The 121,896-nt window shown below is 41.2% G+C and overlaps 2 protein-coding genes and 1 long non-coding RNA gene across 3 annotated transcripts; 1 reads left to right on the forward strand and 2 right to left on the reverse strand.

The window, feature by feature from the left end:
- Positions 1–11,061: 11,061 nt before the first annotated feature.
- On the reverse strand, positions 11,062–41,022 carry LOC142151370 (macrophage mannose receptor 1-like). The gene is made up of 4 exons (XM_075206939.1): positions 40,942–41,022; positions 38,251–38,343; positions 16,910–16,972; positions 11,062–11,909 (listed from the first exon to the last, which is right to left on the reverse strand). The coding sequence occupies exons 1-4, from the start codon at positions 40,973–40,975 to the stop codon at positions 11,482–11,484; spliced, it is 618 nt and encodes a 205-aa protein (XP_075063040.1). The 5' UTR covers positions 40,976–41,022; the 3' UTR covers positions 11,062–11,481.
- A 16,632-nt stretch (positions 41,023–57,654) lies between these two features.
- On the reverse strand, positions 57,655–110,981 carry LOC142149798 (perlucin-like protein). The gene is made up of 8 exons (XM_075205105.1): positions 110,946–110,981; positions 108,350–108,451; positions 82,419–82,535; positions 81,386–81,427; positions 64,131–64,172; positions 62,250–62,413; positions 58,909–59,009; positions 57,655–57,887 (listed from the first exon to the last, which is right to left on the reverse strand). The coding sequence occupies exons 1-8, from the start codon at positions 110,953–110,955 to the stop codon at positions 57,749–57,751; spliced, it is 717 nt and encodes a 238-aa protein (XP_075061206.1). The 5' UTR covers positions 110,956–110,981; the 3' UTR covers positions 57,655–57,748.
- Positions 95,231–101,984, forward strand: LOC142151371 (uncharacterized). The gene is made up of 3 exons (XR_012691184.1): positions 95,231–95,810; positions 98,409–98,487; positions 101,614–101,984. It is a non-coding gene; the product is annotated as an uncharacterized LOC142151371 (long non-coding RNA).
- Positions 110,982–121,896: the final 10,915 nt, after the last annotated feature.

Raw genomic sequence — 121,896 nt, forward strand, 5'->3', positions numbered from 1 at the left:
GCTGGAGTTTGGACCCCTCCCTATCCATTTCCCGCTACCACTCAGTCAGCCGGCGCCAGCGCTGAGAACTGGAACTCCAAAAAGGTTATTATTACCCTACCTCAATGTTGATCTAACAAAACCGGAAATAAATACATTTTATAAAATGACAAAAGGAGTAGTAGAAGTTGCAGACGAGCTTTGTTCAACATATGATGTGAGTCCCAATTCGAGAAGATGGCCCCTGACTATTTTTATGCCATGCTAAATATGGCTGGAATCAATGCAATTACAATATATATATGTAATAATAATAATAATAATAATAAGGTGTTGCAAAAACTATGTAAATTCATCAAAACATTAGGTCTTGCTTTCCTAAATAAACACTTGAGCATCTGCAAAGATGTATAGTGCTTACCAAGAGAAATGCACAAAAGAATTTGAGATTTCACTGGAGAAGCTTCAGAGGAGCCACCAGCAATAGTACCAGAAGTTTGAAAAAAATGTCAAGTGTGTCCCGCGAAAAAGATCGTAGACCACTCATGCATACCAAGCATGCTGCAAATTTATATGCCCGGAACACCGGATTTCATATTGCAGAGAATGTAGTAATAAGCTGGGTGAAACTGATTAGTTGTAAGACTGATTTTGTATTGTTTTAATAGTCAAAGATCTCATACTTAAGTCAACGAAAAAGTTTAATTTTAGATGAAAAGTTTATTTTTTGTAAGATGTTAGCAATAACACACAAGTTGTCAATTTTTGTTGATATTTTTTGAAGACTATAAAAAACAAAAAAAAGTTCCTTCTCTATTCTATATAGAGATGGGCGGGCTCGGTTCCCCGAGAACCGAACCCGCCCGAACTTTGCCTATTGCCTGCTCGGCTCGGTACTCTCCCGCACGCTCGGATGCGAAATCGAGGCAAAACGTCATTGTGACGTATTCGTTTTTCTGAGCTCGGTTCTCGCGAGATTTGAAAAGCATAAATACACACCTCCACAGCAATCCATCGCCATTTGACAGAGGGACAGAGCAGGGTGTAGTCACAGGCTGATTAAAGCAGGGACAGAGAATATACCTTATTCTTCATCCAATTCTGATTACAATTCTGATTACAATTCTGATAACAAATCTGATTACAATTCTGATTACAATTCTGATTGATTACAATTCTGATAACAATTCTGACAACAAATCTGATTACAATTCTGATAACAATTGATAGAGAAGAGAAGAGAGGAGGATAGAGGAGTCTTTTTTTTCAATATTTGGCACTACAAGTGCTTTGGGGTGTCCCATATCTCCCAGTGTAAAACAACAATTTTTCTGGTGCTGAAAGTCTTATCTAACAGCACTATCTGGTTAATTTTGCACTCCAAGTGCTTTTGGGGTGTCCCCCATTCCATTGCATTAATATTTCTGGCTGTCAAAAGTCATATTTGTCAGCAGTATCACATTTTGTAGCACTACAAGTGCTTTGGGCGCAGAATGGATTCAAAGCAGTCCACATATGAGCAGAATGGGCAAGCAGGTTCTGTCACCAGTCCTGATGGTAGTGTTCCCAGTACGTCATCTAGGCAAGGTGATGTCAAACTACACAGTCTTTTAAAATCAGTCAAAAAAAAACACCCCCAAAAAAAAAATACTGTGTTGTAGTGAAAAAGAACTGTAACTGAGGAAAAGTAAAGTGTCGATAAAAAAAAATTGCCAACATGCCATTCTATACACGCAGTGGCAAAGAGAGAATGAGGCCTTCACCTTTCTCTATTAGTACCAGATCCAAAAATGTTACCGAGCCTACAAGTGGTGCACAACTACTGTTACGCGTCAAAGCCGAGCCCCAAGATAACACTTAGGCATTAGAGGATAATGTTTGCTCTGAATCACAAATGACACCAATCCCTGTGGAGAGTCCATCCAACAGTGGGATGTCTAATCGTGAGCATTCTGTAAGTGTACCCATAAAGAGGGACCCTTTCAGCAGTTCTGCTGATGTGTGCCTGAACAGCCCGAGTGTAGCTGGTGATGCACAAATTGAGGATGCCACTATGGAAATAGAAGAGGATGAGGGGGAGATTTGTGTAGGCGACGAGGGCGCTAATGAGGATGTTGATGAGGATGAGTTTGTTTGTGTAAGTCCTGCTCCAGTGGCAGCAGTTCTGGCACGTGACAAGATAAAGGCCATTGTCATGCCAGGCCATAAAACTAAAAAACCCACTTCTTATGTGTGGAATTATTTCTACCCCAATCCAGACAACAACTGTATAGCCATTTGTAGTGTATGTCAAGCCACAGTCAGTTGAGGGAGGGACCTTAACCATCTTGGAACCTCGTCTATGTTACGCCATTTGATGAGAGTTCATGGCAAAGTGTTTGGAAAAGCTGAAAGTTCTTCCAAAAAAATTACAAGCACTCCAACATCAGCTAGGACACTCCGCTCACCGACATCACGGCGGCTACAAAATACACCCACCAAACCATCCTCATCAATATCCTCAGTAGCGCTCGGAGTTAGCCCAGCATCCCAATTATTAAGGCTTGATGACTCCTGCACTATTATTGATTCCTCTGAAGAAAGCGTTAGTCCCACTGCTGCTGCTGTTGCTGCTGCTGGGGGTGAATCTTCAGCCCAGAGGAAGGCCCAGAAAAAGAGCAGTCCTACATTTCAACAATTAACTGTGAAACAATCATTTGCTAGGGGAAGCAAATATGACAGCAGTCACCCAGTCGCCAAGCAATACACAGACGCCATGGCTGCAATGTTAGTGTTAGATCTGCGTCCAATATCAACAATAAACGCAGCTAGTTTTTCACAGTTAATTGAGGTTTTGTGTCCACGTTACAGAATTCCATCGCGACACCATTTTTCCCGTAAAGCTATTCCACAACTATACCAAAAAATGTGTACAAATGTAGAGATTGCGCTTAAAAATGCCATTCTGCCCACTGTCCACTTAACCACAGTTATGTGGACAAGTGGAAGTGGTGAAAACAAAGACTATATGACTGTGACAGCCCACTGGGTTGGTCATTCACCTTCACCAGCAGGAACAGCAGCAGCTTGTACACTACGTAACATTTGTCACAAGCAGGCAACGCTTTGTATCACCGGCTTCACTAACAGGCATACAGCTGACAATTTGTTACGCAAACTAAGAGATGTGATTGATATATGGCTTATACCACTTGGACTCTCCCCAGGATATGTCATTTCTGATAACGCCAACAATATAGTATTACAGCTGGGTGATTTCCAGCACATTCCCTGTTTTGTTCACACCATCAACCTTGTGGTGCAGAGCTTCCTACGAAATAACCGTGAGGTGCAGGAGATGCTTTCGGTGGCCCGTAAGATTTCAGGCCATTTCAGGCATTCGGCCACAGCATGTAGGAGATTGCAGCAGCTCCCAGAGCAGTTTAACTTGCCCTGCCACCAACTTAAGCAGGAGGTGTTAACTAGGTGGAATTCCACCCTGTACATGCTGCAGAGGATGGAGGAACAGCGCAAAGCCATCCAAGCATATTGCACAAGCCATGACATTGGGAAAGAAGGGGGCATGTATTTTACTCTTGCACAGTGGGGAATCCTTTCAGTCCTGTGCAAGGTGCTGAAACCATTTGAAGTTGTGACGTGTGAAGTGAGTGCAGATTCTGCTAGTTTGAGCCAAGTCATTCCTTTAATTAGACTATTGGAAAAGCAGCTTAAGAAACTGAAGGAGGAGATGAAAGAAAGCAATTCAGCAAAGTATGTTGGCCTTGTAGATCAAGTACTTAATTCCCTTCCTCGACTTAATTCAATGATCCTCGAGTTATTAAGATCTTGAACTCGGATCAGTACGTTTTGGCCACTGTGCTTGATCCAAGGTTTAAGACCTACATTGAGTCTTTGCTTCAAAATGAACAAGATGTGAACTTTTGCAAGGAGCTATTGCTCAGCAAGTTGGCTGCTGAACTGGCCTCGGCTTGACGACGTGTCCTCCTTCACTTTCTCAAGCTGCTGCTGCTCGTAAAAAATTAAATTTCCCAAAAAGAAGCAGGGAAGACGCAGGTGGCAGACCAGAACAATTTAACATCTGGGCTGGTTTGAAGGATTTTTCAAAAAAATGTGTTACCTTGCCCATGACTCCATCCAATACGAGTATAAACATGCAAAGGATGGTGGAGGATTATTTTCAAGAGGTAATTGATATGGAAATGTCAGACAGTCCCTTTCCTTACTGGGAGGAAAAGCAGGCCATTTGGAAACCCATGTACAAACTTGCTTTGCAATACCTAAGTTGCCCACCCTCCAGTGTGTACTCTGAACGAGTGTTCAGCACAGCCGGGAACTTAGTCAGTGATCACCTTAGAAGGTTACTTCCCAAAAATGTGGAGAAAATGATGTTTATAAAAATGAACTACATCTTCCATGAGGAAGGCCTTCACCATCAAAGACATCCAAGCACTGACTGTTCTCTAATGGCGGATTCAAGCGGCGATGAATTGATAGTCTGTGATAATGACGTACACACTGATGAGGGTGAGGATGAAGCTCCAGATGATGAAGATAACATATTTTTAAAACTTTCTATTTAAGTCTAGGGTGCAATCTACCCTCAAAGAGGAAAGGGACTTGGGGCATTTCCATATCACGTACCGTCTTGAAAGGCTGCTGTTTTGGCAATTTCTCATTATGGGTAGGGTGTCATACACAGACTGACCCCAAACTGCCTTTGTCCATTTCAATTAATATTGTACAGTCTATAACGGCTGAATTTTTTTGTATTTTCTACAAGTGGAGGGGGGCCTAGAGAGACAGAAACCAAACTGCCTTTGTCCATTTCAATTTATATTGTACAGTCTATAACGGCTGAATTTTTTTGTATTTTCTACAAGTGGAGGGGGGTCTAGAGAGACAGAAACCAAACTGCCTTTGTCCATTTCTTTACATTTTTAACTATAAGTGTAGGGTGTAATATACACACAAAGACGATGGCTGCATTGCCAATATGCATAGATGGAGAGGAAGACAATCTGGTTTGTGTGTAGAATTAATGAAGGCCTACCTACCAGGAATTAAACTGTTTTTTTGCTAATTTATTAGCTTTACAATTACATTACTTATCCAAGAAACAGGTGGAGCACTAAATTTGGTTATTTTAATGCACAAAAACATTGATTTTCCAACAAGATAGCAAAACAAAACCAAACAAAACCAAAACCAAAACACGCAATGGCGGTTTTGCAAAATCAAAACCAAAACACGATGGTAATCCAGATCCAAAACCAAAAACAAAACCAAAACACGGGGGTCAGTGAGCATCTCTAATTCTATATGACTTTTTTTTATCAAAATACATAATAAAATACTTAATTATTCCAAATATACTAATAATCATCTAAAATCATCCTTAAAATTTCAAAATCAGGCATAAAAATATACTCGGGTCATAATGACCCACCTCAACGTTCCACCACAATGACACATTTCCACCAAATGAACTTGTAAAGATAACACTCTTGGGTAGGTATTGTACTCCTTTAACTCCCTTAACAGTTCAATCAGGTGTTAAGAGCCTGGACCATGGTAATATAAAAATTGGTCAGGGCTGCAATTTATTTGCTAAACCACCTACCTCCCTTGAGGACTTAAGGATCTGGTAACAAGTATAATACACTTATTTTGCTTTCTCATTTTCAGCTATCTTGCCACACACTGCAGTAGTGAGAGCGTATTTTCATCAGCTGGACGGAATAGGTGCGAACATTAGGTCACTTTAATCACATAAACTGGCTGAAAAGGATAAAAACCATTTATTAGTGAAAATTGAATATTTTCTTCAGCAAAGGATAGAATTAATATCAGTTTATGTGACATTCTGACTGTGATATTGTAGGTGTCGGATTCATCATATTGATCACAGGAGCACTAAAAGTACTAAACACATTTGTAAATATTCTATGCATCTGGCATGTGAATATTTTTTTCACCTAATTTAGGGATGCTGAATTCAGTGGAAAAGTCAGATTATCAAGTTTTCTAAACGTCAAATTAATTAGATAACACAAATAGCAACAGCGGTAATAGCTATATGTGAAAAAAAAGTAAGATAAGTAAAAAATATCAATTAATCTCTATAGAATTGAAATATTCTCATCATATTAATTAATAAAATACTAATAATACAAATATAAGTGCACTCGCCACTGTCAGGTCTGTGTGCTTCAAGGGCCAAGAGCAACCCCCTAATCTAAGATGCAATTTCTATATTTATATGCCCAGCGCACAGCAACCCTTAAATGCAGTATGCTCAATGAAATACATTAAACACTAATACATCAATAAATTATGACTGATTTTATTATACTGAAAGTACATATGTACAATATTCACAACTCTGACTTTCTCCACATAAACAATCTAGGGGTAAATGTATCAAAGTGCGATTTTGCAAATCCAGCGATTTTCTCGGGAGAGTTGAAACTCGCCGATGTATGAAGCTGAGATTTCATACAAAATCGCCAGAGTTCTGCTTCTGTCAAAATCGCTACTTGCAAAATTGCCAGAGATCAAACTTCTGACTGTTTGCCACTGCAGCTATACAGCTCTCAAATGTATGAAGCTGAGAGAGTTTGCTTCAAAACACGCCATATACAACACGCTGCTTGATAGCAGCGTGTTGTACAAACACATCACTGTTACACTGCCCTGCTGGTGTACATTATCATAATTGAAAAAATCCAATGCTGTCAGCTCTGCTCCGAAGAGCAGAGCTGGACAGCGCATGTGTGGAGGGATCACAGGATCCCTCCCTGTCACTCACAGCTCTCTCTCTGCAACGATAGTTGCAGAGACAGAGCAGGGATCTTTGTGCGCATGTGCAGTTTTTTGAACTGCACATGCGCAATTGAAGGATGAAGAGGAGCCAAGAACACCTGGAGGAGATCCTGAAACAGCGCGTCCCAAAGAGGTGGGGTATGTTTTTTTTAACACAAAAACAACAGTTTTTCGGAACTGCTGTTCCTGTGAACCGTTTTTTCATAAATTTGAGAAATAGTTCAATCCTTATCCATGCGATAAGGATTGATAACTATTTCTCATTTTTGCCGATGAATGATAAATGTGCCCCCAAGTCACTGATACTCCAGACACTACAAATGGTGTTTTCTATCTTTTTCCTAATGACTGTTTCACATCGTCTATGTTTAGCCGCATATGGTGTACCGTTTTCATTTTATAAATCCATAATGTTTCTCCCCTATTGATTTTACTTAGGAAGTCTCCCTCTCTCCAATTCCTATTGATTGAACTGATTGCCTCAATCTTTAGTCCTTTAGGATTACAATCACATGTTGCTCTGCAAAATGTTTGGACACACTATGTAGGGCGAATCCATTTTTTATATTTCGGATATGTTCCCCAATCCGCACTTTAAGTTTTCTTGTTGTTCATCCGATATACTGTAACTTACATGGACATTCAAGTTAGTACGTAATATTCTGACTATCACATGGCAGTAATGTTTTGAGAGCATACTGTTCTCCTGTTTGTTGGGACTTAAACTTATCAGTCGGTTTGGTTGATTTATACCCTAGCATTATACAGTTAGTGCATTGTTACAATGGTAGAATCCCTTTCTTCTGCTGTCTTCTAACTATGTCCACCTGTCATTAGATATGGGAATGTGATTCCTAGTCAGATGAATCTGCAAATTCGGTGCTTTCCTGTATTCTATTTTAGGTTTAAGTGGTAATATATCCTTCAGTATATTGTCCTTTATCAATATGTGTCAATGCTTATTAACAATTTTCTTGATTCTTCCTGCTGATGAGGAGAACCCTGTAATGAAATAGGGATATTACGACTGTTTCGGTTTATTGTCAATTTTATGTGTGATTAACTCTTCCCTATCTCGCTCTTTGAACTCTGTCGAATGCTGCCTGTACCATTGACAGATCGTACATTTTCTCAATAAATTAATCTTTCATGGCTTCACCCTGTTCTATGAAATCTTCCATATTATTACAATTTTGTCTAATTCTGGTAAACTGTCCAGTTGGTATTCCTGATAGCCAGTTTGTTTACACATTTAAGCTATAGATGAAAAATGTAGCTTCAATGACCACCAATCCTAAAACACAAGTTGTCTCATGTAAATTAGCTATTTAAGCCAATTTCAAATATATGTGTAAAAGTTGGAAGAGATTTTCAGAAAAGTAGATCTTTAAGAGAAGTTATGTTTGTGGTGGGAGAGATTTTCCTACACAGAGCAGGTTTCCTGTCATTTATTCCATAAAAGGATATGGTATCCAGTCACTTCTAGCAACAAATGTTGAAAACGGTACCACAATCTTGCGGCAATTGATTTTTACCAATCGATCTCACAAACCAGTCATAACTCAATCAAGATGATGCAAGAAAAGTTCCATTGATTCTCACTTGATTGTTACGCTCAATCCTATAAGGAAACTGTAGTGTTTTAGTTTTGCCATGTGGCCAGTAGGAAACAACCTTACCAGTTGTGCTAACATCCAAAAATCTAGAGAAATAGAGCTAGAATCATGAGGTTGCACGGATTCCTCGGGGATTTCAGGTTTGCACTGTACCTTTTTTACAGTCTGCACTTCTGAGATCCAGAAAAAATACATCAAGGATCATGCAAACAATTGATGATTTCACTACAATCAACTGCTGTGTCCTGTAACGTAGAGTTCAGCATGTGTTGACTACATTTTGACAGGCAATTTATTTCTAGAACATATTCAATATTAGCAAAACTACCTTGAAAATTTGTTTTTTTTACAGTGGAAAGTTTGTTGGTGACCTGCAGCCATTATTTTCTACTTTTCAATGAGAAAAATGAAGGATGTGTCAGGATGAACTGGATCCTTACTGCTTACTATGGATGAGAGTTAACCACAATTCTATGCGTTCAGGCGACTGCCCATGTGACAGAAGCATTTATGTTAGATGTAATCACCCTTCAAAAGGCCATAAAAATTAATGGAAGTTAAGAGCATTTGTTGCGTATCACTAGGAACATTTGACAGTTTTACCATCAAAACTGTCAACTGTTCCTAGTGAACACGCAACCTTCTGACCTGGAGTCTAATGCGCTACCGTTTCACCTTGAGGTCTCTTGGAAAGGTACTTGCTTAATAAACGTGCGCCAGTTGATTCTTACCAATCGATCTCACAAACCAGTCATAACTCAATCAATATGATGCGAGTAAAGTTCCAATACCGTGATTTTTACGCTCAATCCTATAAGGAAACAGTAGCGTTTTAGTTGTGCCATGTGGCCAGTAGGAAACAACCCTACCAGTTGTGCTAACATCCATAAAATCTAGAGATATAGAGCTAGAATCATGAAGTTGCACGGATTTGTCGGCCATTTCAGGTTTCGACTGTATCTTCTTTACAGTCTGCACTTCTGAAATCCAGAAAAAATACATCAAGGATCATGCAAACAATTGATGATTTCACTGCAATCAACTGCTGTGTCCTGTAACGTAGAGTTCAGCATGTGTTGACTACATTTTGAAAGGCAATTCATTTCTAGGACATATTCAATATTACCTTGAAAAAAAAATTTTTTCACAGTGGAGGGTTGGTTGGTGACCTGCAGCCATTATTTTCTAGTCTTCAATGATGAGTCAGGATCCTTATTGCATACTATGGATCAGAGTTAACAACAATCCTATGTGTTCAGGAGACTGCCCATGTGACACAGGCATTTATGTTAGATGTAATCACCCTTCAAAAGGCCATAGAAGTTAGGAGCATTTGTTGCGTATCACTAGGCATAATTGACAGTTTTACCATCAAAACTGCAACTGACCCCCAACATAATTTGAACACACAACCTTCTGATCTGTAGTCAGACACACTACCGCTGCACCACAATATCTCTTGGAAAGATATTTGCTTAAAAAACTTTCACCAGTTGATTCTTACCAATCGATCTCACAAACCAGTCATAACTCAATCAAGATGATGTGAGAAAAGTTCCATTGATTCTTACATGAATTTTACGCTCAATTCTATAGGGAAAAAGTAGCGTTTTAGTTGTTCCATGTGGCCAGTAGGAAAAAACTTTACCAGTTGTGCTAACATCCAGAAAATCTAGAGAAATAGAGCTAGAATCATGAAGTTGCACGTATTCGTCGGGCATTTCTATATATTAAACATCTGGAAGGATAAGAATAAACACATGAGAATGCATCTTTTTATTCCAAATCATAATTAATACCAGATAACGTCATTGGAATATTGATATAAATACATTGATAAATTAGAATTGTTCAATAGGAGATTGGAACTCCTTCTCCCCTGCTGACAATCATTGATAGGGTGTTTTATAAATAAATGGAATTTCATGTAAATCTATAGAATAAGAGTCATGCGCAGTAAGTTTTAAATCCCTTTTATTTCACATTTTTTCACTTACATATTTTGTTGCTTTTTAAATATATTTTTTTATATTGATGAATAAAACTTATGTTTTATACTGTTCAAGCTTTTGATATATGCGTAGCAAAGTATAATTAAAGGGACCACATAGTGCACCATAATTAGATCCAGTTCTTTTCTTTTCCTTCATATTTGATAAACAATCTACTGGCTGGTAGCACCTCAACGATGAAATAGTACTAATAAATATCTTAGAATTCTAAGAAAAAGAAATAAGCAACTCGTTAATAGAGAATTGTAATCCCATTATTTAACTAGTGCGACAAATCCTTTGAAATAACTTGACAAGCAATACAGAAGACAAATGATTGATACCTCTATATATAATTCAAGTGTGAAAGTACTGTATATTATAGTATAGTTATATAGCAGATACTGACCTAATGTAAATGTGGGACGTACACCAGTTTACGTAGCGTATCTTGTGTGAAATCGATCTGTGCAGGCCTAGAAAGTGGGTGCACACATATGTGCCTATGCAGACTTGGACGATTCTGGCCTTTATGCCAGACTGCGCCTGGGGGGAAGATAAGGGGGATGTAAAGGGTGTTCGAACATTGGCCGCATACAGGTTACATAAATGTGGCTCAAACAGTTCTGCAGAAACACACATCATCACACCTACTATAGGGTGAAAATCCTCGCTGATGATGGTAACTTGTCATAAAACAGGCGCATATCCTGCTGATGTAAAAGTGGATGCATCACACAATGTATACAGCTCTGCATATGGGTGGAATGTCCTCTTTTTCTATTCTTTTTTTTTTTTTTAAATAATTTGCTACCATTTTTCAATCAACTCTGCATAAGCCCCTAAGTGTGAAGAGATGATAATTAACAAACAGCATAAGAAGGATCCTACAGCAATGGAAATTGACTGCACCTTGCAGCTCTATTTTTGGTGTTTGCAAATAGTATATAATAAAAATGACCTTTGCACGAAACAACACATATTTAAAAAATAACTAAAATAAGAATCTTTATTTTTATATTTTGTGCATTAAAATTCTGTAAGGATATGTCATTTTGGTTTGGGTTTTTAGATTAAACACAGAACTGAGCACAGGCTCCCCCAGCTTGCAGCTTCCCCTCAAGGCTTTTAGCTCTCCAACGACTCCAGGCCAATTTACCCACAAAAAGTGTAGCTATATTTTTTTTACTATTCCCATAGTTGAAGTAGAGACTCTTTCCTTTAACGCCAAGTAAAGTCTTATCAGTGCATTCCCAGCTCAGGGCCCTTTCTGTATCACACTGAAAAAGCAACAATTCTTTAACAGATGCAAGTTCTCCTTCCACTCCCACGCATAGTCCCTCCTTTGTGCTCATGAGTCTGTCTCCTGGGAGCCAATGGAAGAACTGAGCATAGGAATCTGGAGAGCAGTCAGAGACAGTAAGTTCCAAGAAGGAGGAGGAGGAGGACGAACGCACCTCTACACACTTGTTGTATCCCTCATTAAACATGAGGAAAGAACCTGTAGAAAAAAAAAGGTGTTTGGTAAGATGCAACATAGAGCTATAGCTATAGAGGTTATATAGCAGTTCTGGTAGAAATAATTAATTATATACCCATAGTTGTTATATATAAAGAGGCCTATCTGCCACATCTCTCCTGCAAAGGGACAGGTAAAGCCCCGGGAAATCTGCAGGTACAGGCTGCAAAAAGGGTTAAGCGCTTGCAGACCAAGAACACTAGATTGAATACAGACATGTGGAGAATAGGGTATAATGGGGTAATTAGATCAAAAGGAGGAGCTTTGTGTATTTAAGCCTGTCATTGTATGGGGTGACTGATGCGGAGCAAGTTGGCCAGTGGCTGCACTGTTTTAGTTGGCATTAAGGTCACAAGGAGGTGTAATCAAATTGATGTTGTGTACTGATGTCATCCTGATGAAAGTTGGCTGTTTATTGTGATGTGAACAGTAAAGCACCATTGATTTCAGGCAAGAAGCTGTTTATGACTGATATCTGCTAGGTGTCAGAATCGCCCACCCACTAGCCCAGAGCCTGGCTCCTCCCTACTCACTGACTGTCGGGTGTGACGTCATCATCACGTCCCGCCACTTTCAGTGAGGAGCTGAGGTGGGAAGAACTGCATACAGAAGAGGAGACCAGACCATAGGAAGGTAAGTAAAGTATACTGTAAAGAGAGTGACAGTGATATGATGAGGGGAGCAGAGGTGTGATGATGAAGGACAGAAGTGTGTGATGATGGGGGACAGAGGTGTGATGAGGGAAACATTGTGTATGTATGTATGTATATATATATATATATATATATATATATTCCAGGTGAGGCGGCACTCAAGAATTTAAGACAAATTGTAGTTTGTATCAAAAGGGTGTATTTATTCCATTCCAACGTTTCAGTATAGTACTTTCCTCAGGGAAATCATGTGAGTCTGACAAACGTAATCAGAATCAGAGTATGGGGATACTCTGATTCTGGAGGGATCTCTGGAGTAGAGACAGACTGGAAAGCATCTTGTAGAGAGGTCTGAAACCAGCAGAGCCCTGGAACCACAAGGACAACTTGGAAAGGCAGCGAAGAGCACTCAAGAGTTGTGAAGAACTTTAATCCTTGTCCAGAGGGCAGTCATCAGGATCAGTGACAGATACTTGGAGATCCTTGAAGACATCCTGAAGACAGATGCGAGGATTCAAATTTTGATATGACTACTGACAAATAATTTTCCGGTGCGCATATTATTATCACCTGGTTTATAGGTCCCTGGTTCCTATAATACTACACTATGAGGCGCACTGCCTTCTTTCTCTTCTAGACTCGATCCCGGACTTACCATCTGGCATTATGCAACAAGGCAGTCGCTTGTAAAATTGGTGTTTTGGAAGATAATCATTGGACTTGATTTTGGAATTAGCAGCCTTGTATATCATTTTATATATATATATATATATATATATATATATATATTGTGGAAAGAGCCCGCTACTGGTGAAGCACACGCGAACAACTTCTTCCTTTTTATGGTTCTTTATTGTCAGGATGGTAATAATATTTTGATACCGTATACTTGCACAGCAATTATGGAGACCCTATACGCTTACTATACATAGTCCAGCTCTCTGTCCAGATCAGCCAGCTAGCCCAGCATTGATCTTCCTGAACAATGAAAGAAGCAGGGTTTTATACCTGACACTCCTCCCACAGGCCTAGCTTGATGGGCAGGTGACACACCCACCTTCCCTTTAAAAGGAAACACCCATCCCTGGCTCTGTTTGCTGAGAGGAAGCAGCTTTTAAATCATGTAAGTTAACACACTCCAAACTACACATATGTTTTTACCTGGTTTAATCTCCACCTAGGTGCATAACTGTGCCAATGTTTTATTCTGTTTGTATACTTTATCTGCCACTTGTCAGAAAAATGCCTCCCTTTGTTACAATATATATATATATATATATATATATATATAAGCAGTCAGCTGGTTCTGACAGCCAAATCGGTTTCTTCTCCTCTTTATTTAAGTAACACCCTGGCACCGTTAGGGTGACAGAGTATTGATTCACACCAGCTCCAGCATTTCCTGTTTGTATGCTCTTTTGTGTTTTGCTGACTTCTGGCTTTTTCCTTGCCTCATTCTACTGGATCCTGATTTGGTACTGCACAGTCCATTTGGTATTGACCTTCTGCTCGTCCCTGACACTTTTTGTGGTTCTCCCTGTGTACTGCGCTACTGTTTGTCTTGACCCGAATCATCTGACTATTCCCGGCTACAACTCCACCACGCTGGTAACTGACTTGCAGAACCGCGACCTGCGCATCCAACGCAGCAAAGACCATACCTCCTTGTAGGGGTCCCTGGTGAACACTGGGGGTGCATTATACTCCGCGCCTCCCTGTTCAGTTGCTTAAATACCAGCCGGTGCTTCCTACGTTGTCTATAACCGTGACAGGGTGCAACAAGATTTCAACTTCCTGCATCTTACAAACTGGCTGCTAGGTGTCTGAACATGGCTGTCTCCACATGGCTTTTCATTTGCCCTACTAGTATTATGCACCACTTCCCCTTCAATGTTCTCATCCCCCAGCTTGTATTACATTCATCTTCATGAACAGAACTTGCCATTCCTGGGGTAGACTGTTCCTGCCAAAGTTGACTGGAACGCACACTATTGTAAATAGCCACAAGTAAAAGGAATTGAAAGATAGTTCGGCAGCACTATCCGAAGCAGCAGTTACCTGGAAGCTAATGGCATCAAAATCCACCAAGCGATTAAATCAGAATTGGCACCTTGCCAAGGTGTGTCTATGAGTACTTATAGAATTTTGTTAAATATGATCTGGAGCCATAGTCAGGACCCCTTATCTTCAGAAAGCACAGAGATGCAGCTAGCAGGGGGTCCTGGGGAGTATGGGGGCAGAAACTGAGTGGCCTTGTAGCCCCATATAATCAGCAGCACTGGAAAAGACTGGCTTCCCTACTACTACCCACTATCTCACAGTGTGGGAACCAGAGGCTGGGTGCCGGGACTTTGCTCAGGTACCATGCCAAGGTGTGTCCAGCAGAAATTATGTTCTTTGTTAAAGATGCTTGTGAATTATTGTCAGGACCCCATATCTTCATCTAGCACTGAGCTGCGATCAGCAGGGAGTCATGGATCCTCCAGACTTGAAAGATGAAGGGCACCAGTCAGGCTCTGGTATAGACTCTCTCCCCTCCTACTACCCTTTATCCCATAGCGCAGCAACCGATGGAGGAATAAAAGGCAATACCCAGAGCCCTGAGGTAGACCTTGTGCAACAGACCTAGCTGAGCATTACAGTTCACACTGAAATGTTGTATCTGATTATTATGGGGTGGATAACTGATTTTAAAAAAAAGCCTATAGCAATTGTTGTTATCAGATATTTACTTAGGAGTAGAAATCTTTTCCCACATACACAGAATTGAGAAAATCTGACACTGGAAGGTAGCCTACTAAAGCACTGTCCTGGTACTGTTAACTATGGGAACAGTAAGGCAGTATGGAAAAATTGTTGGTGGGTGCCCCAGTATTATGACATGCCCTTCCCTCTGCTTGTATGATGGTCCACTGCTTGTAAAATACTCACCTTCCCTCCACTACGTATTGTGATCTCCATCCCTTCCCCACCTGTATTAAGCTTCTCTCCCCTGGCCTATATAATGCACTCTTTCTCCCATGCTTTTATTATGCTCCTCTTTACCTCACCCACTTGAATGATGTTCTCCCTCCTTTCCTCCACTTGTATTATATTCCCCACCTCTCAGTTTACACTCACCACTACCTGCCTCCTCATTGGGATTGAGCAGTGTACCTCCCTACCTACAACAAAATTTGGGGTAAATGCATTCATCAGAAAACTTTATAAGTGATACAATAGATTATACACCCACAAACTCATCGGTTTTAGGATAATAATATATTAATGTGGTCAGGATCCCTTCCAAAGATATGAGTTGTTTTAATAACTTTTAAAATACGTAGGTTGGATTGTTAATGCAAACATGCACAGGTGTCCAGATGACCAGTCAACTATGGTTTATTGTACATCTCCACATGTTAAAATATCAGGAATTAATTTGTAGTTTCAAAGGATAATAGCTGTGGTCCATTCTATCAAAGGGCAGATCGGTCCTTTATAGAGAAAATACATCAAAACAATGCTCTTCATAATCCAAGTTTTGGGAACCTTCTGTACACATTTGTAACCAGTGGAGCTAGTTAAATATTGTGTCATCATGGGATACCAGTTCCATAAGAAAGCAGGAAAAAAATGTATTCTCCCAATTTTACTTTCACCAGATTAGAGACTCTTTGATGCCCGTCATCATCTCTCTACTCTCATACTTAATCTAAACAGCATCCCCCTCTCCTCTTTCCTGGCCCCCCTACCATCCCCATTGTACGCTCTCCCCCGAAAAACATGGCAAATGAATATCCCTTGGTATACTTTGGTTCATTTCCTCTGTTTAGAGTCTACCTTTGCCTTCTGACATTGTGTTGTTGACCTGTTTCTCTTTAAGACTGTTCAATGTACATGTATCTATATATCCAATGACTTCTGTTATTTACCTTTGTGCCTTGTAAATACCAATAAAAATTGAGTTAAAAAAAATAATTGTTAAGAATGTTTGTAAATGTTATTTTCACGTTGATGTTGAGGATTATAATGTGTAAAAACAGCTGAAAAAGGATTGTTTAAATTTATTTAATTTTCCATGATGTCATGTGAAAAAAGGTAATGATTTTGAGAGGGTATGATGAATTTCTATAGGCACTGTATCTACAAAATTGCTAACATAGGTAATTATATACATGTTATACATTTTTGTGCATTGCAATTCTAGAAGGATATGACATGTTGTTTCTTAGACTAAATATGAGGAATAAACACATAGCAAAAAAATTAAGGTGTTTGGTAAAAAAAATCCCATAACAATAAATATACAGTTTATATAACAGTGCTTGTAGAAATAAATTCTCAAACCCATAATTGTCAAATTCTTCTGCTTTTCTCTTAATGATGATAATTCCGTTCTTGTGGCAAAATCTGCAAAACATACACAGCGTTATTACATAACTGCTTCCAGGGCCACAAGCACAAAAAATATTAGAGATGCAAAAGATATCAACCAAAAACCTAGCTCAAGAACCTGATAGTTGTTATACTGCGGAAAGTTCCATTAGCTTTTGTATTCATTCAGAGATGGCTAAACAGCATATCCATGGTGGATTATCATTAGTTGGTAACGAGTCTCGTATATCAGAAGCAATCATCAGTATATCTTGTGTTGACTGTCCCTAATGTGCAGTGACAGTGGTGGATCTTAGGAACTAGATGAACATGTACAATGGGCTCCCGCACCACAAATGAGTCTACATGTCACATTATGCCTCACACCTCCCCTTGTTATGTATTGTGGCTCATTTAGAGGTTGATATCTCAAGGTGCACCCAGCTCAATACCCTCTGTTCCAGGCGTACTTTTGGAGTAACAAGTGAGTTTACTCATGGAGAAAATTGTCTTGGCAGTGTTATTAACAAATGTGAAAGACACATGCTCCAATTACAAATTAAAATAACACTAGCATAACTGTTGCCCCTTTAAAAATAAAATGTGAGTCTTCTTTCCTGCAATAGTCCCAACTAGCGCTCTTGATAGTCATCATCATTAATGAGTATCGTTGCACTAGCCCTCCAGCATCCAGCAGATATATTCCTCCTAAAAGGTGTATCTGTGGATTGATTTGCAATAATGAGAACATGCCCTTACTGTACTTGAACTATGCACGTCCGCAGGTCCGCCATCAGAAATCATGGGGCCCAGTACGGGCCCCCCGGGCTCCCCGGGCCCCCCCCATGAGCGCCCCCCCCCCCATGAGCAACAGCGCAACACATACTTACCTGGGGGCCCGCTGTCTTGCAGTCCGCTGGTCTCCACTACTCTGTCTTCAGCCTGTCTGTCACCGTTACAGCCAGGCACCAGAATGCGATCGCAGGGGTGGAGGAATCATTCCCCCTGCGATCATGTGATCTGTTACAGGCTGATCTCGACTGTCTAACATTTAGCTGATTAAATATTGATTTTTACAATTTATTAAATAATTTACTAATCGCGGCTTCTTTATCCAGTTTATTTGAAGTACCGCGGGTGTTTATTAAGGAATCACCACAAAATTTGGACCCCCTAAGGTAACTCTTCCTCCCGAATCCAAAAATCCAAACCAAATTACTTTATCTGCCTCATGTTTTGCGTTATGGTTTTTTGAATAGAAGTAAAAACGCTAGGTTCAATTGACATTAGGGATCCCATTTTTTTGGGGGGTGTTTAAAAAAGGTATACATTACTACCACAAAAAATCAACTGGGTACTCTGTTTCATAGTGGAGAAAAAAAATAATGAAGTTGATGCTCGATTACTGTTGTACCGTATACATAATTAAGACAAGAAACCATGAAATTTAAAACCTTTAACATAACTTTAGTCCATAACTGAAGTTGAGTCAACAATCTCATTATTTTTCCCTTGTTTGGAGCTTGTTTTAACGGTCTGTAATTTTCCTTAAAGTGTCAACAGAATGTGTTTACTGCCTTACAGTACTTCCTTGGATAGTAGGTACTTCCGTTACACAGAGGACGTGAATAAAAGGAACAAAACACTTATATCTTGAAGGCCAGGACAGCACATTTGTTGATTGGTTTCATTTCATATATATATATTATATGTCCTCCACATTCTCGATTTATAACATATGTCTCCCAATGAGTGAGGAATGCGCCAAACCTTCCTTCTCTCTGCCCCACATAGGTGACTACCTGCTGTGATGTCCTATGGAAAAGGGTTCTGTTTTGACTAATGATGTCACCAGCACTCTGCACAAACTTCCCCGCGCGATGTATCAGCAGCATGCTATTTAGTGCAGTGCAGCACCCTGGTCCCTGCTCCACAAGGCACTATAGCAGTGAAGGCTGGTGGAGGAGAGAAGACGCACGACCCACCTCCCAGCATGCACAATACCCTAGCCATGAGGCCCAAGTGGAAAAAACAATGAAATTAGGCAGTAATCCCCCAATTTCATTGAGCCCTAGCAGTCATCTCATCTATTGATAATCTGCCACTGGGTATGTAGTGGAGTCTCAGAAGGGACTACCAGCAGTTTTTGGGCATGCTTTCCTAGGTTGTGTATTACAATGTCCAAAAGTATATCCAAGAGGTGTATCACTTATTGGTATTTTGTCAGATCACAGGAGTGACCATAAATATATATTGGGTGGACAACCGCTAGTGGGTAATAAGTATATGAAATAGTATACAGTTATACTATTGTAACATATGTTCTACTGCTATAATTTAATATACAACAGTTGCACTTTGTTTAACTATTATATCTGCATTAATTTATTATTGTTGTATTATTAAATAGGAAACATGCTTTGTTGGTGTAATGCCCTGTCCTGCGTCCTGGAATTGTCTATTTGTGGCTTCTCACCCAATCATTGAGTCCTTAATGAACTTTGCTATTTTACAGCTTTGTCCTCTGTTTTGATCAATTATGACTGTTTCTGTACAGATAGAGATTTATACTCACATTTGGACATAAAATAACCGAAGACGCTGAGAATTAGGATCAGCACTAGAATAAACACAGCAAACACCGCAATAAAAACTTGCCGCCTCTGACGAAAGCCTGTAAGAGAAGACAGTATTGCTATTGATAGTTGACAATCTTTATGAACAAAAATAACAAATAATGTCTAGGTCACAGACGCACCCAATGCAGCAAACCGAAAGGCAGCTTGTAACAAATAAATTAGGTAACACCAAAGCCCTATAGATATATAGACAAAAACAATTAGATTTGCAAACAAGCACCAATCAAGAGATAACATAATATCAATAACATACACTCTATACTCGTAACACAGTGATAAAACAATGATGGAAAAGTTCAAAGTCCTGTGTTCCTTTAATAAAGCATGAACCTGCTGATGAAACTCCAAAGAAATTCAATGTCCCTCGTAGGTCAGGCATAAAATATAAAAAGAAAAAAGGACAAATAATAGTGCAGACTGTAGATATAGCCAGATGGTAGAAAGAAGACCCCAGCTAATCCGTGAACTCGTAAAACGATAGGAGCACCACGTGTGAACAAGGGTTAACAATTAACCCCTAAGGGGTGCGCACTCACCAAACGATATATGTAATCAAGCCTATAATACAGCCAATTAATCGTCCCATGTAAGAATAATCCTCCAAACTGACGTTCCACTCAATCGTTAATGGATCCAAAAGAAAAAACAGAGCTTCATAGTGTAAAAACATATATACCAGCTTTATTCACAAATAAAAACTACTCAGCATCAGAAAAATCCTGAAGATAAGGAATAGATGTGCCCTTACCGTCCTTCCGATGGAAAAAGCGTGTCTAAGGTAGAGAGGAATAGCGATACAGTCCCGGGTGATTCTCACTCTTAATCTCGACCTGAAACACACACTCTAAGAAACGGCACCGGAGCACATCCACACTTCAGGCGTTTAGCGTCTGACGTCACTTCTCCCAGCAGCCAACGCGTTTCGGCTCATCTAGAGCCTTTGTCTAGGCATGTACATGGGAGTAACAATCCATATCACTTAAGTAGCGCAGAACACCGGATATTATCATATCAGTCCCAAGAACAATAAAAACATGAGGAACAATAAAAACATAATAATCAATAAAATAATACATATACCATATATCCCATTCAAATAGGTACATACATAGAGTAATAATAACAAAACTAGATATAAAATATAAATATCTCCAGCAGGGGTTTCCCATCCACAATACGGCCTGAGAGAATCCTGCTTAGCTTCCCAAATGACATAGACCAGTAGCAGATACTGCCAAATCAGTACATATAAATACAAATGCAGAAATATATTCCTACTAAAAAGGTTATATCATAAATGACCAAACATAATCAAACATATACATAAATCATTCATCTGTAAGAAACCACTTGAGTTCAAAGTCCTGATTTAGACCTTCTGGGACAAGAGTCCCCAAATTATAGATTCATCTCATTTCGCATTTCGCGAGAGCATTAGAAGTATTTTTCTGTCTCCAATTGCTTTCTATTTTCTCTATAGCCAAAAAGTTTTTTAACCCATTAACCATACATTTATGGTGGCTCTTAAAGTGAGAAGACACAGAGTGATTATCGTAGCCCCTTTTTATGTTGCGAAGGTGTTCTGACAATTGTACTTTGTACTTTCGGGTCTGAAAAAAGAAACTGTTCAGACCCGAAAGTACTAGAGGAACAGGTTATGGGGTTGAAGAAAAAATTCCTCAGTAAGGGATATAGAGAGGAACTACTGGATAGGGCAGAGCTGGATTTAGACCTCATAGGGCCCTAGGCAGGATACTGTTTTTGGGCCCCCTCCCTGAAACAATCCATAGCACTATATTTTTGCAGCCTACCATATACCCCTATAGTTACGCAGAAGTGAAAGCATGTGCCGCCGCATGCCTACCATATACCCTTATAGTTAAGTAGATATGAAAGCATGTGCCGCCGCGCAGCGGCGGCACGCCGCCAAAGAAGGTGAGGGCGTGGCTTGCATCTTTGGGGGCGTACCTAACATGTGAAAAGAGCAAGGCCACCCTGCTGCAGAAAAAGGCACCCCTAAATAATTACCAAGCAGTCCTGTTTTTTTAAGTAGTTGGGTCAAAACAACATAATAAATATTGAAGTCAGGGCAGAAATACTTACTTAAGGTGTTTGCAAAAATAATACGCATAAATCCAAGTATGTGCTCTTGTCACTTTTGTCCCTCTATCATCACACTGTGCCCCTTCATTGTCACTTTTGCCCCTTCACAATATCACATGTGCCCTTTCACCATCACCTCTGTGCCCATCACCATCACCACCTCTGTGCCAATCACCATCACCACCACTGTGCCAATCACCATCTCCACCTCTGTGCCCATTACCACCTCTGTGCCCTTCACCATCACCACTTCTGTGCCAATCACAATCACCACCTCTGTGCCTCTTCACCATCACCACCTCTGTGCCCATCACCACCTCTGTGCCTCTTCACCATCACCACCTCTGTGCCCTTCACCATCACCACCTCTGTGCCCTTCACCATCACCACCTCTGTGCCAATCACCATCACCACCTCTGTGCCAATCACCATCACCACCTCTGTGCCAATCACCATCACCACCTCTGTGCCCATTACCACCTCTGTGCCCTTCACCATCACCACTTCTGTGCCAATCACCATCACCACCTCTGTGCCCTTTACCATCACCACCTCTGTGCCCTTCACCATCACCACCTCTGTGCCAATCACCATCACCACCTCTGTGCCCATTACCACCTCTGTGCCCTTCACCATCACCACTTCTGTGCCAATCACCATCACCACCTCTGTGCCTCTTCACCATCACCACCTCTGTGCCCATCACCACCTCTGTGCCTCTTCACCATCACCACCTCTGTGCCCTTCACCATCACCATCTCTGTGCCCTTCACCATCACCACCTCTGTGCCAATCACCATCACCACTTCTGTGCCCATCACCACTTCTGTGCCAATCACCATCACCACTTCTGTGCCAATCACCATCTCTGTGCCCTTAACCATCACCACCTCTGTGCCCATCACCATCACCACCTCTGTGCCCTTCACCATCACCACTTCTGTGCCAATCACCATCACCACTTCTGTGCCAATCACCATCTCTGTGCCCTTCACCACCTCTGTGCCCCTTCACCATCACCACTTCTGTGCCCCTTCACCATCACCACTTCTGTCCCTTGTTTTACTTACCTTTCTATTGCGCGCTGCTCCTCCTCGGTCAGTCCAGATGTAAAAAAGAAAGAGTCACGTGATCGCTCGTCGGGTCCCGGCAGCCTCTCCTCCTCTCTCTCTATCACTGAGACACTGAGAGGAGAAGAGGCTGCTGGGACCCGACTCGCGGCACCCGACCCCCCCTCTCCCGATTCGCGGCACCCGACCCCCCTCTCCCCCGACTCGCGGCACCCAACCCCCCCTCCCCCGACTCGCGGCACCCCCCCCCCCCCCCGCACGAGTCGCGGGGGGTGGGGGGGGGGGTGTGCCGCGAGTCGGGGGAGGGGCCGATTTTTTTTTTTTTTCATTTTTTTTTAAATTGATCCTGTCCCCCCCAGCTGGGCCCTCCGAGAGCCGCTAGGCCCTAGGCAGGTGCCTAGGTTGCCTAGCGGTAAATCCGGCCCTAGGATAGGGCCATAGGATCTATTAATGAGAGGGATAGGAATCAATTATTGGAGGTACGCCCTGAAGTTTGTAAGCAAAAGGAAAACAAACTAGTATTTGTTACACAATACAACTCCCAATATAGACAAATAGAGAAGGTGATTAGCAAGTACTGGAATATTTTAAAGAAGGATCCGGGACTGACCAATGTGATCCCAGATTGTCCAAGGTTTGTTTATAGACGTGCCCCGAACCTTAAAGATAATTTGGTCCGAAGCGCTCTGTTGGATGCAAAAAGGACGGATATTGTCTCAAAAGGGTTTTTTAGATGTGGACTTTGTGCGGCCTGTAGATCCACCTTTTCAGATCAGAAAAGTAAAATCTCTGGCTTTGAGGTAAAGGGTCGTAAATTTTTGATTAAATCCTTTTTGAGCTGTAATACTCCCAATGTTGTTTATCTTTTAGAGTGTAAGTGCGGCCTTTTTTATGTCGGACGCACCTCTCGACCACTTAAGGTCAGATTGTCAGAACACCTTCGCAACATAAAAAGGGGCTACGATAATCACTCTGTGTCTTCTCACTTTAAGAGCCACCATAAATGTATGGTTAATGGGTTAAAAAACTTTTTTGCTATAGAGAAAATAGAAAGTAATTGGAGACAGAAAAATACTTCTAATGCTCTCGCGAAATGCGAAATGAGATGAATCTATAATTTGGGGACTCTTGTCCCAGAAGGTCTAAATCAGGACTTTGAACTCAAGTGGTTTCTTACAGATGAATGATTTATGTATATGTTTGATTATGTTTGGTCATTTATGATATAACCTTTTTAGTAGGAATATATTTCTGCATTTGTATTTATATGTACTGATTTGGCAGTATCTGCTACTGGTCTATGTGATGTTATTGCATTAGATATGCTTAATGTTTGTAGACACTCCCTTATATGTTTAAGCTTGAATCTTTAGTGATGGTCCCTAAGACCATGGGGAATGCTGGGAAGTGGGTGTGGGCAGTGTGCAATGTACCCGGAGTCTGCAAATGGCTGAATAAAGAGCTCAGCAGTGCCCACCCATGCTTCAGTGTCCTGATGAACTGATTTACAAGTATATTAACAAAACATGGTGTCAGAAGAAGTTTTAACTGGACTGCTAAAACTCAGAGTGTGAAAGGATCCTGCAGAAGTCTGTAAAGCTGTGACACGCAGTGTCTGAATATCTGCCTTGTGCTCTGGTCACATCAAACAGTGAGTAACTATGGATAGGCTGTCTCCTCCAGGAGGCATGCTCATGTCTGGCAACTTGTCTGAAAACTGTAAAAGATTTAAACAAAGGTTTAATATATATCTTGCTGCATGTGGAGCTGATGCAATGGAGGATAAAACAAAGTCATCCATCTTCCTCCATGTGATAGGAGAGGATGTGCTGGACAATTATAACAGTTTTCAGTTTGCTGAAGGGCAGAAAATGGTGCTATCTTCTATAATGCAAAAGTTTGAAGATTACTTTGTGCCAAGGAAAAATGTGACATATGCAAGATATAAGTTTTTCACCTGTGATCAGAAGTCTGGAGAAGGATTTGATCAGTATGTTACAGAACTGCAATCACTCAGCAAAACCTGTGAGTTTGGTGAGTTAAAGGACTCACTGATTAAAGATCGTATTGTCTGTGGAATACCTGATAATGGACTCAGAGAAAGATTGCTGAGAGAGCAAGACCTAACACTAGACAAGGCAATGACTGTGTGCAGATCTGCAGAAATGACCAGACTGCAAGCCAAACAGTTACACAAGGAATCTGATACTACTGTACATGTGGTGAAGAAAACAGAGCCAAGCAAACCACCATTCTCTAAAATGAAGCAGTCTAAAAAGCAATCTAATAGGAAAATCTGCAGTAGATGTGGAAATACTCACAATCCTAAAATGTGCCCTGCTTATGGTAAAACCTGCATGAAATGTGGTGGACTTAATCACTTTGCCAAATGCTGTAGAACCAATAGTGAAACAAACAAAGTGCATGCCGTTGAACAAGCTACGTCTGAAGATTTTTTTGTGAATTGTATTGAACTTTGCAGCACAGACAAGAAAGAATGGATTGTTCCTTTAACAGTGAATGAGATTGTCATTCCCTTTAAGCTTGATACTGGTGCGCAGTTGAATTTGATATAGTTTCAAGACTATAAGACTTTTAGAGTAAAACCTAAAATTCATCCAGCCAATGTGAAAGTTACAGGCTACACTGGGGAGGAAATTCCTGTGAAAGGTACATGCCTAGTGACCCTGAGCTACAAAGGACAAAAGTTCAAAACATCTCTACTAATTGTGGATAAAGATGTACAACCGATTCTAGGATTAAGTTCATGTGAGAAGCTTAACTTGATAAAGAAACTTTTCATGGTGACATCACAAGTAGAAGATGAATGCAAATCAGTGTTTACAGAATACAGAGACATGTTTGAAGTTTAAGGTTGTCTACCTGGCGAGCATAAGATAAATCTAGACACGCAAGTTGCTCCGGTGATACACCCCTGTAGAAAAGTGCCATTTGCGCTGAGAGAAAAACTAAAACAGGAGTTAAACCGCATGGAAGCTTTGGGTGTGATACAGAAAGTTGATGAGCCTACTGAATGGGTGAGCTCCTTAGTAATTGTTGAAAAGAAAAATGGACAACTCAGAATATGTCTGGATCCAAGAGATTTAAATAAGGCTATTAAAAGAGAACATTTCACACTACCAACCAGAGATGAAATCATGTCACAATTTGCGGAGCAAAATGGTTCAGTAAATTGGATGCATCTTCAGGATTCTGGCAAATGAAGCTAGATGAAGCCAGCTCAATGCTGTGTACATTTAATACCCCAGAAGGTCGATGCAGATATCTTCGACTACCATATGGGATATTGTCTGCTCCAGAAGTATATCACAAAAGGATACACATGATTTTTGAACACATTCCAGGGGGTAAATGTATCAAGCTGAGAGTTTTCCGGCGGGTTTGAAAAGTGGAGATGTTGCCTATAGCAACCAATCAGATTATAGTTATCATTTTGTAGAATGTACTAAGTAAATGACAGCTAGAATCTGATTGGTTTTTCAAACCCGCCGGAAAACTCTCATCTTGATACATTTACCCCCAGGTGTTGAAACAATGATGGATGACATTATTGTCTGGGGATCTACAAAAGAAGAACATGATTCTAGACTGAGACAAGTAATGGAACTTATCAAGAAGGTGAATCTAAAGCTGAACAAGGACAAATGTGAATTTGGTGTGAAAACACTTACCTTTATGGGTGACGTGGTCTCGGAGGAAGGTGTGAAGCCTGACCCGAGGAAAATATCAGCCATAATAAACATGGAACGTCCTAACAACAAAGACGACGTGAGAAGATTCCTAGGAATGATTACTTACTTAGGAAAGTTTATTTCTCAACTCTCCGAACAAACAGCACCTCTAAGATGGTTGTTGGACAAAAATAATGAGTGGATGTGGTCACATGAACAAGAAGAAAGTTGGCAAAACTTGAAACAGACCATCACAGAGCAACCGGTATTAAGACTCTTTGATCCTACAAAAAGAATAAGAATTTCAGCAGATGCCTCGCAATTTGGCCTAGGCTCAGTGTTGTTACAAGAACATGAGGATACATGGCAACCGGTAATCTATGCATCAAGAGCATTGACAAGTGCTGAAACAAGATATGCTCAGATAGAAAAAGAACTTCTAGCAATCACATATGCATGTGAGCGATTTCATCAATTTGTGTATGGTCAAGTGTTTACAGTGGAAACTGACCACAAGCCATTGGTAGCTATCATGGCTAAATCGTTACATGACTGTCCCATGAGAATTCAATGAATGCTTATAAGACTACAGAAATATGATGCCCAATTGCTGTACTGTCCTGGTAAATACATGTACATTGCTGACACACTTTCCCGTGCTGTGAACAAAAGTGAAGGTTCCGAAAGTCTGATGGATAAAGAGATAGATGCATATGTTAATTTGATTGTAGCTTCTCTACCTGTGTCTCTTGCAAGACAAGAACAGATAAGAAAAGAAACAGAGACAGACATCACAATGAAAGTGTTACAAGACATCATTCTGAAAGGATGGCCAGCAGAAAAAAATGCGTGCCCACTGTCTATTCATGATTATTGGATGTACCGCACTGACCTTACGGTTGTCAATGGTATTATTTACAAAGGCAATAGAATTATTATACCTGCACGACTAAGAAAAATTATGCTGTGCAAGATACATGAAGGCCACTTAGGAGAAGAGAAATGTAAACGGAGGGCGCGTGAAGTGATGTATTGGCCAAGAATGAACCAGGACATAGCACAGACAACAGCTACATGTGAACTGTGTCTTATGTACAGACCAAAGCAACAAGTCGAGCCACTGAGTCCTCATGCAGTGCCAGAGAGACCATACCAGAAGGTAAGCGCAGATTTGTTTGATTGTATTGGAAAAACGCACATTGTCGTGACTGATTATTATTCTAATTACCCTGAGGTGCAGACTCTACCTACAACTACTAGTAAAGCCGTAGTCAGTTGCATGAAGTCAATCTTTGCAAGGCATGGTGTTCCTATGGAAGTGTTCACTGACAATGGACCTCAGTTTTAAAGCGCTGAATTTAGACAATTTGCTGAAGAGTGGGAATTTGTCAATGCAACATCGAGTCCCCACTATCCACAGTCAAATGGGTTGGTGGAAAGTTCAGTAAAAACTGTAAAGAGTCTAATGAAAAAAGCACAAGACGGCAAAGAAGATTTCTACAAAAGTCTTTTAATCTACCGCAGTACACCTCTACAGAATGGACTCTCTCCTGCACAAATGCTGATGGGAAGGAGGATTAGAGCAAATCTTCCGATAAGTGATGAACTGCTTAATACGCATAACTCAGCATTGGTGAGACTGAGTAAGGTACGTCAACAGGAGAAACAGAAACTGTACCATGATAGGCGAGCAAAAAGCTTATCTGATCTAAGATCAGGTGACCAAGTCCGTCTCCAAGATCATGAGAAAGGCATTTGGATGCAGAAAGGTATTGTGCAAGCACAAGTAGCACCAAGATCTTATATTGTACGTACAGATCGTGGAACAGAAGTAAGAAGAAATCGGGTCGATTTAAGATCTCAACCCAACCATAGTGATGGCAACACGACTGAAGAATACCCTTCATCTGACATGTATGATGGACTTGATAATGGTGAACAAACCATGATGGAAGAAAGGTCCAACATGGTTGACGAAACACAGACTTTGTGTGAAAGACCCATAAGAGAAATACGCAGACCTGAGAGACTCATTGAAACGTGTTAGATGATGTTCTTAATGTTATATCGTTGAATTGTTATACTGAAGGATACAGGGCTTATCTTTAAAGAAAAGAAGATGTGATGTTATTGCATTAGATATGCTTAATGTTTGTTGACACTCCCTTATATGTTTAAGCTTGAATCTTTAGTGATGGTCCCTAAGACCATGGGGAATGCTGGGAAGTGGGTGTGGGCAGTGTGCAATGTACCCTGAGTCTGCAAATGGCCGAATAAAGAGCTCAGCAGTGCCCACCCATGCTTCAGTGTCCTGATGAACTGATTTACAAGTATATTAACAAAACAGTCTATGTCATTTGGGAAGCTAAGCAGGATTCTCTCAGGCTGTATTGTGGATGGGAGACCCCTGCTGGAGATATTTATATTTTATATTTTTTATATCTAGTTTTGTTATTATTACTCTATGTATGTACCTATTTGAATGGGATATATGGTATATGTATTATTTTATTGATTATTATGTTTTTATTGTTCCTCATGTTTTTATTGTTCTTGGGACTGATATGATAATATCCGGTGTTCTGCACTACTTAAGTGATATGGATTGTTACTCCCATGTACATGCCTAGACAAAGGCTCTAGATGAGCCGAAACGCGTTGGCTGCTGGGAGAAGTGACGTCAGACGCTAAAAGCCTGAAGTGTGGATGTGCTCCGGTGCCGTTTCTTAGAGTGTGTGTTTCAGGTCGAGATTAAGAGTGAGAATCACCCGGGACTGTATCGCTATTCCTCTCTACCTTAGACACGCTTTTTCCATCGGAAGGACGGTAAGGGCACATCTATTCCTTATCTTCAGGATTTTTCTGATGCTGAGTAGTTTTTATTTGTGAATAAAGCTGGTATATATGTTTTTACACTATGAAGCTCTGTTTTTTCTTTTGGATCCGTTAACGATTGAGTGGAACGTCAGTTTGGAGGATTATTCTTACATGGGACGATTAATTGGCTGTATTATAGGCTTGATTACATATATCGTTTGGTGAGTGCGCACCCCTTAGGGGTTAATTGTTAACCCTTGTTCACACGTGGTGCTCCTATCGTTTTACGAGTTCACGGATTAGCTGGGGTCTTCTTTCTACCATCTGGCTATATCTACAGTCTGCACTATTATTTGTCCTTTTTTCTTTTTATATTTTATGCCTGACCTACGAGGGACATTGAATTCCTTTGGAGTTTCATCAGCAGGTTCATGCTTTTTTAAAGGAACACAGGACTTTGAACTTTTCCAATCTTTATGAACAGTCCTGTGTTTGTTATAATGAAAAACAGCAATCAGACTACACTACAAAAGGTTTATGTTGTGCACAATTAAGAAAATATCCACAGTATGCTTGATAGGACCAGTTCACATTTTTTCACAATGTAAAGATGCATCTTGATGTATTGCGCATACGCACAACTTACACCCGTGTTTAGAATTATATGTATCTTGCACATGTGGCTTATTGAGCTTGAATAAGCAGATAAGGGACATTAATGTGCAAGTTCAGTATATAAAACACATGCAGATGCAAATTAAGCACACCACTTTGAGATGCGTCTTATTTTGAGTAATAGATACACAGTTAAAACGCATTAGCTATGAGATGTGAATTTAACTACTATATAAACCAGGTACATGTTTTGGAGGTAATGATAATGATAATGATAGTCGCATCTTTGCTCCAGATGCATTTATATACTAGATTTAAGGTTGCACATATTATAAGAGCAGATCTCAAGATACGTTTCCATTTCGATCTGGGTATAAGTAGGCTCTGGCTAAGTCTTATTTGCTGTATGTTAACAAACAGAGCACAGTGCAGGATATGCACATGCATATGCGCAACATAAAGTCCCATCAGAACGCATGCAAAAACATGTTCTCTAAAATACATTTACAATTCTTAATACTATTATCATTAATAAAAATATATGTTTTAAAAAATATATATACTGTATTTTGAATTTTTCGTAATGCATACTGTATATAAAAGGCATTTTTATAGTTTCTCTTACTTGCAAACACATGTTATGGCACGCATACGCGCAGGCATCAGTATCAGTCAACACTTACACCTGCCCTGTAAGCTCATGCAAATGATACATCATAAAAGCACATACTTATGAAATGCCCTGCAACTGAATTGACCGCATGTGCATAGGCACACCCTAACTGTACATTGCCCACGTCCATCCGCCCCGTCCCCTAGAGATGAACAGTTTAGATTCTGAGAAATCCGACAGATCCACATTTCGGGGTTTCAAGTTGAAATGAGCCATGACTTGGTTTCTAGAGACAAATTTGGATCTGAAATTGAGGCAAAACATAGTTTCTGGTAAAATGTTGGATCTTGAGAGTTTTGGATCGATATCTTCTATATATGGCCCTCCCGCTGTTCTCATCTACCATTTTAGAAGCCTGTGAGTAGTAGGTTGGCTACAATTCAGTTGTAAGAAAATTGCTTGGAGAGGGTTGGACAGGTTGAAAGAGGCTATTTATATTGCAATAGCTGTGGGCGTACTTCAGTTTATTTAGCTATCAGTTTGCAAAAATTGTGTTCTGATCAATTGGGTGTTAGAGAGTGAAGAATATACAAGCAGCGGCTACTGGTTCTGGAATATTATAGTATATAAAGTATAGACATCTGGGGGTAAATGTATGAAGCTCCGGGTTCTTCAACACCCGCGAGTTCGGCGTTTTCAGCGCTTAAATTTAAAGCGGCGCTGCCTTGTACAGAAAAACTTCCCTTTACAAGGCAGCGCCGCTTTAAATTTAAGCGCTGAAGATGCCGAATTCGCGGGTGTTGAAGAATCCGGAGCTTCATACATTTACCCCCTGAACTATTTAGTGGAGAAAAAGCAGGGTGCTATATGACTCTGAGCAGCACACCCCCAAAACCCTTCTGCTCCATGGGAGGTTTCTGTCCTCCCTAAGGTCACCTTAGGACACCTGCATTACAGGTGTACCATCCCAGTCAAACTCCCCACCTGCCACTGTCCTCTAAGCAGAATTTTTGCTTTTAAACTCCCAAGTGTTTCAATCTGAATACAATTGTGTGAGGGGCAGTATCAGTGACATCTTTAGTACTAAGCAGCCAAAAAACAGGGTTTTCTTTGACTCTGAGCAACACACCCTAAAAAAACAAATATATTTCTTGCTTTAAAAATCCCAACTGTTTCACTCTGAAAGCAATTGTGTGAGGGGCAGTTTCTGTGACATCTTTAGTGGTAGATGGACAAAAAACAGGGGGGTATATTTACTAAACTGCAGTTCCGACGAACAGACGGTTCTCAGCACTTTCCTGACATTTTTGTTAAAAAGGCAATCTTATTAAAGACAAATCCCATTGGTTGAATACCTGTAATTCGAGCTGTTTGCAGTACTCAATAAAAACCTTTCTGAGTTAAAAAAAAAAAAACCAAAAGCTTTCATTATATCAAATTTTTCATTTTTACCTAAAATATTCCCAGTTTAACTTTTTTGGCTTATCTTAATGTTGAAGGGGAATAATTACATATCCCTCTTATGCATCCCATTAAAACTATAAGGCGAGACACAAAGACCACTAGCTAGCGCAAATTTCAAGTCCTTACAGAATTAAAACAGCCCTGGCCTCATCTGCACAGCTCCACAAAATAAAATTTTGTTTTGCAGTGTTCTGCAAAAGATGGCACACGAAAATGCCTAGTGCACACTTACCAAGGAACACCTGCACTCTGCCTAACTTCTCCTGGTCTGAGTAACATTCTGCTCTTCCACAAATGTTACCATCTTGCTCCACAAACCTTTGCTCTATGGCAGAAATCTCAGGGACCTGCGAAGATTGCACTTAAAAAATTACCTCCACAGCCGAGCCATGAGTTTAATGCAATGATTAAGAGGGATCAATGTTACAAACAGGCACTATGGAGGTTGTATGTTGTATAATTGCCACCTTTTGAGGTCTCCTTAAATATTCTAGCAACCACAGGTATAAGAGCCACTATAGTTTTTACTGTTTCAGTCCCATAGAACTCCATTGTCAGAAAGTGTATGTATATTAGAGATGCTCACTGAGCCACGTGTTTTGGTTTTGGTTTTTATTTTGGATCACCTTCGGGTTTTGGTTTTGGTTTTGCCAAAACCGCCCTTGCGTGTTTTGGTTTTGGCTTTGTTGAGCCATTTTTTAAAAAATTTATTTTTTTGGGCTAAAATCACACAATTTAGGTATTATTTTATACCTACATTATTATTAACCTCACTAACACTAAATTCCAGTGATTTCCATTCAATTTTTACCATCTCACTGGTCACAATATGCCTTTCATACACTTTCAGCCAAATACTGCAGCAATCTGGCTGGATGGTAACTGTCACGCCTTTCACTAGGAATATCACTGACTGGTATTAGCACAACTAAACTGAGAGGCACGGAGTCTAACGCACCACCGGTGTTCGCCAGGGACCCCCCGCAAGGAGGTTTGGGCTTTGCTGCGTGTGATGCGCAGGTCGCGGTTCTCCCAGATAGTTACCAGTGCAGTAAATGGAGAGTAGTCAAACAGGCCGAGTCGAAACCAGAGGAGCGCAATACAACGGAGAGAAGGCAAATCATAGTCAGGAACAGTCCAAAGGTCAAAACCAGTGCGGGCAGCGAAGAACAAGGGATGATCCGGAAGAGAAGTCAAACAATAGCCAAGGAGTCAATACACAGGAGTAACACAGGAACAACAATGCTGGAGCTGGAAGAACCAATACTCTGGCACTAGACATGTGTCAGAGGCTGCCTTATATACTCTAAGGTGCCTCCTGATTGGGTTAGGGAGATTTAGGCGGTTTAGACATGCTGGCTGCAGACAGGTGAGCAGAGATAGAGTTCTGCTGCTAGGCAACAGGACGTGGATTACAGAGAGAAGGTGTCCGTCTACGGCGCCTGTGGAGAGCGCGGAGATGGCACCTGACAGTAAGCAACAGAGCAATGATTCAAACACACATCAGTTCCTAGCACGTGTAGGACACATTAGCACACAGCAGTGGCAGAAAAGAAAAGGGGTGCAAGATGGAATTGTACTTGGATCATGAAACCATTTATGCTTCATTTGATCGCTCCATCTGTTTCTTGGATAAGTGAGGTAATTCTACAGCTAATACATGGCAATGATCGCTCCACCTGTTTCTTGGATAAGTGAGGTGATTCTACAGCTAATACATGGCAACAAGCGCTGACCCCCTGGGATGCGTGCTTTTATCAGACACACCAATCCAGGGTGCCAGACAATGCACTAAAAGAGCCATTGAAATTACCAGCAAAAAACCAGTTCATCAGTGAACTTGGAATCAGCCCCAATTCCCACAAAAGTATATTCTAGTTAGGTACCTTTCATGTAAAGTGCAGATTACAAACATAACAAAACATGTGGCCTCTAAGAGGATGACTAATAGACACAAAGACATTGCATGGATGGCTATCCCGGGATTCTGCCTCTCAGGACATTCATGCTCTCATGGAACCTGTGCCGATATGTCCACTGCCCCTTCTGCACAGGGCCGTCTTTCCCATTAGGCACAATGGGCAGGTGCCCGGGGGCCCTGCAGCCCAGGGGGGCCCATCGGAGGCAGCACAATGAAAAAAAAGAAGAAGAAAATACTTACCTTGCTGTCAGCTGGCGATCCAGCTCCCTCCCTGGTCTCCTCCTCCGTGCGGCGCTGGCAGTGCATGTCGGGCGTGACATCATTACGCCCGCCCGACATCCATTGCGGAGCGGGACGGAGGAGGAGACCAGGGAGGGAGTCGGATCGCCAGCTGACAGCAAGGTAAGTATTTTCTTCTTCTTTTTTTTCAGGTTGTTTTTTTTGTGCTGCCTCCGACGGGCCCCCTGGGCTGCAGGGCCCATATATATAGCTACTTTTTTTTTTTTATATATATATATATATATGTATATATAGGGGCCCCGGTGCACTGCTTTGCCCGGGGGCCCAAAAGGTTGTTAAGTGGGCCCTGCTTCTGCATCACCAGAAGGGAAAAAGCACAGCGTATTTTTTGACACTGCCCCACTGCACAGGCACTGCTGGATGCCTTGGAACATGAACATAACTGTACCCAGAGCTTGCCTTTCATACCATTCGGTATTTTATGGATTATTTCCTGGGACCCACATCATTGGGGCAATCCAGGAGGCCTGGAGCCTAATGAACTGCTTTAAGGATGCTATTTGGCTTGCCAGGAATCGCCTCATCTTGAAGTGCGAGAAGATGACCATCCAGGATTGTCGCAGGCTGATCCACAGCCTACTAAGAGACTATAATACTATTGACAGTCCTGAGTAAGAGGAAGATGATTAATTTACTGTCTCCCTCTTCTTCTTCTCCCCCTATGTGTCCGTTTATTCAATGTAACACTGTTGACTTTGCCTGCAAATTCTATAGACAAGGCTGCTTGTCTTCCTCTTCATCTTTGACTGTTAGCAATGGAGCACTCGTCTTTGGGTGTATATTAGACCCTACACTTATTAGTGCAAATGAAGAGAAAAAGCCTGCAAAGACTTGTAGATTAATAAAAAAAATGACCAAAGCAGCTCTTCTAGAAGGGTGTATATATTAGACCCTATACTTATTAGTGCAAATTCAGAAAAATACAGTTTAATCCCTGCTAGGCCCTCCCTAAACAATACAGTGCTATATTAGAATTTAATCAATCAGTAAATACAGCTTTTTTATAAGGGTGTATATGAGACCCCAAACACTTTGTAGTGCAAATTCAGAAAAATACAGTGCTAAATTAAGATTTTCAGCACTCAGAAAATACAGCTTCTTTATAAGGGGGTATATGAGACCCTAAACACTTTGTAGTGCAAATTCAGAAAAATGCCTGCTCTATACTGCTCTTTTCCTGCTCTATACTGTGACCTAACCCTTCTCTGTGTCTCTCTCAAATGGCGTTAGATCGCCGTGAAGGCGGGTATTTATTCATTCTAAAACTCGCGAGATCCCAGATCCGATGATGTCACGATGACTTTGCCTCGTTTTGTAATCCGACTCGGCTCGGTACTCGGATCCTCGAAGTTCGGGTGGGCTCGGTTTCAAGGAAACCGAACCTGCCCATCTCGAATGTATATGTTCATTTGATTACATTATTTTTTTTGGAGCTCATGACCAGACACTATTTACTAGGCTTTAGATAACAAGAATTATACATGCTTTTAGAAGTTGACTTTAAAACAAATGTAAGAGGCCTAAAGGTAATGTGAACTTGGCTGTCATGGTTAACAGGGCCGCCGAGAGGGGGGGGAGCGGGTACCAATTACCCGGGCCCGGGCATGTCAGGGGGCCTGGCCGGGCCCCCGCGCCGATGATTTTTTAATTTTTTTTCGAAACTAACTTTTTTTCTTCTTTTTTTTTGGGCGGGGGGGGGGGGGGGGGAACTCGGTCGTTGGTGGGGGGTGCAGGGTTGTTAAAAGAGAAAAAAACATACTCACGTGATTGCGGCGCCGGAGTCCCTCCTCTATGCTGCTCTGTGCTCCATTGCTCCAGACTGACTGAATGCTGGGTGTGACATCATCAGCATGGAGGGCGCCGTGTGATCATAAGGGGGCATAGCGTGGTGATGATAAAGGGGCACAGTATTGTGTGTGTGATGGCACGGACTTTTTGGCAATGTAGTGTGTGTGAGGTAGATGGTGGCTAATTAATTGCTGCTATTTGTTTGCGGGGTAATGGGAATATTATTTTAATGTTGGGGCTGGAGGAAGGCCTAATTATTAATCATGGATGTTATTGATTTAACGGTGGGTCTGGCTGTAATTTTCTAAATGTAGCCATTTTTTTTCCAAATAGGTCCTCCAACATTCCAGGATTTGGACAAGCCACAACTAAAGAAACCAGCAGCCACATGTGCTAAAAGTGAGAAGAACAGGTAGGACAGAGCTGCATAGTGTGTGAAATGTTGTGATTCTAGTAGGGACAATGCCAATGTTTGGTGAGCCTGAAGACTGAACTGTTTCTGTACACACTGCATTCTTCCTATACTACACAAGGGTGCTAGATGTCCTGAAAGTCAGAAGTGCTTGGACAAATGTCACGCTCCGGGGAATTCAGGACCTAGTGATTTTATTGTGCTAGCCACGACCCAATGGTGCATAGCCACGCCCCCAATTGTGTGAACATACCAACGTAAAATTTTGCGCTTCCGTAAGGCGGCGCAAATTTTTTTTGCTTACTCAATTATAAGGGAGGGGGGGCCATGAATTTGTTGTACCGGGGCCCTGAATTCCTCTTGGCAGCCCTGATGGTTAATAGTGATTCTATGCGACAGGTCCCCATAATGATATTTAGTCCAGACAGACAACCTTTCGCCTGTGGAATGCTGGGCAAGGGTCTTTTGACTAGTTTTACTATTGCACAGGAAATGAGAGAGGTGACATTGCCCATCTATCTAGTCCTGGAACTGATTATTTAAGTTATGTGTGATCAACATTTGAAAAGTTGGATACAAATATAATATTACCATGTTTCCTATACTTTTAAATTGATTTAATAAAAAACAGGAAATGGATTGAAAAAAAATTTAATTTTCCATGTGATGTTATTAATAATATAATAATAGTATCATTATGGGTGACAACAGTGAAAGTTGTGCGCACCCTTAACTGCCCCTTTACTTGTTGTTTTTAGTTTTGGATAAAACTTTATAAAGAAAACAATATGTTTAAAAAGCCGAGGACATGTTACTTGAAACTCGGGGAAACCAGAAGGGATGAAGAAAAGAGACGGCACTCCATGAATGTTTTAAAACCCAGATAAGCTAGTTTACTTGTATTTGATGTATGTTATACTTACTTATGAGATATTGCATTTGTTTTGAAATTACTATACTATGGGGCAAATTCAGTTGTAAAATAAAATCGCCGCGTAGTGTCCTGTGAACATCGCGGCTAATTGAATACGCCCATATATGTTTATTTCTTTTTATAATCTCTACACTTTACAGAATCATTTGCTAAATTCCAAACCAAGACCTCAAGTATGATCAGAGAAGCACAACATCAGTATATTTATGGTACACGCATGGATTATACAATTATAGTCAGTTTGAACTTTTACATACTACTCTATCAGGCGCCTGCTTTATTTTATTTTCCTCACAAATTTTATATCACCAAACAAACAACAGATGTATAATATATATATATATATATATACTTAAGTAATAATGTCTTTCCACATACATTTCACCCCTTTACAGTAGGTGTTAATATTGATAGGGTTATTCATATGACTTATTTCTGTGTAATGTTAGTGACGACCGTGCAGTCTCAGTATCATCATCCTCATCATCTATTTATATAACGCCACTAATTCCGCAGCGCTGTGTAAGCTCCCGTTGGAGCTTACAATCTAAATCCCATAACATACACATACAGAGACCGAGAGAGACTAAGGGCAATTTAATAGAAGCCAATTAACCTACCAGTATGTTTTTGGAGTGTGGGAGGAAACCGGAGCACTCAGAGGAAACCCACACACTCCACACAAAAAAGGCCATGGTCAGGAATTAAACTCATGAACTCAGTGCTGTGAGGCAGAAGTGCTAACCACTAAGTCACCATGCTGCCCACAATAATATCTATCCACATACATTTCACCCCTTTACAGTAGGTTTTAATATTGATAGGATTATTCATATTACTTATTTCTGTGTTGTGTTAGTGACAAGCATGCAGTCTCAGTATCATCATCATCTATTTATTTATATAGCGCCAGTACTAATCTCATCCACAATATCTGGCTCCTTACCTGTCCTCGGGCTTTTGGGTTCTGTTTCTGGTTCTGTGAAATCATTTACATTGTCATACGTAACTTCCTCTTCTTCCTCCTGATCGGCATCACCTAGAAAAAAAAGGAATTATAAAAGGTAACTCTCAAACCACAAAATATATTTACATTTTGCACCTAATTGTCTTACTTGCAGAAAATAAGCGGCACTCATACATTTCTGTCAACTGCTCCTGCAAAAGAATCTGAGCCACATAGTCTGGGTTTATGGATCGTGCTGGAAACACCCATGTTGGAATGAGTAAAAATCTCTCTACAAATTCCGGTCCGCTACCAGGACTGATTTTCTCCTAAAATGCTGCCTCGGTTTCACCTCATTTATGTCTTAAATTATTCCGGAGAGTGAGGCGACATCAGCACTGACTTTACTTGTGTGTCACCTTTGTGTGTTTTAAAGTATTTATTTACATTACAAAAGCATGTAGTTATGTCCCCCCAAAAAAATAGGTTGGGATGCTTATGCCAATGTCCATTAAATGAACTTCAACTTGAAACGTCCTAAAAGAATTACTCTAAACTTGGAGAGACTCACAGCTAATTTTAATTTGCTCTTATATGAATTAATATGAAATTGATGGTATTCACAATATTTTACTCATAATGCAACTTATCTAGCTGATTGTCAATATATATTGTGATTTTTTTTTTTTTCATTTACTGAGTGTTTTAATAAAAATGTGTTGTTATTTGCAAGCTAAATCTAATAAAATATATACTTTACTGTTTGATATAAGAATCTGCCATATAATATAATAGTTACTATCCCCAAGTAATTCATTGTAACTATTAGAGCTGGTATCTGTCTTTTTTCCACTGATATTAGACGTACACCTACTGATGTGTGCTACAAGCCAACATTTCAGGTGTGTGCAGGAGTTTGTAAACACATCACATCTTAAGTGTCCCTCCGGAAATTTGAAATGTTGTTATCTCTATGCGGATGATACACAAATTTATCTATCCTCTCCTGATCTTTCACCATCTGTGTTGTCTCGCGTTACTGACTGTCTTTCTGCCATTTCATCTTGGATGTCTTCTCGCCAACTCAAACTCAATCTTTCAAAAATGTAATTAATAATATTCCCACCCAAAAACAGAAGCTTCCTGCCTGACATTTAATTTTCTGTTGATAACATGACCATAAATCCCACCCCGCAAGCTCGTTGCCTAGGTGTAATCCTTGATTCACAACTGTCATTTATTCCCCACATCAACTCTATATCTAAATCATGTTACATACACCTAAAGAACATTTCCAGAATACTCACATATCTGACACAAGACACCGCAAAAATATTAATTCATGCACTCATCATCTCCAGCATCGACTATTGCAATTCCCTCCTTACTGGTCTTCCCAAAGTCAGACCTAAACCCTACAATCTATTTTGCATGCAGCGGCTAGATTGATTTTCCTTACTAACCGTTTTTCCTCTGCTGAGCCACTCTGTCAGTCTCTACATTGGCTGCCTGTATTTCAACGAATCCAATATAACATACAAGGCCATCAACAAAATTGCACCGACATACATTTCCAGAACTGGTCTCGAAATATCTCCCCACTCGACAGTTCCGTTCTGCACAAGATCTACGTCTCTCCTCCACTCTCATCACATCCTCCCATTCTCGGTTACAGGATTTTTTCCAGGCTGCACACACGTTGTGGAATTCCCTCCCTCGCACAGTAAGACTTTCCTCTAGTCTTCAAACCTTCAAGCGTTCACTGAAAACCCACCTCTTTAGACAAGGTTATGATATTCCTCAACCACAATCTTAATTTCCCTAGATTAACCTATTACCATCCTCTACACAGCTAACGCAAGACAACAACCCTCTGACCAACACTGCAACACACACAGCCCACTCAATACTTTTACCTTTGCATTCTAGCTGGTCCATTGTGCAATATGATGTAGCACATGCCCGTGTGTTTCTAACTCCCATTGTCCTATAGATTGTATGCTTGCGAGCAGGGTTCTCTTACCTCTCTGTCTGTATGTATTACCCAGTATTGTTTTAGCAATGTTTGTTCCCAATTATAAAGCGCTATGGAATTTCCTGGCGCTATATAAATAAATGTTGATGATGATGATGATGATGTATGGAATAAGGTCATCATGTAGACGTAGATGAACAGCCACAGTTTTATTTGGGGCAGCACAGTGACGTAGTGGTTTAGCACTTCTGCCTCACAGCACTAGGGTCATGAGTTCAATTCCCGACCATGGCCTTATCTGTGTGGAGTTTGTATGTTCTCCCTGTGTTTGCGTGGGTTTCCTCCAGGTGCTCCGGTTTCCTTCCATACTCCAAAAACCATACTGGTAGGTTAATTGGCTGCTATCAAAAATTTACCCTAGTCTCTCTCTCTCTCTGTCTGTGTATGTATGTGTATGTTAGGGAATTTAGACTGTAAGCTCCAATGGGGCAGGGACTGATGTGAATGAGTTCTCTGTACAGCACTGCGGAATCAGTGGCGCTATATAAATAAATGGTGATGATGATTACAATGTGTACTTCCTATTTATTCCAGTAATTATATTAAATTGCAATGATACATAATTTATTTTAAATAGATGTCTTGCATGTGCAGACCAATCCTCCCATTTTTATTAATTACCTGGCTAACTGTCATAATAATGCCAACATAATTACCTGTCCGTGTCTGGTGACTTTGAATATTCCTCATTACTCTCGTCTGTGTAGATCTGACAGCTGTGCGGTTCTGTGTTGTGAACTTTGTTTTTTATAAGAACATGTTCTGCTTTTTTTTTTATTTCGTAGAAATAAGATGACCACAAATAAAGAGGAAGTAAGTACCTTATGTTTAAAAAATTAACATCTATCCACGTCCTAATCAACTCAAAACACCCTCAACCTCCTGACATTAATAGAAACATGGCTAACACAATCAAACACAGCATCCCCTGCAGCCCTTTCATACGGTTAGTTTCCACCCACACCTCCAAGCCATGTAGCAGATCAGGAGGTGGAATAGGACTCCTTCTTTCACTCTGCTGCATATTTGCAGCTTTACAAACTGCTCTACCACTCACGTTTCCATCTTTAGAATTACAAACTAGATTTTCAGCCCCTTCTCTCTGAGAGTTGCTGTGATTTATTGTCCTGTTTATCACCCCAACAATTCTTCATTTTTCTGCCTGGAAATCTAAATTTTGATCTTCTGGAATCACCATAATTATCTTGAGTGTTTTCAGCATCCCAATTGACTATCCACATTCTCCTTTTGCCCCCAAACTTCACTCTCTAACCTCCTCTTTTGGCCTCTTGGACAGACTCTAATACTCATCATCATATCCCTTGTCTTGTTTTCTCAAGATTTTGATCAGTTTATAATTTCTTTAACACTGTTCCCTCTCTCAGACCATCATCTGTAAGGTCTTCTCCACTACTTTAACCACATTGCACTCTAACATTGCACTCTAATTCAACCAAGCCACCTCGGTTCTATTAATTACCAAAAGCTTTACACCTTTCTGCAATAACTTCTCCCTCCAATTTTTACATTCTACTGTCCTCATCCAGCAGTGAAACACCTTAGTCCCACCCTAGCAACAGCCCAGTGGAATTAAGTGGCTCCATCTACTCTACATTTGATAAAGATTTCTGTCCTGATATGTTAAATAAATGTGCTGCCTTCAAAGACTATTCTGCAATAAAGAATGGCAATAGTCTCGTACTTCTCATGAGTTCCTCAAAGATACTGCTATACACCACTTCTGTTGAAATTCTCTACCCAATAAATATACTTCCAATCTTTCATCTCCCCTCAGGCATCTAGCCCTAAACACTTATTTAATACATTTACATATATTCTCTCAGAGGTACAATATTTGTAGGCAAGACACAATATTAGAGAATACTGTTACAGAGAAATCAACCATTATTTTTAAGAAAAGGAAAAATGTCAAACTTTTCTAGGACCTAGTCTCTTCTTAGAGTACTTAGAATAACAAAGTAGAAATATTTCTGGATTCCACTAAGACACCCGAATTGCTACAGTCTTGCAATTCCAAGAATAAGTGTATTCGATCATCAGCCAATGCTGAAACTTGTGAACATAACACTTCACTTTGCTCAATTGGCTGATGATCGAATACACTTATTCTTGGAATTGCAATACCCGGGTCTAGGAATATAGACTTATGCACAAGAGTACAAGTCCACTGAGCAAAGTCTGACCGCGATGAAGCTGTGAGTTTTAAAGCTGGAGGGGAGTGGAATTCAGTGTCTATAGGCAGTGTGGATACAAACCGCCTACACAGGATATACATACCCAGATCTGCACAGGCTGACTATGAAGCGGACTGCATGGTGGCAATTAGTGTGCTTACATAGCATTGGGACAATTACTATTAGCTAAGTCACCTTCCGGAGGCTGATAATAACTATACTGAAGTGACATCTATCTTGTATATTCATCAATAGCTATTGAAAATAACTGTGGATTGAAATATCGATTAAGGTTTTTCACCCTATGTGCACTAAAAGGGGAGGAGTATTGAAGAAATACAAATGAATGTCCTGATTCTTATTTGATATTATCTTTTGCATTCTTGTTTCTTTTTATGTATTTTTATTATTATGTTTTTAATGTTTATTAAATATGTTGGATCTTAATGGTCACTGATGAGTATAATGATATGGTGGCATCCTATGGTCTAAGTGAATTGGATGTGCTTCTTATATTGGATGTGGATTATTATAATGTACTTTGTTCTGGTTTTGGGTTTTCTCAGATTCATGTTCAGTTATAGTATATATTATGTTCAATGTCCACTTGTAGTATAAAGTATTTGTATTATTTCAACTTGTGATTTATTAACTCACAACCTTTTATTTATGGAACATGGTCATTAAATGAGAAAGATAAAAGTATTTATGAAATTAGTGCTGATTATAGCATACTACATAGATACAATTTGTAAATCTTATTTAATTCATTTTTGCTAAACTAACGGCAGTACTTTACTGATTTCATTACAGGAGCCCTCTTATATTATAAGTTAATGTACTAATGCAATTATCATTAGTTTAAGTCTTCAAAGCTTATTGTGAACATATTTGAAATAATGCTGGACTTTTCTGCCATAATCTAACATATAAATCATAATCCAGTACTTAGGCAGACAATCACAATTTGAAAACAGAGGTTATCTACATAGATTTACAGACCTGACCGAAAAGAAGGCCCATGTGAAAGCTAAAATGGGCATGAGAAATTAGAATCCAATGTTGGATTTGGATTATTACATATATTTCTCGTACTCACTGTGAAGTTAACAGTTGCATGTTTTGAAAATGTGATATAAGTGATTATATGTATCAGAGAACGGCATACCAGCCTGTTTTCATTATATGAAAAGAGCTGTTGATATACTTGAAGTGTCCCCTGGTTACTGTTGCAAGGCATTTAATTAGAAATGTAGTATTTAGGAGGCTTGACTGACAAGCTATAGGAATATGGCTTGTCAACCTTGACCAGCAGTGGGTAACAGGTGGACCACAGTGCATACTGCGCCTCCCCCCCCCCCCCCAGCCGGCATATAAACAAAGCGGGGACAGCTGAAATCCGCGTTATGTGACCTCGTCTGCGCAGTACAGGGAGGTCATGTGGCATACCCGGAGTAGGAAGCAGTGCACTGTGCTCTCCCTCCTTCCTCTCTGTGGCCCCCTTGAAGGCTTGAGAGAGAGAGATCTATATATATAAATATATATATATATATATATATATATATATATATATATATCTAGTTATATTTATTTATATATATATATATATATATATATATAAATATAAACAGAGTTTTTATGATGTAATTTGATATTATAGAGATCAGTGCATAGTAGCAAGCTTGTAGTTTTATTACCTTTAGTGTTTATGATTATGATGTCATAATATTAACATCCTCAGCTTGTTGTTTTCTGAGATCTGGTGATATACTGTTATTTTCAAAGGGAGTTCAGGGGTTAAATTTGCTAAGAGGCCATTTTTGGGGCAGTTTTGAAAATGCCACACATAACCAGCGCATTTCACCTCCAAGCAGCAGGACTTGCTATCCGCCAGTTTGAAAGGTACACACTCAAATTGCTTGTGATGTGTGGCGATATGCATTGGTTCCAAAAGTTCTATCATTTTGGTGAAAAAGCAGGGGGTTTGAAAAATGCCTCTTTCTTATTGACAGTTTTGCCATAAAACCCATGAGCTTTTGACATCAGAGGCTCTATAAAAGCCTGACCACTTCCTCATTAGTTTTGTTAGAGGTCTGAGAAGTCAGGCGAGGAGAGTTGAGGGTGGTTGACAATGAGTACATTTGAAATCTGAGATTGTTGAAAGGTGCATTGTTACATTTTGTAGTCTTGTTCCTTAAGCTAGGTACACACTACACGGTTTTCGTCCAATAATCGGCTAAATCAGCCGACATACGACCGCTCGTTCAAAAGTCGGGTCAGTGTGTGCAGTGACACGATGGTCGAAAGTCTGCCCAAATGGACGATTGTCGCCTCATTTGGTTGGTCGTACCGTTTAATATTTCCGTTCCAATCTCGTTTCTGTTGTGTAGTGTGTGTATAAGTTTCCGACCGATCCACAACAGTGAGTACCAAATTACAGTCATTGCTCACAACAACATGACTGTAAAAAGTCGCTAAAGGGACATCCGGTCTTCCCTTTATCGTCCTAAACAAGGCTAGTGTGTATGCAGTCCATGGACCGAGTGATTGGAACATCGATCGCATGTAAAATCGATCGACATAAAAAGTTGGTGGAAAATTCTGTAGTGTGTACCTAGCTTTACTTGTCTATTTGTGTTATAGTTTCCAGTCTTTTTGGTACAAATGCAATGGAGAGCACACAGATTACCACTGTAGCAGTATATTCTTTGACAGTCTCAGTCAGGGAGCTCAACTAAACTGTCAAAAATACATTTTCACACTACACCAAGATTTACTTACATGCTTAACAGTTGCCTCCACTTCAACTGAAAGGAGTATGGCCAGCACACCATCTACCTTTGACATGACTACTCCAACAAGGTGCGGTGTATGCACAAGGGGTGGAAGAGGAAGAGGGCACAGGAGTCAAAGCACATGAGAGCCAAGCTCTAAAAGAATAAAAGTGAAATAGTGTATTACAGTGGTTGAAGAGGGCAGGTATACAGGGGGATGTCATACCGCCTCTTCTCCTACTGCCTTCATTGTAAAACTATCATATTCCATTCACTTACAATTTTCATACTGGCACTTCTAAATTTCCACTTTGACCGCTGGTGTATTATGCTATTGAGCAATGTATGTTTCTACATTTATTTTCTATGCAGCATTGTAAATAATAAAATTGAATGTTAAACATTACAAATTCATATTTATTGCCTGTCAAGAGTCGCTGCACTACTTGCGACAGCTCGGCTGCAACTGCTGTCTGTGTCCTGGCTGCCTCTGACAGACAGGATGTCACATCCGGCCAGGGCGTCCTGATTGCCTGGGCAACAGCCGGGATGCTCCTGTCAGAATCGCCGTGCCCAGCCTCAGGGCAGAGTGCTGGGAGCATGCTTCTGGGGCATGTTAACTAATTATTTGCCGTCTGTGGTGAGATACAGGCCCTCCTTTGCTTCACTCCTATTGGCTGTCAAAAGCATTTAAGGCCTCCCTGCCGCTTGTAGCTTCAGTTGTAACAATCCTATAGGTAGGTGTTATTAGAGTGTAGTGCGGATTGTACTTATGTTCTTCTTTGAATCAAGACACGGCAGTGGGACAGAGAAACCTTGGGTCCCCAATACAAGTAGGACACCAAAAACTAAGTAGCATAAAATTTTATTATTCAGGAACAATATATTGCTAAAAAGTTTTTTTGGTGGTCAAATAATGATTCGCACAAACACCATATAATTACAATTTTCTAGTTGTCAGCAATGCTACTCACAACTATTTTACTCTTAATCTAAATCAATATTCACTGTCATTGAGTGTTTTGGCAACCTCTATGGATATAGCACAGAAGATTTAAACACATTTTTACATTTCTACATACAGCATATCAGATAAAACAATTACTATATTCCTTTCTCTATGAACAATCAGTAGTCTTTGTTGTAATGAACGTAGCTAGGCAATATGGATGCCAACCACAAGATGGAGAATGTATCTGATGTGACAACCACAAGATATAGGATGTCTCTGAGATAACAGTTAGTTACAGTTATAATACAGGTTCTGTGTGACTGTGAGGTAAGAGTCTCTGTCACTGGACACACATCACACTTATCTGGTGATTAAACATAACTTTCAGCCAAATGTTCAGTACATTTCTTCTTATAAATTGGGAGGAAAAAATAATACTGATATTCTGATAAATATGTGAAACTATTTGTTGTTTTCCTGTCAGTGTAATTGTCACTTGGAAACAGGTAAATATATCTCACTGTCTCATCCTCTTCTGTTATCTCTTTCTATCTTCTATTTATAATGTTATCTTTCTCACGCTTTTTAATGTCTGTCTCAGATCTCTTTCTCACTGTGGTCTCACCACCTCTGCTCACTGCTGCTCCTCTGTCAGTATATCAGTTTTCCTGGTCACTGCTGCTGTCACTCCAGGTCATTAGCTGTCTTTTTTATCTGTTTTTCTATATATTCTCTTTTCACAAGGCTCCTCGGCCCTCTCTCTGTTACTCTGCTTCCTTGAATCACTGTCTCCACAGTCTCATCATTTTTCTTGTCACACAAAACACAGAACTCCAGTATCATGCGGTGAGACAGTTCTGTTTCACTGGGTCCTAGTGCCCAACAGTTTCTGGGTATCACACAGTTCATCTCATTGCTGACCAGCTCCAGGTTGTTCCTGTGCGCTCTCTGCCCCTACTGACTGACTTCTATTGTGACCCTTACCTGAACTTTATACCATGCTAATTTGTCTGTTGCCCTGACCTCTGCCTGAACTTTAGACCATCCTAATTTGTCTGTTGCCCTGAACTCTGCCTGAATACCGGACTTTGCTATTCGCTTGATGCCCTGACCTCTACCTGTACACCAGACTTTTTCCTATTGTTCAGTTACCTTGGACCCCGGCGTGATTCTTGGACCATTCCATGTTTGTCCTGTCTCCTGGTACTCCTCTAATCTATCTCGCTATGGTCTTCAAACATAAGCTCCTACCACTCAGAGTTAAGACTTGGGGACATTCGAGTACCTGTGAACAAAACAAGCTCTACAGGAAAGGCGGCTGCTATAGGCGAAGACCTCTACTGCCTGTTGTAGAAGTTCATGTTTGTGACGCTAGCCATAACATTGCCTTTTGGTTAAATTTAACTATTTGATGATCCATGTCTTTTGAAAATGGTTTACTCAATATTATTATGTTTTTGGTCAAAAAGACAAGGAGATCAATAACATTTATTTGGGTATTAACATCTAAATATTGTAACAACATACCTTACATCTGTGTAGCAAAGGTAGAGAGAACACAATAGTCTTCTCACAAATGAGCCATGTTCTAAAATATGGAAATAAAGTTTATTATGATTTGTAATTTATTATTTAAAGCTCACTTAATAATTATTTTTTGTTTTTATCAAAACCCCTTACAGCTGAAATAGGTTTCAATTAGTCTCTGTTCAACCCCCTGACATCTCCACATCAGCTGATGGTAAGAAAATCCTGCTTCCTCGCTGCCTACTGTGATTGGGATAGCCCTATTTGGATTTAAAGTCAAATTATGCAGCAGACAGCAAGCCACCACAAAATAAACACATTTGCAAAGAAGCACACCACCAGATTTATCAAGGAACCTGAACATGGTCTTGAATAGTCCAAAGGTACAATCTATTAGACTCCAAGGGGTATATTTACTAAACTGCGGGTTTGAAAAAGTGGAGATGTTGCCTATAGCAACCAATCAGATTCTAGCTGTCATTTTGTAGAATGCACTAAATAAATGAAAGCTAGAATCTGATTGGACGAAACGAGGTATTTATATCACCTCAACCAGTCTGCACTTTGTTTTTCACAAACTGTGGACTATAAAACATTTTATACTTTTTCTAGCCCTCTGGTTCCCCATATTTGTCAGTCATATTTAAACTTGTATATATTCTATTTGAAAGTAGTTAAAATGTCTGCCAGCATGTTTTTCTTATCTTGCTGACTAGTCCATTGTTTCAGCTTAAGTAAAAGGATTATTGTCCACCAGTCCTGTATGATTGGTCATCAAACTAGGAGGTCTCATGTATAAAGATAGGGAAAAAGTCCACAGACAGATCTCTATGTTTAATTACAGAGGACTGCATTGTATATTTAAATGTATTGTCTGGATTGTCTTCTGTTTAAACAAACTCTGCTGTATAGCCACAGAACAATACCTATGCTTAATTATTTCAAGAGTGGCTCATCTGCTATCCCTTTGTCTGTATGTTTACCTGTGAAAAGGTAAACACAGAAAAGGACCAATCAGGAAGGTCCTGAAATTGCTGATGAGGTCATTTTTGGGCTTAAAAGAGAGTTCCAGAGGACGGCAAAATGGCATTCACTACCCAGTGATAGCTGAAGTCAGGCTGGCCTTGAGATCCAGATCTCTGCCACAACAAGAAAGGGACAATCGGTCCCTGGAGTACTGCCTTTGCCCTGTTCGACCTCTCTAGGTCTTGGGGAGCTGTGTGTCCACCAAAAGCGGAGTGACAGTGACTCAGGTTACCTTCAACCCAGTATCTTCACAGGCAACATCTCCACTTTTTCCAACCCTCAGTTTAGTAGATACACCCCCTAGTGGTTATTTGTGCCTTGTTATATTTGTGCTGGGCAGGAGTGTGTGAATGCAACAGAGAGTGACACACATATCCTGAATCAAATAAAATGTCACACAAATAACATCTTACATTTAGTTCACATATATTGCAATTAGCACATGTTAAGCATATTAAACAGGGTTTATGTATAAAGTAATTCTTGTTTTCACAAACCCAGAAGCCATCACTCCCTGCACCACAGACTACATGTACATTCAGAGAGTGAAAGTGGCGTTGGTTTATATAAGTCTTCACCCTTTGGGGAAGTGGTCATAGCCGAATATGTGTGCAATCTATAGCTCTCATGAGATAGTCCTGAGAGTGCATAGAATGTTTCCTTTAGCTCATTCCACTGTGCCTCCTGACTGGTGAAGATATATGCATGATGTGTGTGACAGGTTTTTTTTTTGAGAACTTAACACTTCAGAAAAGTGCCATGAAAATGTCGGCTGTGTAATACCTAAAACTTGTGTGCATACAGTTTGGAATGAACCTGTGATCATAAAGTGTAAAGTACATAATAATTTGTCCATCCCAGACAATGGATTGAAGCATGAACTTAAATGCTCTAAATCATCTCTCGCTTGCTCATAATGCAAATGCTCAGATGCAGGAGATTTGTTCCACTGAGCAAAAGCATTTGCACAACTTCTTGATTTGAGAGCCAGTCTAGGGTCAAGCCTGATCTAAATATATGTAATCTGAGGGACCTGTGAGGACCCTGGTGCTCCTCCTCCTCTCCTCCAAAACACAAGACACCGACTGCTGTTCTATACATCCCCCACATTACATATAAACACCATATTGCCACACCCATAGTTGCAGAGAGGTTTTGGGTCCTTTTTCTATAGGTAATGGGCTACCATTTAAGTAATCTCACCTCTCACAATCACTTCTTTTTTCTGATGCTTTTCCTGTAAGTTATCCGGCAGTTTGTGAAAACGAATGCTTTGTGTTCTTGTCATGTAAAATAATCGGGACAGCAATTGGTAATGGGGTAATTTGTAAAATGGCAATTTTTCCAAAGTAAATCCTACAGTGTCAAAACAGCCTAACAAATTGCAGAATTTTCGGCGGTTTCACAAAACCACTCTAGTAAATTTGCTCCTAAATCTTATTATGGATAAGTAACTTAAATATATTATCTGCTGTTTACAGTACTCATTAATCAGACTTTACATCTTTGGCTTGGATTAGATGCACATACCCTCTCCATGTTCCTGGTTAGTGTTTATCTGTTTTCACTCACCAGATTTTATAGTATCCATTGATTTGACTCATTTGTGGTACTCATTGATTGGTTTCACTGCAGTATTAATTGATATTCATACTTGTATTACATATGATAGTATGCCTACTGCCTTCCGAGGCATGGCAGATGCCATTCTTATTAATTAGTTATCATTCGGCTTTATGTTTTTTAATGGGTTAAGATTTATATATTTGTTGTGTGCTGCTCTCAGAAGTTAATAGCATCCATGGACTGACATTTGTGTCTCTCATTGGTTGAGAAGCACACACACTAATCCGGTTGGTGATTTTTCTACTCCATCTATTAGATAGACCATATGTACCAGTTTGATTTAATAAGAGGTATAATTTCTCTGGGATATTTTCCTTATTATAATTAATAATATATAGCTGATAAAGAATACATCATTTTATTACATGTGAGTTTGCATTATACTTATACAGTCATTTTTATATGCATGAAAGCATGTCATTATAGTGCGGCTTTATATGTATTGCAATATCATGCATTTATTTAGTACTTTTTTTTAAAATATATATCATCATCCTCATCATCAACATTTATTTGTATAGCGCTAGTAAATTCCGTAGTGCTTTACAACTGAGCACAAGCACAATAGTAAAACAATACTGGGTACTACAGACAGAAAAGAGGGCCCGAGGGGCATGCTGGATTTTGTTTTACATTTATTTATTTATTTATTTGCATGTCAATATTACCACCCTGTAGACATTATAACAGTGTGCAAACATTTTACATGTTGATATTTTTAATTTGTAGACATTATGAACATGTAGACATTTTGTTGGTTGACATTATAACAGTGTACATATTTCGAATACATCCCAGTTAAAATCAAGCAAACATAGTTGTCATTATAACGTAAAAATATTAAGTCAGTATACTATAGCTACTACCATTATAATGTGCTGAATACCAAATTACTTACAAGGTGTTCGGACCCAATTGATGTCATTCTCCAAAAAGAAAGTTGCAGAAGCTCTTTGGTTTGGGTCATTGCTTTTAACAAGATGGTTGCCGAAAAACCACAATTTACTGATGCAATGGACAACAAACCTGGACACTATCTGGTTTTGGAAGAACTGCTTGTCCTTAATGCCTACAAGTGACAATTAGAACATTTTTTTCAGATCCTGCAATGTTGACTCTTTTCTCACTGAAATGATTATATCATGGTTTCCTGTGGGGGTTTTGACACTTATTATATTTTATGGTGTTATGCTGTGCTATGTCTTCTCTAAGTAAGTCAAAAGTTTAACAGTTTGTATTTACATTGCCATACTTTCTAGATATACTGTCATGTAGTGGCACCAATTATATTGTTAGCACCTAATTAATGCAATCAACAACAGTTGAAAAGACTAAAGACTACAGAAATAAAACTCAGCAATGACGTTCGTTACACAGTATTTTATGATTGTTCCAGCCACAAGACATGCAGGGAATCAGGATGAAGGAAGAAGATTGCTGGTCCTCATTATCTTTAATTATAACCTCAGTTTATTGGTAAGTCCACTAGGAGCCATAATCACTCACCAGTCCTGACATCCAGCATCACAATCTCTGCACTGAAAATCACCGAGCCTCTCTTTAGCAGGTATTTAGGCATGAAATTTTTTTCCCCATGCTTATAGCTTCTGGGTACAGGGAGGGAGCTAAACCCATACTTGCCTACTTTCGGCAAGTGTAGTCCGGGAGAGGGGCGCGACTAGAGGACGGGAGGGGACGGGGCGTGGCCAAACGCATAATTTTGGCGTTGCGGTTTTGTCGCAGGGCGGGGCCAAAATGACGCGATTTACCGCAAATCGCGGCATTTAGGCTAGGCAGTTGCAGGATGCGGGTGACTTGCCTGCTCTCGCAGGAGTCCGTGAGACCGACCCGAATTTGGGGAGTCTCCCGGACATTCCAGGAGAGTTGTGCAAGTATGGATAAACCTGCTGGCTACGCAATCACATCACGGCCACTGGGAAATCACTTATGATTGATTACAATTAGAGATGCTCACTGACCCCCGTGTTTTGGTTTTGGTTTTGGATCTGGATTACCGTCGTGTTTTGGTTTTGCCAAACCATCATTGCGTGTTTTGGTTTTGGTTTTGTTTAGGATTTTTTTGCCACTTTTGAAAAAAATACAATTTTTTTGGTCTAAAGTAACCTAATTTAGTGCTCCACTAGTTTCTTGGATAAGTGATGTAATTCTAAAGCTAATAAATTATGATAAAAACAGTTTAATCCCTGGTAGGCCGTCCTTAATTTGAACACTTGCCTGCAAATTATACAGACAAACCTGGTTGTCTACCTCCTTCATTTTTGATTATTGGCAATGTAGCCATCGTCTTTGGGTGTACATTACACCCACCACTTGTAGTTGAATAGAAAAAAAAGCAGCCTGCATAGACTGTAGAATTAGAAAGTAAAAATAAATGGACCGAGGTAGTTTGGTGGCTATCTATGACCCCCCCCCCCCTGCCCTCCACTTGTAGTTGAATAGAAAAAAGCAGCCTGCATAGACTGTAGAATTAGGAAGTAAAAATAAATGGACCAAGGTAGTTTGGTATCTGTCTGCATCAGACCCCCTCGACACTAGGAGTAAAAATAGAAAACTATTCAGCTGTTATAGAGTCTAGAATATAAATAGAAATGGAGAAAGGCAATTTGGTATCTGTCTGCATCATAATCAACATCATCATTAGTGCCCTCGTCACCTCCACAAATCTCCCCCTCATCCTCTTCTATTTCCAAAGTGGCACCCTCAATTTGTGTATCATCGGGCTGTTCAGGCACACATTAGCAGAACTGCTGAAAGGGTCCCTCTTTATGGGTACACTAACAGAATGCTCACGATTAGACATCCCACTGTTGGATGGACTCTCCACATGGATTGGTGTCATTTGTGATTCAGAGCAAACATTATCCTCTAATGCTTTACTGTTATCTTGCAGCTCGACTTTGACACGTAACAGTAGTTGTGCACCACTTGTAGGCTCAGTAACATTATTTGACCTGCCACTAAAAGACAAAGGTGAAGGCCTCATTCTCTCTTTGCCACTGTGTGTGTAGAATGGCATGTTGGCAATTTTTTTTTTATCGGCACTTAACTTTTCCTCAGTTACACTTCTTTTTCGCTTCAACACGGTAAATTTTTTATTGGTGTGTGTTTTTTGACTGATTTCAAAAGACTGTGTAGTTTGACATCGCCTTTCCCAGATGACGTACTGGGAACACTACCATCAGGAATGGTGACAGAACCTGGTTGCTGATTCTGCTCATATGTGGACTGCTTTGAATCCATTATGAGCCTAAAGCACTTGTAGTGCTACAAATTGTTTTAGATACAGCTGACAAATAGGACTTTTGACAGCCAGAAATATTAATGCAAAAGAATGGGGGGTCACCCCAAAAGCACTTGGGAGTGCTAAATATTATTTTTTGAGACTGCTGACAAACAGGACTTTTGACAGCCAGAAATATTAATGCAAAAGAGTGGGGGACACCCCAAAAGCACTTGGGAGTGCTAAAAATTATTTTTTGAGATTGCTGACAAATAGGACTTTTGACAGCCAGAAATATTAATGCAAAAGAATGGGGGACACCCCACAGCACTTGTAGTGCCAAATATTGAAAAAACAAACTCTTCTATTCCCCTCTCTTCTCTTCTTTATCAATTGTTATCAGAATTGTAATCAGAATTGTTATCAGAATTGTTATCAGAATTGTAATCAGAATCGTTATCAGAATCGTTATCAGAATTGTTATCAAGATTTGGATGAAGAATAAGGTATATTCACTGTCCCTGTGACTACACCCTGCTCTCTCCCTCTGTCAAATGACGATGGATTGCTGTGGAGGCGTGTATTTAAAATTTTCAATTATCGCGAGAACCGAGCCCCGAGATCCGACGACGTCACAATGACATTCGGCCTCGATTTGGAATCCGAGCGGGCGGGAGAGTACCAAGCCTGCTCGGCTCGGTACTCGGATAGGCAAAGTTCAGGCGGGTTCGGTTCTCGGGGAACCGAGTCCGCCCATCTCTAGTTACAATCCGTTTGAACATTTAAAAAACACAGCATGAAGGGCTACACTACTAATCATTGTAACCCTGCACCATGCAACACATCAAGCATTCACTTCATACACAAAAGAAAGTCATAAAAAGAAAACACCCATAATGATTGACAAACCCAACACGGTTTGGAGCCAGGTGTTCTGTATACTGTTTTAGTGCTGAAGCTGCAGTCTGATAAATATATACTAACTTCCATACAGTACAGTAATGTATCAAAAAAAATTTTTGGGGCTTTTGCCCATTGCCAATATGTTAGCCTTATTGGTGCCTTATGGTATGGGTCCGGCACCTGGAACTGATTGTTTTTTGAACTGCGGATTGTGTTTGTAAGTGTACAGTAATTTAAATATTATAGAAAATTCTACTCCTTATATCCAACATTGCAGATGTAGCCAACTTTAAATTGACATTTATTGCATCAGAGGGGATTAATTTCAGTGGCACTTGCGCATCAATTGTCAAATTAAAGTATGCCACATCCGTATGTTGTGCAGCATAATAACATTCATTAGTGCACAGTACAATACATTGTAAAATTGAAATACAGGGTTTTGAAATGTACATTGTAATAAGGAAGCATTTTTCATTTTTATTTTTCAATGTGAAAAACAACTATACGGCTCTACGTGGCATGAGCGCTCTTACCCACATTTTTATAATGGCCACGTTAAACAAGGCCACATATACTAGGGGCTGGTCGTACTCGAGCATCAGGTAGAGATACAAGTTCGCTGAATGGCAGGCATCGATACTGCACTCGGGTACTTTTCAAATGTGATCATAAAGTAAGCCTAAGTGATTCCGAACCCCTTTAGGTACATAAGGCTGCCAGATAATCTGGTATCCTCACAGTCAAATTTAGAAACTTTATTTAATCACAAACTTTTTTATTATTATTATTATTAATATTTATTTATAAGGCGCCACAAGGCATCCGCAGCGCCGTACAGAGACAAACAAAATCACAATACAATGGGAGACAGCACAGTACAGTAAACACAGCAACTCAGTACGCTCAATGCACAGCTAGAGAGGGCGGGGAAGGGGGAGGGAGGATCCGCAAACGACGGGGTCCAAGAAGGAGGGCGCGGAAGACAGGGAGACCCCCAGGGGGGAGGAGGGAGCGAGAGTGGACGTGGGGTGGAGGACCCTCGAGGAGGAGGGCTAAGTAGCTGGAGAGCAGAGTTAGAAGTGGTGGAAACAGGAGGAGAGATGGCCCTGCTCAGAGGAGCGTACAATCTAAGGGGAGGGGTGGACAGACAGAGAAACGCAGGGGAGAGAGGGAGAGTAGGGGGACAGAGGCAGAAGATAAGGTAGGAAGTTAAGTGGGAGACAGAAAGGCTTTAAGAAAAAGGTGGGTTTTTAGGGCCCGTTTGAAGCTGGACAGATTAGGGGAAGTTCTGATGGAGAGAGGGAGCTTGTTCCAGTGGAGGGGGGCAGCGCGGGCGAAGTTTTGGATACGCGCGTGGGAGGAGGTTATAAGGGGGGAAGAGAGGCGACGGTCAGAGGCAGAACGGAGAGGGCGGGATGGAGCATGAATAGAGAGGAGGGTGGAGATGTAGGGCGCAGTGGAGTTGGCGAGGGCCTTGTAGGTGAGTGTGAGGAGCTTAAAGAGGATTCTGAAGGGGAATGGGAGCCAGTGAAGGGCTAGGTAGAGGGGGGGAGACAAAAGAGGAGCGGCGAGAGAGGAAAATAAGCCTAGCTGCAACGTTAAGGACGGATCGAAGGGGATCGAGATGAGAGTGGGGGAGGCCAGTGAGGAGGAGGTTGCAGTAGTCCAGGCGGGAGATGATCAGAGAGTGGATAAGGCATTTGGTGGCATCTTGGGAGAGGAAGGGCCGGATGCGAGCGATGTTGCGCAGCTGGAAGCGGCAGGATTTAGCAAGAGAGAGGATGTGGGGGCCAAAGGAGAGAGAGGAGTCGAGGATGACACCAAGGCAGCGAAGTTGGGGGACAGGGGAGATAGAGGTGTTGTCGACAGTGATGGAGAGGTCAGAAGGGGATGTGGTATGAGAGGGAGGAAAAACTATGAGCTCAGTTTTGGCAAGGTTAAGTTTGAGGAATCGAGAGGACATCCAGGAGGAGATGGCAGAGAGGCAGGCGGACACCCTAGAGAGGAGGGAGGGAGAGAGATCAGGAGAGGAGAGGTATAGTTGAGTGTCGTCAGCGTAAAGGTGGTAGCTGAAGCCGAAGGAGCTGATGAGTTCACCCAGGCAGGAGGTGTATAGAGAGAAGAGTAAGGGTCCCAGAACAGAGCCCTGAGGGACCCCGACTGGAAGGGTGGATGGGGGGGAGAGAGACCCAGAGGTGGTGACAGAGAAGGAACGGTGAGTAAGGTAAGAGGTGAACCAGGACAGGACTGAGCCGGAGAGGCCGAAAGACTGGAGGGTGTGAAGGAGGGGGTGGTCAACGGTGTCAAAGGCTGCAGAGAGGTCAAGGAGGATGAGAAGGGAGAACTTCTACATGTTCTACATTTTTGTTTCTCAGAGCTAAGATAACCGCAATGAAAGGGGAAATTAATACTTCACATATAGTAAACTAACCTAAATCCATCACCACTTCCTCTCTGAAGCTGAATTCTCAGCCAGGGTACAGCGCTGGAAACGTGATGGTGCAAACAATGAATGGCTGTTGAGAGGCACACAGAAACCCCTTCAGAAGCAACAGGGTCAGGAGTCAGTAATATAGTTTCTTCAGTTGTAGAGTCACCCAGAGTATCCAGAGTAACAAGCAAATTAGCATCAACTATGCTTACTTATAGTAATAGTCACGACTGGAAGCTGGAACAAGCGATGGTCAACACAAATAGCTGGATAAGTATGGCAGGCAGCAATCAAATAATATTCACATGAAAGCTGGATCAGATGCACAAAGGAACAGAACAGGTATGCTGAATACTAGGCAGGTTAACTCAATAATCTGGCAAAGTAGTTTTGCACCGACCGGCTCTTATAGCCACTTGCGCCCTGGTACTTAAATTGCATAACATTGAACTTCACCTATGCTTCATTTGCACCTGTTCAGCTGCCTATCTACCAAATGTCTGAATGATAACTTTTAGCATCATTCTCATACAGTGCTTTCTTTAATATATACAGTATGTGACTCTTGGCTTCTGAAACCCAGACAGAGTCACAGCTGACAAGGTTTGGTACACCACTCCAACAATTTCCTGATTCAAATTCCAATGTTTGTCCAATTATCATTTGCTCAACTGGGCCCAAGATCACTGAATTGACACTTAACATTTGTATTTTCCTTAATAGTAGAGCAGTATATGATAGGAAACATAGCGAACTGTATGCTGTTGTATGTGTATTACATGCACTTAACAGCTCCACACTCCTTTACATATGTAGCCCAAATTGTTGTCACATGGTCGGTCATTCCACATTTGAACTTCTCCAATGATCTCTGCACAGTCTTCATTTTTGCTTAGATTATTGGGTTCTCCTGCATTCCAGACACTGTAATGAGAAAATCAAATATTCCATATGAATAGCATGTCCCCTCTGATGTTATAGTTCAGTATTTAGTTAGTGAAGTGAGGTTCTGTCTATTGCACTTCACATGCTTAGCAGAAAACCCCTATTTTATACTAATTGGCCCCAATAAGAGTGAAACAGTGTCTGTAGGATAGAATTCTGTATTATCACTGGCTTGTGTTATGCTCATTTGACAACTGTTTTATGTGGAAACGCTGAACACAAAAAATGCAGGATCACTTGGAATTCACCTGGCAACTCCAGATGGGTGCCATGACATCAGATTATTGTATAGCTATCCTGATTGTCTAGTAATGGAAAACAGAGCTTTCACATTCATTTCAATGCATCCATTAATTTTCATCGAGTTAGGACCTGTGGAAACAATATTGTAATACACGGGTAAAGGAGGTATGTTTTTATCTCCCTGATTTTTAACTTGAGTGTCTGAAAACAGTATACCATTTTTAAATGGAATTCATGGCAAACATATTAAATGATCTTTCATTGATTCACCTGGTTCTATATTTATTTGTGAGAAATCAGTTTATTCCATGACTGTTTAAGGGAGGTTTATTTTACTTTAATATATTTGGTGATTAGGAGATTAACCTGTAAATCACTGTAAAGCTGTAAATTCTGAAAACTTATGGATGTCCTGTGAGTTCTTAGACATAGTTGTACGTGTAGGCAATGAGTACTGTAAAGCAAGATTATCATAATATTCAACTGTTATTGAATATACAAATTCAACCTGTTTCAAGAGTACAAATACAAAACATGTTTATTTATTTTTTTTGCTTTGCTATGATGTTCCCCCAAGGGGAGAGAGTGCTGACCATCAGGCCTGGCATATAGGGCTACACCAGCTACATGTTGATAATGCTATTGTGGGAGGAATACAGATTTCTTGTTAAATTCTACCTGCAATGTTGCTATTGCATTACTCTGAACCCAAAAGATCTATTTCAGGGATTACTTACTACCACCTGGGCAAACTCACCTGAATGACAGGGGTGTCCCATCTGTCCAAACCCAATTCTCAGTATCCAGCTTCAGTCCTATCCAGTATTTTCTTATTCCTATGGTTGGCAGCAAAGCATTCTGGTAATAAAAAATGAATAATTAAATACATAATTGCATTACTATTATTTCATGATATAGTGTCTGCATATTCTGTAGCAGTGTATGCTGGATGATGTGTGGAGGTTTGCAGGTACCTGGATTTTACAGAGTTAGGAAATTGTATCCAAAAGATGCTAACAACATCAACAAAACAATTTAACTTTAATAACTTTTTACACCAATACCGGTATGATGGCCATTTATTGATCACTGCCTGACGTCCCTGGCCTAAGATCAGACTTAAATGGAGGCTTCAATGCCATTGTTCCTTATTTTTACCCTTCATGGGCAATCTTGACTTCCAAAATTGGTAAAGCTTCTAGTCCACTTTGCCTCTGGGCACAAACAGGTATTAACTTTGTTAGAGACCTTACAAACAAAATGATAAAAATGGCTCTAACATTTTCGGATATATCTCTAAAACTGGAATTCATCCAAACCCCCTTGGTTTTACAAGCATAGCATTATGTGGCCTCAGTTGTGTCTAATCTCTCTATGGCGGACTGGGATAACCCTCTTGACTCGGCACTGGCAAATACCAGACTATACAACAGAGCTATATAAAACTTCTACAACATTTTACGTATAGCTTACTATATGCTCTGTCAAGCACCTACTATGATCCTATAAATTGATTGAGCAACTTCTGTTTTGTTTGTTTGCAAGGCATGTTTGGCATCAGTAGCTGATGAGTGCTGTTGCTGTATTGCCATTTGAAGGAGTTTTGGTTACCTCTTGATAAGTTAGCTCTCAATTTAAAAACACATATATGTATGACCCAAATATAGGAACTCTCACTGTTTAGAGTTAGGACCACCCTATTAGCATAAGCACCTTGACGAGGCGGGAGGCTTACCATACATTTGCAAGTGTGCAACTCAGATTTCTGCATTTTTATGTACAAATAGATATAGCAGCTTCTTTGCTGGTTATAGCAGTGGGCTGGGGAATTTTTCTCTGTGTTTGTTCCTTTCAGGATAACCCCAACCTTTAAAACACCAGCTATGAACCTATAAATTGATTGACCATCTTCCATTTCTGTTTTATACCCCTAATAGAAAAACTGGGATGTCTCAATGGTTTTTACATATCCCACATGTGCCCCTTTCATCTATACAAGAAACATTTCTGTATTCTACTTACTCTGACTGTGAGTATGTATTGTGAGATGTTTATCAAACTCTTTTATAGGGATTATTTGTGACCCTCCAGGTCTCATAGCATCGGTATAAACACTGTCCCTTCTTGCTCAAAGTGTAAGAATCCGGATGCATCGCTTATGGAATTGCCCATATAGTAAAAGATGTGGGATTCAAATCAAAGAATATGCCACTGAAGAACTATTCAATTCCTTCCCACTATCTCCTAAATGGACGGTATTAGGGACCTTAAACAAAACTTTTAAGCTCACCAAAGGCAGCAAAACATTACTTATTATTTAGGCAGCAGCTAAAATGTGTATCATTATTCAAAGAGAAACTGGCTTATCTGTTCAGAATGGACTATATAGAAGCCTCTATTTATAAGAAAAAAGGGTGAAGACATTTTTGAAGTATGGGAAAGCTGCATAAATTTACTTCCACAAGACATTAAATACCAAATTCAATTTTTTTTTAAATTTACAAAATGGTATGAGTCCAGAATTCACACACACATCTGAATACGGATGTGAGTGTGCCCGCCTTTACTTCATTGAGAGTCACACTGGAGTACCGAAAGCCACTGGAGCACTGGGATTTTTGGGGAATATTAAGATTTACTTTGCATAAACATGTTTTAAATTCTGGAGAACTGATATGGTACTGTTATTACCATATTGTGAAACTAATTCTATTATTACCATGCATTTTTTGGCTCCTGGTCAGCCTTGCTTTTTATTTCCCCTTCCCCCTTCCCGCTTTTCTTTTCTATATCCCCTTATATTATTTTGAGTTCAGTAAAAATTAAATTGAAAAAAAACCAAACAAAATAAAAAATAATAGCACAGTACCATCAAGTAGAGTATACAGAGATATTCCACTGCTGTATATGAATTTTGTACAATTTCATGATTCATATACACCATACTTATCTATGTCTATTCCATGTGAGTATATTTTACGTTATTACATTTAAATCCCCTCCCCTGTCCACACATACCAATGCTATACAGACATATACAGTGGGACATACAAGGAACAAAAAAGGACATGCAATAAAACACGTGAGAGGAACCTATTTTGATACACAATATACATGCTACTTTATAAAATGTGTTAATATCTGACATAAGCATTTGTAGACGACTATTTATTATAATAGTTGTGGTTTTTTTTTTACTAATCCAGTCGCAGGGCAGAAGTAGTTGGGCAGAAACTGAAATATTGCACCCGGTCTACAGAATTCAAATTCCGACCAAAAGAACATTTGCAATGACATTATTCTGAAATATACTGATGGAATGCTTTCAGGAGAGTAAAAGGTTCAAAGGACTACTCAACTCCAAAATTAAAATGTTCACACATGAAGCATGAAGCTACTTTAGCCTACATAATCCTATGGGACTTTCCCCTGCATTTCAATTAAAAGGTAATGTTTAGAAGTATTACGTCCCTACTGAATTACAGGCAGCTTGATTTTTCTCCCCTCTGCAGCACCATGTCATAATGGAATCTCATTTAGAATAAAAAAAAAAACTGTGACTGCAGTGAGTTAAGCTGCTGTGACATAGCCAGTCCTGGATATGTGTATGAATCTACAAATCCAACAGTTCTATTTGCAGAGCAAATCTACAAGCCTATTGTTCACACTCTCTCTTCTCAGTAGCAGAACATCCTGCCTGCTAGCATGGAAAGCAGTGGGAGTATTATGGACATACTTAGGTGAGTAAAGCACTTCATGTATTGCACACATAATTATATAAATATATATATATATATATATATATATATATATATATATATACACACACACATTTAACCTCCTCAGTTCCCAAATTCTCCCAATTCTTATTTTGTTGCTGTTATTATTATTATTATTATTATATTATTATTCTTTTTTTAATATTATTATTATTATTATTATTATTATTATTATTATTATTATTTTTATTAGTACTACCACCTTTTAAATGCAGTAAAAATGTAGAACAGTTTCCAAAACTGTCTCAGCATGTGCCATAGAGGAAATCATGGTACAAAGGAGAAGGGGACAATTCTGTAACCAAGGTTTGGGACTCACCATTTCAAATATGTCTTTTAGTACGAGGAGGACAGAGTTACGTGCTGCACATTCATTTTTACTCCTCAGCCATGATGTAGCATTTGATTGAAAATAATAACATTTGGCTTTAATCAATTGCCATCCATGAGGGCAAGAGATGCAGGATCCTTCTGTGGTGTCCACTTGGGAAAAGAGGAAATAGTGAGGTAAGTGCACATAAATTGAGAGACATGATAGCTATCATTAGATCCATGAAAGGAGAATCATTTTATGGGTCCCTCAGGTTTTGCACTATGTGTAACGACTAGAGAACAGCATATGGAAAGGAGAGCTTATAGCAAACAGGAAATATGATAAGCTCTGGCCATTTTTTACTGTACAAGTTCGAAGGCAGCTGAAAAGTCACAGGTTACTAAACATTGAGTGGATTAATATAATGCATACAGTTTGTAGACTTGTATACTCAGGGCCTGATTAATATCCTAATGCAACATGCACGTAAGGTGTATTTTAAAAAAGAGCACGGAAGTTTTACGTGGTTCCGACCATATTCAAATATAAGTGCATCTCCAGCCCCACACATAGGGCTAGATTTACTAAACTGGGGTTTGAAAAAGTGGAGATGTTGCCTATAGCAACCAATCAGATTCTAGGTGTCATTTAAAAATGACAGCTAGAATCTGATTGGCTGCTATAGGCAACATCTCTATCAGACGCCACCCCTGCGCCTCCTCGTTAGGCAGGGACGGGCGTCTGCTTCCTGCTGAGCGCCCCATCGCCAAGCAATGCCAAGCTTCATCCGGCAGGCGTGGTGCGCATGCGCGCCTGTCGCCATAGCAACTGGATGCGCTGCTGGACTTCCTGTCGGCGGTCAGCGCGTCTGACCGCCGACCCACTGCCCACCAATGAGGGCTGGCCACTTCCTTTAAATACCCTGCTCTGACACCACTAGGGTGCCAGAGCAACTACTAATCTAGCCTCCAGCGTTCCAGCTTCATATATATATCTCATATTGCCTGTCTACTCCTGTTACTGACCCGGCTTCCTCTGACGTCGCTTTTGGATCTCCCTTTTGTCCTGTATACTCCGGTTTGACCTCGGCCTGTTGACTCCTCTTTGCCTCTTGATTCGGTACCTTATCTGCCTGCTTGGTTCCTGACTCTGCCTGTACGACCACGAATATCTCCGCCATCTTGCAAGTAGCTACCTGGGAGGGCCGCGACCTGCACGTCGTTCGCCGCGAAGTCCAAACCTCCTTGCGGGGGTCCCTGGTGAATACCGGCGGCGTGTTAGACTCCGCGCCTCCTTGTGTAGTTGTGCCAATACTTGCAGGTGCTGATACCTCCTCCGTGACAATCTCTACCTTTTCAAACTAGCAGTTTAGTAAATATACCCCATAGTGTGAAACCTATTTTCATAAGGTGACAAGAAATCAAAGTGTGCAGTGTGGCCTCGTACCAAAATATAAAATATAGAGAGCTTATCTGATGCTATGTTGGAAATCATTATCCTTTTCAACTTAAAGATAGTGGATGCAGATGATGACTGCAACTTAAAAAGGGAAACAGGATAGTGTAATGAGTTCCTAAATATGGATCTATTCACATAAGTCTTGCAAATGTACATGTACCATCTCAGACTTGAAAATCCAAAACATCAAACTATTTGAGTGTATAGCCAATATCTGTTTTATCCGTTTGGGACTTTTGGTCTCTAAAATCATTAATAAAATGGCTTACAATTGTTTTTGGATATAAATCTTCAGGAAAAGGGCATCCAGCCTTCAACTATTAATGCATTTTACAGACAGTAGATATGGTTTTCCTTACAGGTGTAACTGATGACTTACTTGTATTTATTTAGGATGACTAGTTTATAGATGTAGAATGTAAACATTACCTTTCTGCTTTATCTTTGACAGGTCACCCATGATGTTGGAAACTGAAAAAATGAAAACACAAAATTAAAATGCATAGAAGCACAGAACATTTCCACCTCTTTATTTTTCTCCAATGTTGTTTGAAATACTTCATCCCATTGTTACTCCTAGATCCTTCATGTCATACTCTATGCTCTCTGTCTATAAACCTCAATAGACTTCGTGAGTTGACACCAGCCTGTAGGATTGAGCTTCCAGTTCCTTAAGCCTAATTCATGGGCAACTAACTGTAATATATTTAATAGTGAAAGAGAATCAACACTCTCCATACTAAGTTAATAAAAAACTATTGTTTCCCTGATGTAAACTCCATTGTCCCCAAAGTTTATCTCCAGCCTCCATGGAGCCAACTTCAGCATGAGGTACAAGGTACTAAGCTCCACTTCGACTATTCCCTCCAGATAAGAAGGACCAATGGCTTCTGACCTGTGACTCCACACTAATGTCCTGGGCAAGGGGTGTGGGAACCAGGGAGACTGTAAGAAGTAAGGTGTCACGGGCACTAGGAGTCTTTACCCAGGGATCACCAGGTGATAGGCTTACCAGAGCAGTATAGGTGGTAATATGGTACTCTGGTAGCAGGGTGATCACGGAACAGGAAATAGCAGATGATGAGATGCTCAGGAAAGTCTATGACTAGCAGCACTGGCAATATGGAGGTAGTAATACACGAGGAACTGTATGGACAAAGGACACGTGAAGGTAGTCAGTGGTCTGCGGTAGCAAGTTGTACCACTGCTATAGTGAGGAGGAATGTCCAACAGAAACGAGGAGGTGATGAGAGTCAGCGGTCTGCGGATAGCAAGTTGTACCGCTGTCTGAGTGAAGGAATGGAATCCAAATGGAGGTATCCGGGGAGTCAGTGGTCTGCGTTAGCAAGTTGTACCACTGCTATGTGAGAGGATACTGGAGCAGGTGAAACTGGAAACAGGGGTCAGTGGTCTGCCACTAGCAAGTTGTACCACTGAATATATATGTGAGGAGGTGCACGGGGAGAGACTGCAACACAATATATACACGGGCACCTTGACTTTGATCCACAGTAATATGCACAATATAAATGTATAAATGACTGAACAACACTGCCAATATAGAAAGTCTCTTGAAGTAATCCAGCATGAGATAACACAGTCAATGATGGCAATAGACTCAGCGGATAGTACACTCCAGAGGAGAACCAACACAGTCCAGCAAGGTATGCAATACACAGCACAGTCAATGGGAAGTATGCATACCGTGGTTCAGGAGAAGGCAGTCAGACAGAAGTGCAGAGATACCTGAACGGCAGGAGGCCGGCAGGATGCAAAGTCCCTGGATGGGTGAAGCGGTGGTCTAGCAGGTGCAGCGCACAGGTAGGTAGACCAGCAGGGAACCCAGGAAGGCGTGGAGAGCGGATCAGCAGTAGATGGATGCGTAGCGCTGAGAAGTAACAGCAGCGGGTCTCTGCGGGAACACGGAGGTAGCCAATAGCAACCAGCAGGTGCAGTAACGATGGGACACCAGAGCAGAGTTGAACTGGAACAGTTGATCACGGAGAGTAGCGGGTAGCAATAGTGGCAGCAGACTCAAGGAAACACGGTAGAGTTGACAAGGACTGAAGACTGAAGCGCACAGAGGCAGCGGATAGGAATCAGCTAAACAGTCACGATGAAACACAGACGAGTTGCAGGTTGAAGACTGTAGTGCACGGAGGCAGCGGATAGGAATCAGCCAAACAGTCACGATGATGAAACACAGACGAGTTGCAGGTTGAAGCCTGTAGTGCACGGAGGCAGTGGATAGGAATCAGCTGGCAGTCACAATCATGAACAGGTGAGTGGATGTGGTTGAAGCCTGTAATGCACGGAGGCAGCGGATAGGCATCAGCTAACAGTCCCAATGATACATGGTAGAGTTGAAGTGATTAGAAGACTGTAGTGCACGGAGGCAGCGGATAGGAATCAGCTCACAGTCACGATGATACAGTAGATGGTAGAAGTGGTATGGGAACCACAGTAGCAGAAGTGGTTTGGAAACCACAGAGGTAGAAGTGGTTTGGAAACCACAGGAATCAGCAGGGCTGAATAAACAAGGAAACACAGGAACACCTTCAGAGACTCATGAGGAATGAGACTCCAAGATCAGGCAACGTGGTGTTGACCACAGGTGCTTAATATAGGGAGGTTGCCTGATCTGCCAATTAAGTTAAAGGAACATACACTGAAGGTTTGGAAAGGGCTGCGCATGCGCAGTCCCTCAGGATGGAGGACGGGCACGGTTCCTAAATGTCCGGGAAGAAGCACTCACAGTCCGGTGAGTGACAGTACCCCCCCTTTTAAAGGTGGGCACAGAACGCCTGGAACCGGGCTTGTCCGGATTTTTGGAATAAAACTTCTTCAGAAGGGCAGGAGCATTAAGATCTTCAGCTTTGATCCATGAACGCTCTTCAGGACCAAAGCCCTTTCAATGAACGAGGAAACGGAGGACTCCTCGCGAAATTTTTGCATCCAATACCTCAGTAATCTCGAAATCCTCCTCCTGATGAACTTGAACTGGCTGCGGTGCTGAGGAAGGAGTCGAGAAACGGTTGATGATGAGAGGTTTGAGCAAGGACACATGGAAGGCATTGGAGATCCGAAGATTCTTAGGAAGAAGAAGTTTAACACATACTGGATTGATAACTTGAATGATCCTATATGGACCAATAAAACGAGGGGCGAATTTCATAGATGGAACCTTCAAACGAATATTTTTGGTAGATAACCAGACACGATCTCCAATTTTTAGTGGTGGAATAGCCCGCCTCTTCTTATCTGCGAAAGACTTATATTTGTTAGATGTCTTCTTTAAACAGGTTTTGACCTGAGACCAGATATTTTTGAAGGTCTGACAAGCAGTCTCCACAGCAGGAACTTGGGTGGGCGGGAGGGCAGGAAATTCCGGAAAAGACGGATGGTGACCGTAGACCACAAAGAATGGAGTTTTGGATGATGACTCATGGTACATGTTGTTATGGGCGAATTCAGCCCAAGGGAGCAATTCTACCCAGTTGTCTTGGTTGGCTGAAGAAAACATCCTAATAAAAGTCTCAAGATCTTGATTGACTCGTTCCGTTTGTCCGTTAGATTGCGGATGGTAAGACGATGAGAGTGCTAATCGTATGCCCAAGGTTTTACAAAGGGCCCGCCAGAATCTGGAAACGAATTGTACTCCTCTATCTGACACAATCTCAGACGGACATCCATGGATGCGGAAGATTTCTTTAATGAAATGTTCAGCCAGAGTAGACGAGGAAGGTAAACCGGACAGAGGGACGAAATGAGCCATCTTCGAAAATCTGTCTACCACTACCCAAATAGTATTGTGATTCTTACTTGGTGGTAAATCAGTAACGAAATCCATACTAATATGGGTCCAAGGCTTGGACGGAATGGGTAGTGGTCGCAGCAACCCTGCTGGAGTTCTGCGGGAGGATTTGAACTGAGAACATAAATCACAGGAAGCAATAAACTCTTTGACGTCTCTCCTCATTGAAGGCCACCAGTAACTACGAGAGAGAATCTCAAAGGTCTTATGTTCACCGGCGTGTCCAGAAAAACGAGAGGCATGGAACCACGAAAGGATTTTCCTCCTCAGAGTAGGAGGCACGAGGGTCTTCCCAAATGGTAGCATTTTGGTGGATGAAGCAGCCAGAGAAATACATTTGGGGTCTAGAATAGCATGGTTGGGAACCTCTTCTACATCAGAGGACGTCACAAAAGCTCGAGATAGAGCGTCAGCTTTCTTGTTCTTAGCAGCTGGTTTGAAGGTTATAATTAATTCAAAACGGGAAAAGAAAAGAGACCATCTTGCTTGACGAGGGTTCAAGCATTGAGCAGATTGCAAATATGACAAGTTCTTATGATCCGTGAAGATCGTCACCGGATGGCGAGCTCCTTCCAACAAGTATCTCCATTCCTCTAATGCAGCTTTGATGGCCAGCAACTCCTTGTCCCCGATAGTATAGTTTTTCTCTGCGGGCAGAAGACCCCGAGAGTAGAAGGCACAAGGATGTAATTTTTGTTGCTCCGAGCGTTGGGAGAGAATAGCTCCTAAGCCCACATTAGAGGCATCTACTTCTAGGAAGAAGGGGAGTGTCACATCAGGTTGTCGCAGAATGGGAGCAGACGAGAAGGACTCTTTGAGGATTTGAAAGGCTTGGAGAGCCTCAGATGACCATTGCTTAGTATTAGCCCCTTTCCGAGTTAAGGCCACAATGGGAGATGCAATGGATGAGAAGTCTTGAATGAAGCGTCTATAGTAATTGGCAAAACCTAAAAAACGCTGGATGGCACGAAGAGTAGTTGGCTGAGGCCAATGTAGTACAGCATTTACTTTGTCTGGATCCATCTTCAGGCCAACTCCGGAAACTATATACCCCAAGAATGGAATCTGGGGTAACTCGAATGAACATTTTTCCAATTTACAGAACAACGAGTTTTTCCGTAGTCTGGAGAGGACCTCTGCCACATGTTGGTGATGAGAAGGCAGGTCCTGTGAGAAGATCAATATGTCGTCCAGGTAGACAACGACACATACATATAATAAGTCCCGAAAGATCTCATTGATGAAACCCTGGAAAACCGCGGGGGCATTACACAGCCCGAAGGGCATTACTAAATATTCGTAATGCCCATCTCTGGTGTTAAACGCGGTCTTCCATTCGTCACCGGAACGGATTCTAATTAAATTGTAGGCACCACGAAGATCCAACTTAGTAAATATCCGAGCTCCCTTGATGCGATCAAATAGCTCAGTGATCAGCGGAATGGGATACCGATTCTTGATAGTAATGGCGTTGAGTCCACGAAAATCTATACAAGGGCGTAATGATCCATCCTTCTTTTTGACGAAGAAGAACCCAGCTCCAGCGGGAGAGGTGGAAGGTCGAATGAACCCACGCTGGAGATTCTCCTGTATGTACTCAGATGTGGCTTGAGTTTCAGGTAACGAGAGAGGATAGACCCGACCCCTGGGAGGAGTCTTGCCAGGTAGAAGGTCGATCGGACAATCCCAAGAACGATGAGGAGGAAGACGTTCAGACTGAGCTTTATCAAACACATCGGCAAATGAAGCATACTGAGGAGGGAGTCCCGGGGAGGAAGATGAGATGGAAGATTGCTGTACTTTAAGAGGAATAACTTGAGAGAGACAACGATGGTGACATTCAGGCCCCCAAGACGTAACTTGAGGGGTGCGCCAGTCAATCTGGGGAGAGTGACATTGAAGCCATGGAAGGCCTAAGACAATCGGACTTGTCGTAACTGGAAGAATTAAAAACGAAATTTCTTCATGGTGTAGTACACCAATCTGAAGAGTTACTGGAGACGTACTCTGGGTGATGAGACCATTGATGAGACGTGATCCATCTATAGCCGTCACAGTAATGGGTGTTTTTAAAGTGATCACTGGTAGGGACCATTGATTCACTAGTGATTTAGAAATGAAATTTCCTGCTGCTCCGGAATCAATCAATGCCTGTGACTCAAAGGATTTGGTAGCAAAGGAAATCGTAACATCGAAAGCGCAGACTTTAGATTTCATAGACAATGGAGAGGACTCCAGGGACCCTAACTTCACCTCTCCAGAACTAGTTAGGGCCTGGCATTTCCCGATTTCTTAGGGCAAGAACTGAGCATATGTGTGGAATCAGCACAATAGATACAGAGTCTATTCTTTACTCTTCGTTTCCTCTCTTCTAAAGATAATTTGGAACGTCCTATCTCCATGGGAATCACAGAAGGTGAAACTGGACGAAATTGAGGGTTTAAACGAAGAGGTGCTTTAGCAGAAGTTGTTTTCTCAGATTCTCTTTCACGAAATCTCATGTCTACACGATGGCAAAGAGAGATCAAATCTTCTAGTGACGAAGGAAGCTCTTGGGTAGTCAGTGCATCTTTAATTTTATCGGAGAGCCCCTGCCAGAAGGCGGCAACTAATGCTTCAGTGTTCCACTGAAGTTCAGAGGCTAAGATCCTAAATTGAATGACATACTGTCCTACTGTATGGGAGCCTTGTCGCAAACGAAGAATGCTGGAAGCAGCGGAGGTCACACGACCTGGTTCATCGAACACACTTCGGAACGTGGAAATGAATTTGGCACTATCTTGTAGAATTGGATCGTTTCTTTCCCACAGAGGGGAGGCCCAAGCCAGGGCTTGTCCAGAAAACAATGAGATAAGATAGGCCACTCTGGAACGATGGGTAGAAAAATTTTGAGGTTGGAGTTCAAAATGGACTGAACATTGGTTAAGGAAACCTCTACAAGTTTTGGGGTCCCCGTCATATTTTGACGGAGTAGGCAGGTGAAGCGTAGGAGCTGTAGACACCTGGGATGGCACTGGGGAAACGGAGGAAAGCACAGGAGCTTCAATACTAGCTGTAACAGTCTGTCCAGATGTTCCTTGGGAGGTTAACGATTGGTAACATTGAAGTAACAGCTGTTGGCGAGCATCCTGTTGCTCCACACAGCTGACCAGATGCTGCAGCATCTCTTTAGCAGTAGGTTCCGTATCTGGGTCTGTCATGGCCTGATCTTACTGTCACGGGCACTAGGAGTCTTTACCCAGGGATCACCAGGTGATAGGCTTACCAGAGCAGTATAGGTGGTAATATGGTACTCTGGTAGCAGGGTGATCACGGAACAGGAAATAGCAGATGATGAGATGCTCAGGAAAGTCTATGACTAGCAGCACTGGCAATATGGAGGTAGTAATACACGAGGAACTGTATGGACAAAGGACACGTGAAGGTAGTCAGTGGTCTGCGGTAGCAAGTTGTACCACTGCTATAGTGAGGAGGAATGTCCAACAGAAACGAGGAGGTGATGAGAGTCAGCGGTCTGCGGATAGCAAGTTGTACCGCTGTCTGAGTGAAGGAATGGAATCCAAATGGAGGTATCCGGGGAGTCAGTGGTCTGCGTTAGCAAGTTGTACCACTGCTATGTGAGAGGATACTGGAGCAGGTGAAACTGGAAACAGGGGTCAGTGGTCTGCCACTAGCAAGTTGTACCACTGAATATATATGTGAGGAGGTGCACGGGGAGAGACTGCAACACAATATATACACGGGCACCTTGACTTTGATCCACAGTAATATGCACAATATAAATGTATAAATGACTGAACAACACTGCCAATATAGAAAGTCTCTTGAAGTAATCCAGCATGAGATAACACAGTCAATGATGGCAATAGACTCAGCGGATAGTACACTCCAGAGGAGAACCAACACAGTCCAGCAAGGTATGCAATACACAGCACAGTCAATGGGAAGTATGCATACCGTGGTTCAGGAGAAGGCAGTCAGACAGAAGTGCAGAGATACCTGAACGGCAGGAGGCCGGCAGGATGCAAAGTCCCTGGATGGGTGAAGCGGTGGTCTAGCAGGTGCAGCGCACAGGTAGGTAGACCAGCAGGGAACCCAGGAAGGCGTGGAGAGCGGATCAGCAGTAGATGGATGCGTAGCGCTGAGAAGTAACAGCAGCGGGTCTCTGCGGGAACACGGAGGTAGCCAATAGCAACCAGCAGGTGCAGTAACGATGGGACACCAGAGCAGAGTTGAACTGGAACAGTTGATCACGGAGAGTAGCGGGTAGCAATAGTGGCAGCAGACTCAAGGAAACACGGTAGAGTTGACAAGGACTGAAGACTGAAGCGCACAGAGGCAGCGGATAGGAATCAGCTAAACAGTCACGATGAAACACAGACGAGTTGCAGGTTGAAGACTGTAGTGCACGGAGGCAGCGGATAGGAATCAGCCAAACAGTCACGATGATGAAACACAGACGAGTTGCAGGTTGAAGCCTGTAGTGCACGGAGGCAGTGGATAGGAATCAGCTGGCAGTCACAATCATGAACAGGTGAGTGGATGTGGTTGAAGCCTGTAATGCACGGAGGCAGCGGATAGGCATCAGCTAACAGTCCCAATGATACATGGTAGAGTTGAAGTGATTAGAAGACTGTAGTGCACGGAGGCAGCGGATAGGAATCAGCTCACAGTCACGATGATACAGTAGATGGTAGAAGTGGTATGGGAACCACAGTAGCAGAAGTGGTTTGGAAACCACAGAGGTAGAAGTGGTTTGGAAACCACAGGAATCAGCAGGGCTGAATAAACAAGGAAACACAGGAACACCTTCAGAGACTCATGAGGAATGAGACTCCAAGATCAGGCAACGTGGTGTTGACCACAGGTGCTTAATATAGGGAGGTTGCCTGATCTGCCAATTAAGTTAAAGGAACATACACTGAAGGTTTGGAAAGGGCTGCGCATGCGCAGTCCCTCAGGATGGAGGACGGGCACGGTTCCTAAATGTCCGGGAAGAAGCACTCACAGTCCGGTGAGTGACATAAGGTTAAAAGACACTGAGGGAGATGGGACAGTACTGACTGGAATTAAGGCTTCTGCTGGATTGAAGTCACTGAGGTAGAAAGGAGCCTTATGAAGTAGCCAATGAATGCAGGAAGCCTTGAGGTGACTGAAAATGTCAAAATTGGGGTGGCACTGAAGCTCTACCACTAAATCAGTCATGGTGAGATAGATGTCCCAAGTTGCTTATAGAACAATTCTCTCTTGTACTCTTTGTATGCTTATCCCAAAGTCTTTCTTACTGGATACCGTAAGGTTAGTTAAATGATTATTGGTAGTGATTGAAAGACCATTTGGTGGAGTGTTAATAAAACTAATAGTTTGGTTTCATTGATCTCTATGTAGATGGAGAACCTTACCCACACAACATTAAAAGAGAGAGGGGCTTAAACTATAATTATCCCAAACAGGTGCTGCACCACTAGGGGTATTTGTGGTCTCTTTATAGAATTTGTTCAGTACCAGCGGTTTCAACAGGGAATATGAAATACATTTTGGACTGGAAGGGAATATGGTAAGTCCAACTTCATGGTGGGTACCCTGAACCTTAAACTCTTTGTAGATAACCTGTCTCCTACTGGGACTGGTCATTGTCTTTAGTTGGCAGCTTTTTTGTAACAAAGAGAGGTTTATAAAAATTTCTGCTTGGTTTCGGACCAAATGATCGCAAAATTATGAACTACAGTCTCCACTGGGGGAACAGCTGAGTTCCTTAGGGAAGAGAATTCGGGCAATATGGGATGGGTACCAAAAACAATGAAGAAGGGAGTAGAACCAGAGGACTCATGCAGATGATTATTGTGAGAAAATCCACACATGCTAGTAAGTTGCTACAGTTGTCCTGATTCTCAGAAGCGTAAACTCCCAGGAAAAATGCTAGGTCTTGATTCACCCTCTCTATCTGCCCGTTTGTCTAAATTTGAAGAAGAAATTGAGATTGATTCCCAGGTCCTTGCAAAAGGCCGTCCAAAACTGGAAAATAAATTGAACACCTAAGTCCGAAATGATTTCTTGTGGACAGCCGTGGAGGTAAAAGATTTGTTTAATAAAGAGGGTGGCCAGGGTTGGAGCGAAAGGTAATCCTTTTAATTAGTACAAAGTGAGCAATTTTAGAAAAGCGGTCAACTATTATCCAGATGGTGTTCAAGACTTTGCTATCAGACAGGTCTGTAATGAAGTCCATGGAGATGCTGGACCATGGTTTGTTGGGGATAGATAATGGCCAAAGGTTATCCAAGGAAGTCTGCCTGGGAATTTTATGCCACGCACAGATAGTACAAGATTGGATAAATTGTTGGACATCCTGAAGAAGAGTGGGCCACCGGTAGTATCTAGAATCTAAAGAGAAGATATTTTTAACCTCTGCATTTCCTGCTAATTTTGATCTATAAGTCCAACTGAGTACTTTAGAATGGAATATGACATTCAGGAAGGAGTGACCAACTGGTGGCATTTTAAGTGAATTACCGGTTAGTGCTAAGATGCTGGTTGAAACCAAAGTTTGTTTAGGATTTGGAGTGGTCTGAAGATCCGAAGTGTCAAAGAAACAATAGAGTGTCAGCTCTCTGATTCTTGGAATCTGCTCTGTAGATCAAATTAAGATTGAAACGAGTAAAGAAAAGAGATCATCTTGCCTGCCTGGGATGAGACAGTGAGCTCTTTGGAGGAAAACCCACAGGAATGGAATTTCACTGATGGATCATTTTGAGCCAGAACCTCCCCAACCCTCTGGAAGGAGGCATCAACTTCTGAAAAGAATGGTTGAGTGATGTCTGGTTGAGAGAAAATTGGCAAGGTGGACAAAGGCTTTTTTATGGTTTGAAACGCAGAGCATGCCTCTGGTTTGCCTCTCTCCTTTGTGAGGAGCTCCTTTATGAATAGGGCAGTAATGGGTGCTATAACTGTAGAGAAATCCTTAATAAACTGATGATAGTAGTTAGCAAATCCCACAAATCGGAGAATAGCATTAAAACCCGAAGGTTGAGGCCAATAAAGGACAGAAGCCACTTTCTCTGGATCCATCTTTAGACCTTTTCTGGATGCTATATAACCAAGGTATGGAATTTTCTCTTGTTCAAAGAGACAGTGCAGACAATGGTACCAGAAAACACTGTGAACCTCCCTACTTGGTCGTGGTGAGTTTTCAATTCCTTGGAAAAGAACAAAATATCATCAGATAAACGACTATACAGTGGTATAAAATCTCATTCACAAATTCTTGGAAGACTGCCAGCGCTACTGAGACCAAACGGCATCACCAGGTATTTACAGTGACTATTGCATGTGTTGACGGCAGTCTTTTATTCAATACCCTGAAAGATTCTAATGAGAGTGTTACCACCTAGTAAATCTAGATTAGTAAAGATTTTGGCCACGCTTATGTGGTCACAGAGTTCAGAGATGAGAAGTAAGGGGTAGTGGTTCTTTATGGTTATGTCGGTTAGCCAAAGGTAATCTATATCGGGACTGAATAATCCATCCTTTTAATGAAGAAAAACCCCTTCTGGAGAAGAACACTTGCAGATGAAATCACGCTTGCGATTGTCTGAAATGTATTCAGACATGGCCTGAGTTTTCGGGCAACGAGAGTGGGTAGTCATGACCACAGGAAATGGTCTTCACAGGGATTAAGTCTATGCTGCCATCCCAAAAATGGTGAGGATGCAATTCTTTGGCTGCGGCCTTACAAAAGACAACCAGAAAGGAAGCATAGCAGGGTGGATAGAAGAACTGGAGGACTGGGTGTGGCAAACAGATTTGGAGAGTCCCGGAAAAACTGATTGAAGGCTCAATGAGCAGCAAGTCGCTAGTGAGGAAGCTGGAGTCACAGTGGAGAGTTGTGTACTAGCCAGGTCAGAAACCATGGAGGGAATGCCCAGGCAAAGGCCTGCCCATACAGCAAGGAGATCATGTATGCAACCTTTGCCCTTTCAGAAGAGAAGTTTCATGGGGAGTACTCGAACTGGACTGCACATTGGTTGAGAACTCCACAACATTTATTATGTGTCCTCAGAAATGCACTGTGTGTACGCTTCTACTCCTCCCCCGTTGTTAGGTAGGGGGCGGTGCCATTTTTCAGAAGTAGAAACTATCCAGTGTAAACAGGTGCAGTAGTAACTAGCCTATTCCTGAATTTTGGACAAGCCTGATGTACAGAAGTGCAATAGAAGTTCTGAGGAGTAATCAGAAAGGCAGTCAGGGTAGCTGAAGTCAATCTGGAAGATCCAAATGGAACCGATACATGAGGCAGTGGAATAGGCCAAGTCAGAACTAGGAGATCCAAATGATGTCAGTACAAAAGGCAAGAGATTAGTCAAGAAACAGGTCAGGAATAGGATAGCCAACAGAACTAGGAGCACCAAGGGTCAAGAAGTAATAGGGAACATGCCAGATTACTAGGGGAGTGATCTAATACTCTGGCACTGGACCAATGTCAGAGACTGCCTTATGTAAGATATGGAGAGTCAGTGACATCAAACTGACTGCCAATACAAGAACCAAAGAATCGTCCTTTTGCCTAGCAACCGGACACCCATGTGCGGGGTAGTGGCTGGAAGAACCGGAAGTTGGGTCTCGCAACCATGCACTAACAGCAAGAAATAGCACCCACGCCTGTCCCCACAGCAAAGAAGGAGAGCAGGAATGATGCCTGACACACAAGATGCAACTGAATCTCCATACAGATAATGTTGTTCTCAACTTTCCTCTGTTCTTCAAATCATTCAGCTCACCCATGATCATTTCAGTTTCTTAAAGAAAAACAAATGAGAATATATTGAAAATGGTTTAATATCCAAATTTTCAAATTCTACTTCATGTTCCTAGTCTCATAAAAATCAGTGTTATATTCAAAAATTATATATTGCATAGGCAGTTCATTGTTAAAACATATTAGGTTATTGTTTTTCTTCATTCTTGTGTATCATCATCATCATCAGCTATTTATATACCGCCACTAATTCCGAGCGCTGTACAGAGAACTCGCTCACATCAGTCTCTGCCCCATTGGTGCTTACAGTCTAAACTCCCTAACATACATGTGCACAGACTAAAATTGACTAGGGTCAATATAATAGCAGCTAATTAACCTACTAGTATGTTTTGGAGTGTGGGAGGAAACCGGAGCAGTGGGAGGAAACCCACGCAAACGTGGGGAGAACATACAAACCACACAGCTAGGGCCATTGTCGGGAATCAAACTCATGACCCCAGTGCTGTGAGGCAGAAGTGCTAACCACTAAGCAAAAGTGCTGCCCATCATATTACATTGGACTCCATAATGCTCTGCATGATCAGCATAACCATAAATGTTTCAAAGCCAAATTCATAATTGACACATTGCACTAAATACAGTTATATTAAACCAGAGCCGTAACTAGGGTGGTGCGGGCGGTGCCGTCGCCCAGGGCGCAAGCCCGATGGGGCGCAGCAGCCGCCCGCTATCTTCCCCTCTGTGCTACATAGCATAAAAAAAAAAAACTAAAAAAAATGTGGCCCCTCCCCCGACTCGCGGCACCCCCCCACCCCCGCGACTCGGGGGGGGGGGGGGGTTGGTGCCGTGAGAGGGGGGAGGGGCTAGTGTGGTGGCTGGTCCATGAAAGAGGAACTATGAAAAAAACCCCGGTTCCTGTCACTGCACCATGCTGTCAGTGCAGAAGAGCCAACACTGTGGGAAGTTGAGAACAGACCAACAGAAGTAAGTGAGGGGGATCTGTCAGCTCCGTTAGTTGTTCTCTCCCTAAGCACTGGTCTGTTAAATCTCTGCTTCGAGGACTGGTCCTCCCAGCATCCCCAGATCCTCCTGATAACCCTGCATTCCACCAGCACTCTCACCTCTGCTCCTGATAACTGTCTCCAGTGCCCCTCCCAACTCTCGGTGCACTGTACCGTACAGAGCCCCCATCATTGACCTTTCCTTGTCCTGCACATCAGTTCCCTCTGTTCTATCCAGATATGTTTCCCTTCCTCATGATCCCTGACACCTGTCAAATCTGACTCCTGGACCCCCGAAATACAGCTGTAACCTCTGCACCCTCTCCATCACAGGAATGCTCTCTGTATAGTATGGCGGTCACAGGAATGCTCTCTGTATGGTATGGAGGTCACAGGAATGCTCTCTGTATAGTATGGTGGTCATAGGAATGCGGTCTGTATAGTATGGTGGTCACAGGAATGATCTCTGTATAGTATGGTGGTCAAAGGAATGCTCTCTGTATAGTATGGCGGTCACAGGAATGCTCTCTGTATGGTATGGTGGTCATAGGAATGCTCTCTGTATAGTATGGTGGTCACAGGAATGCTCTCTGTATTGTATGGCGGACACTAGGAGGCTCTTTATATTGTATGTGTGTGCGTGTGCACATGTGTGTGTGTGTGTATATATGTGTGTGTATATATATATATATATATATATATATATATATATATATATATATAATTATTCATTTAGTGTGATGGTGATAAGGGGGCACAATGTGATAAAGATGGCTCCATGGCACGGTGTGATAAAGGAGAAACTGTGATGGAGGGCACAGTGTGATGAAGGGACAGTGTGATACAGATGGTGCCATTACAATTATGTTTTAATTTGTTTCAGTGAGTTTTATTTCAAAAACCAATTCATTTTTTTATACAGCTAGCATGTGACAGCTGCATTTAAAGTACTTTGATTCTATGGAGGCTTATTACATAAAGATCCTTACAAAGCCAGACCGTGAAGAATGGGGAGGGAGGGGGCTTCAGTGCGGTCTAGAACTTGTAAAGTGCTAGCCACGCCCCCACAGTAGGTTGACCACGCCCACTCGACTATTGACACTCCCACTTAGATTCTTAGATCCAACAAAAGGAATAGACAATGCTTTAAAATTGTCAAAAGCAAGTATATATTTAATCACAAATAGTACAATCACACATGTATGAGAACATATTAAAAATTAACCATTCTATAGCCGGCCGGTCTATATCAAAATGATAATATACAAAGCGGGTCTTCACAATTAAAATCATATAAAAAAACTGATTGTAACCATGCTGCACTCAGCGACAGAAGTTAGATAATACCAACCCATTCACTCTTTATAGGACAAGATCGTTGTGTGCTTAGTGTCACAGCTAAAACGGGAATAATGAAAAAGATATCTCTTTGTATCCAGAATTAAGGACTATAGTACAACTCGAACCATAGAGGCAATCACCTCATTGTCAGCAGCAGATAATTACTCATTAGATGTTAGAACTGCAGTTCGAATATGACAGGTTAATCAGCTCCCTCTTGGGAATAGATGTTACTATTATAGTTGTAAGAGCTGCAAGACACATACAGCAGCGTACTTCTTACCAGTCTTCGTCTTCTACCCTCCGGAGGGAATTACAGTCACTGGTAGCACAATATATTCCAAAAGCAATCCTACTATTAATCCTGGATCGCGGTTTTTTGCAGTCGGTATACCTCAAGATAGTCCAGATGGAGACAGCTCGTCAGCGGGAGTTGAACAAGTAGGATTCCGGGTCAAAATCTCTTGTGTTGTCCAATGTTTAACTGGTATGGACAAGTCGATGAAAAACAAGAGGATTAAGGATCTTCGCTCCAGCGTATCCGTGGTAAATTATAACCGACTCTGATGTATATCTTATCCGCGTGGTAGTAGGATGCAATCGTTGACCTCTCACTGACGCGTTTCGTGCCCGTTCTCTGCACTTTCTCAAAGCTCAGACTCAGTGCTACCAGTGACTGTAATTCCCTCCGGAGGGTAGAAGACGAAGACTGGTAAGAAGTACGCTGCTGTATGTGTCTTGCAGCTCATACAACTATAATAGTAACATCTATTCCCAAGAGGGAGCTGATTAACCTGTCATATTCGAACTGCAGTTCTAACATCTAATGAGTAATTATCTGCTGCTGACAATGAGGTGATTGCCTCTATGGTTCGAGTTGTACTATAGTCCTTAATTCTGGATACAAAGAGATATCTTTTTCATTATTCCCGTTTTAGCTGTGACACTAAGCACACAACGATCTTGTCCTATAAAGAGTGAATGGGTTGGTATTATCCAACTTCTGTCGCTGAGTGCAGCATGGTTACAATCAGTTTTTTATATGATTTTAATTGTGAAGACCCGCTTTGTATATTATCATTTTGATATAGACCGGCCGGCTATAGAATGGTTAATTTTTAATATGTTCTCATACATGTGTGATTGTACTATTTGTGATTAAATATATAGTTGCTTTGACAATTTTAAAGCATTGTCTATTCCTTTTGTTGGATTCCCCAGTAAGCTTTATAGAATCATACCATAGGAGGTCTCCGCAGCACAACCTGTATGTTTGTTTTTGAGGAATTTTTTCATACCTCCTCTTATGACATTGCTGTCTTCGATGCCCAATGGGTGACAACATGTCACTAAGGTCTTGGCCTACATCCAGTCAGCAGGAGTGACAATTAGGCCATAAAAATGTCAAACATAACTTTTTAAGCCCACCGAGTAGGCTGAGCTAAAGTATGGCTGTGGATAGGCAAAGTGAAGTATATACTTAATTGGCTTCACCGAGCACTACCACAAATTTGTGCCTCTATAAGTACCCTTGCCATACCTCTGATTTAACCACAAAAAGTTTGCACAAACCATAGAATGGTCACCAGAATGTGAGAGGGCATTAAGTCTTCTCAAGAGAGATTTCTGGTGTAGACTGATGCTTCATCAGGCGGGGATTGAGGTGCCCTGAGCAAGGTGAGTGACAATGTAGACAAGAATGCATAGATACTGTGTAAGCTATTTAGACGAGAGGCAGTGTACAGTATCGAGAAGGAGTGCTCAGCCATTGTATGGGCACTCAAAAGAGGTTGTTGCAATGGAGTCTCTCCCTACAAGCAATTAATTTATGTTTCTCATAAAAAGGTCAATGACAAAGCAAATGCATCTTGATTATCCCATCGGCATAAACAAGACCCGGCACCTTGCCCCAAAAAACTCTCCCATGGCCCAAACCTTGCCTCCTCCATAGTTAACGCAGTGACAGAGATTTAAAATGGGAATGATTGTGATGAGAGATCTTTTTTTAACAGAGATAAACCCAACTACACCCATTAGTCAAAAGCTAGAGATATAAGATATGGGGTTCTTTATACTAATTTGAATAAATATTGTTGTTTGAATGTATGCTTGTTTGCACCTAAATATGTTGCTTAATTGAGTGACCATTGGGCTGGGCGCAAGGAGCACAAGGAGAAAAGGCAGGTTCTGTTGACCCAGGGAATGAAGCACTATTTTTACAACAACAGGTTAAACTGAGGGAGGAAACACATCCCATCCCTATCCACATATACTTTCAAGGTTTTGTTCCCTGCATATACACACCATTGTCTAAAACAGCCCACACCACAACTGACAGTGAGGAGCCAAGGGTGAGACAGTCAACCCCATCACTCCTGGCCAATGCTCAACAAATAAATCCCACCAATAACATATATGTGTGGACAGTCAAAAGTGAGAAGCACATCCCTAGTATTCAGGTCACTGGCAAAATTTATCTTATTGTTGCACGTGTACCCTTCTTGTGTGCCATTGAGTTCAGTTAGTTGTTGGTAATGTGGTAAAATATTTACTATTATTTATAAGTAAAATTAGATTGAATTTACACTGACTAACCACCTAAATGTGTATCTCACCCATGTAACAGTACTCAGATACCCTGCATAAATGTTTGTTAACTAAACACTGGAGTAGGATGTTCTCAGTAGTGACTGTTAGTGTCACTATCCCGGTGGCACTCTGGGATACCCTGTAACTCTTGGATATTGTAACAATAGTGTTGGAGGCTTTTTACCATTATTCTTCAGATGTGACAGGTCTTTAATTATACTGGAATCTGAGGAAGAAACAGCCAAAGACTGAAAACATTTGCACCCACAGAAATGCTAATGTATTATACTAATGGTAAGATAACTGATATGCTTGACTTTCTTGAGAAACCTGAAAATATCATAATAATACTAGCGCTACATACCGACCAATGTTTTTGTAGCGTTTTCACCATTTTTATTAGGTGCATATTGTTAGCCACCTTTTGTTTTGTGTCTAATCCATGGCATTTTAAGTAATAGGCAGTAACCTTATAGATCAGCCACTGTTTTTTTTACTCATTTTATTTAAATAATGACTTTAATTAATTATTCTCTGTGAGTCCTTTATGGCAGGTGAGTGTTTCATTGTTCCTCCTCTGATTAGTCAAGGATAAGTAAGTAAGTAGGCCTGGATTTGTGGCTATGCCACTAAGGTCCAAGTCTAGGGTGGAAGCTTTCAAACACTCTACTCACTTTCCATGTGATTGCTATTATTTTTATAGTGTACATTTGAGATCAAAATTATTTCCATATACTCGGAGAAAGGGAGTAGTGGTAATATTGGGCAGTGTGGTGACATATGGGTACTGGACATTAATAAAGGTTAAACCCATCCGGGTCCCGATGTCTCAAGAAAGTCCAGACTCAGCCCTGGTTCTTAAATGCCCATGTGTTAATGTAAAAGAATGTAATGTATGAAATTGTATTGTTGTCCCAAATGTTAAGTAGTTTTTCCCCAGCCTCAGGGACAGGCAAGCCACTACTGAGGTCTTCCAGTGACCATGAAAAAGCACTAGACCACAGGCTAAATGCTTTTTATACAGGTCTCAGCTCTCCTAGGTGACTTTTGACATCTGTAATAACTTACAGTAGTGAGGGCATTATTTTTTATAATACATAAGTTTTCCTAATGAACACTGAAGTCATGACATCAGAGCCCACTACAAAACTTATTTACAAGAATGTACACATACATTAACATCTCTTGTTATTATCGCTGTATAAACAAATACTCACTGTAAGTAAACAGTAGACTTGTGAGGATAATCAAAATAAGGAACATCAACATCAATATTAAAAGAAGCACTAGGACCAATATAATCTGCTTGCGTGTAGTCTTGCCAGATGGACTCTCTGAAATAAATGTATTTAGTTATAGTGCATTACAAAGCTATTATGTCAAATACCCAGAACTGTTATCATTATTGTTGTCTCAGTGAGTTTATTGGTAAGTTGAAAATAAAATAATATTTTTAGGGAAAGAAATTGTATTAGGCACCTGGTCTCAATTAGAGCAGAAATAAAACTAAAATATATGCATTTCACATATTTTAATTTAAAAGGTTTTCTCAATTAAAATATACTTAATAGCTAAAGCATACCAACCTGTTGAATATGAATCTTCCCCAATTATATCTACGTAATAGCTGTGCATCACCACCTGGTGGTCATAAGTGCATAACTGCAATTTATTTAATTTCATGTTTCAGGGTTTTTTTGTTTTTTTTTCATTTTAAATAAATGTACTTGGAGATCGAACCCTACATACTCACTCATATTATATTGACTGTATATATGCAAACTTCAGCGCAGGATTTACTTTGCAAAAGTCACCTAGCAACTTGTATCTGCAAGCATACAGTCTGTATGTGGTACTTTTAAACTGTGGGCTGTGTGTATATTGAACTTCCTCAGTGACAATCAACACCAGTTTCGGGACAGTTTACCCCTCTCTCATAATCTAATTGTGCAACAAAAAAAATAAAAATGTATTATTATTATTTGCAGTACCATGTTAGCCAGAAAAATCTATGTGATGTTAAATACTTTTGTGTCAAAAAAGACAAAAGTATTATAGGAGTGATACCTTTATTGACTAACCAAAAAAAAAATGATTATATTTGCTATCTTTCAGAGCACAGAGGCCCCTTCATCAGGCAAGTTTACAAATGAATGACTGAGGAAAAGGCACAACATCATTAAGATAAGCGAACGTAATAAAACAAAGGTTTTTGTTACGGATGGAAGAGTAAAAGTCCAAGGAGTTCAGAGATCTGGAGTTATTCTGTTGTGGGGTGTGAAGAGCAAGGGGTAAATGTCATCTTATTTGTTTACTAACAATGTCTTTTTTGAACCTCTGTTCCTGGAATGTAGGGTTGTATTAATTCCTGTTAAGTGCAAAAAAATTCTCACTTATCTCACTAAGGTAAAGGCATACTTACCAACTTTTGAAAGTTGGCTTCCAGGAGCCTGCCTGGGGGAGGTGGGCGTGATGGGGGACGGGGCTCCAAAATTTGCGTCATTTTGGACCCGCCCCTGTGACGTAATGATGCAAACGCGTCATTTTACAGCAGGATGCGGGGCCAAACGCCGCCATTCATGGTGAATCGCGGTGTTTTGGACTTAATTCTGTCCACTTCTCTAGGAAGTGGGCAGATCCGGGAGATTGCGGGAGATCCGGGAGATTGCCACACTCTCCCTGGAGTCCGTGAGACTCCCGTAAAATGCGGGAGTCTCCCGAACATTCCGGGAGAGTTGGCAAGTATGGGTAAAGGCTGACATAGCCTTTTTACAATAGACACATCTTGTTGATAAGGAACATGAGAAACTCCATTTTAGACTTTCAGGTTATGTATTATGCTTCTTATAACGTGAAATCATGGGGAGTAGCGATGCTGATAAAGAAAAATCATCAGGTTTATTTACTCACAGTTAAAGACCCTGAGGGTAGATTTCTTATTTTGGATGTTTTAATCAATGACCATAGATTGTTCCTCTGTAATTTATATGCTCCCAATGTCTATAGCAATAGTTTTTTTCAGAATATAATTAACCGTTTGCAAGCAAATAAGGACTCACATGTTATCATGGGTGGTGTTTTTTGCAGACCAACTCCATTTAATAGATATTTGGAGGACCAGAAACTCCACAAGGCAAGAATACACTTCTCTATCAGCGGCACATGGCTCGACTACTTCATCGTCTCCTCCACCCTGCTTCCTAAAATAGACTGTAGGTATAGAGCCCTTGAGCCTATCGGATCATTTGCTGATCTGGTTCAAGCTTAGTAATCAGACAGTAAGAGGTCTACATATACAATGGCGATTTCCTGCCAAGCTTGTCAATTCGCTAAAATTCCGTAACATGCTAATTGCGGCCTGGCATAAATTCTCAAACAAAAACCAGCAGCATCAAGATGATCCCCAACTGTTTTGGCAGACAGCTGAGTCAGTACTTCGAAGACATATTATCTCTGACATCTGAAAACATAAGAAAGACCAATCTCAATCATACTTAACTGCACAGACCCAACTGACGTCCAAGAATTGAAAACCAATTCCTCCCCTGTCACTAAAAAACTTTATAGAGTGAAGAAAATCCATTTTGACAACATTGTGGCCCAAATTAGTGATTCTCACATTCATAACTCTAAATACAAGTTTTATTAATTTGGAAATAAATCAGGACACCTTCTCTCTAATTTGTTACAGGGAGATAGAGCTCTGAATGTTATTCCATCTCTGCAAGATGGAAATGGGTCACTTGCATTTGATGGGAAAGGGATTGCTGACCTCCTACGGTCATTCTATAGTGATCTTCATACTGAGAAGGCCTACACCTTCCCAATAAACAAACATTTTGTGACAATGACTCTCTAGCATAGATTTTAGAACAACAGGCCGCCTCACTTATGTTCCCATTTACGCTAGAGGAAGTAAACAAGTAATCAAATTAGAACCCATGAAAGCTCCCTTCCTGGAAGGAATGTCTGGTGAATTCTATAAGATCTTGCAGGATCTAATTTGTGAATGCCTGAGAAATGTTCTCAATGACATATTAACAAAAAATCTTTTACCACTACATTATAACTCAGCATTGATTAAATTACTACCTAAACCGGGATGAGATTTAGAGATGTCATCTTCTTATCCCCCTATATCACTACTTAATGTAGACAATAAAATCTTCACAAAATTGTTAGCAGAGCACTTAAAAATGCTGTTGCCACATATTATTCATCCTGATCAAACAGGATTTATCTGGGGAAGGCATTACTTTTGGTCTGAGGGCCACATCTACAGACAGGTTCGCGGTACCGCTATTGGAGCAAAATTTGTGGTTTGTGTTTGTGGCAGAATGGGAGAATGACACTATCTGGGAAAACAACCCATATGCCCAACATATTTTATTGTGGCTTCTCTTCATAGACGATGTGCTCTTTGTCTGGACCTGTTCCTAGAGTACATCAATCAAAATGATCTCAAATTGCACTTTATAGCAAACACCAGTGTCCAGATGTTTCAATTTCTTGATTTGGAAATTTACATCGAGGACAATCAAATTGAAACCAAACCCTTCTACAAAGAGGTAGATTCCAACTCGTACATTCCCTCCACCAGTAGTCACCACAAAAATTGGATCCAAAATATTCCAAAGGGACAATTTACGAAGTTACGGTGGAACTGTTCAAAATTGACAATATGATATACAAGCTAATATACTCAAAAAACACTTTTTAGAAAGGAATTATGACCAAGATACTGTGGAAAATGCATTCAATACTGTCAAAGACACAGACAGGGAAAACCTTCTCATCATGAAAGACAAACAGTCAGAACCCATTTCCATTCCCTTTATTTCTAAGTCAAAAAACATTGGAAAGTGTTGTTAGGTGATGATAAATTAAGAAATATTCTCCCAGAGAAACCAAGGTTCATCTACATCAAAGCGAACAACCTTAGAAAACAATTAGTAAACAGTACTATTCCCCCTAAAACTGCTCCCATGAAAAGTACATGGCTGAAAGAAATGGGAGAAAAGATTCTACTATTGCAACAGGTGTCCACATCCATAACACAAAATCTGTTACATCTTTCCCTTCCCACACCACTGGAGAGGAACATACTATTGACAGCAGACTAACTTGTGACACTGCAGGGATCATTCATTTACTTCAATGCCCCTTCACTCTGCAATACATTGGGAGAGCCATTAGGAAACTTAGTGTAAGAATATCAGAGCACCAAAGAAACATCAAAAAAGGCTTTGATAAACCTAGTGTATCAGAACATTTTGCCACTCATCACGCACAAGATCCCTCTCTGCTTAAATTTATGGGTATCAGAAAAGTGGACAAGCCATGGAGGGTGGGGCTACATGAGGCTTATTTCCAAATATGAATCAAAATGGATTTTCAACAAGAAGACCATATCACCAAAAGGTATAAATATCGATTTTGAGCTGAGGCACTTACGATAAGATCTTGACAACCCTTTAACAGTGCATTCAAAACCCCTTCAAGCAAACCTACAACCACTGACTATCCCAACCCACTATAGTGATGCATGTGTACATCCCTTTGCCGCTTGGCACCACATTACTATACACATCTACACAGTTGCCCCAGTATCTACTACACCATTATAAAAACCACAATTCTCCAAGCACTTTGTGCATCATGTTATATGTAACAACACTACCTTAGAAATATCTACCAGTTTTATATGTTTATCAATATATTGAATAGATAGTACCTAATTTGGGAACTTTGATATTGTGGCAATATTGATTTGTATACTCTATATAAACATGAACGGTAGATTCATCTCGCAGCCCTCAACTGCTGTCAATCACTCAGAATGGTGGGCTGACATAAAATCGACCATCAGTCCCACTGGCTGTATGAACTGACAATTACAGCTGGGACCTATAGGAAGTCTCTATTAGACCAGCCAATCACGGAGAAGTATTGCAGAAAGGCGCTGTGACTGGATTACTTATAAGTAACTTGGTATAAATTTATTTAAAGGAAATAGCGCAGGGTGTTTATTTATATAATTTCCAATGCACTTCTTTTTTATATTGTGTATATTTTGATACAGGGAATCTTTATTTCAGGGGAGAAAATTTGTTTCTTTTTTGTTTTAATCTTGCTAGAGGAAATGCATTACTTCTGATGTATATATCTGATACAATAAGCCTTTGTTTAGGAAGTCTTTTGTATATCTTGGTGTAAGGAAATGCCTTGTTTGGGGTTTGCAATTTTTCTTGGGGAATTCTTTCCTTTGGAGGAAATGTGTATTCTGTATTCTGTATTCTGTTGGAAGAAAGTCGAATATACTGAAAACAAATTGCAGCGCTAAAAACCTGACTGGCTGGTAATAACTAAATATAGATAGTAAGACGTTGTCACGAATCACCATATAATAATATGTATTTAATAATAACAAGCATCATAATATAAAAGCAAAGATACACATCGAAATAACCAGCTAAATATCATCATAGACAATTTCATGAGTGTAACAATGTACATGACCACCCTCATAAAATGTATCACAATATACTACGATCAGCAGATGTATAAAACATAACTATATGTATATCAGCTCTTAGCGCTAGTGAGCTCTAATATAGTTTGTTGGAAGAAAGCATCCATAGGGATCAAGACTGTCATCTCTACCTTGCCCTAAATTTGAGGACTGTGTTGGGAATATTGATGAGCACCTGCAGGGATTTGAAAGGACCTGCAGGCTACATGCTGTACCCAGAGAGGAATGGGTTAAGCATCTGGTGCCCACACTGCAAGGACGTGCAGTGGAGGCCTACCGCAGAGGACTGCGCGAACTATGATATAGTGAAAAGAGCACTCCTTAAACGGTACAATATTACCCCAAAGACCTATCCTCTGAAGTTCCGGGACCTTACAAAGGACCTCCACGCCACCCATGAGGAGTTTGCCAACCTGCTGCTGGAGTCAGCCAGGAAGTGGGTGCGTGGAGCAGGTGCCCAGACCGTGGAAAAGGTAATAGACTTGATGTGCCAAGAGCAGTTTCGCCGATGGTATGCACCGGAGGTAAAAGAATGGGTGCTGGACGGGAAACCAGCCACCCTGGAAGCTGCCGCCCAGTTGGTGAATCAGTATGTGGCAGTGAGGCCACACTGGCAGAAGCGCCAGGTTAACAGCCAACACCAAAGGACTGTACAATCAGGGGGATACCCCTCTTCTACTCACCCCGAAAGCAAGTACTTAATCCTTCGGGTACCATTCGCCAGCCACCGCCCCATGCTGTCCCTGGGAGTTATCAGAGACCACCAGAGCCCAGGCTGGAGAAAAAGTGCTACAACTGCGGGAAAACCGGTCATTTAAGGATGGAATGTCAAACAGTCCCAGCACCCCTGGATGCCATAAAGGAGTCCAGTGGTGGCAGCAGCCTCCTCCTACTGTGACACTGCCTACTGATTCATATTGCGCCAAGGGGACCAATTATTTTACCTACTCCTACATATTTAAGGGCTAGAACTTCCCTTTGACCTCTCTGGTTCCCCCAGACAGCTATTTCTGTTACATATCACATATTAAGTGAGCGCGGTCCCCCACCCATCCCCTTGCATTCAGTGACAAATGTCCTGGCAGTGATACAGCATCTGAAAACTCAAACCCGGCTGTTCTATCATTAGATGCTGAAAAAGCTTTCAAGCTAGTCACTTGGGACCATCTATTTGAGACATTGTGCCGGTTTGGGTTTCCTGACGATTTTGTGAGTACATTGCAAACACTTTGTAAACAACCGCAGACCCAACTTCTCACTAATGGCTATTTGTCTGATGTGTTTTGTATCTAGCAGGGGTCACACCTACTTGTGAATAATATGCTGTGTCACAAATCGGGATCTTAGCCGCACTTACCTCATCCGCCGCTGTCATATCACGGCTACCTGGGTCCCTTCTGGCCGTCTGCAGCATTCCCATGCTCCACACCTCCGTTTGTAAACAAACACATACTGTTTGTTCTGCTGCATGGGCGCGGCCATCTTGGATGCAGTCAGGTGATCATTCCAGACCAACCAGATTCTGCAGCTGTGATCACATGAACCGATCAGCCAATAGTTGTTTGGGACACCCTATTTAAACCTGCTGCTGTGATCTGTTCATTGCCAGAACAACACACTTCTCTCCAGAGGATAGTTCTTGGCTCCAGTGTTCCTGTCTGCATTCCTAAGTGCAGTGTTCCTGACTGCATTACAAGTGCAGTAATCCTGACTGCATTACAAGTGCAGTAATCCTGACTGCATTACAAGTGCAGTGTTCCTGTCTCCATTACTAGTGCACTGTTCCTGTCTCCATTACTAGTGCACTGTTCCTGTCTACATTTCCAGACTGCTAATTCCCCTGCTATATTCTACAATCAGCAAGAAATATGAGCAAGAAGTTCATCCAGGCTGCTAAGTTCTGCTTCACTCCTGCTCCAGCTAGTCCCAAGGGTCCCGAATCGGATCAAGAAATTCAGACGACCGTGACAGTTTGTTCTGGCCCAATGTATCCGCCAGGGGAACATACCCCGAGGGAGGACTCTGTCCAAATATTAGCTGGACGCATTGAGAGACAAGAATCTAACCAGGGGCAAATTTTAAGATTGCTGCAGGATGTTTCTACACGTATGGATACCTTGCAGTTATTCCGCAGTCAACCATCCCATACTCCGCCTGAGCCAGTAATACCTGCTTCACTACCCACTTCATCCGGACTCCATCTTCCCACGCCAGCTAAATATGACGGCGATCCGGAGAATTGCCGTGGGTTTCTCAACCAGTGTAGTATACACTTTGAATTACAACCCGGGAATTTCCCTACTGCACGTACCAAAACTGCTTATATTGTTTCGCTACTATCAGGGCAAGCTCTGGCATGGGCATCACCGCTCTGGGAAAAATCTGACCCAATTTTATCTGATATTGATAGCTTCCTGTCTACCTTCCGCAGAATATTCGACGAGCCTGGAAGAACAGCGTCAGCCGCTTTAGATATTCTGCGGCTTCGGCAAGGACAGCAGACTGTGGGCCAGTATGCCGTTCAATTTCAAACACTTTCCTCTGAGCTGTCGTGGAATAACGATGCTCTTCTTGCGGTCTTCTGGCAGGGCCTGTCTGACCACATTAAAGATGTATTAGCATCTCGGGATTTACCTACAACGCTAGACCAATTGATTACCATCTGCAATCGGGTTGATATTCGGTTCAGAGAGAGAGCTCTAGAAAAGAGGAGGCTGAAACACCCCAAGTTCCTCCCTATTCAACGGGTCTGCGCATTGTCTCCTTTCCCTGAAGGACCCATGCAACTAGGCAAAGCACGTCTTTCACCCACCGAGCGACAACGGCGAGTTAGAGAGAAACTTTGCTTATACTGTGCCAGTTCCGGACATCTGCTACATTATTGTCCTCGCAAACCGGGTAAACATACCCTCCTAGCTGACTATGAGGAGGTGAGCCTAGGAGTGGCCCTTCGCTCCCCACAAGGCAAGGACTGTATTATCCCAGTCACCCTGAAACACGCTCAAGACTCCCAATACATTTCAGCCCTGCTGGATTCAGGAGCAGCTGGGAATTTCATGTCTGCCAAATTAGCTGCTGAACTAGCCATTCCACTAGTGAAAATTCCAGTGACCATCTTTCTCTCTGCGGTTGATGGTAGCCGTATTCCAGGGGGTACCATTACGCATCAGACTTCTCCAGTGACTCTCCAAATAGGAGTTCTGCATTCTGAATCCCTTACCTTTTTGGTCATCCCAGAAGCCACTAGTCCTGTGGTTCTCGGGTTTCCATGGCTTCAATTGCATAACCCCCATATCGACTGGTCGACTCCACAAATCTTGGCATGGGCTCCAACTTGTTTCGAGTCCTGTTTACAACGTGTTCTTCCACATTGCTCCACCTCTGATAAAGAAGTTTTGACAGTTCCTTCTGCCTACCAAGAGTTCACAGACGTTTTCAGTAAGCAGGCTGCTGAAACTCTACCACCTCATCGGGATTGGGACTGTCCCATTGATCTAGTTCCAGGTAAAACCGCACCACGTGGCAGAGTCTACCCTCTTTCTATCCCTGAGACAAACTCTATGTCTGAATATATAAAAGAGAACTTGAAAAGGGGTTTCATTCGTCCATCCTCTTCACCAGCAGGAGCCGGGTTCTTTTTTGTAAAGAAAAAGGATGGTGGATTACGTCCCTGCATCGATTACAGAGGTCTCAATGACATTACCATCAAGAACCGGTATCCTCTGCCCCTAATCACAGAGTTATTTGACAGAGTCAAAGGTGCCCAAATATTCACAAAGTTGGATCTCCGCGGGGCCTACAATTTGATTCGCATTAGGCGTGGCGACGAATGGAAAACCGCCTTTAACACCAGGGATGGGCACTACGAATATCTAGTCATGCCATTCGGTCTGAGCAATGCCCCAGCAGTTTTTCAGAATTTCATAAATGAAATCTTTCGGGACTTACTGTACCATACTATTGTGGTATATTTGTACGATATCCTCGTTTTCTCCTCTGATATCCAGTCCCATCGCAGACATGTTAAAGAGGTCCTCAGCCGTCTCAGAAGGAATAAACTGTATTGCAAGCTTGAAAAATGCACCTTTGAAGTTGAATCCATCCCATTCTTGGGGTATATCATCTCAGGTACTGGTCTCCGTATGGACCCAGAGAAGGTGCAAGCTATTCTTAACTGGCCTCAACCATCTACACTAAAGGCAGTACAGCGATTTCTGGGATTCGCAAACTATTATCGAAAATTTATTCGTGGCTACTCTACTGTAGTAGCACCACTCACCGCCCTCACCAGAAAAGGAGCTAATCCTGCCAAGTGGTCTGAAGAAGCCCAAACAGCTTTTCAACTTCTGAAACAAGCATTTATTTCTGCTCCCATACTCAGGCAACCAGATTTAACCTGTCCATTCTACTTGGAAGTTGATGCCTCATCTGTCGGAGTAGGGGCAGTTCTTTCCCAAAAACCAGCTGATGAGCAATGGCATCCCTGCGGGTTCTTCTCCAGGAAATTTTTACCAGCTGAACGAAATTATGCCATAGGGGACAAAGAACTGCTTGCCATCAAATTGGCGCTTGAAGAGTGGAGGCATTTACTTGAGGGAGCTCGTTACCCTGTCACAATATACACGGATCACAAGAATCTGCTCTACCTTAAAACTGCACAGTGCATGAATCCACGACAGGCCCGATGGGCACTATTCTTTTCTCGATTTGATATCCATGTCACCTTCCGTCCCGGTTCCAAAAATCGCAAGGCCGATGCTCTGTCACGTTCTATGGTGAAAGAGGAAGATTCCATCACTGTGGATCCACGGCCTATTATCAGCCCACTCAGCATCGCAGTCAGTAGACCCGACAATACACCTCCCCAGGGAAAAACTTTTGTTTCTGAGAATCTGCGTAAAAAATTGCTCCAATGGGCACATTGTTCTAGATTTGCCGGTCATGCGGGCATCCGCAAAACTCAATCTTTCATATCGAGAAGCTACTGGTGGCCTACTCTTCATCAGGATGTTCAGCAATTTGTTTCCGCATGTGGCAGCTGTGCCCAACATAAAAGTTCAAGACAATCTTCAGCTGGTCAACTTTTGCCTCTGCCTATTCCCACCAAACCCTGGACCCATATTTCTATGGACTTTGTTTCTGATTTGCCAAATTCTAATAATTTCAATACCATCTGGGTCATCGTTGACCGATTCTCTAAAATGGCGCATTTTGTTCCTCTCCGTGGCCTCCCATCAGCACCTATACTGGCTCAGCAATTTATAAAGGAGATCTTCCGTTTGCATGGGTGTCCTGAAGAAATCGTCTCAGATAGAGGAGTTCAGTTTGTGGCGAAATTCTGGAGATCCTTATGCCAAGCACTACAGATCAAACTAAACTTCTCTTCGGCCTATCATCCACAGTCCAACGGGCAAACGGAAAGAGTCAATCAGGACCTAGAAACATTTCTCCGTTTGTACATATCTTCTTCACAAGACGACTGGGTAGCTCTGCTTCCTTGGGCAGAATTTGCTCATAATAATCATTATCACGAATCTTCTGCTTCCACTCCATTTCATACGGTCTATGGCCTACACCCCAGGGTACCATTGTTTACTCCACTTCCTACAGCCTCAGTACCTGCCTCTGAAGTTTTCCTAAAGAATTTTGCAGGCCACTGGCGCCAAGTACGGGAATCTCTACTTAAAGCGTCCCAACGCTACAAAATTCAGGCCGACAAAAAGCGACGAGCCATTCCAAGCTTGAAACCGGGAGACAGAGTATGGCTGTCAACTCGCAATCTACGCCTCAGAGTTCCATCTATGAAATTCGCTCCCCGCTTTATTGGACCGTTTAACATCTCCCGGGTCATCAATCCAGTGTCCTACAAATTACATTTACCATCTTACCTCAAGGTACCCAACTCCTTCCATATTTCTCTCTTAAAACCATTGGTGCTAAATCAGTTTTATACACCCAAACTGGTTTCTCCTGAAGTGCAGACTGAACATGGTGATGAATATGAAATTAAAGAGATCTTGGACTCTCGGTTTCGACATAAGACCTTACAATATCTAGTCGACTGGAAGGGCTATGGTCCAGAAGAGAGAGCCTGGATCAAAGCTTCTGATGTCCATGCTCCATCTCTCATCAGAAAATTTCACCGCAAGTTTCCAACTAAACCCCAATCTAAGTGTCCAGTGGCCACTCGTAAGGGAGGGGGTACTGTCACAAATCGGGATCTTAGCCGCACTTACCTCATCCGCCGCTGTCATATCACGGCTACCTGGGTCCCTTCTGGCCGTCTGCAGCATTCCCATGCTCCACACCTCCGTTTGTAAACAAACACATACTGTTTGTTCTGCTGCATGGGCGCGGCCATCTTGGATGCAGTCAGGTGATCATTCCAGACCAACCAGATTCTGCAGCTGTGATCACATGAACCGATCAGCCAATAGTTGTTTGGGACACCCTATTTAAACCTGCTGCTGTGATCTGTTCATTGCCAGAACAACACACTTCTCTCCAGAGGATAGTTCTTGGCTCCAGTGTTCCTGTCTGCATTCCTAAGTGCAGTGTTCCTGACTGCATTACAAGTGCAGTAATCCTGACTGCATTACAAGTGCAGTGTTCCTGTCTCCATTACTAGTGCACTGTTCCTGTCTCCATTACCAGTGCACTGTTCCTGTCTACATTTCCAGACTGCTAATTCCCCTGCTATATTCTACAATCAGCAAGAAATATGAGCAAGAAGTTCATCCAGGCTGCTAAGTTCTGTTTCACTCCTGCTCCAGCTAGTCCCAAGGGTCCCGAATCGAATCAAGAAATTCAGACGACCGTGACATGCTGCTAATCAATGTAGACAAGTCAGAGCCCTTGCTTCTTACTGACTGTTCTCTTCCTCCCAGACTCTACAACATACTATCCCAATTTATGGTAGTGAAAGATAAACTCAAATATCTGGGTATCTTTATACCTGCTAACCTAAAAAATGTATATAAATATTTAGTCCAATACTGGGAAATTATTCCATATCATTGAGGGGATTTTTGAAGATGGATAATACATAAACATAACTCATAAAACCAAAATTTTTATTGATATGCATTAAAAATGAATTTAATAATTAAAAAGCGAAATATTAAAATGTTGGAGTCTGGGACAGGTAAATGAGATGGGAGTACACATGAGAGTGTAGTGGTGGTAGAATCACCTATATTTATGTATCTTCCTATCCACGATAATCACAGTGAGAATCCCTAATTAACCATCAACAGCGTCGGACTGGCCCACCGGGATATCGGAAAAATCACCGGTAGGCCCCGCTGACCTACGGCCACACCCCCTTATAAAAGTGGGCGGAGCCCATTGAACTCACCTAGGGGTCGGTGTCCTCTTCGGCATCCCTGCTGCCCTCCCCGGCGTCGCTGTCACTGACAGACAGTCATCTTTCCCATGTGATCGCAGCTGCGATCATGTGACCTGCCCCCTCCTTCTGTCAGCTGACTGTGATGATCCCGCTTGTAGGAAGAAGATAACACTTGTGCTGCACGTGTGATGATGACTGAATGATCCTCTCACCATCCCTCACCCACACTCGTCCTGGTTGCTCTGTCTGCTGGCAGAGTTACAAGTTGCTGTCACCATTCACACAGGATGAATGCTATAGACTCACACGGTTACAGGAACAGCACTTATAAGCAGATCCTGACACAGCTGCAGCAGTCTGTATCTGTGCCGGCTGCAAGTTTTCCATCCCAGTTTAATAAACACTTTTAAAGGGGCTATCCCTTCTGGAGGACTCCTTACTAGAATGTGCCCTCACCCTGAAATCATCCCAGTGGCACAGCAGCTGCGGTTGCTGGAGTACTGTTTGTCATTAGAGCTGCACATAAGTCTATGGACTTGACTAGTTCCCTGCTTCAACATTAGTGTTCACAGTGGGTGGGTGGATACATTGGGAGGTACATATTTGTGGGGTATATTAGGGGAGTATATGAAGGAGAGGACTGCCCAGAAGTGTACAGACCTTTATTTTTTAAATAAAACACACAAAAAAGGACTAAGGGTCAGAGAGGCTGCAACAATGAAGATATGGGTAAGTAGATTTTTCTTTTTATTTAATATTATTGGTTCCCATTTATCTTGTACCATGAAAGTTGATGCAAAACACGTCAGATGCTTAACCCTTCGGGCTCCGGGGTTATCCAAGGCATAGCTAAAGCAGGCCGTGCGGACACTGCTAGCATCCGTGGGGTTAAAGGGCCAGGTATTCCCTGGGGTGGGGGGCAGATTGTAGATTTTCTGTCTGTCTAGGGGAGAAAATTTTAAAAACCCTCAAAAATTGTATTATAAAGTAGGTGGATTGGCAGAGACAGGTAGTACGGTTGTCATGTAATTAGGTGAACAAGACGCAAATTGTAACATAAATCAAGTAAGGCTTGAACGCAATGAACAAGAGGTGTAATGTGTTTGCGCTCTAAATAAATGTCTTTTTCTTAGGAGAGTCTTCTGCAGGAAGAGTCTGCTTATGCTGAGGCTCAATTGAATATCAAGTATTTTGTCAGGCACACAATACTTAATCCTCTAGTGTTCGGATCAGCGATAACTGAACGCTGGAGGGATTATGCTCTATTGTTCGCCTTTCCTTCCTAAACAGGCTAATGTATCTTAAATTAACTGATTATTTGCTTTAGATGTTTGAGTGCAGGTGGATTTAAATGGCCCAAATTAAATTTATTATGAATTCAGGGATATTTAAATAGTGAAAGAAGATGGTAATATTCAACAGCTGCATCAGATAGAGACGGAAATCTGTACAGCAAGATACATTGGTGATATATAGATTAAGAATAGTAGTGATAGATGCCTATGTTATACTGTCAATGTGACTGTAAAAATCAGTGTGTTGTATTTTTCATGCATGTAAGTTACAGAGATGTCATTGTGCCCTTACAGTGTAGTGTATATATTTCATACAATAGAAAATTTGAACAAAAAGTTCCAGTCCTAAATAAAGAAAAAAGTGATTATTGATAGGGCAGCATGGTAGCTCAGTGGTTAGCACTTCTGCCTCACAGCACTGGGGTCATGAGTTCAATTCCCAACCATGGCCTTATCTGTGTGGAGTTTGTATGTTCTCCCCGTGTTTGCGTGGGTTTCCTCCAGGTGCTCCAGTTTCCTCCCACACTCCAAAAACATACTGGTAGGTTAATTGTCTGCTATCAAAATTGACCCTAGTCTGTGTGTGTGTGTGTGTGTGTGTGTGTGTGTTAGGGAATTTAGACTGTAAGCTCCAATGGGGCAGGGACTGATGTGAATGAGTTCTCTGTACAGCGCTGTGGAACTAGTGGTGCTATATAAATAAATGGTGATGATGATATTGGTTATATCTTTTAATGTTCACCAAATTCCAGGACTTAATATATACAATCCCACAGCACTAAGTAACAGGATAAAAACAAAAACAAACTTGTTTGTACCATAAGGAACAATTGCAATTTAACTCTTGTACAAACACCTGGAGACTAATATGTAAGCTGCAGTTAATACAATTACTTATACCACGCTAATCATTTCAGTATAGGATGAAAAGTACATGCATTTAAAAGTGTGGATTGAATAACACACCAATTCAACTGACGATGATAGATGGAATGTGCATTTTTTGCTTTAAACCAATTAGATGGTTGGATCCTGGAGAAAGCAGCACATTATTATAAAGGGCTCATACTTTGAAAGAGAAAATTCCTTTTATTTGTGGTTTTATATTTCTGCTGAGCTGATATTATTGATGAAATTGACAGGTAGAGCTATTGATCATTTGATATTTTAATAAAATAATTTGCCTTTAATTTTCGTTGTCCTTTAGCGTTGTGTATGACCATGCTGTAGGTTTACAGTGATACACATTTGACACATTATGATCACATACAGATATTTTGATTATACAAAGAGTCAGATGTGTGCATGTGCTTGCATGCAGGTTGCTCTATTAAAGCGGCTGTTCCTTTTCTCACCGTCTGTATTTATATAGGGCCTTAAATGATGAAAATATACAAGCCCTAATTCAATGTTATATAGATTGAATTAGAATAAATGTACAAATGTGTGTATGTGTGTATGGAGAGCACTATTCCATGGCATATGTGAATTGGGGGGCACTATTGTGGGCATAATATGAATTGGGGACACTATTATGTGGCATATGTGAATTTCAGGTACTACTGTGTGGCATAATATTGTTTTTGGGGCACTACTATGTGGCATAGGGGGGCTGCCTATCTATACTAAACTATAGTGGGGGGGCTGCCTATGGTAAACTATAGGGAGGGGGGCTGTACAGAGAACACTATAGGGAGGGGGGTGATGGGACCTTTAATTTAATGCTGGGGTGGTTTGGGTCTATAATTGAATGTGGGGCTGAGTGTCGGGGGGAGGGCTATCTATTAAATGTGAATATGAATTATTTAATGCTAGGAATGGTTGTGGGAAATGGATGTATTAAATGTAAATGCTATTAATTTATTGCTGGGGCTGTTTGGAGAGAGAGTAAAAGGTTTATTTATCAAATGTGAGTACTATTACTTTAATGTTGGGGCTGGAGAAAGGCCTATTTATTAAATGTGGGTGCTGTTGATTTAATAGCGGGGATGGTTGGAGTTTTCTAAATGTACCCATTATTTTTTCCAAATAGGACCCTCAACATTCCAGGATCCAGACAAGCCGCAACTAAAGAAACCAGCAGCCACAGGTGGTAAATGTGACAAGAACAGGTAGGACAGTCGTTCAAATGTTCTGAGTCTAATGCAGGCTTGGCTAACCTGTGGCACTCCAGGTGTTGTGAAACTACATGTCCCAGCATACCCTTCCAGCAATAGGCTGCTATATATTGGCAAAGCATGCTGAGGCTTGTAGTTTCACAACACCTGGAGTGCCACAGGTTAGTCAAGCCTGGTCTAGTGGGACAATCCCAATTTTTGGTGACTGTTCTGCCCAATCTAAGGGGCAGGTCAAGACTGTGTACTCTTTATATAGACACTGCACTCTTTATATACTACACTATAGTGCAAGCTGTCCTTCGTGGGCTGACCCCTCCCCCTCTAGTGTCTGGTCTCGCCTCTTTGATGGCTGGCCACACCCCATCTGGTGGGCCCCTAGCGTTGCTGTCCCCCTTCATGCCCCAGTCCGACACTGACTATCAAACATGATCAAAAACTGCACAGGTCATCTGAATAATTAAATCTTTATATTGTTTTAGTAACACAGATATCTAATGATGTATATAATTAATACAGATGAAGTTCCTGAATGTAAGTTCTGTTTCTATGTCCTTAAATGATTGTAAATATCTGTTCAATATTGTAAAGATCAACAGAGTATTCGTGATACCGGTTTATTTCTGAAATCAGCTTATTTGTTGTTATTATTATTTTTTATTTGCAAGAAATTATACGAAGATCGTGTGGATAGTAAGTATGTTAGCTTATAATGATGTTTCTCATAGTGAGCAGAGAGAAATGTATGCGTGACCGCGCATACACATGTCCAGGGACACGATCGCGATCATGGTAAATATATCAGTTTCACAGATCCTCAATGAACAGTAGAAAAAAGTATATATCTATATCTGTATATTTTCAGGTGTGATCTGGGTTTAGTAATTATCAACCCCACATATACTAAATATTCCTTCTATTCTCACTTGAAAAGTGGCCGCATATAATTTTCTGGCTAGCTGGTCACCCTTTGTAAACTGTGTTATATAGGGTTATTATTCACTGACCAGCTATGGCAAAACGGATGCTTAGGAAAAATATATATATCTCAAATTACTTTGTGTATATTCACATTATTTCATTGAGGGGCTATTATTATTATTATTATTATTATTATTATTATTATTATCCTTTATTTGTTAGGCACCACAAGAGTTCCGCAGCGCCGTACAATGCACAAACAGTAGACATTACAGGGTATTACATTACTGAACAGTAAACAAAAATACTGACACTTCAGGAGCTCCGAGCAGGCTAATGCAGTAGAGATGGAGCAGAAGAGCTGGTAAGGACACAAGAGGGAGGAGGGCCCTGCTCAATGAGCTTACATCCCAAGGGAGGGTGACCAAAACACAGGTACAGAGGGAGTGAGTTGGTGTATAAAGGAGGGGAGGCGGGGTTAGGTGGAAGGTGGGTAGGCTTTGAGGAACAGGTGGGTTTTTAGTGCCCGTTTGAAGGAGCTCAGAGTGGGAGAGAGACGCATGGCTATGATTAAAGAGTATTGAGCATATACATTTAGCATTCACCCCAGAGAACTGCTTGGTTCTATAAATAGCAGCTTTAGTATTATTATTGAGAACAAAATAAAGTTGTGTTCTAATATTTCAAATAGCTACATTTATAACAATCTAGTATTCTGCTCACATGAGAGGGCTGTGTTGATGTGCATAGCTCAAGTCTGATTACTAAGAGCATTAACATACAAAGAAAAGGTATTTTTCAACTTCTGTTGTTATATTGTATCAATTAATTGTATCTGTGGTAAGCTAGGGTTAATGCCATGTAAATTGCTAATGTTCTTTTCACATCATTTCATTGAAAGACTTTCATAGTTAAAGTATATTAAGCATATGCATGTGACATTCACATTATTTCATTGAGGGGCTATGATTAAAGAGTATTGAGCATATACATTTAGCATTCACCCCAGAGAACTGCTTTGTTCTATAAATAGCAGCTTTAGTATTATTATTGAGAACAAAATAAAGTTGTGTTCTAATATTTCAAATAGCTACATTTATAACAATCTAGGATTCTGCTCACAAGAGGGCTGTGTTGATGTGCATAGCTCAAGTCTGATTACTAAGAGCATTAATGTACAAAGAAAAGGTATTTTTCAACTTCTGTTGTTATATTGTACCAATTAATTGTATCTGTGGCAAGCTAGTGTTAATGCCATGTAAATTACTAATGTTCTTTTCACATCATTTCATAGTTAAAGTATATTAACCTACCTATTCAGACAAGCTTATAATATTCCTCAACCACCATCTTAACCTCACTACCTTTAGCCTGTTACACAATTTCACACAAGACAACTACCCCCGGACCAACATTGTTGTGTGACAGGATCATTTAGCTTATGAGTCACCCTACCTTTGCAGTCTGGCTGGGCCAAGATGCAAAATGTATACTTAACCTCATGTGTCAATCTCCCATTGTCCCATAGATTGTAAGCTTGCGAGCAGGGCCTTCTCACCTCTTTGTCTGTTTTACCCAGTTTGTTTATTAGTTTATTACGTTTGTCCCCAATTGTAAAGCGCTACGGAATATGTTGGCGCTATATAAATAAATGATGATGATGATGATGATGATATTAAGCATATGCATGTGACATTCGCCCGACAGATAAATAGCAGTTTCAATATTGTTGTTAAAAACAGAATGAGGTTTGTATCTAATATATTAGTACCATAACAAATAGCTGCATTTGTGATAATCTAATCTGAGGTTCAGCTCCTGTAAAAGGGCTGTGCTGGTGAACTGCAGCTCTGTCAGCCTGTGATTATGGTTCCTGCTGAGCTGTCACTGCATCAGAGAACTACATGAAGTTTGCAGGAAACTCAGATGAAGCATGAAGGAGAGCTTGAGGTACATACACCAGTGTGTGCTTACTGAAAGCAGATGCCTGGGCTGGACCCTTTGCGTCATCAGCAGTAAGATGGACAAGGACTCAGGAAAGAGTATAATCAATGATCATTGATAAAAGGTTCACGGGGATGGCTCTTATGTTTGATATATGGGGTACACTTTTGATTCTGTCTAGTAGGATTTTATTATTAAATGTGAACATAGCATTTTGTGGAAGTTTGTAGTAATATAAGTTACCTTTGTTTTATCTAGATATTTTCCTAAGTGAAAGGTTATTACCCACAACACAGTGCAAAAGGAAATGAGGCAGCGTTGAATATGGATGTGTTGAAACCCTACCAGCTACGAACAACTAAGCCTAGTCATACTTGATCCTTTATAGTAAGGCTCCTCTCTCATTTATGCCAGCGGTCCCACGCCACTGTCACTCCACATTCATTAAGGCATACAAATCCACAAGAATGAGGACGAAGGAAGAAGATTGCCAGTTTATTGGTCAGTTCAATAGGAGGAGTAAACCCGCACCACTCCAGACATCAAGTAGCACGATCTCTATGCTGAAATCACTCTTATGGTTTTTGGGCATGGCCTTTTATCCTGGCTCTGGTTCTCATGATTGAAACTTCTGGATACTTCTGGATGGTCTTTTTGCTACATTCAGTAAGTGTTCCAGCGATAAACCCTGAGCAGAGACCACAAGAGTTGTGCTAAAGAGGATTCCATCTAGGACACCCATAAGGCGGGTTCACTAGTTTGTGAACCTGACAGGTGTGATGCAGAACTAGAAGCAAAATATTGCCCTATCGTACGGTGTGATATTACCCTCATGAACTTGGCTAAGGCTGATGTCAAAGGACACAGCCAAGCAGGTTCTTCCACAGCCGTAGATGCAGCTTGGGTCTGGCTCTGATCCTGAATCTCCGGCTGACAGGCTGCAAACAGGGCCTCCGGGTCAGACTGTCCACAAGTCAATTTAGTGTTACATTCTGCAATAATGGCCCAAGATATATTTAAAATATATATATCTATATATATAGACAGTGTCGGACTGGGGCATGAAGGGCCCACCGGGAAACTGCAACGCTAGGGGCCCAACAGAAGGGGTGTGGCCAGTCATCATAGAGGCGAGACTAGACGCTAGATGGGGAGTGGTCAGCCCACGAAGGACAGCTAGCACCATAGTGTAGTATATAAAGAATGCAGTGTGTGTATAAAGAGTACACAGTCTGACCTGCCCCTTAGATTGGGCAGAACAGTCACCATAAATCGGGATTGTCCCACTAGACCAGGCTTGGCTAACCTGTGGCACTCCAGGTGTTGTGAAACTACAAGCCCCAGCATGCTTTGCCAATATATAGCAGCTTATTGCTGGAAGGGTGTGCGGAGACTTGTAGTTTCACAACACCTGGAGTGCCACAGGTTAGCCAAGCCTGCACTAGACTCAGAATATTTGACAGACTGTCCTACCTGTTCTTGTCACTTTTACCACCTGTAGCTGCTGGTTTCTTTAGTTGCTGCTTGTCTGGATCTTGGAATGTTGAGGGCCCTATTTGGAAAAAATAATGGGTACATTTAGAAGATTCCAACCAGCCCTGGCATTAAATCAATAGGACCAACAAATAATACTTAGGCCTTCCTCCAGCCCCAACATTAAAGTTATATTATTCCCATTTAATAAACCTATTTCCCTCCCTCCAGACAGCCCCTGCAATAAATCACATATATGTATAATACGTATAATAAATATACCTATTTCCCGCAACCGTCACTGCCATCATGCTCCCCCTCCACTCTGCCTTCATGCTCCCCCTCCACTCTGCCATCATAGCCTGCCTTCATGCTCCCCCTTCATGCTCCCCCTTCATGCTCCGCCATCATGCTCCCCCTTCACTCTGCCATCATGCTCCCCCTCCACTCTGCCTTCATGCTCTGCCATCATGCTCCCCCTTCATTCTGCCTTCATACTCTGCCATCATGCTCCCCCTTCACTCTGCCATCATGCTCCCCCTCCACTCTGCCATCATGCTCCCCCTCCATTCTGCCTTCATGCTCTGCCATCATGCTCCCCCTTCATGCTCCCCCTTCACTCTGCCTTCATGCTCGCCCTTCACTCTGCCATCATACTCTGCCTTCATGCTCCCCCTTCATGCTCTGCCATTATGCTCCCCCTTCATGCTCCCCCTTCATGCTCTGCCATCATGCTCCCCCTTCATGCTCCCCCTCCACTCTGCCATCATACTCTGCCTTCATGCTCTGCCATCATGCTCCCCCTTCATGCTCTCTTCTTTCTTCCATTCCCTCACTTACCTTTTCTATCTGATTCTTTCTTCTCTTCTGTCTTCTGTCTTCTGTCTGCGGCGCTCCTCACTGAATGTCGGGCGTGATGACGTCACGGTTTTTTTTGTTTTATTTGTCTTCAGTTATTCGCTCCCCCACCAACGAAGAGGGGAGCGATCAGGGTCGGGGCCTACCGGGGGATAGACTGTCCCCCGGCGGGCCAGTCCGACCCTGACTGGAGCCCCTGATGGTGGGGACAGACTGGGCTGCAGACTGACAGAGGGTCGTGAAGTGTGTACCGGCTGGGGAGAACCCAGGTAAGCGGAGTGAGGTTCACGCAGAGGTCAAGGGCCGGCAGCAGGTAGCAAGTCCAGTTAACAAGCTGGGGTCAAGGGTCACAGGCAAACAAGAGATACGGTAACAGGCCAAAGGTCAGGGTCACGGGATACACAAGCAAAGTCCAAATCCAAAGCCAAGGGTCATACACGAGAGGTCAGCAGAATACAATAAACAGGAACAGGAACAGGAACAAGCAGGTCAGCAGACTGAGGAACAGAAGCTATAACCGGCAATGAGGTAGCCGACCTCATTGCCTTAAGTAGTAGACCCAGCCAATCAGAGCCTGGCTCTGATACTCCTCAGCCCCCTTGCACCTAGATTAATTAGCCCACAGGTGTAATATTGTTGAGCGCATGCGCCCGGCTTCTCACCGCCGGGACGCAGCGCTGAAGCGTCCATCCGTTGCCCCGGCAACGGCCGGGTCATGAGCGGAAGTGACGTCCCGGTCGCCATAGCGACGGCCGGGACACAGGTAGGAGAGTCGCGGCGGCTGGGCACCGCCGCGGCTCGTAACAACCACCTACTTTTGTGATTGATTAAAAAGTGTCTGGTCTGTGAAAGAGCAGAGTTTTCAGAGACTGAAAATGAGAGTGAAATTATCACAGCGCAAGCTTTTCTTTTGTAAATAAACAATGATATAATTTTTTTGTTAAAGTTTCTTTTGCTGAACAAATTAAATTATTACTTTAACATCAGTTCCTCAGCTGCCATATAACTCGCCACCATCTCCACAAGCTGGTCTGTTGTTGTGGGGCCCTCATGGTTTACCCACTTGCGCAGAACAGCAGGCAGGGACCGTCTGTCCATAACAATCTTTATGCAATCTGTGGCCCTGTCAAAGTTTCGGGTTGTAGCCATTTCTTGGTGAGATGGATAGGGTCATGCATGTGAGAGTGAGAAGGTTTGTCCACCTGGTATCCCCAGCGATGAATTTGTTGTGCTCAGACAGACATTGTGACACCCAAACTAGTCAGAATCTCAGTGCTTAGTTTACGATAGTCCTTAAGCAAGGCTTAAATCAAAATATGCATTTTGTGATTCCTCAGACAGGAAGACAGTCAATATGCCTGCCCATTGATGTTTAGGCCAGCATTTCCTCTCCGCTGTTCTTTAAAAAGTCATTAATAGGCTTCTTCTTGGTCATCTTTTGGAGCTAGTTGTGAGCTCCAGGGAAGCATTGCTTATCAAGGCGGCGAGAGACTGTACCACCTCTTTTAGGGCTTCGCCGTCTTGTTGCTGTTGCCTCCGGATCTCCTCAGCATCCGCTTGCTATTGCCTCCGGGACCCCTCAATGGCTACTTGCTGCATGCTTGTAGCCTGTAGCGACGCCTTACTTATATCCTTTATGTTACCCCTTGGTGCAGGTGGAAGGCAGAATGTAGCTCCCTTAATCAGCTGATGATAACCCGTAAAAAGATGTGTCTGTCACTTAAATTTTTTGACACAGTTTTTCGATTGTCACAAGATCAGGATAGGGGTGCCTTTTTCTGTGGTTAAACGGCAGCATTTCCTATGCAGCAGCCAAGTAACATCACACCAGTCCAGGGCTTCGGGAAATGTAGCCGCAGCTAGTTTGCCTGTCCAGCTCTACCACTGCTCTGACATCAGTAACTGATAAGAAGGTTCTGTATCCTGTTTGGTGTGGTCTGTGTTCAGACAGTAACAGAAACAGATATCTTTCACTTTGTCTCTAAGGGCATTCTACAAAATGACAGCTAGAATCTGATTGGTTGCTATATGCAACATCTCCACTTTCCCAAACCCGCAGTTTAGTAAATATAGCCCTAAGTGTTTGAGAGTGGGGACTGTGTGATTGTTGTGTGATAGTGTAGTCAGAGCATTTGTTCCTATTCACAAAAATAAAATAAAATTATTGTATAATCCATACAAATGAAATGGGGAACCTGGACAGGGGAGTGGAAGGACAAGATTTGAATCAGGAAAGAGAAGAGGTTATGGTCATGCACTGTTTCAATAACTGTGTTTTTTAACCATAAAGTCTAATAATTTGCTGGCAAAAAGAGGTTGCCTTTATGTCTTGCGTCTGAAACTGAACTATATGTGCTACTTACATGTCTATCCTGGCCACATTCTTAGGCTAGGTACACACTGGAGGTTTTTCAACCAATCGTCAGGCCAGTTACCTGATAAACGACTGTTTGGCCAGATATCGCATTAGTGTGTATAATGACACAATGAGTGACAATTGTTCCAAAGTGCTGATCATCGGTTGGCCGTACTGTTTAATAATCTTGTTCCAATCTCGTTCCTATCACCTAACGATCCTGCAGTGTGTATGCACTCACGACAGTCTGCAGAGCAACCTGCAACTGCTCACATAAGCATCCTTATTCTGTGCATTATGTTCTTCTCACAAATCCAATATTATATCTTAACAAGACCATTTTCCAATATTTCATTTATACAGTTCTGTTCTTGGGACTATAATTAATAGCTCTTTAATTCATTAAAGGTGTTCTAAATATATTAAACGAGTTTAATAACCTCCGTTAACTCACAAAGATAAAACAGACACAGCTATATAAAGTGCAGACAGTGACCACAGAGGAACTGAGTGGAATACCCTCCTTAATAGCAATAATTTCAGGGAGAAGCAGCAGCTGCAGCTAACTGATGGGTTTTGCCATGAAGAGGGTATTGTCTGTCTGGTCACTAATCCTACCCAAAACTGGCACCACAAGAAGCACAATGTATGAAACAATACCGACATCCAGCTTTTCCATTACACCTTGTTTCAAAGTCAAGTTGTGAAACCATGAAGTGTGTTATTACGGGTCACATATACCAACATAAGAAACAGACATTCATCCGAAACATTTCCCTACATCTGCACTTTGCATAATGGTTAATGTGAAATCAAAAATCAAACTGTTCAAAACCTGTATTTAACAAAACAAAATGTAATTTGAGGCAAGACCTGTATTGGACAGATGAATTTTATTCCTGCTTTTAGCATTTACAGACAGCAAAAAAAACAGAGTTTTCCTGCCTTCTCTTAGAGAGGACTTTGCTGAAGAAAATTAGATCCCTGCAACCCAGTGAAGAAAGCAGTATTTTATTTATCTTTATGAATGAGAACATCTCTCTAGCATTTCCCTTCTTTGAGTACTCTGGAGAAGAGGATGTTTAATTATAATACAACCTGCATATTAACAATACCAATACAGCCTCCCTACCATATTTTTGATAGTTTTGAGTATATAGGTACTAGTATATAGTGCATCCAGTTCATTTTATTTCTGATTTGTTTTATTAGCATGATATCATTTTATATTTCGCTTTTTAAATTATATACAATAAAAGTTATGTTTTAAGTGGATGGTTTATGTGATTATGACTATCAATAGAGGATTCTCAGTGCACCTAGTTTCAAAAAAACTCCTGCTGTTTTCTTTTTAATACATTCACCCCATAGTCCTTGATGAACAAGTAAAACCAATGCATACCCCCCAACTATCTCAATTTAGGTGGGATAGTCCCGATTTGAGGGTACTGTCCTGATCAGTGGAAAAGTTGGGGGAGATTCTGTCCACTGTTACTCTGCATGACGGGGTTTGGAGGGGAGGGGAGTAGAGTAGAGAAGGGGCAGCATATTATTAAGTAAATATGTCCATCGTGCCCTATATTGCACTCCTTTACAGAAGTTGTCTTATTAATAGCATGATTATCATTTTACTAGATGTTCCGTCAATGGGGGCATGGTCACTGAACAAGGGCATGCATAGAGGTTTACAAGCACTAGGTCTCCATCCAACACTGCCCCCTCCAAACTCTACACTACATGCATTCAATTATTAGTTAGATCATCATACAGTAGTTCATAAAATATCCATTTAAGGAAATACATATTGAATTATCAGACTTTCTTATTTTCATATATCACTGTAGCTCATTTTCCCCACAGCCCTAACATCATCCCTTGTGGTTACAGCTTCCTAGATTCATCAGCCCACACATCATCCCACCAGTCCTATTACTCATCATCCATCCATGATTCTTTACTCCCCGTGCCTTTTATTCAGCATTCTCCCCCCCCACCCCCCAAAAAACATACACACGCACACACTGTTATTTATCATCCCACCTTCAAAACTCCATTAAATATATTTGGAATATATTTAGTTTATTTCTGTGTATGTGAGCTAACATTTTTGTTTTTATCAGTTACATTTTGGCTACACTTTATTGTATCTTGCATATGTGTGCAGATTTATATATTTATATAGTTTTGTCATTATATAGTGGATTATAACGAGTATAATAATCCTCTCTTTATAGTTATTTATATCAAATCGGTATAGTGATAATACTAGCACACTGACATGAATGCAGACATAGTTCCAAATCTTACCCTTGACTTCTGGCCCCCTACCCGTCACTGGCTGTATGGATACTCTTTTCGGTGCCTTGATATTACTAATATTGGTATATAAATCTTCAATATGAACTTTGCCTAAAGAAAAATTTAGACAATAAAGGTAATTTAGTAACTGTAAAATATTCAATATTACATTACTTTTCTTCCCTGCACAATAGAAGGGACACTCTCACATTCTATGATTTGCAACTGCTCCCGTCAAATAATCTGAGCCCCACTTTCTGAGGTCTTATGGTCCAGCTGGAAATGCACACTGTGGAATGAGTAAAAACCTTACTACAAGGTCCAGTCTAGTGTCACTTTAGTACTATTGGGTTATCCTCATTCATGTCTTAAATGAAGTGTGCGAGGGGACATCAGGACTGTATTAATCAAGTGTTTATTATATTGTTTAAAAGGCACTGAGAAATACACTACCACAGGGGCTGTAATTTAACATGCCAACTCCATGCAGGTTGCATAAAATTTGCAAATAAGTGGGCTAGAGTTCCTATCATTAGTAAATAAAAAAAAACAAGACACAGATGTGACCTACAATTTGTTCATGCAATAAAATTTACACTAATAGATGGGTCCCAAATAAATCAGCTATAGAATCCAATGGGGAAAATGCTATCCCTGCACTTTCAAATAATAGATAGAATGTTAGATAGATAGATATATAGATATATAGATAGATAGATAGATACCACCATCATAATTTCTATCTATCTATCTATCTATCTATCTATCTATCTAGCATGATATCTATCTATCTATCTATCTATCTATCTATCTATCTATCTATCTATCTATTTATCTATCTATCTATCTAGCATGATATCTATCTATCTATCTATTTATCTATCTATCTAGCATGATATCTATCTATCTATCTATCTATCTATCTATCTATCATATAAGAGGCTAACCCTGCTCCTCATCTTTATAAATACACACAAAAAACACACAAACAAATTTGGTAAAATGTTTGCAATTGACTCTTTTGTGTACTCGACTATTCGTACTGACTAGATTTTCCTCATTTCTTGGGCTTATTTTATTTGGTTTATTTAGGTTTTTTGGGTGGCAGTTATCATTTATAACGACCTTTGCTATTCCAAATTGACACAATTTTCTAGCCATTCACTTTATTTGCACTTAGTGTTAAATTAATAGGAATATACTAATTAATTTAAGCAACAAAGTGTAACTGCGAGGCCAGTTAAAAGGCAAATGTCTGCTGTGGGAGTAACTGCACAGCAAGAAGCAGCAAAAAGACGAACGTCGGAGCAGGATAAAGCAGAAAGATAAACTGATGACCAAAGAGAACGCGAACCCCCTCACCATGCAAATCTGACTACTCAGCAAATTGCCTGTCACAGATAAAACAATCAAAGAGTGAATAGAACAGAGGTAATGTCACATCAAGGCCTACAAAGTCAGTGAACAAGATACCACGTCATTCTTGAGGTCGGTAAATCTGATGACACAAATATTAATGCTCATAACTGTGGACCCATGAACAGTATTTGTGAATATTTTTGCCACGCTAAGCATTTTGCGGCTGAGCAGCCATCTCACAAACTATTCAATCAATGCTACCACAAAGGTAAAGTCAAATTGGGTGCAAAAGGGTCCAACATGATCTTAGTCTAACTTTTATATATATATATATATATATATATATATATATATATATATATAAAATTCTAGTTGTATGTGTACCTTTTTATTAAAACTGCAATGTTTACAAATGTTTTTTCCTCTCATTACGTTTATCAGATGCATTTAAAGATAAGTGATTTGGCCGAGATGTCACTGATAATAGACTGACACTGATTGATCTTTGCTACAAACCAGAAGCACTACGACCATACGACCATAGGGAGCAGACCAGCTTAGCACCGTTCCATACATCTCATGACCAGACCTACATTTGCTATGCATTATTTTGATAGTGGTGACTACCCTCATTCGACCCAAAACCCATCATATCTATCAATATGTGTTTTTAATTAGACTAGCCTATGGCCTAGTTTATACCAGCATTATTTGCATTAAAAAGGTACATGCCACTAAGACAGGAAAGCCCCTGTTCTAGATATAGGCTGCTAGTGTTGGTGCCCATCTGAGTGACCTACCTCACAATTTTTCCCCAAAAGTCCCTATTTTGGCCTGATAAGAGTGTGTCTCCTTGTATTATCTTTCAACTTGTATATTAGTTTAGTTTTACTAATTTTGGTGTTTAATGGTTTGTATGGTTTGCTGTTTTTGTAAAAATGTGTAATTGTAAGACTGCAGAGGTGCATGCAGCAGTTTGCAAACACATCACGTTTTTAGTGTTCCTCTTTAGCTATCTGACCTGCTGGTAGGTTTGGAATGAGGCCACATTGTAGCTTTAGACGGGCGGAAACAATTTTATTAAAACACCTGCAATTTATTCCAGGTGTTATATTGAATAGCAGTGCAGCATATTTTTATATTATTTTATATTTTTTGTGTGTGTGTGCAGATCAAACCTCCCTGTTTTCATGAATTACTTTGCTACTTCTCACAATTACACCAATATAATTACCAAAATAATTACCTGTCCTCATTTTATTGTCTTTACTGTTCCTCGTTTCTCTCCTCTGTGTTGATATGTTGCCAGCTATGTTGTTCTGTGCTGTGCACTTTAGAATGTTCGCTATACTGTACTCAAAGTACACAGTAACACAGGAAATGGTACTTTTTCTATTTTTCCTTCTCTGGTCTAAGATGACCTCAAAGGAAGGGGATATACATGACCTAACTTTAGATGTACACTGATGATAAAGACACACATACAGTACAATCTAGTACAAAAAGAGAACTAAAGGGCACATGGTGTAAGATTTTTTTATCCGCCATCAGCCACATGTGGGGTGGGTAAGGGGGTAACTTAATGATAGATAGGGGTACTGAAAAGCAGTATTGAGTAGAGTCAAAGTCCCTATTGTCATCATTCATCAAACCAGGAGACACATGGAGGAGATTAAGTGGGTGGAGCAATAACAACCTATAGCCAAGGAATGCATTAGAATGTTAACAATAGCACAGTGTATATCATTTTTCCAAGGCCATGTGTAGACATTTTGGAAGTGGAAGGAGTTATGCTGGGTACATACTACAGTGTTTTTAGATGATTATTGGGCCAATCACATGATAAACGACCGTTTGGCCTGATATTGCATTAGTGTGTACTCTGCAACAATAAACGATTATTGTTCCAAAGCTCATCATATTGGTTCATTTGATTTTTTAAACTCAACTAAAAATGTTGTTTAACAATGGAACAATGTCGATACAATTCTCAGTGTATACGCACTGACGACTGGCAGTGTCCATAGATCTCTATGGAGTGTGTTGAGTCACAATCTTTTCAACCAATGGTTGTGACAGATAAAGAGCACAGATCTGAAGGTAAATTGTGTAAAATGTGTTTAGTGTGTACACATGAACCGGCTGCTGATCAGGACTTTTTTACTAATCATTGGTAAAATCATTAAGGATATTACATTGGGAGAAATTTAATATAGTGTGTACCCAGCCTTAGTACAATACTTAACCAATCTGATCATCAGGTGAGAGATGCACATTCCTGCCATACTCTTGTAGGACGATTCAAACTTACCTAAAATTGAAACAAATTTCATAAGGGGACTGCATTAAATTACGGTTTACCAATTGGATGGATATGTATTAATCTGCAGATTGTAGAAAACCATACCCGATGTGGGTGGTTTTAAAAGACCATTCATTCATGATTTCAGCCTTTGCAATGCATCAGATGTTAACTAACATGTAGCTTAACAATATGCCATTTAAGAGGCGTATCTTTGTGCGCCACATAAACTGGTGAAAATTTACTTGTTAATGATGATGATTGTCCCCTGTGCGTAGGATGCATCTGTATGCTATATTTAAAATTGTACCTATCAGAAGATTTATGTCTAAATGTATTTTTACATCTACTTTTTGGCAATCAACTGAAACTCAAGTACCTATGTATAGGCATAATATGTAAAATTCATGTGATTTGACCAATCTTTCAAAAGATATCATTATTTGTGTGAGGTTTACTGTGCACTTTTGCAAACTACCACTTGATACATTGCACCAGTTGTATGGATCCCAGTTTTTTACTTAAAGAAATTACAAGGTTTGAAAAGCACACAGAAATACGCATTTTAAATTACAGTTTCACCTCCCATATGTACAACCTGTTTAATGAGGAACAAAATTGCTGGGCACACATTGAAATATATGTTAAAACAGAACTAAATTCTCCACTAGGTTAGGAAGACAAGTTAGGCAATTAGTAGCTGGGGTGTGGGAGGGGGTTATTAAAAAATATGTACTCTTTCTGATTAAAGATTACAGTTCTCCTAAGATCTTGACCACCTTGAACTCTCCTCCTTAGCAGAAGTGAGGGCACCCATGCAATCTGAAGTTTACTCTGGCCAAATAACAAACATACAGCACCATATATCTTATCTACTTCCAAATCTAGTAAAACAGTAATTCAAGCTGTAAATTTCGGTGAATCAGTAGTCTGAATTATAGAAAAATAGGCATTGTGAGTGTGAGGATACCACCCTTAGCTGGGATGGCAGTTTCCCACAGGTAGACTCACTCGGGTAGACCAGAATATATCCAAGAAAGGCTTTATTACGACAGCACAACACCACAAGACGTTCACAAGATATAGGGTAATTGGTAGCATGTATCCTCCGACAACCTCTTGCAGTCAGCACCCCAAAATAATAATCTCAGTCTCTTTCAGAGTCTTATCCTCCCACAATATTACCACTACCAATTAGCTAGACAGTTACGGTGTTGCCCAGCCTGGGTTACTGGCTCACACAGACCCTGTCCTGGTAGGGTTTCCTCCAGCGGCACCAGGATGCCTGGCCTAGAGTCCTTTTCACTGATGTCTTGTACACCAGGATCCTCCAAGCTAGAATAGCTCTCTTGGCATTCTGCTCTCCTGATATTCCTGGCAGTATACACAAGTAGAGTCAAATGTCTCAATCCTCCCCCTTACAGCATGGGTCTCTCAGTGGACACTTTAGCTGTTAGACATACAGTCTTTGTTACCTTGATTATACAATGGAATGGCTTGACTCAATTAGCTATTTGGCTGAATACAATAAACAAAGGGTTTCAATATAACATTAAGAAATGACACTTCACTCTTGCATGAAACAACAAGACATTTTACATATGGTATCTGCAACATTACACATGAGTCTGTGATATATTTTGATACAATAACATATATATTGATACATATTAATACATTTCCCAAATCTATTTCAGCCAGTATATTACTGTGGGGGCACATTGCATATCATCTAGAAGTTATAACCTAATTAACTCTCAGATTACCTGTTGACCTAGCTAATTAACTTGGGCTGCCATTTAGTTAACTCAGACATTGTTCTGATTACAAACCAAATCTAAGCTGCACCTCATAACAATGGACATTTGAAACAAATGGTAATTACATTAGCTAACATAAGCAAACTGACTTCTGCTGTCCTGTTATTTTCACACAGTATGTCAATATTCTGTATATTTCTAATACATATATTATATATAATATATAATATTGCAGGTAATAGCAAGGGCAAAATGTACCTAATAACATGAAATAATAATGCACATAATACACCGATGCTCTGGTGTATATACTTAGACTGGGCCAAGGATTAAAAAGTACATTAAACCGTGAGAAACGGGTGATGAATAAAAAGTTCTCAGTCCAGTAGCACCCGTTTCTTGACAGTGAGTTACATATTTCTATGTTGATACCATATGCTACTTATCTATCTATCTATCTATCTATCTATCTATCTATCTATCTATCTATCTATCTATCCATCTATCTATATTCTGGCATCACTTGTGGCAAGAGTACACTTCTGGTGAAACACAGGCAAACAACTTCTTGCGTTTTTACTTAGTTTTAATATCAGGATGTTTGACACCATAAATATTCCACAGTTTGTTGTGATCCTAAACACTAGCTAAACATAGATCAGCTCTCTAACAACCAGCCAGCTTTTCCAGCATTGGTCACACTGAACAGTGAAACAAACAGGTTTTTATACCTGTCTCTCCTCCCACAGCTCTAGCTTGATGGGCAGGTGACACTACCAACTTTAAAAAGGATCTATCACCACATGCTTGTGTTTGCTTGCTGTTGCTGTAGGTATACCCTGTTAGCTTGCTGCATGGGCACAGAAAGTCACAAAGCATGTAAATTAAACAGTTAAATCAAACTCTATACTTTTATTTTGTCACACAGACGACCTCCTCCTGTTTATCTTTAAACCAGGTCCCTGTTGCACAAATATTTTACTGTGCTCGCATGCTTTCTCTGCATATTGGCAGCTAAAATCCCCCTGTTGCTACTATGTATATATATATATATATATATATATATATTGTAACAGAAGACAGGCAGGGCGCCTCAATGTGTATTATCACTTGTATAGCGTAAATAGATGTAATATCATGCGTACCATGAGGTATTGATAGGTCGTCTAGTCGGAGAAGGAAGATCCTCTTAATAGATTGTTCCTCCCAGTTGGTCAAGTAATGGACAATGCAAAAAACAGAGCACAACATAGAGTAGTATTGTCAGGATGTGCAATCACACCACCTGTGAAGTATACACCACCTATGGGGCTTCCCTTGCTACAGGTAAACCCCTCTACCTGGGAGCTGCCAATGACTGAGACTGGAAGAGAGGGATTATACAACTGATCCTCTAAAGAATTAATTTTGTGCCAATTTGGAGAGACCATCTGGTACGCAGTTTATATTTACATATTTTTTGGCTGGTACACACGGGTGTCCTATATATTATAACTGTTGATTTCTGGGCATAAGTGTTTTTGCACGATAAGGAAGCCTCATTGGTGGTGTATACTTCACAGGTGGTGTGATTGTACATCCTGACAATACTACTCTATGTTGTGCTCTGTTTTTTGCATTGTCCATTACTTGACCAACTGGGAGGAACAATCTATTAAGAGGATCTTCCTTCTCCGACTAGACGACCTATCAATACCTCATGGTACGCACGATATTACAACTATTTACGCTATACAAGTGATAATACACATTGAGGCGCCCTGCCTGTCTTCTGTTACAGTATCTCCATTTCCGGATTAACCATCTGGCTACAGGGTATCGTGGCTGCCGCTCATACATGAGCTATCTACACATCTGGAACTTTTCTGCTTATTATACTGCATTATTGTGATTACGTTGTGGTTGTGAGCGCCATTTTATATCTGTTTGTTTGTTGTGATATATATATATATATATATAAATTGTCATGGCCAACAGTTTTGAGAATGACACAAGTATTGGTGTTCACAAAGTTTGATGCTTCAGTGTTTTTAGACATTTTCTGTCACATGTTGCTATGGTATACTGAAGTAAAATTACAAGCATTTCATAAGTGTCAAAGGCTTTTATTCACAATTACATTAAGTTTATGATAAGAGTCAGTATTTGCAGTGTTGACCCTTCTCTTTGAAGACCTCTGCAATTTGCTCTGGCATGCTGTCAATGAACTTCTGGGCCACATCCTGACTTATGGTCGCCCATTCTTACCTAATCAATGCTTTGCGTTTGTCAGAATTTGTGGATTTTTGTTTGTCACCCACCTCTTGAGGATTGGCCACAAGTTCTGAATGGGATTAAGGCCTGGGGAGTTTCCTTGCCATGGACCCAAACTTTTGATGTTTTGATCCCCGAGCCACTTAGTTATCACTTTTGTCTTATGGCAAGGTGCTCTATCATGCTGGAAAAGGCATTGTTCATTACCAAACTGTTCTTGGACGGTTGGGAGAAGTTGCTCTTGGAGGATGCTTTGGTACCATTCTTTATTCATGGCTGTGTTCTTAAGCAAAATTGTGAGTGAGCCCACTGCCTTGGCTGAGAAGTAACCCCACACATGTATGGTCTCAGGATGCTTTACTGTTGGCATGACACAGGACTGATGGTAGCTCTCACCTTTCCTTCTATGGACATCCCTTCAGGATATACTTTCAGTCACTATGAGACCACAGTCACTACTCAATAGCTACATCCTGGCCAAAAACTGTCACCTCTGGCACCCCACTAATTACCCAGTGGCTATACCAGGAGCAAGTGAGGCAACTGCAAAGTGCCCAGGTTATTATCTGGGACATTGGCTTTGGCCCGATCTGCACCCTGTCTAGCAAGATACTGGTTTAGGCCCTTCGATTGTTCCAACCAAAATACTTTTCTCATTTCATTGTTGTGTATCTTTCCACAATAACACTCAATTAGCAACGCAGTGACTCTACCTCCTCTTCTGAAAAACTAGTGTTGCTAGAGACTGGGTGCATTGAAGCAGAGTCGTGGTACAACAGCTGTTGTAAGGAAAAGGCAACAGTAGAAATTGTTAGAAAAAATGCTGCCTCAACAAGAGAGGGTAATCTGGGCCCCTCAGTATATAAGAAACAAAAAAACATAAGAATGGGTTAAGGTGATTGTGGCGACAGCAGGGTGTCAGGTTAACTGAAAACAAATGTAAAGCCCACTTGGCATCTCCTCTCCATTATAAATTGTATTAAATTACACTGTTTAATGATGTCTTAATGTTACATAATTGCAACTGTTCTTAAATGTCACTTGGGTGGGTTCTATAGACATCTCTGTATTGTGTTAAAGGCGCTCTAAAGAGTTATTGTCACTGTGTTGAGAGCGGTTGTGGGGAATCACAAATAATGGTTAATTCTACTTGGTATCCTTTCTCGCCAGCAGTGCATTAATTAGTGTGTACATTATTATAGGTACTAATTGTCATGTATTGTATAACTATGTGTATTTGTATTGAAAAACATGGTATTTTACTTGTTCTTAAATGTCACCAGGTAGGTTCCCAGAGCCCCACAACGCAGGGTGTCTGCTGCAACCTGAGAATGTAGGAGGAGGCTCAGAGGCCACCTTTTGCAGGTACCTAACCCATGAAGGAAAGCTCATCTAGCCAGCCCCATCAAAGCCACACCACTGTGGGAATCAGAGAGGGATTACATGGGGAAGCTCAGCCCTGATTAGCTGTTACTGCTCTTGCTGGACTGGTGCAGGATCACCTCAGTGTGTGAATCTCCAAGTCTCCACGCAGCTTGTTACCCTATCAAAAGAAGGTTAAGATCAGACTGTGCCTGTTCAGTTGGCAGCGGAGTGAATGGCAAGGCTTCATGGCTGAGACGTGCTTCAAGGGATTCAGCTGAAGCTGGCGTACATCATCAGAACTGTAACATGTTCTTTTCTTCCTCGTTATGTCCAGCTCTGCTCCGGAGAGCAGAGCTGGACAGCGCATGTGTGGAGGGATCACATGATCCCTCCCTGTCACACACAGTTCTCTCTCTGCAACTATCGTTGCAGAGACATAGAGGGGATCTGTGTGCGCATGTCCAGTTCTTGGAACTGGACATGCATACTTGAAGAGTGAGGAGAAGACCTGAAGACAGCGCTTCCGAAGAGGGGGGTAAGTATGTTTTTTTTTATCACTGAAACAGCAGTTTTTCGGAACTGCTGTTTCTCTGCACGGCTGTACATAAATGTGAGAAGTAGTTCAATCCTTATCATTGCGATAAGGATTGAAAACTACTTTTCACTTTATGTGAATAATGATAAATGTGCCCCTCAGTGATTAAAGCCCATTTAGGGTAAGATTGTCTAGTAGGTTTCCTGTAAAACGAACCCCCTGGCTTTTGTTACTTGCAAATATGTGTAACTATAGATATCTATTTTTTATATAAACTAAATTTGCACTTGTCCATTAATTTGTCTAAGTAATTCAGAACCCATAAGGGGGTATCGGATATCCTCAGCACATAAGGCTGCTATGGGCAAACCAGTTATTCTGAACAGGAAAAGAGATAAATATAAACTCAGTTTTCCTCACACTCATTTGAACACATTAGGGTGCACTGACCACGGCATCACAACGCAGACTGCTGGCATTATGCTCTCGGGAATTCCTCCATTAGCGATCGCCCATATTTCAAAGGAAGTGCCGGTCAGCTGGAAACATGATTTCTCCCAAAAAGATTGGAAAGGGTTTAGACCAGCAGAAGTCTTTAGATGCTCAGGGCAACCTTGCTTCATTGTGTGAATGAGTGGGACCCCACTGTTTGACATCGGGATCAAGAAAATATCCTGCACACTAGCACTGCATGGAGCCTGAGGGATGAGGAGGAGCTGGTGACAGCCCCTCTACTAAGCAGGTTCCAATCCAGAGACTTTGTAAAACAAGCATCCTGCTTGGGTGCAGCCCTACACCGTAATAACCAGAAAGGTGATAAAAGACGGCCGTTCCCTGTTATGTTTCCACATTGGACAATACTGAATAGAGGTTACAGCTCCAGTTAGACTTGTCTAGGATTCCTGGAAGGAACTGTAGATGGCAGCTGCAGAACTCTGTGGACTTTGCAACTTTGTGAATCTGATAAAAGTGGGAGGCATTGAGCTTGGTCCCACTTGGTGGTACAGGAGTGAAAAGGATCACATCCAGCAACAGGATCAGTGCTCTGGGAATTGTGAATATAGTCTTTTTAGGGAAGGGTTGTCTGAGGCTTGGTGAGTTCACCCCCACCCCCTCCAGTACTTATTTATGTAAAATGTCTGTAATTGCTACAGTGTGTGTGGTTATGAATAGAATGTTTCCTTTTACCGGTTACATGAGAGGTGATTTTTGTGTCCAGTGTGCCAAGCTGGTACATAAGCTTGCCTCCGGGCAAACCAGCCAGTTGTTTGGGAGTGCTGTCTTGGTAAATGTAAGACTGTAATTAATTATCCCTTCGAGTCGTATACTAAGTCTGGGGAGTTTGATGGAGGGAGGCCTAACACTTCTAAAGCTTTGAACATGCCCCTTGAACATTGGTCACAACAAATTGGCATCATGTTGATGCTCCAAATGCTCCTTTTGTGCCAGCAGCACATCTTGTGACACAGCTAAACATGTTTAGGAACTAAAATTGCAGATGTTGGAGATTAAGTTACAAATTCCCAACATTCTTGTGCCCATTATGCCAGGCCTAACTTCTTTTTTTAGGTGCCATGTCCCCATTTTCTTAGTGTCCAACCGCTGTTTGTGAATGGAATACTTATTTTTAGGTGTGTCACGAACACGCTCCCAGCTGCCGTGACTTTGGGGTGTTTGCTGCATGAGGTCACACATGATTTCAGCCCGCAGTCTCTCTCACCTATCACACAGGTTCTAGACATACGGGATCGCCCCCAAATACAGCGCTCTCACCCCCCCCCCCCCCCCAGACACTTCAAGGTTCTGCCACCACCTATTGGGTACGGGCAATAGGACCCCAATATACTGTCCCACACTGGCACACAGGTTCACAGCAGCACACACAGGGTTAACTCTTCACACCTCCAGTATGTTACACAAATGTAAATAAAAGCACACACAGCTTGTTAATCAAATGTATCAACAAATCACACACAGGGTAACCTGGACGAGCGATCTCTTCTAAACAGGCTAATGAATCCGTTAGAGTTTCAAGGACGCAACTTATTAAATTTTAGATTTAATATACGAAAATACAGGGCATTCAGATATAAAGAAAAATGATGAATAAACAATTAATATATTGACATAGCAAGCAAAACAGTTTAAAATAAAAAGGACTCCTCCTGAGCTCAGTTGGTCACACATTTATCTGAGTTGACGGATCAGGTTAATTTAGGTATTCATGCAAAGATTTATTTGGGTCCTGACATTCAATATTCTATTTCAGCATATCAGGTTTATGCTCTTATCCTGACAAGGTGCGTTACACAAAGGTGCCAGTGCCTACTGCATTCTGAGCTGATTTTTGAACTATGTATATATAAGGTCCTTACCGTTTTGATGATTTGAGCAGGACGCCATGTAATTGAGTGAATGGAATCCTTGTTCTGTGCACCAAAATGCATGAAGTGCACTTCTGACACATTTTGGATGCACTTTTCACACATTTCTGATGATCTTGAGTAGGAATTCATTGCTTGAACAAAATTAAGTCCTGCAAGTGCTGGCCTTCACATATCTCCTTTTGAACTTCATTGCACTTAAAGGCCACCAGCAAATGTGCTCAGTATTGTAAACTAGCCACCAGAGAATAAATAGCATTTGTATAGTAAACCACCAACCAGAGGCTTTAAATTGTACCTTGACTATTGGACAATAGGCGTTATATTATAATAGTCACCATAGAAAGCCACGAGCTGAAATCCAGCGAGAAATGTACCGTAATGACGGTAATAGTGCGCACGCCGCATTACTTTAGGCAGTAACGCCAACAATTGAATATGCCCCTTATTGTGCTTATATTTAAATTGGACTATATGTTGATTCCTGTATAGGACTTTTATCAAATATATCAAGTGAAATTCCTAGCTTGGGTCAAGTGGCATCTAGATTGGTGGTAACTACTTCTGGAAAGTACACATTTCTATGCTTGTCTGCTATGGGAACACTAGAGCACTGTATTTGTAGTTTACCAGCAGAAAACTTACTTCTATTAACGTGATCCATCAGACAAGGCGGCCAGGTTGCTTCAGGAAGAATATGGAGATCCTCATAATTATTTACATGTACTATTCTTTTGATGCACATTGGTAACAGCTTAATTTCTTGAGACTGGGATCTGTGTTTTATTGCCATTAACCTGCATTGAAGCGACTGTACTTTCTACTTTGGGACAATAGTTCCTTATAACACTCCAGTAGTTATATTGATCCCTTATACATCGGGACTCATTGTGCAGATATTTTGGGACATTTGCTTCCCAATAGTTTATATATGATATTGTTCTGCAATACTTTAAGTAGTTGCATATCTTCATGTTTTTCTGTATATGCAGACTTACTACTGTTTTTTGCGCCAGTGTTTTACCTTTAGAGTGACAGTATGGTATGGTTCCAGAAATATGGATTTTAAAGTTAATAAAACGTTTATGTAATGCAGCAATTTGTGAGAATTTACACAGATATTACACCTGTGTGTGTATAATCACTACATCTCATTGATGTGTATCAGCTCTTTTATGAGCTACTATTAAGCATTAAATACTACTCTTCATAGCGACCCTGCTCTATTCTTGCAAGGTGTCTATTTATTTATTTTTAAATCCTATGACCTCCACATAAGAGCTATCACCCTAATCCTTCTCCAGGCTGTCCTGTGTTGAACCCAGGGTCCAGACAGGATAGGAGTAATTTGCCTCTCTATCTGCAGGGAAAGTGGTTCTACCAACTCGTCTTGAGGTTCCTCTAACCGTCAGTAACCTGCTGTTACTACCCACCCCTAATGGTGATACTCAACCACCAGTCACTCGCCTACTGTGTGCGCCAACTGCACATCAGTTGTAGGAGAGCAGATGCTGCCACCACTACTACTACTACTAAATCCTTTCTCCTATATACAATCCTTATCCATAACATCACTAAACATTATTTCTCCCAGTTAT

This window comes from Mixophyes fleayi, chromosome 4 (assembly GCF_038048845.1).
Source record: "Mixophyes fleayi isolate aMixFle1 chromosome 4, aMixFle1.hap1, whole genome shotgun sequence".
Lineage (NCBI taxonomy): Eukaryota > Metazoa > Chordata > Amphibia > Anura > Limnodynastidae > Mixophyes > Mixophyes fleayi.

Bases quoted from the DNA above. Each gene is read 5' to 3' on its own strand.
- LOC142149798 (XM_075205105.1), bottom strand. The intron at 62,414-64,130 runs GTAATGTTTACA...TCTTTTCCCAAG, and splicing joins GTCAAAGATAAAGCAGAAAG to TGGACACCACAGAAGGATCC. The intron at 59,010-62,249 runs GTGAGTCCCAAA...TTTTATTACCAG, and splicing joins TAAAAGACATATTTGAAATG to AATGCTTTGCTGCCAACCAT.
- LOC142151370 (XM_075206939.1), bottom strand. From the start codon at position 40,975: ATGAGGAATATTCAAAGTCACCAGACACGGACAG. The intron at 38,344-40,941 runs GTAATTATGTTG...TTTTTTTTCTAG, and splicing joins AAGTCACCAGACACGGACAG to GTGATGCCGATCAGGAGGAA. The intron at 16,973-38,250 runs GTAAGGAGCCAG...TATGTTTTGCAG, and splicing joins ACCCAAAAGCCCGAGGACAG to ATTTTGCCACAAGAACGGAA.